Here is a 121,896-nt window from a genome sequence, read left to right as displayed (position 1 = left end):
AAAAGAAAAAGAAGCAATATGAGAAGAAATAATGACTGAAAATTTGCCCAAATTAAAGTCAGACACCAAATCAAAGATCCAGAAAGCTCAGAGAATAGCAACCAGGATAAATGTCAAAACACTACACATAGGCATATCATTTTCAATCTATCGAAAGTCAATCATAAAGAAAAATTCTTCATAGGCGTCAGAGGAGAAAAAAACACCTATAGAGGATAACTATATTCAACTCCTCCTCAGAAACCATGCAAGCAAGGAAAGAGTGGAATGTGAAATATTTACGGTATTGAGAAAAAGCCCGCACCTACCTCAAATTCTGTACCTTGAGAAATTATCCTTCAAAAGTGAGGTAGAAATAAAGACATTCTCAGATAAACAAAAATTGAGAGAATTTGTTGCACACCAACCTGCCTTGTCAGAAATGTTAAAAGTTCTTTAGTAAGAAGGAAGATGATATAGCTCAGAAAGTCAGATCTATAAAAAGTAAGGAAGAGCACTGAAGAAGGGCTACGTGAAGGTAAAATAAAAACTGTTTTGTTTTTTAAAGTTTATTTATTTATTGTGTGAGAGAGAGAACATGCGTGTGTGTGGCAGGTGGGGGAGGGGTAAAGAGAGAGAGGGAGAGAGAGGATGGATGGATCTCACGACCATGAGATCATGACCCAAGCCGAAATCAAGGAGTCAGCCGCTTTACTGACTTAGCCACCCAGGTGCCCCTAAAACTTTTATTTTTCTTATTCTTAATCTAACAGATAACAGTTTGTTAAAAATAATAATAGAAACAATGTATTTGTGTATGCTTGTGTCTTAAAAGCTTATATAAACAAAACCAATGACTAGCAATTCTTCAAGAGATGAGAGGGAAGAAATAGGATTACTTTGTCACAGTTAAGGTACTTGCACTACCCTAGAAATGATATAGTGCTATTTGAAAATGGACCTGGATAGCTGTAAATGCATATTGCAAATGCTAGGGCAACCAAAAAAAAAAAGTTAAAAAAAATAAAGGAAGCATAATTGATTTGCTAAGAAAGGAGAAGAAATGGAATCACATAAAATGCTCAATTAAAGCCACAAATGGCAGAAAAAATATGGAAGACAATAAAAGGTACAAAGGCAACAAACAGAAAAGATTAATAAATATAGTAGATTCCAATCCAATTATATCAATAATCACTTTGAGCATCAGAGGTCTAAATACATGAATTAAAGGCAGAGATTGTCAGGGCAGATTAAACAAAACAAGATGCAACTATATGTTATCTACAAGAAATCTATTTTAAATGTAAAGACCTATAGATTAAAAGTAAAGGGATGGCGATGGGCATTGAGGAGGGCACTTGTTGGGATGAGCACTGGGTGTTGTATGGAAACCAATTTGACAATAAATTTTATATTTAAAAATAAATAAATAAATAAATAAATAAATAAACAAATAAAAATTGTCTTAGTAAAAAAAGTAAAGGGATGGAGAAAGATATACCATGCAAGCATTAATGACAAGAAAGCAGAAGTAGCAATATTAACTTCAGACAGAGCAGACTTCAAAGCAAGGGAAGTTATCTGGGATATAGAGAGGCATTACATAACGATAAAGGGGTCAACACTCCAAGAAGACATATGTGTATGGGCCTCAGAATATATGAGGCAAAAACTGATAGAACTGCAAAGAGAAATGGGTGTATCCTATTGCAGACTTCAACATCCCTCTATAGAAATGGACAGCTCCAGCCCACAGAAAATCAGTAAAACCATGATGAACATCTACAGACTACTGTATCCAACAGCAACAGATTACTTCTGCTGTTACTTCTCAAACTTACATGAAGCATTCACCAGGACACAACACATTCTGAGCCATAAAACAAACTTTAACACATTTAAAAGAATAGATATCTAGCAGCACTCTCAACAATAGCCAAATTATGGAAAGAGCCGAAATGTCCATCAACTGATGAGTGGATAAAGAAATTGTGGTTTATATACACAATGGAGTACTACATGACAATGAGAAAGAATGAAATATGGCCCTTTGTAGCAACGTGGATGGAACTGGAGAGTGTGATGCTAAGTGAAATAAGCCATACAGAGAAAGACAGATACCATATGTTTTCATTCTTACGTGGATCCTGAGAAACTTAACAGAAACCCATGGGGGAGGGGAAGGAAAAAAAAAAAAAGAGGTTAGAATGGCAGAGAGCCAAAGTATAAGAGACTCTTAAAAACTGAGAACAAACTGAGGGTTGATGGGGGGTGGGAGGGAGGGGAGGGTGGGGGATGGGTATTGAGGAGGGGAAAAAAAAAAAGAATAGATATCATACAATGTCTTAGACCACAATGGAAGTAAACTAGAAATTCATAAGAGAAAGAAGACTACTAAATCACAAAATACTTGAATATCAAGCAACACACTTCTAAACAACACATGGATCAAAGAAGTAATCTCAAGAGAAATTGTTAAAATACTTTGAACTAGAGGGGCGCCTGGGTGGCTTACGTGTCTGACTCTTGGTTTTAGCTCAGGTCATGATCTCACGGTTTGTGGGTTCAAGCCCCACATCAGGCTCCATGCTGACAACACAGAGCCTGCTTGGGATTCTCTCTCTCCCATTCTCTCTGGCCCTCCCCTACTCACGCTCTCTCTCTCAAAATAAATAAACAAATTAAAAAAAAATTTTTAAATAAAAATACTTTGAACCAAATGAAAATGAAAACACAATTAAAATTTGTGAGATGCAGCTGTAGCAATTTCTTACTTGACACATCCCCAAAGGCAAGGGAATTAAATGCAAAAATGAACTACTGGGACCTTATGAAGATAAAAAGCTTCTGCACAGCAAAGGAAACAACCAACAAAACTAAAAGGCAACCAACGGAATGGGAAAAGATATTTGCAAATGACATATCGGACAAAGGGCTAGTATCCAAAATCTATAAAGAGCTCACCAAACTCCACACCCAAAAAACAAATAACCCAGTGAAGAAATGGGCAGAAAACATGAATAGACACTTGTCTAAAGAAGACATCCGGATGGCCAACAGGCACATGAAAAGATGCTCAACATTGCTCCTTATCAGGGAAATACAAATCAAAACCACACTCAGATATCACCTCACGCCAGTCAGAGTGGCCAAAATGAACAAATCAGGAGACTATAGATGCTGGAGAGGATGTGGAGAAATGGGAACCCTCTTGCACTGTTGGTGGGAATGCAAATTGGTGCAGCCACTCTGGAAAACAGTGTGGAGGTTCCTCAAAAAATTAAAAATAGACCTACCTTATGACCCAGCAATAGCACTGCTAGGAATTTACCCAAGGGATACAGGAGTACTGATGCATAGGGGCACTTGTACCCCAATGTTTATAGCAGCACTCTCAACAATAGCCAAATTATGGAAAGAGTCTAAATGTCCATCAACTGATGAATGGATAAAAAAATTGTAGTTTATATACACAATGGAGTACTATGTGGCAATGAGAAAGAATGAAATATGGCCCTTTGTAGCAACGTGGATAGAACTAGAGAATGTTATGCTAAGTGAAATAAGCCATACAGAGAAAGACAGATACCATATGGTTTCACTCTTATGTGGATCCTGAGAAACTTAACAGAAACCCATGGGGGAGGGGAAGAAAAAAAAAAAAAGAGGTTAGAGTGGAAGAGAGCCAAAGCATAAGAGACTCTTAAAAACTGAGAACAAACTGACGGTTGATGGGGGGGCGGGGGGGGGGGGTGGGTGATGGGTATTGAGGACGGCACCTTTTGGGATGAGCACCTTTTGGGTGTTGTATGGAAACCAATTTGACAATAAACTTAATATATTGAAAAAAAATAAAGAAAAAAATAAAATTTGTGAGATGCAGCAAAAACACTGCTTACAGCAAAATTTATAGCATTGAATGAATATACTAAAAAAGAAGAAAGATCTAATATCAGTCATCTAAGATTTTCACCTTAGGTAAACAGAAAGAAGAAGAGCAAATTGAATCCAAAGTAAGCAAAAGAAAAGAAATAATAACAATTAGAGCAGAAATCAATGAAATTAAAAACAGGATATCAAAAGAGAAAACCAACAAAACCAAAAGCTGCTTATTTAAAAAGATGAATAAAGTAATTAAGCCTCTAGCCAGACTAAGGGAAAAAAGAGAGAAGACACAAATTTCTAATATAAAAAAAAAAAAATGAAAGAGAGGCTATCACTAATGATCCCCTGTTAATTAAAAGGATAATAATGAAATATTACAAATAACTTTATGTCCATAAATTTGATAACCCAGAAGAAATGGACCATTTGCTTGAAAGATACAATCTGCCAAAATTTACAGATGAAGAAATAGATAATCTGAATAGGTCCATATCTATCAAACAAATTGAATCAACAATTAATAACCTTCCCAAACAGAAAGAACCAGGCATACTTGAGTTTACCAGTGAATTCTACCAAACATTTAAGAAAGAAGCTATACAAACTCTCTAAAATCTCTTGCAGAACACAGAAGCAGAGGGAATATTTCCTAATTCAGTCTTTCAGGCCAACATTACCCTAGTATCAAAATCTGACAGAGACACTACAAGAAAAACAGAGACCAATATCTCTCATGAACATAGCTGCAAAAATCCTCAACAAAATATTTGCAAATTGAATCCAACAATGTATAAAAAGAATTAGGCACCATACCCAAGTAGGATTTATCCAAGGTATGCAAGGCTGTTTCAACATTTAAAAATCAGTTACTGTAATACTTCATATCAACAGGCTAATGAAGGAAAATCATGGGATTATATAAAGAGAAGCAGGAAAAGCAACTGACAAAATCTAACTCATTCATGATAAAAATTCTCAGCAAACTAGAAAGAGAGGAAAACTTCCTCAACTCAATAAAGAACATCTACCAAAAATCTCTACAGTTAACATCATATTTATTAGGGAGAAACTTGATTTTCCACTAAGATCCGGAATAAAGCAAGAGTGTCCCCTTTTTTTCAACATCATCCTAGAAGGGACTGTTAATGCAATAAAAAAAGAAAGAAAAATCACAGAGATTGAGAAGGAAAAAATAAAACTGTATTTATTTGCAGATGACATGATCATCTATGTAAAAAATCTGAAAGAATCTACATATAAAACTTCTAGAACAAATAAGTGATTACAGAAAGATTGCAGGATACAAATATGTGGAAGTCAAGTGCTTTCTTATATATGAGCAATGAACAAGTGGAATTTGAAATTAAAAACATACTACCATTTACATTAGTACCCCCCAAAAGGAATACTTAAGTATAAATCTAACAAAATACATGCCAAATCTATATGAGGAAGACTATAAAATTGATGAAAGGTATCAAAGAACTAAATAAATGGAGAGATAGATATTTCATGTTCATAGATAAGAAGACTCAAAATTGTCAAAACATTAGTTCTTGATCTATAGTTTCACCCCATCCCAATCAAAATCCCGGCAAGCTATTTTGTGGATGTTGACAAAAAAGATTCTAAAGTTTATATGGAGAATAAAAGACCCTGAATAGCCAATTCAATATTGAAGGAGAACAAATCTGGAGGACTGACACTATCCGACCTCAACACTCACTATAAAGCTACAGTAATCAAGACAGTGTGCTATTAGTGGAAAACAGACTAATAGATCAATGCAACAGAATAGAGAGCCCACAAATAGACTCACATATAGTCAACTGATCTTTGACAAGAGAGCAAAGGCAATACAGATCTTTGACAAATATAGCAAAAACAGTCTTTTCAACAAATGTTACTGGAACAACTGGACATCCACATGCACACATACACACACACAGGTCTTAACACCCTTCACAAAAATTAGAGTAGATCACACACCTAAGTGTAAAACGCAAAACTATAAAAGTCCTAAACACAGGACAAAACCTAGATGATTCCGGGAATGGTGATAACTTTTTAAATACAATGTCAAAAGCACAACACATGAAAGAAACAATTGATAAGCTGGATATAATTAAAATTAAAAATCTACTCTGTGAGAGACAATGTCTAGAGAAAAAGTAGATAAAGCCACGAACTGGGAGGAAGTATTTGCAAGACACATCTGCTAAAGGACTCTTAAAACTCAATTAAGTCGGGGCACCTGGGTGGTTCAGTCAGTTAAGCATCTCTTGACTTTGATTCAGGTTATAATCCAAAACCATGATCAGATTTGTGGGATGGAGCCATATGTTGGGCTCTGCGCTGAGGGTTAGAGCCTGTTTGGGATTCTGTCTCTTCCTCTCTCTCTCTCAAAATAAATAAATAAACTTAAAAAGGAGAAAAAAACCTCAACAATAAGAAAAACAAACAGCCTGATTTAAAGACTGACAAAGACCTGAACCTACACCTCATCAAAGAAGATATACAGATGAAAAGTAAGCACATGAAAACATGTTCACCTTCGTATGTTATCAGGGAATTACAAATTAACACAACAATGAGATACCACTACATGCCTACTACAATGGCCAAAATCCAAAATACAGACAACACCAAATGTAGGAGAGGAAGTGGAACAGAAACCCTCATTCATTGCTGACAGGAACGCAAAATTGTACGACCCCTTTGGAAGACATTTTGGGGGTAGTTACAAAACTAAACATACCCTTACCATAGGATTCATTCAATAAACAATCATGCTCCTTGGTATTTACCCAAAAGAGCTGAAAACTTATACCTACACAAAAACCTGTACATGGATGTACATATTGGTTTTATCCATAACTGGCAAAACTTGGAAGCAACCAAGATATCCTTTAGTAGGTAAATGGACAAATAAAGTGTGGTATATCCAGATGAACTGTTAAGCCATGAAAAGACATGGAGAAAACTTAAGCGTATGTTACTAAGTGAAAGAAGACAATCTGAAAAGGCTAACTACTGTATGATTTCAACTACAGTTAACGCTTGAACAACACAGGGGTTGGGGTTGACTCCCCCATAGACATTAAAAATCTGCATATAACTTTTGACTCACCAAAAAGTTAACCACTAATGGCCTGTTGACAAGAAGCCTTACTGATAACATAAACAACACATATTTTGAATATGCTTTATATATCGTGTTATTATAATAAAGCTAGAGAAAATGTTATTAAGCAAATCATAAGGAAGAGAAAATACACTTACAGTACTATTTTAAAAACCCACATATAAGTGGACCCAAGCAGTTCAAACCTGTGTTATTTGAGGGTCAACTGCATATGACATCCTAGAAAAGGGAAAACTATGGAGGTAATAAAAAGATTAGTTGTTGCTAGAGATTAGGTAGGAGAGAGGGATGAATAGAGCAAAGAAAATTTTCAGGGCAGTGAAACTATTCTGCATGATACAGCAATGGTGGATACATGTTATTATAATACATCTGTTAAAACCCATAGAATGTACAACAACAAGGGTGAACCAGACTGTAAACAATGAAATTTTGGGTGATGATGATGTGTCAGTGTGTGCTCATTAATTGTAACAAATGCACCGCTCTGGTAACAGTATGTATGTTGATGGTGTGGGAGGCTGTGGGGGGTGTGGGGAATATAGTTTAGGGGTGGTGGGGGAAGGGTTATATGGGAACTTCCTGTAATTTCTGCTCAATTTTCCTGTGAATCCATAACTGCTCTTAAAAATTGTTTATTAATTTTTAAGACTGTTTGAAATAATAAATGTAAAAAGATCAATAGTTCTATATACTAGAAAGGAACAATCAAAATTTGAAATTTAAAATATCATTTACATAGCATCAAAAACTATGATTTCCCGCTTCCCAAGAGTTTAAGCATAAACCTGAGTTAGAGACAGATGTAACAAAAGATTATTGTTTTTTTGTTTTGTTTTGCAAACCACAAATCTTTATTGCAGAAATCTGGGCAAAGTTCCCCATTGGTGGCCCCCATTGAGGGTGGACTGGGGCCCTCTGTCCAGAGCTGGGCAGGAAAGAGGTAGAAGGAATATGTCTGGGCCCAGGGCCTCAGAACTGTGAGATGATGTTGGGTGCCAGGCTGCAGATGAAGCCTCTATCATCCAGCTCCACATTCAGAGACTTCACTATACCATCCTCTACCACCATGGAGAACCTCTTGAGCAGTGGATTTCCAAAGAGAGATACCAATGAATCAATCATCTAGTAACAAATCTGTCTCCTTCCTAAAGGTCCTAAGGGAGTCAGCCAAGAGCCTAACCTTGTCTCCTGAGTTGTGAGCTTGTCCCCACTCTTCAGCTACAAAGACATCATTAACACTCAGATATGCTACCACCTGGACCCCCTTGGCCTTCAGAGCTTCAGCCTGCTGCATAAACCCTGGCAGGTGGATCTTGGAACATCTGGGGGCAGTGGGGAGGGGGTGAAAAGGCCCTAGGGACTCCAAATAGCACTCTCTTCTTGCCCTTGAACAACTGTGTTAGGTTCACCTTGTTCCCAGGTTCCCCTTCAAAAACCATCATGGAAAGGATGGCGACCCACTCTGACTGGGACCATGGCTGAGGTGGCGCTTCTGAAACTGTAGGCTTTGCCAAGTGTCCACTCCCCACTGGTTGCTGGCATCCTCTTGCTCTTGCTGTCACTGATGCTACAGATTCAATGGCAGCCGCCCAGGCACCCAAATGAAAACTGAACCTGCTCTGTTGTCCAGAAGGCACAGCCCAGCCAGTGGCATGCCCATCCCAGAAGCTACAACTGCTATATCAATTACATGAATAGAAATTATATGGCAAATAAATGGAGGTTACTTTGTTCAAAGGTCATATGACTCAATATCATCAACATGTAAATTCTTCCCATATTGACCCATATTCTGTGCAACCCCAATAAAGATCCCAGTTTTTTTCTTTTAAAGATTTTATTTTTTAAAGTAATCTCTGCACCCAATATGGGGATCCAATTCACAACCCCAAGATCAAGAGCCCTGTGTTCCATCAACTGAGCCAGTCAGGAGGCCCAATAATCCCAGCTTTTTAATAGAAAATGACAAACTGGTTTTAAAATTCATACAGAAACACAAGAGCCCCCACCCCCCGCCCAGAGAAACACAAGAGCCCAAAAAACTTGAAAAAGAACAAAAATCGAGGCCAAATTCTGATTTCAAGGCTCATTATAAAGCATAAATGATGCAGATAAAATAGCGTTATTGTAAAGTAGGCACATAGATCTGGCAACAGAAAAGTCTTAGACCCGCACAAACAAAATCAACTGATTTTTGACATAAGTGCAAAGGCTTTTCAGTAGAATAAGTATAGCTCTTTCAACAAATGGTGCTAGATATCTATATGCAAAATGTTACCTAGTATCCATACCTCGCATCATATACAAAAATTAACTCAAAAGGGCCATAGACCTAAGCTATAAAACCTTCATCCTAAAACTTCTAGAAGACAACACGGCAGAAAATCTTTGCAACCTTGTATTTGCCAGTTCTTAGACCAAAAGCACGACCCATACAGGCCATGTGAGTCCTCGCAGAGCCCCCCTCTTCTCACTCCACCTGGGGCGGGAGGCTCGGCCTAGCCCCGCCCTGGAACTCATCGGGCCCCGCCTCGGCCCTCCTGGCCCCTCCCAGCCCGCCCAGCTCCACCGTCTCGCGTCCCGCGGCACCGGGCGGGGTGCGCGCCCTCCCGCTTCTCCACCCGGAAGAGCCTCCTGAACGGCGAAGTCGAGGTGGCGCGCGGCTCGGCGTCCGTCTGGTGCGCGGGCCCGCCAAGCAGCCGGCGCGGCGCCTACTTCACCCAGGCGCCAGGAGGACCCGTCGGAGCCTGCGCGCCCCCGCGGCCGGCGACGCCTCGAGCGGCCGGCGCAGGCGCCCCGCCCCGCCCCCAGCGGCCTCTTTGCGCCCCCCGCCGCCAGGCCCGAGCTCTCCGCGACCCTCAGCCTTGGGAGCAGCGCGTCCCCGGTGACTTCTAACACTGCATGTCCGCCAGTAAGTGACAATTGCTGCCTCGTTTCACCGTTACTATTTTTTTTTTCTCCCGCAGTTCATCCCAAGTCTCTCCCACATCTGGTTAGTTCCCAAACTATTCAACTCCGGGATTTGTCGGGCGACCGAGGTGCCCGGTTGCCGAGCCAGGCAGTGTCAGAGACCTGCCGAGGTGTTGTAGGGCAAGGGCTGCGTCCAGAGACGGAAGTATGGAAAGCAGTCCTCTGAGTACGACCCGGCTCCGTGTTCGCCCAGCGCACACGGGGAGCGGGGCAGGCGGGCGGGGAGGAGGCGCCCACGAGACGCGGGCCGCGGGCGAGAGGGGCGGGTCTTAGGACGCGGCGCAGCGGGGACCGACGAGGGGGCGTGGCTCCGGGTGAGTGCGGCGGCTTCTCGGCGGGCGGGGATTCCCGGTGGTCTGGCTGCAAGCCGCCGCTGATTCGCCCTGCTGGCACTTGCCTGCGCTTCACTTGGTCCAGAGGATGAAGTAGCACGTGGTTGTATTTTGCCCCGAGCTACTCAATAGGTGAAAGGAAAGGGAACTTGAAAATTGTAGAACAGTAAGAGTGGGCATGTTTATAGGGTTAGCAAACTGCTTAGAAACAGTTGAATAGTTTTGCGCAGGTTTTGAAAGGGAATGCTGTTTTCAGAAAACATGCTATTTCAAAAAAAGACTAGGCGAAATTTAATCTGACTTTAATTTGAACCATGCATTCTGCAGCTACCCCCTCTCTGCCCTATGTGGAGCTGTCTTTTACATTGCTAAACTGTGACTCCAAATTTAATATGTATTTACAGAATCTTAAAGATTGTCTTGTAGCAACTCTTGGGAGTACAGTTTCTCTGTTTTTTTTGTTTTGTTAAAATTTTTTAATGTTTATTTATTTTTTGAGACAGAGACAGAGCATGAACAGGGGAGGGGCAGAGAGAGAGGGGGAGACACAGAATCTGAAACAGGCTCAGGGCTCCAAGCTGTCAGCACAGAGCCCGATGCGGGGCTCGAACCCACAGACCGCGAGATCATGACCTGGGCCGAAGTCGGACGCTCAACCAACTGAGCCACCCAGGTGCCCCTCTCTGTTTGTTTTAAGCAAAGGCCACGTCCTGGAAATACTGTATGATGAGTTACTTTTCGAGTGCTTTTTTCTGCTTTATATTTGGCTGAATTTAATATTACCTAATAAAAACAAGTTATTTATTGATGTATTGGCCATAATTTGCTCTCACTCATTCTCCTGGGTATACACATGCCTATCTGTCCGTCTCAGGCATTTGTAGTTGTTAGAATTCTTGGCCTGTAACATAAACCACCCCCCCCCCCCCATCTTAACTCCTTTCACACCTTCTAGAATAGTAGGTTCCCAGAAGAAGCAAAATAATGCTAATAAATAGCATTGTAACACATAGTTAGGATGCTAAAATGTGAACTTCATAAGTTGTCTTTTATCATCTTTCTGTTTGTTGAACCGAGTACAATAAATGTTGCTTAAATAAGTCAAAGTACATTTGTCCTCCAGTACTGTTTCCAAACCAAATAAGATTTTCTTAGATGATCAATTTCAACAGTTTATTTTAACTGCCCATTGCCACGTCTGGGATTGTCACCCCCTTGAAATTTAATCCTTCTCTTCTTTGTGCTCCTATTCATATTGTATTTTTACCACTATCAGAGCACTGTTTCATTTGATCTGTCCCTTGGTTCCCTGAGGGCATTGAGGATCTTTTATTGTGCTTTTTATTTCCCAGCATGGTACTGTGAACATGATAGATATCTGCCTGTATACATGAACTTGGAATGGGGGTAGGCCCTTTTAATCTGTAGATACAAATTTTCAAAAAAATACATTGCCAGGGGAATGTGATAGGTGAAGTAATGTAATATAGTGTATTTATTTTCAGTCCTAGTTATTCATCATTTAAAGACCAATTTTCCTTTCCTCAGTTTAATTATGTAGTTTCTTTATATTCTTGATAGCTGTTTTTGCTGAGGCCAGTACGTTTCCTAGGCTAGAAAGAGAAAATAGGAAACAAATTAACCTCAAAATGTAAATTTCTTTTTTTTTTTTAATTTTTTAACGTTTATTTATTTTTGAGACAGAGGGAGAGACAGAGCATGAACAGGGGAGGGGCAGAGAGAGAGGGAGACACAGAATCTGAAACAGGCCCCAGGCTCTGAGCTGTCAGCACAGAGCCCGACACAGGGCTCGAACTCACGGGCTGTGAGATCATGACCTGAGCCGAAGTCGGACGCTTAACTGACCGAGCCACCCAGGTGCCCCCAAAATGTAAATTTCTAAAGCGAATCTGTTAACTATTCAAGTCAGAAGTAGCAATCCACGGGGGCACCTGGGTGGCTCAGTTGGTTAAGTGTCTGACTTTAGCTCAGGTCCGGATCTCGTGCTTTGTGAGCTGGAGCCTCGAATTGGGCTCTGTGCTGACTGCTCAGAGCCTGGAGCCTGCTTTGGATAGTGTCTTCCCCACCCCTCCCTCATTCTTTCTCTCTCAAAAATAAATATTAGAAAATTTCTAAAAACCCTGGTTATCCATGTACGTTCCATTTATGTAGCCGAATACACATGAATATGGTGTGTGTGTGTGATAAGAGAGGATACATTATTTATATGAATAAAACCTAGAACCAGGACACATGCAAAAAACTCTACCAGAAGTAACTTTAGCCAGAAGACTGCTATTTAAGATATACTTGAGAGCAAATGTATATACAAATTGTCGTTAAAGGAAAGGGAAGGCCTTTTACCATAGAGTTAATAAGAGATAGTTTGGGGAAAAGATACAGGAAAGGCATTGGACCATTTTGGATTTCAGTAATCAGTACCAACATAATTCTTTGGTTAGGTTTAGCTTCACTTTCTCAAAAAATGCATTTACTAAGTGACTATAACAAGTAATTCCAATCTAATTAAGATTTTAATTTTTTAAAAAATTTTTGTTTTTAACCTTTATTTATTTTTGAGACAGAGAGAGACAGAGCATGAATGGGGGAGGGTCAGAGAGAGGGAGACACAGAATCTGAAGCAGGCTCCAGGCTCTGAGCTGTCAGCACAGAGCCTGACGCGGGGCTCGAACTCACGGACTGCGAGATCATGACCTGAGCCGAAGTCAGACACTCAACCAACTGAGCTACCCAGGGGCCCCTTAAGATTTTAATTTGAATGATATTTTGAGTTTATAGTGTGACCCAAAGTCAGGATGATTTACAACCAATCGTTTTTGTTTAACTTGTGTTTAAGTCTGAATACCAAAGGTATAATATGGTCCTTTCTTTTTCTTTAGTCACCTAGATTCAAGATGAATAGTGATCAAGTTACACTCGTTGGTCAAGTGTTTGAATCCTATGTTTCGGAATACCATAAGAATGATATTCTTCTAATCTTGAAGGAAAGAGATGAAGATGCTCATTACCCAGTTGTGGTTAATGCCATGACCCTTTTTGAGACCAACATGGAAATTGGGGAGTATTTCAACACATTCCCCAATGAAGTACTAACAATTTTTGATAGTGCTCTGCGAAGATCAGCCTTGACAATTCTCCAGTCCCTTTCTCAGCCTGAGGGTGCCTCTATGAAGCAGAATCTTCATGCCAGGATATCAGGTGAATCACTTAAGGATTTTACTGCCATGTTATTCTCTAGGAACATTTTGAGAAATCCCAACACATACTGAATTCAGAGCACTAAGAATTGAATGATATAAGAACATCAGTTGATCTTTATACTTAAAAATATATCTATTGTGTAGTTGATGGTCAGTTTCAGAGCAGAATATTGATTTTATACTGGATATTAGAAGGCTGGGGTACTAGCCATTCCAATCAAGGGGAAAGAGAATGTGTGGAGACAACAGTATGGTAGTGTGCACATATATACATGTGGATATGTGTGTATAAAATTATAATTCAGAGCAGCCTTACGAGCTTATGTGACTAACAAAAGAATTGATAATACAAAGAATTAGAAAAGTAGCAGATTCTATCTAGTGATCTTCAAAACTATTTTAGGAAATTTATTATTTTTATATATCAAGTTTAGCACTATACTGGCCACCCATTAGGCACTCAACTTTTGTTGAATGAATGACAGATTAAGTATCTTAATTTTTAAGAATCAGCCCCTGGTGGCAAAGCTGTATCTTTGAATCACTGTAGTCTGTGATTAAGTTGGAGAACACACGTACCATTTGTTTAAAAATAAGTAGTTTTTTAGTACATTTCAGAAAGGTGGGGATTTATAATCAACAAAAATGCTTGCTGTGATTCGAAAGAGATGAGTCAGTATGGTAGAAATCTTTGGAGAAAATAAGATTCCCCCAAGGAGCATGCATTTGATTTAATTGAAAAAAATAGTATTTTATCTAGAATAAAATTATGAATATTATACATCTTTATGCATCAGCACACTAGATAATCTCTTGGTAGGTTCAAGAACAAATGTTTCCTTATAATAATGTTGTGAAAAGATTGTTAGAAGAGGCTTTAATGTTACTGAAATATATTTAGGAATGGTTTTAGGCTGTCCTTACATTCAGATGTTTTTCCATGCTCAGTTTAAATACCAAAATTTTGTCTGCCTAGGTGGGTGACCCTATTGGTTTCTGATAAATTAGCCTGTTGTTGTTTTTTTTTTTTTCTAGTTCTCTGAAAAAGTAAATTGCAAATTATGTTACTACCATGGTAGCATTCCTTCTACAAACGTATCATGTGTAGGCATTTGCTAGTCTCTTGGGAAACCGTAATACTATGGTATAGCCCCTCATCTAAAGGAGTTCAAGGCTGTAGAGGAGATAGCTGTATAGTCAAATATTTACCAAATGGTGTCTGTATGCTCAAAGATACATGCCTAAGTACATATTAAACATAATTGTAAAGGAGTTTTAATGGCAGCTATTATGTTATGTGATGCATGCCTCATTTAAGGTGTGTGCAAGATATATTTCTTCATAGAACAGGGAGTGAATTCTCAGAGAATTCTCAGAAATTCACTGGAGATTTCAAGAGGAGAAGGTAAGGCAGGGATAGAGGTGTCCCAAGCAGAATGAACCAGGGATGGAAATAGAGTGGTTTTAAGTATATTGCAGCTTCATCTTGGACTCCAGGCAAGGCATTTGATTATGAAAACATAGGTTGCCTCTGTGGTTCAGACTCCTTAGGAACCTAAGACATTTTCCAGTTTGTTTTTCCAGGATATGCATTGCTCTTTATCTTCTGGGATTTTTATTAGCCTACAGTTTACTTGCTATTTCCAGTGGTTTTGATGAAAGGTCTTGTAATACAAAGATAGCATCAAAGTAAATGAGAAGGAAAAAATAGCATTCATGTGTTATTTAAAGTAGTGGTTCCCAAACATTAATGGCAATCGGAATCAACTGTAGGGCTTGTTAAAGCACTGATTGCTAGGCCCCACCCACAGAGTTTCTAATTGAGGAGGTCTGGCCTGGGGCTCAAGAATTTACGTTTCTAACAGATCCCAGGTGTTGCTGATGCTATTGTTTGGGGAACTGCAGGCTGAAAACCAGGGACCTGAAGTAATTGATATGGACTTCTCTCTTGCACAGAGAGGAACCTATCGCTGTCTATTTCCAAAATTTCTTTTTGTTCTTTCTCACTGAATTCGTCAGAGAATGGTAAAGGTTTTTGTGTTACTTAGTAACACATACAGATACATATGTTATACCTAACATGTATAGTTACTTGGTAACATATATAGTAAGACAGGAAGATGAAAATAAATTGTCATTTCTGTCCAAACACCATCTCTTAGCACCTTTTTAGCACTAAGATTTTGATTGTGTATGGTCAGTTTGGCTTAACATCATATTGCCTTTATAAGTTTATTTAAAAATCATAATAATCTGTAATGAAAAGAATCTGAAGATGAAATATACTCACCTTTATTATCTTTTTCTTAAAATAATAGTTACTTTACTATACAAAATAAGCATTTAATCTGCCATATTTTGAACAAATTTGCTCAGAATTTCTAAAAAAAAAAGCAAACAGGCACCATATACATGATTCAGTAAATGTAAACTGCTCTTTTGTTTCCAATGTAAGAACATTAAAGATTACATATTGCCCGGTATTGTAAAAGTATAGAAGGTAATTGAAAGCTAATTTTCTTAGAAAATTTTGTTGTAATCTTTACATAGTTTTTTCTTCAGAGATGTTGTAATTGTGTTAGACATAGCTGTAGGAAATTCACTCATCCTGGCTACACTTGTAGAGGAATACAGAAAAGGTTGGGTTGGCATATGCGGGATGCTTAGAAGTGAACCCTGCTTCCCTCTAATATTCCCTGTGTAATATCTCTCCAGTACATCTCCTTATGCTGACTGAAATAAAACCAGTTTGTGTAGACTTATCATGAGGCCTGGGTTATCATTTACAAGGAATGGAAGGTGTCTCTGGATTCTTCCTTTTTACTCTTCCTGACGGAAGATTTCTCTAGACATGAAAGGCATTGTTTATACAATGGTGCATTCATTTGACCATTTTGCTTACATATTCCATTTGTGTGAGTGTGCATGTGTTAGCCTGGACTTAGGGAAATTTTCTTGTGGAAGGGAAAATGTGAATGCAGTCTTCATGGCTGAGTGAACTGGGGAGAGTTTGCCAGACCAAGTAAAGTGCCTAAGGAAAGGTACAGAGGTAAGAAGCCCCTGTATGCACCACAAAATTCAAGCATTTTGTTCTGGACTGGGAGATTTGAGGCCATATATGGTAAAGGTGAGGCAAGAGAGAGAGAGGGAAAGCCCGTTCCCCCTTCTCTTCTATTCACTAATTTTCTCCTTATTGAAAAGTGCTTATTAAAGCACTGGGTTGGGCACAGGGGTGTGAAAAGGATCTCAAGAGGTGACTGTCCCCTCCACATATAGAATGGTTAAGAAACAACGCAGAGCAATAGGAGATTAAGACCCTAAATGAGTGGTACAGTCAGTAAGTGATTATGAATGTCACTGTCATGTTGTTACAGCATTTGGAAGAGATCTTCTTGAATGTGATGTAGGACCAGGGGCCTGAGTAGGACATGCTAGAGGTTAGGGCATTACTGTTAAATTAGAGGAGGGGAGGGAAATTTAGTGACTGTTGCCACAGTGTAAGTTCCTTCTGTTCTTAGAGGGAATCGTATGCAAGTCAGTAGAATTATGGGATGGAGGATTTAAGTCAGTTCTTCAGGGTTAAATGTTGAGAAAGATATGGACCCTCTCCAGCAGGTGCAGGTATGTGTATATACATAACATTTTGCCTGAATTTCAAGAATTTTAGAGCTTTCCTGAAGTCCAGCCATGTCTCCTAATCCGGAACCTTGATTTACATGAGGTCAGTTAGGATATTGTCAGTGTAAGTTCCCTTGGGTTAAAGGAACCCAAGGTAGGGAGGTGGGTAAACCATGTGCTATGAAGTCAGTCACCCGGTCAGGCCAAACCCCCCCGGGGAGCATGGAATCTGTGGAGTGTGGTAGGGGGTGAGAGGGATGATGGTGAATCCTTTTTGGCAGTTATATCTGAATTTTCTCTCTCGGGTTTTGCTCATTTTGTAGAAGGAGAAAGACTCGTCTTTCAACTCTGTGTCCCCCTTCATTCTCCATGCACTCTTCCTTTTCACAAGTAAATGTTCTGACAGAATACATTCCTTCTTCCGTTCATCCTTTTACTTTCTTTACTTTTACTTCCACCACACAGGAGCCACCCTCACCAGCCTTGCTAGTGACAGTCTCATGGTCAAACTGAGGGTCACTTTTCAGTATTTCTCTTCCTTTATTTCCCTGCTGGGTTTGATACAGTTGACTCCTCCCACCTTATGAAATTCCAGCCTTGGCCCCACTTGGCAGCACCCTCTTGCCCTTTCCTTTCTCTCTGGCTGTGGCTTCTCTCCTTCCTCTTTGGAGCCCCTTCCTTTACCTGAACTGTATGTGCTAGGTTCAGATGTGGCCGTATTCTCCTGGATCCTGCACTCTCATAGGGTGGCCCCTGTTTCTGGACCTGAGCTTCAGCTGCCGCATACGTGGAAACAAATACCACCTCTACATTTTTTTCTCAATTTTAGCCAAAATCTGTCTCTCAAGCTCTGTATCCAGATATCACCATGCTTATCAGAGGTTTCACACTAGATATTTTCTTGCTAACTCAGTGTATCAAAAAGTGTACTTGGGATTTTTCTCTACTCTGTGTCCCACTCCAAGTGAAAATGGTATTTCCTTATTTATTCTTTCAGTAGATACTTACTGTTTGTAGATATTTGTTTGTAGATCTACTGTTGTAGATATTTACTGTGTGCCTTGCAGAATTCCCTGTTAAGGGAACCAGAGAACTGGGAGTCACTCTACATTTCACCTTCTTCCTGATCCCTTATCTCTACATATCTCAAAGTCAACATAGTATCCTTAATATCTCTCCTATCTACCCCCTACTTCCTAGTCTTGCCATTCATCTTTCTTTCAAGTATATTTTGAACATTTACTATTTAGAAAGCATGGTGAATAAAATCTACCTCTGTCCTGTTCCTGTGCGATTTATATTCAAGTGTGGAAGCATAATAATTATTTAAATTGCAATAAGTGGAATGAAAGAGAGGAACAGTGTGTTAAAGCTCATAAAAAAGAAAATTCAACCTGAGGTGGGTTAAGGAAAGATTTTATTTAGAAAAGGATATTTAAGCTGATCTTTTAAGGAGGAAAAATGAAAATATCACGTATAAGAACTAACATTTGAATAGTGTTTGCTCGGGGCACCTGAGTAACTCAGTGGATTAAGCATCCAACTTTGGCTCAGGTCATGATCTCACAGTTTGTGGGTTTGAGCCCCCTGTAGGGCTCTGTGCTGACAGCTCAGAGCCTAGAGCCTGCTTTGGATTCTGTGTCTCCCTCTCTCTATGCCCCTCCCCTGCTCACACTCTGTCTCTCAAAAATAAATAATAAATAGTGTTTGCTATATGCAAGGTACTGTCCTAAGAAACGTCACATATATGAATTACGTTAGTCTTATGACCCTTTGAGGTAGGTTTTGTTGTTATTGCCATTTTACAGAAGGGAAATCTGAAAGGTTATATAATTTGGGCCAAGATCACACAGCTAGTAGGTAATAGAGCTGTGACTTAAACCCACGTAGTCTGATTCCAGAATCTGTTTTCTCAACTTCTATGTTGCTTCTTAGTGTGGACTCTTTTGAGGATCAGAGTTGGGAGGAGAGTGTTGAGGCAAAGGGGACACTATATGTGAATGTTTGAGTGCTTAGAGGGCTTGGTATGAGAGGAAAGCCTTGTAGTCCAGTCCAGACTTGGTTCCTTATTCTTAGATCTGTGGGCAGCCATGGAAAGGTTATAAGAAGAGGAGATTTGGACTTAGGCATTCTTTATTTCTTTCCTGGATTACTGTAGAAGCAATGGAGGGTATGGTGTTTTATTCTTCTATTCTAAGGTGCTATTTACAGTAAGATACTGTCAAATTAAAGATTGCTTTCTAGGAGAAAACTATAATAAAATTACATTTACTTTTGTTTTCAGACCAAAATTTGTTTGTAAGCCAGAAATAGCAAATATCTATCTAAATAACAATGTAAGACTTCATCAGCTACATGTGACGTTAGCATATGAAATATCCAAGGAGTCTGATAAATTATACTGGGCAGTCTATAGTTTTCCTCGGTATTCTGCAGTTATGAAAGAAATCAGAGTGATACAACACTTCCCATAACTAGTTCTTGTGATCTTAGTTTTCCTTCTGTATCTCTCCTAGAGTTTTAATATATTGATATTAAATATATTGATAGTTTTAATATATTGATAATATAACTTATACTGAGCAATCAGTTTGCATCTGAAGCAGAACTAGAATGAATAGAAATAGGATGCAAAATGATATCTTTTAGGGGCCATGGAAGAGAGAATGGATACTAAAAAAATCTAAGGAGTTATTAAAATGAGTTTTCTTAATCCATTTTTTCTATTCTTTTTACCTTGCTCATAATTGTTGGTAGATTTTTTTTACACTTCATGAAGGAAATTGGATTAATAATCCTATTTCCCACTTGAATAGTACTATTTTCCTGTCCTCTGTATACTTAGAGAACACTAGTGACTTTTTGCAAACACAAAAATAACATTATTTCAAAAAATATATTTAACCATATGACCCAGCAATTCCACTCCTAGGTATATGCCCAAGAAAATTGAAAACAGATAAACAGAAACTTGCACATTAATGTTTGTAGCAGTATTATAATAGCCTGAAAGTGTAAACAACCCAAATTGTTTATCATTTGATGAATGGATAAACAAAATGTGGTATAGCCATACAATGGAATATTTAGCCATAAAAGGTAATGAAGTACAGATACATGTTACAACATAAATGAGTCTTGGAAATACTATGCTTAAGTAAAAGAAGTGACACGCAAAAGGCCACTTATTTATGATTCCATTTATATGGAATATCCAGAGTAGATTTACCATAGAGACAGCAGCTTAGTGGTTGACAGAGGCTAGGGGTAAGGGAATGGGGAGTGATTGCTAATGGGTACAGGCTTTCTTTTTGAAGTGATAAAAATATTCTAGAATTAGATAGTGGTGATGGTTGTACAACTTTGTGAATATGCTAATAACCACTGAATTATATACTTTAAAAGAGTAAATGTGAGTTTTATTCTTATCTTTATCTTTATCTCAGTTTTGAAAAAAGTATTCATGTGGGGAGCAAAACAAAAGTAACTGAGAATCTGTAAAGCAGTGTTAAGGGTTGCCATAATATACATTCATTCCAGTTAAGGCCAAATAAGGGAAATCTCCACGTAGTCATTTCTTTCTTAACATTAGGGTATAAACTAAAAAAGGACATGGTACTTCCAAAATATAAGCAATGTAGACATGAGAACAAGACCTGTTTTAAATGAGAAGCTTTGGTTGTTGGTATGGCTTTTACCTGGTTGTAACTAGAAATATCCGTATGTTCTTGGTAGCTCGACATTTAGCTATACACAGCTGAATTAACAGATGCCTGAAATCAACAATGAGAAATAGCATGCATATTTTTTTTAATGGATAAAATATCTACTTTGATCCAGCTCCAACTTCTCTTGTCTATTCCTGCCCATAGAATAGCACACTTGTCAGCTCTGGGGTCAGCCTTGGACAGAAAAAGGAGTTATAGTGGCAAATGTTGGCAGTACCTGCCTTGTTTATATAATATACAGTATACATAGAGTCTCAGCCAGCAGCAGAGAAAATTTAAGTCTATAGAGTTGTAACCTGTAACACCAGATTAATGTAACCTGGTGCTTTAAGCGTACATACAGTTCATATAACTCATTGCCTTTTTTGTTGTTGTTGTTAATTTCATACTTCCCAAACTACCTCATTATTATCATCAATTGGCTTTCAGAGTAGATCTGTCAACAGGGAGAAAGTGTGCTGACCATAGAAACCTAAAGTATAATCATAGCTATTACGGTTATTTCTCATGACTTGACAAATCCTATAGATCCATCTTCAGTGTGCACATTTTCCAGATTTCAGAGCTGCTGAATTCTGAAGACCATTGGGCATGAACCAGTGGACCATTGGGCATGAACCACTGTAACAAATGCTACCTTGGTAAACCTGTTAGAAGGCAGTCTGTTAGAAGGCAGCCTTTGACCATCACAGCTAGCACCTCTCTACTCCAGTGATGTATGGCAGCCAAACATAGAATGGGCCTTTCTGCCTAAGAATTTTCCTTGGCATTTTGAATCTTTTAAGCTGCCTGTTGATTAATGGTGAAAAACACAAGTTTTTTAAAGGATAAACCGATGCTGTAGGTAAACCTTGAGGTAATTCAAGGCTTGGAAACAGATTTGTGTATTAATAAATTCTGAACCTAACTAAAAAAGGCAGTACCCTTCTAACACTGTAGGACTCTGGTCATTATGCTGCCTTCCCCTTATCACTCAGCTTTGTGGTTTACTCGGTCATCTATTGATTTTATGTGTCACAGGTGGTAGTATATTCTTTACTGAATGAGGTTATAATTACATAATGTATTTAGATTCTACTGAGGTAGCCCTCTTATGAGAATCGATCCTTTTTTTAAAATCCTGGTTATTATGTCATCTGGATATGTACTTTTAAAAAGAGTCCACTGATCATTGTTATTTAAAATGATCTTTTTCTGTTTTCTTAATTGAATTGATCTGATTTTTTTCTGAAGTAAAACTCAAAATTTTTTTTCTGAAGTTATACCTTCTACTCCAGGAAATATGAGAGGAATATATTCCATAGAGTCAAATCCCAAGACATAAGTTGATGTGGTTTTTTTGTTGTTTTTCTCCATCAGGGTTGCCCGTTTGTCCTGAGCTGGTGAGGGAGCACATCCCTAAAACCAAGGATGTGGGACACTTTTTATCTGTCACTGGGACAGTGATTCGAACAAGTGTGGTGAAGATCCTGGAGTTTGAGCGGGATTACATGTGTAACAAATGCAAGCATGTATTTGTGGTCAAGGCTGACTTTGAGCTGTACTATACCTTCTGCCGGCCGTCCTCCTGTCCCAGCTTGGAAAGCTGTGATTCTTCAAAATTCACTTGCCTCTCAGGCTTATCTTCATCTCCAACCAGGTGTAGAGATTATCAGGAAATCAAAATTCAAGAACAGGTAAATGATCAAAGAAATGAGAGAAATCACAACTTTGAAGAAGGTTTTTTTTTTTTTTTTTCCAGCAGTGGTCAAATTACCAAGAGTGGGGAACACATGAAGGATTACAAATGAGATTTGTGTCATCACACAGTATGGTTGCACATGTACCAGGATATAGTCTTTAGAGACCATGCAGTAATCATCTCTGTATAGAGAGCATTGGCATATGGCACCCAAACATGAGAATGGCCCTTTCTGCCTAGGAATTTTCTTTGGCATTTTGTAGCTTTTAAGCTGCCTGTTGATTAATGGTGAAAACATAAGTTTTTTAAAGGGTAAAACGATGTTGTAGGTAAACCTCGAGGTAATTCAAGGCTTGGAAACAGATTTGTGTGTTAATAAATTCTGAACCTAACTAAAAAAGGCAGTAGCCTTCTAACACTGTAGGACTCTGGTCATTATGCTGCCTTCCCTTTATCACTCAGCTTTGTGGTTTACTCGGTCATCTGTTGATTTTATGTGTCGCAGGTGGTAGTATATTTAACATAATTAATAATTATATTAAAATTAAGGGAATATTTAAGAAGTTCAAACTAGTTGTATTTAAGGGATAGGAGAAAAATTAAATGGTTTTAAGTGGTTGTTAAACATTGGAGTATTCAGGATTTGAGGTTTAGGCCCAATTTTATTTGCTGTGTCAAATGAGGTATATATACATAGACACTCTTTAATATGGGACAGTGTGCCAGGTTTTCCTTGCCGCTGAAACACAAAGGTATATTCAGTGTCAAGGATTCAAACTCCTGTCTTTCTATATACCATTCTTAACATGTGACCTCTATTAGGGTTCTCTATAATCTAAGATGGTAGTTACAACTCTTTCACCACTGTATACTAGTCAGACAGCAGGAAAAGGGAGGGACGGGCAAAAGCACGAGCCAAGTCTCCATTCAAGTAGTCCTCTTTGAAGTCTAAGGCATGCCCACTCATTTCATTGGCCAGAGCTTAGCCATATGACCATATTCCATGTGCAGGGGAGCCTAGGAAATAGTCTTTTTACTGGGTACATATCCATGTGAAATAAAACCAGGGTTCTGTCACTAAGGAATGATCAGAGGAACAGTGATTTGCCCAGGTCTTAGGACTAAAGGTCAGGAAAGAACTGCATGTCTTTTGTAGGTAAATAACTTTGGTATTATGTTTAATAGGTGGAGCATGTATTTATTTTGAGCATTCACAAGGTAGATTATATTTGGAGATATTTTCCATATTGGTGTTTTTATTTTACTCTAGTGAGTTTATAAACAGATAGTAGGTACAATTTTCAAGAAAACTTTATAAATCCCCATCACAATTAAATTATATGATAATACCAGGGAAATAGAAACAGTAATTCAAGAACTGCTAGGCTTCTGAATACTTAGCATGTATTTAAGCATACTTAGTATGTGTCTCCTTTTCCTTGCTAGGTTCAAAGGCTATCTGTTGGAAGTATTCCACGATCTATGAAGGTTATCCTGGAAGATGACCTAGTAGACAGTTGTAAATCTGGTAAGAATTTTTGCTGGCTTTTATAAGAGGTCCTAAAATACTGACTAGGAAAAAGCCATTTTTTATTTTCACCTGAACACTGTGAAGTTCAGTGTGGAGGCTTAATTGCTCACCTTGAGAACAGAAACTGGCATGGAGGTGGGAGGTGATACACAGCAGGAAAGAAGCTATAGCTTAGTCCAGTCCAGCCACTGTTTTATAAATGAAGAATCTGACTTGCCCAAGGTCACATGGAGAGTTAAGTGGCAGAACTAGAACATGAACCCAGATCCACTGACTTTTCGTCCAGGAGTCTCTTCAGCACATCCTTGCTTAACAGTAGCAAATTGTAGTGGCTTTAGTGGATCAGACAGTATGACTCTGTCAGATACTACTGTACTCTTACTGGTATCTAGAAGAAAGGAGGTGATTGTTCCTCTCTCCTCTGTGCTGGTGACACCACAGTAGGAGTCACATTGATTTTGTCCTCTGAGGGTTCTCGGTGTTTCCGTTGGCCACTTGCCCAAATTGAGAAGGAATTTGAAACCATGCTGAAAGAACTGTGGGTGTTTAGCATGAGGAAGCCTTAGGAAGGACATGACAGCTCACTTTTCGTTAATTGGAAAGCTGTCATACAGAAATAGAATTATAGTTAGAGGAGATTAATATTGAGTTTGAGTAGTCTGAAGCTCCAGGAAGGTAGATTTTATCAGACGATGGTTTCTTTTCTCAGCGACAGTCAAGCAGAGGGTGTACAACATCTGTTAGTGACTTAGGCCTCATGATGGCCATTGATCTGGATGATCTGAAGTGTTCCAGGCAAATCAAAGACAACCTCAGAGCTATTCTGGAAATTGGAGGACTTCACAGGGGTTGTTGTGATGTCATTCTTGGTTATATTTTGATCTTGAGGCTAACCAGACAGCTCCTAAGCTCTTTTTTGCCCCATCTGAAATCATCTTGCCCCTCTTATTCTGCTCAATGGGGAGCCTGGGAAGAATCAAACTTAAAAGTATTAGTGGGAGGGCAAGGATTAATATTGGCCCACATGTGTAGAATGGAAGTGTTCTACATTAAAATTTAAAATGACTGTATTTACAAAAAAAAATGGTAGGGAAGAGTTTTATTGGAAAAATTAAGATGTTAGGAGGTTTTGTAAGTCAGTATTGCTCGAGAGTAAATATTATTTTCTGTAGTAACCACATTTAAGTATCATGAGATGTTCTTAATAAAATTTGATATGTTTTTTTAAACAAATGTATTATTCTACATATGTAATGCAAAAAGAAAGAAGGAGAATAAAGGGGATTGTTTTCAGCTGTTAGTAGGGGCTAGGGCTGTAAAATTTACATGGCCCTGTCAGCTAAAGGTAGAGATCTCAGAAGCAGACTGCATTCAAATGTATAATCTAACAGTTTTAATCAAAACCTTTTTCTCTAACCGAAGTAACTGACGTTTTCCGTATTTTGGCACCAGTATCCTTATCTATCCTATTCCCTCACTGTCTCTTCTTCCCAGAACTGACAGGCACTAAAAACTCTAGTATACAGTTTAAAAGTCTTTTGGACTTACAGACTTTCAATCTCAAAAAAAGGTTGTCCTAGTCAGCTTCTCTGAGGCTTCTCCTTCCAGCCCTAGAAAAGGCAGGTGGCAACCTGTCTCCCTAAAAGTCAGCAGCTCTGCTCCCTACACACATTCCTAGGCCTTGACCAGACTTTTGCCTGTGAGAACGGCACAAGATTATTCTTTCTCTTTCCTCTTCTTATTCCAAATAACTTAAAAACTGTTGCTTTTACTGTTTGCCTAGCGATTTCCACTTGCTATTTGACATTTAAGTTACATTGAAAGTGGGCCAAAAAATGGAAATGGTTGGTAAACCTTAGCCTGGTGTCAAAAATTGTTTCTTGATTCACCTCAACATTCCCTGTTTTAAGTATTTCCTGTTCTCACTCATACCTTAATCTTACTCACCCTTAATCTCAATAGAAAACATATAACACAAGTGTATCCCCTGGACAGAAACAAGTATATCTGACCTCTTATTCCACATCCTTGTTCTCCCCTACCAGACAGATCAAAAGTGCTTCGTTTCTGCAAATTCCACCATTTCTCTTTTTCTTTAACCCTAGATATCTCCAGATGCTTCATGTATAAAATATTTACTGAACTGCCGTTTCATTAAAATTATAAGGCAAACACTATGGAAATAGAAGAGTTCAGTATCTAGAGTCAAGAATAATTCTTTATTGGGGCACCTGGGTGGCCCAGTCGGTTAAGTGTCTGACTCTTGATTTCGGCTCAGGTCATGATCTCACAGTTTGTGAGTTTAAGTCCCGTGTCAGGCTCCATACCTACAATGCAGAGGAGACTGTTTGGGATATTCTCTCTCCCTCTCTCTCCACGCCCCATCCCAAAATAAATAAATAAATACTTTAAAAACCCTCTTTAAAAAAAAAATAAGATGTTTTCATGCAGTTCATCTAAACTGAATTCTTTCTGCCCTGAAAAAACCTGAAGCTATTTTTCTTTCACATGTCACTAACAGTAATGGATGGAAGCAGTCTGTCAGCAGCTCTTTTTTCATTTATCCATAGCTACAAATCTCTGTGGGAATGAAAAGATATATGGCATAATCCTTGCCCTTGAGGAATTTACAGTCTGGTTGGGAACCTCAGATTGACACATGCAGAGTAATAAAGTTGGAGTTTGTGTCCTGAGAACTGCCAGTGCAGTGGGAGGTCAGACATGGGTCTGGTTGGGGGTGGCTGCAGTGGGAAATAAGCTGCAGAAGACAGAGTGGTACAAAGAGCTGGGATTATAGAAAGTAAGAGCTTGAGCCTCCTGACAATAACACTGTTTGTAATTTTTATTGTGGGAAAACTTAAGTATAATAACAAGGTTTCGTATAATAATAGCTAATATTTGCCAGTTGAGCACTTCCTGTATTCTAGATATTGTATGAAGTAATTTATAAACGTTATCTAAATTTTCACTGTTGTTCTGAGATTTAAATGTAACTATTCCCATTTTTCTAGGTCAAAATATAGGCTCAGCAAAGTTAGGTAATTTGCCCAAGGACGTAGCCAGTGAGTGGTGGAGCTGGGATTTGAATCCAAATTGGGTAAAATCAGTGCTCTTGGCCGTTCTTCAGTATTCCACATTTTCCACATTGTCACTGCTTAGTGAAATCAGGTTACTTACGGGTGCGGTATCTAAAAGTTAAGTTCCTTGTTTGACTAATTTAGAAACAACCTAAGCATAATCTATTAAAATGACCACAGTAAAGGACTGTTCCAAGTGCTCGTACAAAGTTGCCCCAGTCATTTTCATCTAAAAATTGAGGGCAGACAGTATAGTAAATGATCGTTTTTTGACTGGGTTTGAAAAACATCCAAGCTGTGGTTTAGGAAGGCTCTTGAAAACGTGTTTTCACCATTTATTATGAAGTTGCCTTTGGCTAGAAATATGCTCTCTATTCTGTAATTGCTGCTACCAGTTCCATGCATTTAGCATTTACAGAACATTTTTCTTCAGAAAATCAAAAGCTCTGCAGATTACACATTGAAATTTAGAGAGTAAAAGGCATTTTGCATGAGCAAATACCGTATATTTGACACAGGCTTAGATATGAAGACTTGCCAGTTAGTTCAGAGACACTATTTGTTGAGCAAGTTATAAATACCACCAGATTGGTTTGGGGTATGTCCAACATCTTATATTCAACAAGATTTTGAGGACTAGGATTATCTTCTATTCTTCTGGTCCCCTTTTCTGCAGTACCAGAATACTGAATTCCAACCATTCATTCATGTATACCTGTTAATTGATGCATTGAATTGTATGTAATAATCCAGATGTCAGTGTTTGGAGAATGTGCCTATAAACTACCCAAGGCCTGTTAGGAATATCTGTAAAAGTTTAATATTCTTCTCACCAGGAATGGGAGAGTTTCCTCAGGTGGGAAGGAACCAACCAAGAAAGAATAAGCAGGGTTGTATCTTGTGTTTTCATAGTTTAGGGAAAAGGGCTTTGAAGTGTAACAGTAATTTCCTCATTTCTTAGTTCGTTCTTTTTTTAAGTCAGTAAGTAAAATACTAATTAATATGGTAAGTAAAAATTAGTATCTAGGAAATTAAAGCTAGTGTCAGTTATCACAAGATTGTCTCCTTTCCTGACACCAGATTGATGATAGTTTCACATTTTAGCTGCAGTTCCCACCTGTTCTTTAAATGAGAACTATATGGTTAGGGATTCTGAGAAGATGAACATTTTGCCCAATATAATGATGAATAAATCATCCAGTAAACTGTTTTCCCAGTGAAGGGTAATAATTTGGTGTGATTATTGTGTAGCAGATTCACAAAAAGAAAAATGCTCACTTTAGCTTTTAGCTGTGCAGATACAAGTGCCTGTAAAAAAAAAAAGAAAAAAAGAAAAGAAAGAAAAAAGTACGAAATCTATGGTGTTCTTTTGGCTTCAAATTGTTTTCTGGACGAGTGTTTACCACTCTAAACTTGGTAGGAAAGTGGTTTATTTCTTTCTCTTTTTAAAAAATTTTTATTTATATTGAAAGAGAGTGGGGGAAAAGAGAACATCCTAAGCAGGCTTTACGCTCAGCAGGGGCTCAATACAGTGCTAGAACTCGGGACTGTGAGATCGTGACCTAAGCCAAAATCAAAAGTTGGTCGGACACTTAACCAACTGAGAGTGGTTAACCCAAGAGTGGTTTATTTCTTATTTCTGGTTGTCATGCAAGTCTGTGCCCAGCAAGCAGTGTGGTACTACTGGACTTTGCTGCTATGTGGTGCTCTTTCCTAGGCGATGACCTCACTATTTATGGAGTCGTAATGCAACGGTGGAAGCCCTTCCAGCAAGATGTACGCTGTGAAGTGGAGATAGTCCTGAAAGCCAATTATGTCCAAGTAAATAATGAGCAGTCTACAGGGATCATCATGGATGAGGAGGTCCAAAAGGAATTTGAAGATTTTTGGGAATCCTATAAGAGTGATCCCTTTGCAGGTTTGTGATTAAGGGTATAAAGCTGATAATTATTAATGGCATTTCATTCAGTAGTTAAATATAAAGTCTGTGGTCAGGAGGCAGCCTTACATGCTGCATAACTCAATGGGTGAATTCAAAGGGTAGTAGCATTCGTCAGTACTTCTAGCTATAATTTCCCTTTGAGCTCTTTTCTCGTGTAGTCTTTTCTATTTAGAGATCTTCCTGGAAAATCAAGGCTGAGTTAATTACAAAAAATTTTCCGTTTCTATTCTTTCAGACATCTCTTATACTGCCAGTTTTCTCCCTTTTTCACCAAATACACAGTTCCTCCTTAAGTAGGCAAAACTCACTTTATTATGAACCCTCATCCTAATAAAGCCTTATTTCTTTTCTGATGTACCTTAGATAATTAAGACAACTTCATGCTATTTTAGCTGAAGATTTTTAAATATGCATTAAGTAGAAAGAGATGATGAGAGATAGAAAGATGCAAAAATAAGCTTTGTCATCACTGTAAACACTTATGACTGTGACTTTAAAATATAATTACATAGACTAAAACATCACACAAGCCTTTGGGTTCATAGAGTATTTTTTATTTAAAAATTCCAAAAGTATAAAACACCAATTAAACCTTCAAATGTCTGTTTGCATTCTTCCTTGGAGGCATCTTCTGAGAAAAATAAACTGAAGCCAGTGATAGACTATTTCTAATAAACTTCACCTCAAATCTCATACATATTGATTACTTTATTCTTAAGTCACATACTGGACAGATACCATTTCACAAAATAGAATTCTTATTTGCCTAACTTTAGGCAGTTTGCTTTTGTTTTGTGGGATGATTTTTTTTTTTTGCTTCTGCATATAGCATGTAATGTAGTGGCTCCTGATCATTCTTTTACTGGATCTGTACAGAAAGAACTTAAATTCTCCACATTGTGGCTTTAGGAAGCAAGCCCTATAAGAAGTATTTTTAAATGAATTTTTAAAATTTGAAATGGTTTCTTAGGATCAGGTCCTTAAAAAATCCGTAACTCTTTCTTGGACCACAGTCATTTCTTATTAATCGCAGTGCCACAGCTCAGCTCTTCCTGTAACAGTGAAGGAAGGGCATCATACAGCACTCTATAACCAGACCATGAGAAGTGATTTGTGCTGGTGATTAAAGAGTCTATTTCAACCAGAAAGTTATGGATATACAATTTATTTACTAGATAAGAGGAAGAAGTAAATATAATGACCTTGTGAGAAACGGAAGACAGAAAATGAGGCAACATTTTTTTTTTTTAGTCTGAATGGATTCTGCTTAGTTTCCTAAGTACCAGTACACTGTATTTTACCATTTCAAAGTGTATGTGTGCTAGTTGAGGGCATGAAGAGAGGGAAGTGTATCCAGAGGGTGTCTTCATTTTGCTAGTCTAAAGCCAAAGATTCCCTCGGAGGTGGATCTGCTTCATTAAGACCTCATACTGTGGGTATGGTCTAGGAGGAGCTGAAGGCTTTATTCTAGTCTATAGTAACTTCAGGGATCCTCAGAGCCTGGTGCTTAGATGCTGGGTAGAAACCAAGATATAGGGATTGGGGTCTCTGGGGCCCAAGCTGAGGTGACTCCGTTATCTTAGATCTAAGAGGTTCTCTTCATCAGGGTAATGGAGAGCCATACCACAAGAGTGGGGTAATTGGCTGTAGACACACTATTAACATGGTCTAGAACCAGAAATTTGGGAGGGAGATAGGTTTGCAGGTAGTATTCACTCTAATCAATTTTCTTCCATGATTCAGCCATGGGAGCATCTATTGCCATGATTCAAGGAACCTCAGGCAACAAATTTAAGGGAATCGTTCTTTCCCTTTATTTTTCTCTGGTACTTCAGACCTGCCTTTATAGTATACCTTTTGTGTTAACTACATTGTGAGGAAATCTTGAGATCAGAAATAAGCACAAATAATACAGGTAATATAATAGTTTAACAGTTAAGTGTGTCAGGCGTTGTTTGCTCTGTGTGCTATACACTTGCTGATTCCTTTGATCCTCAACACTTCTATGAGATACCATTATCATCTCCATTTTACAGGTAAGGAATAGAAGCAGAGAGGTTAAGAAACTTGCCCAGGTCAGATGGGTAGTAAGTAATAGCACTGGGATGTGAATCCAGACATTTGACCCCAGAGCCTGTGCTCCTCACCACTGGGATAGGTTTTGCATCAGCACATCAATCACCGAATCCACATTTATTCAGAAGTGGCACTTTAGGTTTTGGTGTAGGAGTCTCCCAGGTCAGTTTGCCTGCTCCGAAACCTACCTGTTGGGGCTATTCCTTCTTCCTTTGTATGTGTAATCTCTAGATTCTGGTCAGAATTTACCTATATGCTGTAAGGTCTTGTTTGCTTAGATCTCAAACCTTCCTTCATCTTTTTTCTCTGGGTTTTCTACCTCAGGAAAGGGAGGAATTCCCTCTAGCAGTTAATGAGCCCCCTTCCAGAATTTACTAATTCTGTTTTCTGATCCCCATTTTACTAAAAGGTTTTCTTTCTTCACCATTCCTGCCATCCCAGGTCATATCACCCTACCTTAATTGCCACTGGATCAATTTTGATATGTTACAAAAAGCGGCCTTTGTGTATAGGGCCATAAATTGTGGAGGAAGCCCCTTTCCTCTCCCTTCATGCTTTGGCAGAAAAGCTTCGGGAACTGGAATAATCAGCTAAAGGAGTACTTACACAATTATTTTCCTCATCAGAAGACCTACCTCTGAAACATGAGTACAAACATGGAAATCCTGAAACATACATATTAGCTCCAGCCTGTATACATACAGCGTACCATCACGGTAGTGAATTCCACACAAGACAAGCTGAGGACAAGCTTGTTAGGATGTCATAGGTTCTGAGAGCCCCTGCTGGTTGATTATGCCAGTCATCAAATAACATACCTACTTTACTTATAGGTGGGATAGGCAGATTCTCAGATTTGGTGTTTTGACATTTCTCAAAACAGAAACTCAAATGTGATATTCTTTTATTTAAAGCACATGATCAGGAGAATCCAAGACTTCCGGCTTGAGTTGCTAGAATTATAGTTTATAATGATCTTTTAAATACCCTGATATCCTTATTCTAGGTAAAACAGACTTTACCAAACTTTTCAGAGTAAATGCTGAATTGACTTCTAGGGTGGATTGATTTTACTTCTCTTACATCTCTGCAGAAGCTCCATGAGCCCCAGGTACTTCTTGTATTTAAAGATTACTGGCTCCTACAATCTGACTTCTTGTTTGAGTTCAAGTACCTTCATTTTATTTAGGCAGTGGAGTAGTTTTACTCAAATTACTACACAGAAAGTGTAGTCGTATTTTAAAGGGATAATGTTGGCTTAATAAGGGAGTAAAGGAGATTCCTTTCTGTCCCTTGCAAAGTATGACAAATTTATGGAAACTTAAGCTATGAAAATAAAAAGGAATGAAAAGCAGACTTTTCATATCATGGCATTAGTAAAAGAAGGCATTTTACAACCAAGTCAAAGTTATTCACTCCTTTTAGGCATTTGGAAATGGTCCTCATGGATCATTTTAGATGGCAGAGTATGTTCATAGGAAGTTGGAAGGGAAATTTCAGATGGGGCTTCTTGAAAACTGTTGGTAATACTGATCTTACTGCCTTTCCTAGGAAGGAATGAAATATTGGCCAGCTTGTGCCCTCAAGTTTTTGGGATGTATCTAGTGAAGCTTGCTGTGGCCATGGTGCTGGCTGGTGGGATTCAAAGGACTGATGCTACAGGAACACGGGTCAGAGGTTAGTACCTACTTAAAACGGAGAAATATTAATACATACAAGGTGAGAAGCTAGAATTTTTCTTTGAATAAAAATTGCTTGTTGAGCTTTATTTTCTAACTATAATCTTTCAACCCTAATGACAGTCAGTTGTCTGACTATCTAATACTTCGTCGCCAGTATCTGTATATCAAAAGGTAATTTCTAGAATTCCAAAGACTAAAAGAAATCTTTTAAGTTTTTTTGATGAATATATATTTTTGCTCTAACCTATAAGGGTGCCACAAAATAAAATCTTTACATTTTGATTACTGTGTTTTCATTGGATCCCCAGTCTTTCTTCAAGAGGAAAAGATTAGAAATAATGCTTTTTAATATCTCCAAGTCAGTGTCTCTCCATCTGTGACTGTCAGTGTGTTTCTCTCAGACTGCTGCTTACAATCATCTGCCTGCTGGTTCCCCTTCTGCCGGTAGGTAGCAAATGTGCAGTCTGCCCTGAGGTGCTGCTGGAGGTCACACGTTCAAGCAAAGATTACTCTAAGTATATAATTATGTTCAAATGGCAAAAAGTTCTTTTGCAGCTAACACATTTAACTGACCTGAATCTGGCATAGAGTAGGTGTATTATGGCCCTCACATAGGCCACATGAGAGTCATAATAACCAAAGACTAAAAGGACATTGTTCATATATAAGGCCATTAATAAGAATTCTAAAACCACATGGTACAATATAGGATAGTATAATAACGTGTGTATGTATTCTTTGTTTTGATCACCTACTATTTGCAAGGCACTCTGCTAAATGTGGAGCTTAAATAGGGAGTTTCCTATTAATATATTTAGGAAACACTTGAATATTTCTGAATAAATTTTTTTGATCACTGAGACAGTACATACCACAGGGTAGTCACATATTCATTTATGTTACATTTGAAAATAAGTACTTTGAGATATTAAGTTATTAAAATTTTCATTAAAGGAAAACATCTTCACTTAACTGTTGTAATCATAAGTGATACTTATAAAGCACTTATAAAGTCTTGAACACTTAAAAATACTTAAATAAAAATGGAATAAAATACCTGTATGGCTTGTATGGAAAGATTTAATCGAGTAGTTTGTTATTTAAAAATAGATTAAATAAAATCAGCAGCTTTAGAAGCCAAAAATGTCTTAAATGTCAAACATACGCCTAAACATCTGGAAATAGCACAAAGTCTATTAATTTAGATATTAAATGTCACATTCAGAAATCACTTAAAGATTGTTATTTTATGATAGTTAACCTAATTTTTAAGGATATCTAGTTAAATCCTTCCTTAAATGACCTTAAGTATACAGCAAAAACATAAAATACAAATCACGATGGCATTCCAAGTGGGCCATTTTCCTTTTGATTAATTATACTTATTCATGGGTCCTTTCATAGAAATTTAAAACTTTATTAACTTTTTTCTAGGTGAATCTCATCTTTTATTGGTTGGGGATCCTGGCACAGGGAAATCTCAATTCCTCAAGTATGCAGCAAAGATTACACCGAGATCTGTGCTCACAACAGGGATTGGATCTACTAGTGCAGGTATTTTACTTGACAATTTCAATTAGTTTAACCTTATTACAGATGCTAACACAGTGGGTTTTTTCTTATGAAAAAGTACCTTAAGTAGGATAAATTTCAAGCTAATTCTTGAGTTACTGCCCAAAATGGAAATATGTAGCAGTACTTTTGTAGCTCTGAGAAGATATTTTAAAAGCTCCACCTTCACTTAAAGTTATTTTCCTAAAATTCATCCCATGTATCTTTTTGCATCTGAGTTTTGAAAGATCCTATTTGGGGGGAAAAAAAACACAACGTTGAGATAAATGGGAGAAATCTCACTTTACAAAAGTAGATCAGTGGCATAGAGCTTGAGGCATTTTTGTGCTCTTAGAGCTCATGGGCAACAGTAGCTCCTACTGAAAATTCTTAGGTAGGAAATTTGTCTTAATATGTGGAAAGCATACTTTCATCATTACAACATGGAGCTTCACTCATGTTATAATGATTCTTCAACAAGTACATACAAAAGTTTTTTCAGATAGAATGTCAAGATTTGATTATAAAGTAACTTTAGGAAAAATTTTTTAAAATGTTTTGATGCCATTTTGTATTTTATACTGTTTTGATTTAGGAAATAGCTTTCCTGTCCTTCTGTTATAGGCTCTTGGTTTCACACATTTTACAATATTATTTGCTACCTGTTAAGGGAAGCCTAATGTCCATGGTCTGTGCTGAAATTTCTTAGGAGAAATTATACTATAAAACTTATCATAAAGCAGCAAAAGCTGTTTTAATGGTCCTACATAATGAGAGCCCCATTCTAAGGGGCTCTCAGATTTTGAAATATAACTGATTAGTACATTAAGCATTGATGAGAAGGGATCTGTAAATTGAGAGGCATAAACAAGGTGCAGCATACTGGAAAGGGTAGTAAGCAAGAATATATAAAGAACACTTTATGTGCATTTAAAACTTCCTATGACCCGGTGTTCTAGAATCCTGTATAAAATGATATCAATAACAAACAAATAAAAGTGTTTGCCAAGTAATTATGTGGAATGTTTCCTAAGTTAATTGTATAGAGTACCAAGAAATGAGTCCAAGCTATCTGCTAGGCTACTAGTAATTTCAGAATATTTGGACAGTTTTCAAGTGAATGGCTGCTGATTCACACTACACTAGCACTTTTCCCTCTGTTATTATTTTTAACATTTGTTTATTTTTGAGAGGGAGAGAGAGAGCACACAAGTGAAAGGGGGAGGGGCAGAGAGACAGGGAGACACAGAATCCGAAGCAGGCTCCAGGCTCTGAGCTGTCAGCACAGAGCCCGAAGCGGGGCTCGAACTCAGGAACCCACGAGATCACGAACTGAGCCTAAGTCAGCCGCTTGACCGACTGAGCCACCCAGGCACCCCTCCCTCTTTTTTTAAATGTAAAGATCATAATCCAAATATGACAGAAGAGACAGGTATAGGGAATATGAATTTTAGAACTATAGGAAAGTTACTGCTACTTCTCATCTACTCAAAGGGCCCGATTAGCCTTTCTTCAAACTGTGTATTGCAACCACTTAGAGTCATAAATGCCAAGTTCAGTGAGTCAAAACCAGCACTTTAAAAAATGAAATACAATAAAAGGTACCAGAATATATTGCACACATAAAGATGCACTATAAGGGTGCACTGTCATGAAAATTACTATAAAAACTTGCATTACAGGGTCATACTTTGTTTTTTAACTATGGATTACAGTGAAAAGTTTTGAAAACCGCTGCCATAGACTTTCTTGGTAAAACCAGAAACCCAAATCTTAAACCAGAGGATAAGACCACATGGAAGTTTATAGAAGGTTATAAATGAACAAATGCATGCATGCTCCTCAGATTTCCTGAATGTTTTCTCAGTTCAAATGATATCCTCACTCCCTCCAATCTATTTGCCTCTCTCTTCTGTGGTATAGGTAATTTGTTCCTGTGTATATTCTCATGACAGAGCTATTTACTGTGATCAAAAAGGAGAGAAACTGTTCCAAACATTTTAGGTATAATTCAGATAGTGTCTATAAATGAGGCTAAACAGGGGAAAAATAAAACCCACATGCTATAGCTTCTTAGCTCCTAATGTTTGCATTCTGAGTATTACAGAATCATACAAATTTTAAGTAAGAGATCATAGTTTTTAAGTCTTAACCTTCTGTGAAAATTAGCTGTTTACAAATTGATGTAAAAACCTAACCCTTGGTGTCAATACAAAATCAATCATTATAATTAGAATAAAAACTCAGCAGCATATTGCTTCATTTGGTTATTTGGCTTATATATGCTTTATTTCTAACAAGCACATATCTTTTTCCTGTTATATTAATCACTGAGCTCTTTGTTGGAAATTTTTACTTTTATTTTCATTTTAATTATTTTAACATATTCTTAAATTTAATTGCAATTAGACAAAAATGAAATTTTCTTCATATAGTTTTAACAGTTGGATGTATTTTAAGTCTATGAACTAGTTAGTGGACAGTATTTTAATCACCTGGTATATTAAATTTCAAAATTTAACATTTAGCAAAATTTTGCTTCACAAATTCACTTTTTTAGAATGACAGGAAATATATACAACTTAGAATCCATATTCAGACAAATGCCCTTTTCCCTTCCTCAAAATAAAAGCTTTAAAAAGTGCAGTATAAAAGTTTTAGATATGAAGGCACTGCATAACTCTGCATCATATGGCTAATGTCTTGCTTAGCAGCAAGAGTAATGAGAATATTCTACACTTAATTTAATGGAGCATAAGAAACTTTGAGGAAGGACCTAGCTTTCATCAAAGAAAAAGAACCCTTTGGCCCACTTAATGGATTCCTTTCCAAGATTGCTTTTAAAAAAACTTAACTGGAAAGGCTATCTAGAATATGTCAACCACAAATATGCCTTATCTTATTCTGCATGAGTGTCCAGGGATATGGAGAAGAGTACCACATGTGTGAAAATATATATATTTCCAAAATAGTGACTTATCTCTTACGATAAAGCTAAATACACCTTCCCAAATACACTGTTTTTATATAAATGCTGCCAACAACAGATGATCTATCAAATCAGTTTTGAAAATTTCATAGCATTTCTATAAATCTAATGAAAACATCTAAGTCATTATAATATCCTGTTCTTAAACTTAGGGAGTTTGTATCTGCTCTTGACATGTTGAATTCAATGGGTAATAATGATGCATCATTCAAGGAATATTCTGATGTCCTAAACTGTTAGAAAACAAAAACCAGAGCCAGAGGACCTTATAAACAATTAACCACATTTGTTGTCATCTTAGAAACCAAACTGAATGCTATCTAACATTCCATGTAATAGCAGCCATAAGAGGCTTCAAGGTGGCCTGGAAAATCAGGTCCTGAAGTTCTTGGTAGCATATACTTGACTTCAAATCCCTTCTTTAAGGATATGACAAAAAAAAAATGGAAATTTGCCCCTTACATTAAACCAAACTATCACAGGAAGAAACATTTTACTTGAAGTTTGTTCTCTTGAAGGCCAGTAAAATAGTGGTCCAAAGATTATTGTCCAAAAGGCTAAGAAAGCTTTACAGCCTGGTCTAATGATTTATATTTTTTCTTTATAAGTGCTTTAATTACATATAGAGGAGAAGAAAATAATATATATGTTTTAATCAGATTAGTTTCAGAACAAATAAAATAACACATTAGAGAAAAAAATTACTTAAAAATAGTTGTATTTATATTCCACAATTTGCTCAAATACTGGTTTTCTTATAAACTTTCTACAGGATGTTTTTTAAACAAATTCTTCACATTGTGTCTTGACTATGTACTTACGGAATTTCAGGGAAATAGTTCTGTATGTTTTTATAGCTTAATTTGTACTAAAGGGATGGCAGATGGTCACATGCAGTCCATGTGGGATTCTAACATGACATTTAGTGAGTTTTCTGACGTGGACCATCCCTTTGATGCTGAAGGTAATGCATCTGTTGAAAGAAGTGATTGTAGATTTGGATTACTGCTCTCTGCATCTTCCAGTTTTTCTGTGTTGTCTTCCCAATTAATGTGGAATCTTGTAACTCTGGGATTAGATGCCAAAATGTTCCTTTGAAGCTGAAGGAAGAAGGAAATATATAAATAGTAAACACTAAGAAAGTTAGATACTACATACAAATAGAAACTTAATAGAATGATTCTTTACCTTAGTACTCCTAAAGGGCCAAATTCATATACAAAGGCTAATTAAGTAAAGCACCTTAACCCAACACACAAGGACCAGGCCTACAGCAGACATTATTATTTTAGCTTAATGGAAACAGGATATGGAGAATCTGAGAGAATTCATCCAGATCTCTTATTAACCAATAAAATATCTAACCCCTTTATACTTGTTTCCTAAAAGGGAGAGAATCTCTTCTTTTTCTTGCAGATGAATTCTTCATAGAACGCTTTATCTCACAAACTAGTATGCTTTGTAGATTGATGTGGTATCTTCAGTAATATTTTCAAAGAAAATGAAAAATTTCTTCAAATATAATATCTCATTATTAGTGGTTTCCTACCTTTTAATTATTATGGTTCACTCTCAGAATCAGTATTCTAGTTTCTTCTCTTTTTGCTATACAAGGTGCCATATAAGTAACTAATACACGGAGTCAATGTAAGGTCCCATACCAGGATTAAGCATTCTGGCCTTATTACCAGAAAAAACATTCCACTTTACTCCCATGTAATTTTTCTTGCATGATCCAGCAGATGGGGTGTTGTGTTCAATCTCACATAAATGATCAGTTACTAAAACTGTTACAGTTCCCAAGAAAAATCATGAAATACTAAGTATTTCAGAGAATCTGTATTTCTGAATCACAGGTTTCAGATTCTCACTCAGAAGCCATTTTCCATAACCAGAAATATTTAAGACCTTTAGGTTAACCTCTAAGAATAGCAGATAAAGGAAAACCTACATATGCGCGCGCGTGTGTGTGTGTGTGTGTGTGTGTGTGTGTGTGTGTGCGCGCGCGCCAATTTTTGGAAGAGTTACAGACCAAGAATATCATTGAATAATCATGAATTTCTATGTTGTAAAGGCTGAAATGAAAAGAATTATGATGTGTGGGAAATGCCATGCAGCAGCTGTAAACAACTGTTTCTTACAGGAGGATTTTTTCAATTTTCTAAATCATCAGAGACTCTCAAGGTGCCTGACCAACATTAATTACTCATGATTCACTTGGAGGTAGGGTCTGAGGTCAAGTATGGGTAATGGAACAATTAGTTTGCCCAGTTAGCACAAAGACCTCAAATTTATTTTGTCTCAAAGGTATTTTCATAATATAGTATGAATTGGCACTTGCTTAATAGTAAAAGTAATGAAAGAGGAATAGTCAGAACATTACCTTAGAAAAGTCTGGTTTTACTGGCGGATTTTCCCTTAATTCTGTCTCAGTATATTCATTATTTACATAATAGCCAACTCTAATAAATTCTTGACCCCGATAGGTGCATGTAATTAGCACAACTGTTACACCTACTGCATCTGCATCTGGAATGAGTCCTGGATTAGGTGCATCAGCCTAGAATAATTTAAAAAGAAAAGAAACACACGTCACAAAGAGGCAAGCAAGACTGGAGTTTTAGTTACCTTGAGCAGCATGAATTAAGGGTACAGCAACAAAAACTTAGGGACATCATACTGGGAAGGCAAATGTTCATTTTTAAGATTGACTTAAAGCCAGAAAATATAGTTCAAATATTTCTCCATGGTATACGTAATTACTCTGGGTACCTGAAAGCTTCACTACTTCTATAGGAAGATAAATCTAGCTACACTGTGTGGTAGTTCCTGAGGGATTGTGCAATATTCAATTATAAAACCTTTTATAAAATATAGCAAATAATTAAATCAGTAGTCTCATTGACTCTACCCTTTTCCAGTCATAATTTTCTTTTTGTTTTTGAGAGTGAGCACAAGTGGGGGAGGGGCAGAGGAAGCGAGCATCTTAAGCAGGCTTCATGCCCAGTACAGAGCCCGGTGCAGGGCTCAATCCCATGACCGTGACATCGTGGCCTGAGCTGAAATCAAGAGTCAGATGCTTAACCAACTGAGCCACCCAGGCACCCCTCCAGTCATAATCTTCAAACCTAAATTAGTAAATATTCAATGATCTCCACATAGCCTGTTGGCAGCAAATGTTTATTATACCAGTTTCTCTATTATACCCAGGACACACAGCCACTCTCCCACCTGTCACAGATATTCTAATAGTAAATTAATACCAAATTGAAAATGGAATAGAAATAGCTATTCAGCAGATTCTCAAAAATATTAAACTACTGTGAATGACTTTGATAGGCACTAAAATATAGTGTACTATTTAAACCACGCACACTGGAAATACAATGAAGGTAAAAATTGGTTTGAGCAGACATACTCAATGACCTTGTTTTAAATCCAGCTGCTGAATCTTGAGTGCAGAAGGTGAAGCAAGTGAGCTAGAGGAGGTGGACAGCATGAGAAAAGGCTAGGGCCCTGTGGCGCTACGTACGGCTGGAAGGAGTCATAGACTGATGGGCACTGACACAGACCTGAGGCAGCCATTCTGAATGGTAAATGGATAGATTGTCCCAGCAGATTAGCTTACTCTTGCCAGGACACTAACGAACATCCCTGAGCCTGGTGAACACTTCAGCCGTGGCCTTGGCTTGGGAAAACCCCTGTCCAGCATTCTCAATCAGGCTGTTTGAATTATCAAAGACCAATGATTATTGTATAGTTATTACATGTAGATGACACAAAAAAGCATAAAATATCTATCTAGTCTAAAACATCTATCTAGGCCGAAAAGTTAAGTCACCTTCTGCTTCCCTACCTCCCACATCCAGCCAGTCTAACACTTCTCATCTCTCAAGTCTCAGTTCGTGTCTTCATGTCTTCTCTGGAATCCTGTTGCAACTTTCTAACTGTTCTCCCCTAGCTCGCTTGCTATTTTGCACTGTTGCCAGCATTAGCTAGGCAAAGATCCATTCCTATCCCTTCACTAATTTTAAAAATTCCTGATGATTACTCCCATTTCTGAGAAAAAAAATCCCTTCTTTAACTTCATTTATAAGGCCCTTCACAATTTGTCTCCAACCAACAGCTCATTCACATTCCCTTTATTTCCACACCTCTTACTCTTGTTCTAGAATCAGAGTTCTTTTAAATGTACTGGTAATCTTTCATGCCTCTGTGCTTTGCGTATACTGTTACCTTGGCCTGTAAGTCTCTTCCCTAACATCCTAAAAAATTCATCTAAGTTTGCATAAAATGTATCCTTTAGTGAAGCCCTTCCTAATTCAGAAGATAGAATTAATAGTACTGTTTTTGTACTTTATTCTTGACACAAATCCTCTTTAATGTATGTCCAATAATTTAAATGTGTTTATCTTTCAGTTGTTGCTGGGATTCTAAGCTTTGTTCTGGGCAGAAATCCTGTCCAGTTCATCTTTATAATTCCATGTCTGGCACAGCTCTGGGTGCACAGTATATGATTAGTATTTTGAAATTCCTGCATAACTCAATGCCTGACCTAAAGTAATTTATGATCATTTTAGAGAGATATCAGCAGGGGTATGAAGGCCTGTCCTGAGAATATGCTGTTTGTCTTACAGATCCTGTGTACCCCTACTGAGAGGGGTTAGGTTACTTCCAGGGTACCCAAAGAGCTTCTAATGTTCTGGAAGTTTGTGGAGAATGGGGAAACAGAGGTAGTTTAGTACTGCTATGGAAACTTTCCTCCCATAGTGCTTCCCATTCCCTCAGTAGATTGGTTCTAGCCATGTTTGTGTTTTAAAATTTGATTGCCAAAGAATTCAACTTGAGCAAATCCAAATTCAAGTAGAAAAACTCACAGTCCTCTCAGATCACTTAAGATGAAATAACAGAGGGGTGCCTCGGTGGCTCAGTTGAGCATTGGACTTCAGCTCAGGTCATGATCTCAGGGTTCCTGAGTTCAAGCCCTGCACCAGGCTCTCTGCTGTCAGCATGGAGCCCGCTTCGGATCCTTTGTTCCCCTCTCTCTCTGCACTTCTCCTGCTCATGCTCTCTCTCTCTCTCTCAAAAATAAATAAACAGTAAGAAAAAAAAGATGAAGTGATAGGTAGAGATTTTTAACGTCAACCAGCAGTAGTACATAGATGTCTGGACATCTTCCTGCCAGCCTTTGACACACTCATAAGAAAGGCATGTTTATTCATGGCACACCAGGGGAATACTATGTAGTTTGTTTAAAACACAAAACAAAAACTGTAGGTTAGTTCCCTTTTTGCTGATAATGGTGAATTTTTTTTAAATACACAGGGTGACAGTCTGATTTACATTGCATGGTGCTCTTTCTCTGTCCTTTTTGGCAATATGAACACTGATACCAAGGTAAAACTACTGGAAAATCACTGGAGGGAAATATCTTTGAATATATTTTTCACTCCAGCCAAAAGCTTAACAGTGTTCTTAACAACATAAACACACAGAAAAGATCATTTAAGGGTTTGTTTCAAAGCCAAAAGATTTATTTGCAGGTTTTATAGTAGCATAAAAAGGTCTACCAGTACAAATCAATCCAGGTTTCTTAACCACATCATGAATTATCATCAGTGAATTATGGGTTTTCCAAGCTTATGGGTCAAAGCAAATACTTCTTTGTGTAATAATTTCAAGAACTTAAGACACAAGTGTGTTACAAGCAATGGGGCAGGATGTGAAGCAGTCTGTCAACTGCAGTGCCTCCCCCTACCCATGTCTTTCACCAAGGTTATGCACTCACATGACTCAGGTCAACAGCACTTTTAATGAATAGATATGAACTAATATATTTGAGCTTTTCTTAACTATTTGTTTAGATACAGTAAATTATTTGTTGCTTTTTAATAAAAAGGAGACTACAATTCTGATTCTGTATTTAGGAGAAGGGAAGGATAGGTAGCAGCTCTATAGATACCATGTTTATGATACATGATTCATGGCCCAGATTCATGGCCCATATCAGATGGGATTATCTGACCAACACTATTCATTTAAATTGAAAATGAGAAAAAAAAAAAAAGGGGGGGGACATCAGGGGTAGAAAGAGTTAATGTCCTTCTGGATGAGGTCTTTTCAGTGGGTTCTACATTAACTGATGGGACTCTGCTGTGTATAAATACCTGTAAGAAAATTAATAGTTTTCTTTTTGAAACCTATGAGTAGTTACTCTTTGGGCTATTGTAAATATCTCCCTGTAATAAGCATGGATAATTGGGAAATGACTGAATAGTTTTAAACAACCATTTAACATAGATTAAAAGAAGTAACACTTTGAATACAGAAGACAGTGTCTGAAGCCTTGGTACAGACCCAAATACTGTCAGTGGTATCTGAGAACATAATTTGTATTGGAATTTCCCCTCACAAATAATAAACACAGTAGTAGATTTGTAACAGTAATTCTCCATAAAATGTGTAGATTAGATGCTTTAGTAAAACACTGGACTTTAATTCCAATGATCCAAGATTATGCAGGTCTCTCTAGTAGCATACCTAACTAACCTAGCTCAATCATGGAGTGTGCTGAAATAAAGTTGTTTCTGTGGTCAGTACTCCTAGTGGCTGAAACCAGAAACCAAGATGCATATTACTAACTATACCAGTTAGTAGTATGCATTCAACCCCTGTACTGGCTGCTGGACAGCCACAGGTCTGATACTGTCGGACTGTCCACAGGAAGAGCCCCGAGTTAACCACAACGTGTGCCACGACACAGTATAAGCTTTACTGCATGCTGTGCACACTCTGGAGTAAACATCACATTAACCTCTCAGCACACAAAGTCAAGAGGTAGCATTCCTTTATGCTACAGAGGCTGCCTAAAACACAACAGAAGCAGATAAAAAGTGAGCGCAGCAGAAGCAGAGTGATTTAACCCAAAAGGAAACGAGTGAGGACCATGAGATATATAGTTTAGAAACGTATTTGGCATACATATTTACCAAGAACAATCTTACCTGAAATACAAACATATGCCTTCCTGCAGGAACAGGGCCCACTAAAACAGAGTCTAAAACTTGATCGTATTCTTCACTTTCTGCAGAGCCCACATAGATAATTTTCCATTCCAAGTCTAGGGTTAAAAACCAAAACATTATTTCATATTCAGTAATTACATTATGAGATGATATCAAAGACCCTATTTTAATGTCCACTTAAGCCAATTATTGGTTGCTGAAATTGACTTCTCACAGCAGAAAGTCCAAAAAGGCACTGAACTGCTCCTTATAAAATTCTTACATTTCTTAACAGAGTTTCTCAAAATGTTCTTTTGTGAAACACTAGTTCCTGGGCAGGGCTCCTCATAAACAAACCAACATGGCCAAAAACTTGGGAAATGCTACAACCTTGTCTTAAGGATTCATAAATAAAGCACACTGGCAGAGTGTTCGGGAACTTCCTTCGGTCAAGAACACCAGTAACGTTAATTCAGCATTTCCCAAGTTTATTTGGCTATGGAATCCCTCCCCACTTTTTTTTCGTATGTTATCTCTTAACAACCTACTTAAACACTTTGGAAGGGCTGCCCCATACTATATTGCACAGATCCAAATCACCAAAGAACTCCAAAATGGAAAAGTTATTAACAAACTTCCCTTGTGGCTTAGAAGGGGCTTCAGCTCATCAACTGTCAAAGGGACCAGTCAGGGTTTTTCCTCATGGTCCCTCTTCATGTCATATTCTTTAAATTGGGAAGAGGAAACCAAGGATCCTTGTGCCACTTTATACAACAGACTATATACAGTGGGAACAAGCATCAGGAGGAATAAGACACGCTGAAGTGCAACCCAAGACATTTTCTGTAATTCAACTGTTACATGTAATTCAGCTTTTATTGAGCACCTTCTACAGTGTGCTCTGCAGCAAGAACCCAGAGGTGGGTAAAATGACTGCTTTTTCAAAGGAGCTTCCTGCTTAGTAGGGGGAAGAAGACAGCTCTGCAAATACAGATTACCCGAGCCCTCCTGGTCCTGAGGGTGTTTAGCACAGTGCGGCCCACCCTTGGATTCACTTCGCTGCGACTACAGCACTCCCAGAGGGGTGTTTCTAGGTCACTGAGAATCTAGTTCTACTAAGTCAGCACTTTCTGAGGACCTATTATGTAAGTCATGGCTCTCTTCTAGACCACTTACATTTCTGTCTTCTAGCACATTTCCAGATGCAGGGTCCTGCATCTGACATCTCACGAGATCATCTATTTGTTGATAAAGATTAAAAGAGGAAAGAAGCAATATGAGTATCTAGCTAGAAGGAATAGCAAGTATCTGCTGAAGAAGCAACGAGGCTGGGCTGGTGCAGACTGAATAAAGGGGAAAATAACTGACCCTTAGCTTGGGTGTGAGGGGCATGGCCAGATTATGTAAAGTTTTTGGTTTTGTTTTTTATTTTTGACAGAGTGTGAGCAGGGGAGGGGCAGAGAGAAAGAGAGGGTGATGAAGAATCTGAAGCAGGCTCCAGGCTTTGAACTGTCAGCAGAGCCCAACGCAGGGCTCAAACCTATGAGCCGTGAGATCACGATGTGAGCCGAAGTCTGACTCTTAACCAACTGAGCCACCCAGGTGCCCCAGATTATGCAGAGTTTTAAAGGTCATCGTAAAGATTTTTGGCTTTTACACTGAGTGGCACAGGAAGCTATTGGGAGGGTTCTGACTACAGGAATAACATGATCCACTTTTCATTTTAGAAGGATCATTTTGGCTCCTGTGTTCAGTATGGATTGTGAGATTGTGAGGGTCAAGAAACAGGGTATTTTAACAACTGAGGCAAGAAATTATGGTAGCTTGGACCACATGTAGCCATAGGGATGAGAGCAAGGACACTCTGGATAAATCTTGAAGATAAAGGCAGCAAGAATCCTTTTTTGCAGGGGGTAGGGGATGAAATCAAACAGGAATTTCTTTTGGACATGTTAAATTTGAGATATCTACTAGATAGATACCTAATAAAATTACAAAATTAGTGCCTAGTGACATAGGAAACCCAAAAGCCAAGTGGAGAAACTTTTAAGAAAGGGGTATAAAAGCTATTAAACTTAGTCAAGTGCGAGTAAGACTGGGAACTCTCATACGAAGGTTTTCATATTTTGTTCATTTTGTATGTATTTATTTGTACTAATACATATAGTGCTCTTGGCCTCCTAATTGGTAGAAAGTTGGCATTTGTAGTCTGGCATGGAAACATAGTCAGAATTTATAAACTTATTTTGTAAAATACCTACTATGTGCTGAGCATTGGTCTTACCAATTTCACACCTGTTATTTAAATCTCAACAGCTTTATCATATGGATTTAATTATACTATTATGCAAACAAGAAAGTTGAGGCCCTGAGAGGCTAAGTAATGTACCCAAATTCACACAGCTAGCAAACTCAGGAATCAGAACCTACACTATGTCTCTGCAACTCCAAAGCCTGGGCTCTTTCCAAAACCAAAACTAGGAAGATGCATTCTTCCATTTCTGCTCTCAAATGAATAGTGGAATAAAGGAAATTAATTGTGGGGGGGGGAGGGGGGAGATGGGTGAGACCAGAGGCTATAGGAAGATGATTTACCCTTAAGGAGCACAGGCTGTAACTCAGGGAACACCTGTACCTTGATTTCTATCTGATGGAATCCTTGCTATAGCTACTGAGTTTAAAATGCTCAGTACTTATTTATAAATTAGCATCAATTGTTTTATTCTTACTATTTTTTTTTAACTCTGCTTTCATTTTCCTGTCCCTTGTATTTGAAGGAGGAAGGGATAGAGTCAGATGCACAGGTTATCTGCTGAAGTAGTTTAATCATTTAAAAAGTTAACTGTTTCATCTAATCATGGAAATCCCGGCCTGCAAGTATCTGCATTTATGGTTGGGAGTGAGGGAAGTAACCAAGTGAATTTTAAACTAATTACACTGCTTGGGACGATCTGTGATCTAGTGGAAAGTATGTAATCTTTGGGAATTAGAACAAGCCTGAAGTTTAAAAGCATGAAACACCATGTTCAACTCTGGTACATTGTAAGTATTCGACTAATAGTAGCTAGAATTATTGGTACTGACCAACTTAAAAAAAAAAAAAGAAAGAAAGAAAGAAAGCTCCATTCAGTAGAGAAAGAATCAGTAGTCCACAGAGGGCATAACAAAGATTAGCAGGAAGGTCAATCAAAACGTGTACAGACTTGGGACCACCAGATCAAACACATCCTGGGTCTCCTAATCAAATTAAAGTATGAAAAATGGTGGCCAACGTCTGGTGTGGGACTTGAGACAAAATTATGAAGTGAAAATTTCCCTTCAGAATATTCTGTAGTTTCATTTTAAGAATAGATTTTTTAGAGATCCGCAATATAAAAGTATGGAACCTGTAAGAAGCTTTTGCTAAGTAAACTCAGTTTCCTTAATCCACGTAGCCTCTAGGTGGAGTACACAAGCATGGCACCTTTTTGAAAGATTCCTTTGCAGCTTTCAGTATGACTCAGCTTAAACTCTTTTTAAAAATGCTAAATAACCAGTCTTAGTGCTCTGGGATAAAGTGTACAAGTGGAAGTAAGCGTATTGTTGACACTAGTATCCTAAAAACTCTGATGTCCTTCAGCTGAGTTCTGATTAGGTCCCAGGTAAAAATGGAACGTAATTCTGCTTCCATGAATGGTGAGTTTCAACCATCCAATGCCAAAGCCCTGTAACATCATGAATCATCTATCACCCTTGTCCAAAACTGGCTCTTAAAATGGAAGGCATCACTTGAGAAATACCTGTACTTTGAATAACTTAAGCTTAAAATGCTGTAAGTTGGAATGATCAATGGTTTCTCTTGCATTCGCCAATTTTTATATACAATTGGCAAAAAAAGGAAAGATTACCAACTGGTTGGATAAGAAAAATTGGCCTGGTAGTTAAATGGTGACAGTAGCACTCTGGGAAAGTAATCAAATGGTTTCAGAGTAGTAAGAAAAATCCCCTTTAATTTTATTATCAGTGATCTATTAGAAGTTAGTTTATTTTAATAAATGAATCGTCTTTCAAAATGGGACCTACATGTTATATATGTGCATATATGCTTTATATATTCATTAATACTTACTGAAGAGCACAGATTAAAGTGTTATAATTACAGGAGATGGTGGAAAGCACTGAGTACAGAGGACTGTTACTTTATATACGCCTGTACAACTTTTAAAAAGTTTATTACAATGAGCATGTATTGCTTTTATAATTTGAAAACCTAACACCCTACATAAAATACATTTTGTGGATATTAAAAACTAATTTTTAAAGTGAAATTGCTTTATATGCCATTATTTGCATAATTTTAAATGCATTTCGCTAAATATACTTGTAAGTTCAAATAAGTATGTCCTGTTTAATTGTAAAATGACCATTGATGAAGCTAATTTTTTTTTTCAAATTTTGAAAAGTCAAGCACTGGATTATTTTAATAAAATTTACGAGCAAATATTAAAAAAAAAGCCTTGACAAGTTTTAGCTTCCTAAATATTTGTTACTGCATATAATAAAAATATTTTTGGAGACCTTAATACAGACTTAGAAAAAAGTAGTAAAAATTTTTGCATTGCCATTAGAACTTTACCTTTTATTTCCTGGCCCACTTTTGTATTTTATGCTCAGGGTGTTTGGATGAGTTATTTTAATTAGATTTCAACACGTTCTTGAAGAAAGTCTTTCAGACTACTGAGAAGCCAGTGATTTTAAGTCCTGGGAATTAAGTGTTTTACTTATTTTTGCTCTTGGGTTAAATGTAACTTTATAGCTTAGCAATATTTTTCTTCTGAGCGAGAGGAGAGAAGGTTTCAGTCATTACGGAACAGGAGTCCACGCCGGTCGGGGCGAGCCTGCGCGCCAGCATCCCCGGGTGCCCCGAGCATCCCGGGCGCGGGCCGGGGAGTGCCGCCGGGGAGCACCCGCGGTCCCCGGGGAGCGCCGGCGCCCGGCCCGCTGCGCCGAGGGGCCGAGCCTGCGCCCGCCTCCCCCGCTGGTTGGTCCAGGGAGCCAGAAATCAGCGCGAGGACAGCCTCGCTCTCCTCCCCGGGGCGGCCGGGCACGGCCACCCAGGAGAGTAGGGCAACTCCAGCGTAAGCTCTAAAAATGGATTTGCCTCTCGCTCGGGGGCAGGAAGGTGGGCAGGCGGGGCGCCGTGTTCGTCACCCGCGGCGCGGAGAGGAGGCGTAGTGACGCCGGGGTCGGTGGCCCAATTCTCTACTCTTGGTAAGATGGCTCCGCTGCTAACTCGCCGGCGCGACCACACACATGCCTCTCCCTTCCCAGCCTTCGTGCCGGGGCCGCGGAGGCCGTTCCCGGCGCGGGGCCAGCCCGGGGCGACCCCCGGCCGGCGCCGCGGGCGCGAGTGCGGGTCTAGCGAACCTCCCGCCCGCCAGACAAAGCTGACAACATGGCTACCTCCGCTCGAACAAGTTCCTCGCAAGTTGAGCCACGGCAGGCGCCCCGGCTGCGGCCGAACGCCGCGCGCGCCTCGGCGGCCGTCGTCCATCAACTTCAAGTTTCCCTCCGCAGAGCCGAGCCTGCCGCCCGTCCGGCGCCGAGCACCGGCCGCCCGCGCGAGGCCGGGCCCGGGAAACTTTCAACGTCTGCAGCCCGCAACTGACAGCCCGGCGGCGGGCGGGCGCCCGACTCACCTTCAGACAGGTCCTCGATGCACTCGAAGGTGATCTCGAACTGGAACGGGTTGTAGAAAGGAGAAGGGTTATCCAGCACCACTACATTGTTCACCTGAACCTTTGCCATATTTTGAAAAAAACACAAACAATGGGAACGGGGCTTGTTGCGGCACAATAAAGTCCAGCGCGCGGCCGCTCGGGAGAGCGCAGACCCCCGCCCCGGCGCCTGCCCGACGTCGTGCAGCGGCGACTTGAGAAACTTTTTTTTCCTCTTTTTATTTACACGGGAGCACTCCACAGTGTTTTGCAGCTTTCCTATTTCACTAAACTACAGCCCATTCTGCTCTGATAACTAGCAGCGTTGCCCGCGATTGGCTGCACCCAAGCTCTGACCCTCCTCCTCCAGCGAGGGCCTCGGCGGTGAGCAAGATGGGCTCCCGCTCCCGGAATGGACTCGGAAACTTTAACTGCGGCTCCACCTGCTGGTGTGGATTAGGACAAAGGCGGAGAACAAAGTGAGTGGAATACGGGCTGGGAGGCCCGCGCGGAGGCCGCCGGCGGCGGCGGGGGGGAGGGGCGGCGCTGGCCCCGCCCCCGGCCCGGCGGCTCCCGCGTCTCACGTCGGGCGTGGCCGCGGCGGGGCGGGGCGGGGGTCGGAGGAGGCGTGGCCGCGGCGGGGAGGCGTGCTCGCGGCCGGCGAGGCGGCGGGAGGGCGCGATTCTGGGCGACGCCCGCCCCTCGGGTTTGCTTCGTGTGGTTTTTGGGTATTTTTTTTTCTCTTTTAACTCTCTTTTAACATCAGTCCAACTGCTGTGCAGTCTCTCTACTGAATTTAATAGATGTGATTTGGTTGTCTACACTCGGTTAGATTCAGCTTCCTACGTACTGGGTACATTTGGGGTAGAAAGGGTTGGTTGCAGTGGAAATAAATTGTATTTTATAGACCCAGTGCCAGCTCGAACGGAGCAAAGCCATTTTGGAAATCTAGTTCTTGGTCAATATCTGCGTTTGGGCACTACAGCGCCGTTAGTTAAATAGACACAAAATGAAGGGCAAAGAGAGAGGCTTTTCCACGCATACTTTGCATGAAAAATCTAAATAGGTAATATTTGGGCTGCACCTGAGTCGTCTTCCCGTTCTAATCTGGAAAACCCCAGAATAAGAAAAAGATTACCAACGATGTGATCAGTTACACCCCAGTTTTCTGCCGTTTCGTGAGCATAGCAGGAACATAAAAAGAGAAAATGGAAGTGTCAGGAAACCAAAGGGCAAAAAATATGATAGGAAAGGGAAAGGAAGAGTAAAGAAGACAGCGGCATACCAGGGCATGTGATTTTCAAAAAATTTATGACCCAAACCGCTAGTAAATAAAAATTTGTGGCACCACAAACAAGTTTTGAGGAGTCGGCTTGATTCGTCGGCATTCGTGTGGATTCATTTCTGCTGTTTAACTACCACTGTGGGGAAAGGGAGAGCTTTTAACACGTTTGTGGGGTTGTTGAACAATTTCTGTTTACCTAGTAAGAGTGCCATAATGATTTATTACCTGCTGTTCATAAACCATCAGTTTTTTCCTTAAGTGTTTCGAGTGAAACCACTGATCTTGACTAATTAAATTCAGAAAAGTATTACTTCTTAAGTATCATCTGTGCTGAAAGAGTTGTTTCTTAGTATAGTGCCCAGGATTTTGAGTTCTCATTCTTTGGGCATTTTTCATACTAAATAGATTGCTGTTGATGAGGCTTCTTTATCTGATAGATAGTCTTTTGAAAGTTAATATGGAAAAGGTAATACCAGGCCTCCCCATATTTAGAAAAACTGGAGCAGGGGTTTCTCATTTTATTGTTAATGGATTAAACAGTAAAATAGGACCTACCAGAAAAGGCTTCCTCAAGCCCAGTTGTTTGTGTATGTTACACTAGGAGCCTTAGTGTGGTGATAGATGCAAATTACTGTGACTGATAAACTATATTCTCTGTTCACTCTATTAGTGCTGGTCTTAACACTAGCCAAGATAAAGTGTCAATTGCTATATGCTGTTAAGATACACTAGATAGGTAAGATAAATGGCCATAGAAGATTAAAACATGAGTCCTTTGAGAATGGTATATGCAGTTTTCTGATTATTGCAGGCTCTCTTAAGAGGAGATTCTAATTCACTTGCTTTATAAAAATGACATTATAAGCTTGGTAAAATAAAGTGTATTTTGCAGTCTGACCATAGGTGTGTCATAATAAGGTATACCTTATACCATAAAACTTGCTTTTGGTGGATATGCAGCATCAAGAACTGAAGAGATCTACCTGGATACCACTAGTTTGGCTTATTTTCTTTAAAACTGTTTGTTTAACATGTCATGTACAACAGTATTTAAGGGGAAAGTGACCTTCTTTAATAGGCCACTGGAAACTGCAAATAGTGGCTCGAGGCCTCTCATGTTGTGTGTCCTGCCTTAACTCTTTTACTATTGCCTTTCATAAACATTAAAGAGCCTTTGAGCATCTTTTCCAATAGTTTCCTTCTTCACCTTTTACAGTACTTTACAGGAAAGGCCAAAGGGGTTCCCAGATGTGCCCTAGTATATTTCTAAATAAGCTGGTATTTCACAGAGGGAAAAAAAAAATTCTAAAAGCATCACTCTAGTTTCAGAGACAATCTATAAGATTGCTGGACAACTTTTTGGTGACTCTCAAGCAGCTGATCATATTGTAACAGATGGGTCACCATGAGTATCTTCATTTATTAAGTACCAAAGGGGGCTCACTTGATGCTTGGAGGGCTGCAAAGAATATAATCCCCAAAATTGCTTCCCTCCGTGTAAATTCCCTCTGTATGGAGGAAGGATGGCTGAAGGAGATTGTTTGGACTCTAAGATCAATAAAGACTAAACTAGTGCCAAGGACAGAGATAAATGAACCTAGTTAGATATTGTTATAGGCTGAATTGTGCCCCCCCCCCCCGCCCATTCATATGTTGAAGCACTAACTCTCCAGTACCTAGGATATGACTTTATTTAGTGATAGGGCCTTTAAAGAGGTGGTTAAGTTAAATGAATTCCTGAAAGTGGGCCCTAATCCAATCTAAATGGTATCCCAGAGGAGGGAATTTGGACATGAAAAGAGACAAAGGGCACACATACACAGAGAAAAGACCATGTGAGAATACAGCAAGAAGGCAACCACTTGCAATCCAAGAAGAAAGGCTTTCAAAGAAACCAACCCTGCGGACACCTTAATCTTGTACTTCTAGCCTCCAGAACCGTGAGAAAATTATTTACATTGCTTAAGCTACCCAGACTGGTATTTTGTTATGGCAGCCCTTGCAAACTAATACAGCTATAATTTTTTTGTCCACATAATTAGGCTTATTTGACAATCTGAGTTTCTTTAATCCAATTATTGGTCTGTTATCACACCTTTCTGTGGTGTAAAATGAAGTGGTCATTTAGCCATGCCAGTAGGCTGTGGTGGGGTGTGGAGTGGTTCCTGTAGCTACTCAGAGAAGTAGCTATTGGTGTCGGGCATATAGCTTAAAATCTGAAGGGACAAGATGCAGCTTGCCTCCTCTACAGACGGCTTCTAAAAATCTTAAGCTTGAAGTTAAATTGAAGACACACACAAAACAAGATGAAAGAGTGAATTAAAATGAACTAGTATTAGATTGAATTAACTGAAAATATATTGAATTAAAATGTATTATAACTAAGATATAAATCAAGTCTTAGCTCCTGCCTGCTGCGGAAGTTATAGGAATGGAAGTGCTAACCTCTTGCCTTTGTTCAAATCCTGGATTTCCACCTGGGGTAATTACATTAGTCCTGTGTTTAACACTCTCTAAAGAGATATTGTCCCCATCTTTTAAAAAAAGTTCTAATTTAAGGCTTGTCGTAGTATGCTCTTTAGTTAGTTTAAAGGGCTCCTTATTATTTATTAGTTATAGAATGTCAAAATTTAATAATAGTTTTAGATAAGATTTTGTGTATAATTGTAGAATGTTGAGATTTGCTAGAGTTGATATTTCTAAAAGGAATAAATTCTACTGTAATGATTTTAATAATTTATCATATAGAGAGCATTTATTATGTGAAATTATTGTGCTCAGCTCTGTAGAGTATTCAAAGATGAAACATACATGGGCATAATCCTCATAGACTTTATTGGCAGGAAAGATAACTGTGTAATCAAGTCTGTATGGTACAGAATAGAAAGTGTTATGTAACTTTAACCAGTTATTGTTAAAGTTCTGTGGGAAGCAAAATATGGTATCAAAATAAAGGCTGTGTGTGTGTGTGCCCATGTGTATAGTATGTGTACGTATATTTGGTATGATATATATATGGTATGTATGTATATCTATATATGGTATGATGCTTTACCATTTGCTTTTTTTTTATTAATGTTTATTTATTTATTTTGAGTGCGAGAAGGAGCATGCAAGCAGGGGAGGGGCAGAGAGAAGGAGAGAGAGAATCCCAAGCAGACTCTGTGCTGTCAGCATGGAGCCCCATATGGCGCTTGATCCCAGGAACCATGAGATCATGACCTGAACCAAGTCAAGAGTTGGGTGCTTAACTGACTGAGCCACCCACCAGCCCCGATGCTTTCCCATTTGTAAAGAACTTTTAAATGATCTGCTTTGGAACCTCAAAACATCCTGGTATAGTAGGAGGGTAAGGTATTATCATTTCCACATAACAAATAAGGACACTGGTGCTCAGAAACTCATTCCTTCCAGCCCCTGAGTGGCTCAGTCAGTTAAGCGTCTGACTCTTGACTTCAGCTCAGGTCATGATCTCACAGTTCGTGGTATCAAGCCCTGTGTTGGGATCCTAGCTAACTGCATAGAGCCTGCTTGGGATTCTCTCTCTCCATCTCTTTCTGCCCCTCCCCTGCTCGCATGTGAACATACTCTCTCTCTCTCTCGTTCTCTCTCTCTCTTCCTCTCTCAAAATAAATAAGTAAACTTAAAAAAAATAAACTCGTTCCTTTATTTGCTGACCTTGCTTCTCTATTCTCTCTCCTCTGTGTCCGATATTTAAAGTGGCCTTTATGTGTAGAAAAAGCAATTGTATCCGGCTGGCAGACACCATGGTAATGTCTTGATTAATGAACTCTTGAGGAACAAAGTTCCATGAATGAGATTAGCCCAGGTATATACTAGTTGTGAGAAGAAGCCCAGCCAATGCAAAACTATGGGCCTCTCCCCCTTGAGGCACCATAGGTGTCAAGCCTCCTGTTGCAGAAGGGATATCTGGGGGGAGGATAGAGCTATCCCTCCTGGAATGCATCCTTATGCTTTTTGTAAGATTTCCATATTTGTTACATAATGTATGTACCCACCCCCCATTCTGTGTTCCACCTCATTAATAGCAGTTTTGCTGTTTTGTGTTCATTTCTACCCATCATTAGGTTACAAGTTTGTTGAAGATATAAACTATATCTGATCCCTTATCCATAAATGGACTCTACTGTGAAACACCCTTTGGATAGCTATCAATGATATCAGTTAGCTTTCTGAAGCACCATAATTATATTTGTTGTTGACATTTGTTGATGTTGATATATTGTTTCTGACCAGAAGAATATGAATGAAAATGCTTAATAATTATTGTCCATTTCTTGAATCTAGTTGTTTTTTGTTGTTTTTTTTTACCATGTGTTCTCATTTCTCCTATAAACAGAGATTCTTCTAAACTCGTTTTCCTCTTGAACTCAGTCTCCACTCATCCATCTTCCTTCTTGTTTTACATTCAGTCCTTTTCTCTTTAACCCTCCACCTGTCTTGTTCATTAGAGGCTCCTTTCTTTTCCTGATACCAGGAGAAATGTGTGATAAGTAGAGGACTGAAATCTTTAAAACCTCTCTAGGCTAGAGCACTGCTTGCACAAAGCCACTGCTAAGCATAGCAGCGTTTCTAGCTGGTTACTATAGAGACAATCGGCATTAGATGGAGACTCACTTGACGGAAGCTAGGCAAGGATGCTTCATGAGATTGGAGGCCTTATATGCAGGATCATGTGGAAAAGGCCAAATACTCGGAAGGATAGGAAGGGGAAAGGTTTCACAAATGAGCTACTAGGTAATTGGTAGATTTTAGGTTGCTAGAATCTGTGACTGCCAAAGCCTTGAATCCAGCATACAAAGAATCCACTTCTCAGAACCTCAGTATGATTACACAGTGATTTTTTTTTTTAAATAACAGCTATGCTGCTATGAACATTTGTTTACAAATTTTTGTACAAGACCTGTGTTTCCATTTCTCTGGTTTACGCTTAATTATTGCTGGGTCATATAGTAACTCCTCTTGAGGAACTACCAGACTGTTTTCCAAAGTGGCTGCATCCTTTTACATTCCCACCGGCAATGTGTGAGCATTCCAATTTCTTCACACTGCCACCAACCCACTTGTTATGCCTTTTTGGTTATAGCCACGGGTGATACGCAAAGTGGATCTCATTGTGGTTTTGACTTATATTTCCCTGATGGCTAAAGATGTTGAGCATTTTTCATTTTCTTATTGGCCATTTGTATACCTTCTGTGAAGAAATGTCTATTCAGATCCTTTGGTCATTTAAAAAAATTGGGTTGTTTGTCTTTTTCTTACTGAGTTGTAAGAGTTCTTTATATATTTTAAACACAAATCACTGATCAGACACTTTCAGAGTCTTGTATTTATCAGGCTTGGAAATTTTTTCACCCATTCTGTGAGACAGTTTTTTGTTTTCATGGGTTTTTTTTGTTTTTTTTTTTGTTTTGTTTTGTTTTGGTGGTGGCCTTTGCTGCCCCAGAAGCTTTTAATTTTCAAAAAGTCTAAAACTCAAAAATACTGCCTGATTCAGGGGTCATCACAATTTACACCTGTATTTTCTTCTAAGAGTTTTATACACTTATTTTATTTTTGTTTTCTTCCAGGATTTTAATGGTTTCATTTTTAAAACTTTTTTATTATAAATTATGCAATTTGTTTGAACTAAAAAAAACACAACCAGTTTTCTCATTTCTCTCTCCCCACCAATAGATTGGCAACCACCAATCTATTCTCCGTATCTATGAGCTTGGTTCTCTATATCTATTAGCTTTGTTAGATTCTACTTGTAAGAGACATCATGCAGTATTTCTCTGTCTGACTTATTTCACTTAACATAATGCCCTCAAGGTTTATTCATGTTGTTGCAAATGGCAAGATTTCATTTTTTTTTTAATGGCTGAATAAAATTCTATTGTGTATATGTACTACAATTTCTTTATTTATCCGTCAATGGACACTTAGGTTGTTTCCATGTCTTGGCTATTGTAAATAATGCTGCAGTGAATATGGGAGTGCATGTATCTTTTCTAGTTAATGTTTTTGTTTTCCTCAGATAAATATCCAGAATAGAATTGCTGGATGGTTTTCCTCTGAGAGTTTTATACTTCAGCACCTTATATTTAAGTCTTTGACCCAGTTTGCATTATTTTTTGTATATGAAGTGAAGTAGGGGTCCAAATTTCTATTTTTGCATGTGGATGTCCAATTTCCCAGCAGTTTCATTTGAAAAGACTATTCTTTCTCCAATGAATTGTCTTCGAACCCTTATCAAGAAGGAATTGGCCATAGGGGCACCCGGGTGGCTCAGTCGGTTGAGCATCCAGCTTCGGCTCAGGTTATGATCTTATAGTTCGTGGGTTCGAGCTCCTCGTTGGGCTCTGTGCTGACAGCTCAGAGCCTGGAGCCTGCTTCGGATTCTGTGTCTCCTTCTCTTTCTTTCTCTCTCTCTGCCCCACCCCAACTTGGTGCACAAGGGCATGCATGGGCTGTCTTTCTCTTTCAAAGATAAATAAAAATATTAAAAAAAGAATGACTTGATCATAAATCTATGGGTTTATTTCTAAACAATCAGTTTTGTTCTGTTGGTCTGTATCGTTATGCCATTACCATATTGTCTTGATTACTGTAGCTTTGTAGTAAGTTTTGAAATCAGGATATGTGAGTCTTTCTTGTTCTTTTTTTAAGGTTATGTTGGCTATTTGAGATTCATTGAATTTCCATAAGAATTTTAGGATCATCTTGTCAATTTCTGCAAAGAAGACAGTTGAGATTTTGATAGGGACTGCATTGAATCTGTAGATCCCTTTGGGGAATATTGCCATCTCGACAATATTAAGTCTTTCTGTCAGTGAACATGGGAATTTTTTTGTTTGTTTAAGTCATCTTTAATTGATTTCAACAATGTTTTGTAGTTTTCAGAGTATAAGTTTCACACTTCTTTTATTAAATTTATTCTTAAGTACTTTATTTTATTATTTTTTTTAATGTTGATTTATTTTTGAGAGAGAGAGACAGAGCATAAGCAGGGAAGGGGCTGAGGAAGATGGAGACACAGAACTCGAAGCGGGCTCCAGGCTCCGGACTGTCAGCATAGAGCCCACCATGGGGCTCAAACTCACAAACTATAAGATCATGACCTGAGCTCAAGTCGGACACTTAACTGACTGAGCTACCCTGGTGCGCCTAAGTATTTTATTCTTTTTGATGTTATTGTAAATGGAATTACTTTCTTAATTACATTTTATATTCTTCAATGCAAGTGTATAGACATACAGTTGATTTTTTTAAATTGATTAAAAATTTTTAAAAATTGATTTTGTATCCTTCAACTTTGCTGAACTCATTTATTAGTTATGATAAATTTTTAATGGATTCCATAGGATCTTCTGTATGCAAGATTATGTTATCTGCAAATAGAGTTAGTTTTACTTCTTTGTTTCCCCTCTAGATGCCTATTATATCATTTTTGGCCTAATTGCCCTTTCCAGAACCTCCAGTACAGTGTTCATAGTCAGAGTGAACATCCCTATCTTGTTTCTGATCTTAGCAGGAAAACATTCAGTCTTATACCATTAGGAATGATGTTTAGCTGTGGGTTTTCTGTGGATGCCTTTTATCAGGTTGAGAAAGTCCCCTCTGTTCCTAGTTTGTTGAGTGTTTTTTCATGAAGGAGTATTAAATTGAGTATTAAATTAAATTAATTAATTAAATTAAAGGAGTATTAAATTGTCAAATGCTTTTCCTGCCTCTGTTGAGATGATTATATGCTTTTTGTCATTTCTTCTATTAATATGGGAATATTACATTAATTGGTTTCCAGATGTTATATCAATCTTATATTTCTGAGACAAATACCACTTAATTGTGGTGTAGAATTCTTTTCCTATATTACTGAATTTGGTTCACTAGTATTTTAGGTATTTGTTTTGCTAGTATTTTGTCGAGGATTTTTGTATCTGTAGTCATAAGAGATACTGGTGTTTAGTATTCTTGTGATGTCTTTGCTTTCTGGTATGTGGGTAATATGGGTCTCATAGAATGAGTTAGGAAGGATTCCTTCCTCTTCTACTTTTAAAGAAGAGTTGTAAAGAATTAGTATTTGATTCTTCAGATGTTTGATAGAATTCATCAGTGTAGCTATCTGTATGTGTAGGGGGAGGGGGGTGAGTAGTATGTTATTATTACTAACTCAAACTCTTCACTTATTATAGGTCTACAAAGATTTTCTTTTTTTCCTCAGTCAGTTTTGGTAGTTAGTGTCTTTCTAGGAATTCATCAGTTTCAGCTAGGTTATCTAAGTAGTTAACACATAGTTGTTCATTGTATTCCCTTATTATCTTTTCTTTTCTCCAAAGTCATTAATAATGTCCCATCCTGGATTCCTGATTTTAGTAATTTGATTTTTCTCTCTTATTGGATTAGTTACCAAAAAAGGATTGTCAACTTTTGGTTTTACTTTCTCTATTGTTTTTCTATCGTCTATTTCAGTTTTATGCTCTAATATTTATTTGACTTTGGGTTTAGTTTGCTTTTCTTTTTTTCTTTCCCCCCACCCCCTCAGTGTCTTAAGTGGAAGCATAGACTATTGATTTGAGATTTTTCTTCTTTTTAAATGTACGCATTTATAGCTATAAATTACTCTATAATAACTGCTTTAACTGCATCCCATAAGTTATGGTATGTTGTGTTTTAATTTTCTTTCCTCTCAAAGTATTTTCTAATTCCTTATTTATTTATTTATTTATTTATTTATTATTTTTTAAGTAATCTCTACACCCAATGTGGGGTCTAATTCCTTTTTTATACAGCCACTTATTCATTGCACGTATGCCTTTCTACACTGCCTCTGACAAGTAGACATTCCACCTTTGCTTATATAGTTACTTTGATGAAAAGTTAGTACTTTGCAGAGTAGCCAATTCCATTTTATTTATTTTTTTTAATGTTTATTTATTTTGAGAGAGAGACAGGGCACAAGCAGGAGATGGACAGAGAAAGAGGGAGACACAGAATCTAAAGCAGGCTCCAGGCTCTGCACTGTCACCACAGGGCCTCATGCCAGGCTGGAACTCAGGAACCTGCAAGATCATGACCTGAGGCAAAGTCGGATGCTTAACCTATTGAGCCACCCAGGTGCTTCAGCCAATTCCATTTTAAACACCTCAAGTGTTCCTCTAGTTCCCTGTAAAACTCTGCATGTTGGTCTCTGTTATTTCTTTTGAAGCTGCCCCCAATTAGGCTAATTCCTTTTCTATAGGTTAGTTCTCTAAATATATAAAAATTATTTTTTCTTCACCAAATCTTTCTTTCAGGCTAAACACACTCTATGTCATAAACTATTCTTTAAATTGCATTATTTCCTTGTCCTTTATTATATTTTTACCCTTCCCTTTTCATTAGTATTTCTTTTAAAATGTGATGTCTCAAAGTAAACACTAATACTCTAGATCAAGAGTCAGCAACCTTTTTTCTGTAAAAGGCCACATATAAATATTTTAGATTTTGAAAGCCAGTGTTTGTCACAACTACTTACCTCTGCTGTTGTAGTGTGAAAGTAGCCATCGACAATAAGTAAATGATGGGCATGAATGTGTTCCAAAAAAAGTATTTTTACAAAAACAAATGGTTGGGCCAGATTTTGCCCACAGATCATAGTCTACTGACTCCTGCTCTAGATGTTATCTAACTAGCACAGAAGCCAGTGTGATTGAATCTTCACTTGTGAATACTGTTGTCACATTAACATTTTTTAAGTTGTATTAAAGTGTTTGTCTGATATTAGCATAGGCACTGCAACCCTCTTTTGGTTACTGTCTAAAGTATGTCTCTTATAGACAACACATAGTTGGATCATGTTTTTGTATTCATTCTACAAACTGCTTTTTATTAAAGTGTTTACCCTATTTACATTTAATGTAATTACTGATGGGGTAGGTTGTATGAATGCTGTTTTCCACTCTGTTTTCTACATGGCTTATGTCTTCTTTGTTGCAATATTCCTCCATTACTGCCTTCCTTTGTGTTTAATGTAATTTCTTGTGTATCATTTTAATATCTTAGTGTTTGTTTTACTCTATTTTTTTTTTTAGATATTTTCTTAGTGATTGTTTTGGGGGTTATTATAACATCTTAACGTGAAACCAATCCAGTTCAGATTATTTTAATAGTATATAAAAATTTTGTTCCAATATAATTCTCTTTCCCCTACATTCTTTTTTAATTTTCTAAAAATGTTTGTTTATTTTTGAGAGGAGAGAGACAGAGTGCAAGTAGGGAAGGGGCAGGGAGAGAGGGAGACACAGAATCCAAAGCAGGCTCCAGGCTCTGAGCTGGCAGCACAGAGCCCAGCGTGGAGCTCAAACTCACGAACCGCAAGATCATGACCTGAGCTGGTCAACTGAGCCACCCAGGCGCCCCATCTTTCCTCTACCTTCTTTCATGCTATTGTAATACAAATTTCATCTTTATACATTACCAGCTGATCAACACAATTTTATAATTTTTTCTTTCTTCAATTTTCTCTTAGATCAGAAGAGAAAGAGTTACAAACAAACCTACATTGATACATCTTTAATATTTCCTTATGAACTTTACTGGTGCTTTTTATTTCTTTATGTGGATTCGAGTTACTGTCTTAGTGTTCTTTCATTTCAGCCTGAAAGATTCCCCTAATATTTCTTGTAGGTCAGTTCTGTTACCACTAATTTGTTTTTGCCTAATATTTTTACTTTACATGAATGAAATTGTAGAGTATGTATTCTTTTGCTCAATATTATGTTTTAATATTTCACCTATACTGTGTTTAGCTGTACTTTATTTTTTATTGTTGTGTTATTCCACAGTATGCATATACCACATTTTTTAAATGTATTCTACTGTTAATGGACTTTTGAATCTATTGTGTGATTTTTTTTCTTTTTCAGTCTGTTGATGTGACAGATAACATCATTTGATTTTCACTTTTTGAACCAGCCTTGGATACCTGGGATAAATCCCACTAAGTCATGATATATAATTCTTTTGGGTATTCTTTTTGTATAATTCTTATTGTTGGATTCAGTTTGCTAATATTTTATTTGAGGATTTTTTCTTCTGTGTTCATGAAATATATAGGCTATAGTTTTCTTGTAATGTCTTTGTCTGGTTTTCATATTAAGGTAATGCTGGTACCATAGAATAAGTTAGGAGGTATTCCCCCTACTTCTGTCTTCTGCAAGAAACTATAGAGAATGTTTATAATTTTTTCTTTATATCTCTAAGAATTCACCAGTGAAGGCATCTGGGCCTGGTACTTTCTATTTAGAAGGTTATTATTGTTTCAATTACTTTAACAGATATGGGCCTATTCAGATTGTCTGTTTCTTCTTTTGTGAGTTGGCAGATTGTGCCTGTCAAGGAGTTGTCCATTTCATCTAGGTTATCAAATTGATGGGCATAAACTTGTTCATAATAATCTTCATTATCTGTTTAATTTCTGTAGGATCAGTAGTGATGTTCCCTCTTTCATTTCTGATATTAGTAATCTGTGTCTTTTCTCTTTTTTAATTAATTTATCAATTTTATTGATCTTGTCAAAACAGCTTTTGGTTTCAGTGATATTCTCTATTGATTTCCTGTTTTCAATTTCATTGATTTCTGCTGTAATTTTTATTATTTCCTTTCTTCTGCTTGCTTTGGATTTAATTTGATCTTCTTTTTCTAGTTTCCTAAGGTGGAAGCTTAGATTATTAATTTTATATCTTCTCTTCTAATATATGCACTTAGTGCTGTAAGTTTCTAAGCACTGATTTCACTGCATCCCACACATTTTGATAAGTTGTATTTTCATTTTGATTTAGTTCAAAACATTTTTAAATTTCTCTTGAGCTTTCTTCTTTGATCCATGTGTTATTTAGAAGTGTGTTGTTTAATCTTCACATAATTTGGAATTTTCTAGTTCTCTGTTATTGCTTTCTAGTTTAATATCATTTTAGTCTGAGGAAAGATTTATGATTTGTCTAATAAATTTGTTAATCTTACCGTCCAGCATGTGGTCTATCTTGGTGAATAGTCCATGAGATCTGGAGAAAAAATTACATTCTGCTGCTGTTGGATGAAGTTGTCTATAGATGTCTGTTATATTCAGTTGATTGATGGTACTATCAAGTTCAGTTATGGCCTGCTGATTTTCTGGCTGCTGGATATGCCCATTTCTGATAGAGCGGTGGTGAAGTCTAACTATAATACAAATTCATCTATTTCTCCTTTGAATTCCACTGGTTTTTGCCTCACCTATTCTGAGGTCCATAATCATTGAGGATTATTATGTCATTTTGGAGTGTTGACCCCATTTTACCAGTATGTAATGCTCCCCTTTCTCCATGACAGTTTTTCTTGTCCTGAAGTCTGCTATGTCTGAAATTAATATAGCTACTTCCATTTTGGGGGGATTAGTGTTAGCATGGTATATCTTTCTCTCTTTTTAAAAAATTTTCAATCTGTATGTATTTATATTTAAAGTGGGTTTCTTATACATAATATAAGTTGGTTTCGTGTGTGTGTGTGTGTGTGTGTGTGTGTTAATCAACTCTGGTAATTTTGGTCTTTGACTTGGTGTATTTAGACCATGGATGTTCAAAGTGATTATTAATATAGCTGGATTAATACTTGCCATATTTGTTAGCATTTTCTATTTGTTGTCCTTGTTATTTGTTCTTGTTTTTATCTTCCACTCTTTTTTTTTTGCCTTTTATGGTTTTAATTGAGGATTTTATGATTCCATTTTTTCAGCTTTCTTAGTATATCAGTCGCGCTTCTTTTTAACTTGTAATTGTTTGTTACAGAGTTTGCAATATACATTTATAATTAATCCAAGTCCACTTTCAAATAACACTATACAGTGCAAGTATAGCACTGTATTATAAATAGCAAAATATTTCTACTTCCTCCCTCTCATCCCTTTTATCATTTCTCTCATTCATTTCACTTGCACATAAACACATATAAACATACATACTTGAATACATTATTGCTATTATATTTAAAAAACTACTATCAGTTAGATGAACTAAGAATAAGAAAAGTAGAAGTTTTTCTTTTATCTAGTCCTTCTTTGTTGTTCTTCCTTTATGTAGATCTGACTTTTTTTTTTTAAGTTTATTTATTTATTTAAGTAACCTTTACACCCAATGTGGGGCATGAACTTACCACCCCAAGACCAAGAGTTGCACACTTTTCCAACTGAGCCAGTCAGGGCCCTTTATATAGCTCTGAGTTTCTGGCCTATGTTATTTCCTTCTCTCTAAAGAACTTCCTTTGACAGGTCTGCTGGCAACAAATTACCTCAAAAAATTTTTTTATGGAGAAAGTCTTTATTATTTCTTCACTTTTGAAGATAATTTCACAGGGTACAGAATTCTAGGCTGGTAGGTTTTGTTCTTTCAATATTTTGAATATTTCATTCTACTCTTGTTACTTGCATGATTTCTGAGGGGAAGTTGTATATGATTCTCATCTTTGTTTCTCTACAGGTAAGTTGTATTTTTCATCTGGTTTCTTTCAAGATATTTCTTTATGTTTTATTTTCTGAAGTTTAAATATGACATGCCTACATGTAAGTTTTTTGGAGGGTTTTATTTTGTTTTGTTTTTTAGCATTTTTCCTGCCCAGTGTTACCTTGGGTTTTCTGGATCCATGGTTTGGTGTCTGACATTAATTAATCAATTAATGACTAATTTTTAGTCAAATATCTTCAAATATCACTCTTGTTCCTTTCTGTCTTTCTTCTCATTCTGGTTTCCCATTACATGTATGTTACGCCTGTTGTAGTTGTCAGGAAGTTTTTGGATATTCTGCTCTGTTATTTTCCACTTTCTCTCCTGTTTGCTTTTCAGCTTTGGAAGTTTCCACTGTACCTTTACACTCAGTAGTAAAGTGAAGTATCTTTACACTCAGAGATTCTTTACTCAGCTCTGTCCAGTCTGCTAATGAGCCCATCAAAGGAATTCTTCCTTTCTTTTTCAGTGTTTTTGATCTCTAGAATTTTTTTTTTTAGACTTTCCAACTCATTGCTCACAGTATCAGAGAAAAATTGCTGATGTTTAATGGGAGAACCTGGGAGGGCTCGTGGAGGTAAAACTCACAAAAGTGTGAGGGTCCCCCTATGAATGGAGATTTTAATTCTCAGAGTCATCCACACTGAGCCTCCAGCAATACATCAATTACAGTTCAAGTTTTCTTATACCATTACTGGTTCCCATAGAGGTATCTGCCCTGGTAAGGTGTGATTCTCTGTATTTCTGTCTTTCTAATTTTGGGGCATTGGTTTGCCCTGTGACCTCACTTCTCTAATGCATCTTAGAAGAATTATTGATTTTTCAGTTTGGTCAAGTTTTTACTTATTATTAAAGAGGTGGCAACTTGTGGCAACTTCTGAGCCCTTGAAATGCTGGGCTGGAAAACAGAAGAACTCACACAGATTTTCTCCTGCATCTTCTGCTATGAGTTTTCATCTATAAATTTTACATTTTCATTTAGATCCTTGAGTTGATTTTTGTATGAGATTTGAAGTATGGATCAAGATTGATTTTTTTTTTCTTTTTGCATAATGCTATCCAATTATTACAGCACCATTTGTGGAACTGATTATCTTTCCCTCATTGAACTGCTTTTGCATTTTTATCAAAACTCACTTGACCAGATATATTTGGGCACATTTTTGGACTCTGTTCCATTGTTCTTGCTGTCTATCCTTTTTCTAGTGTCATTGAGTTGATTACTATAGCTTTGTAGTAAATCTGGAAAATGGATCATATGAGACCTTCTACTTTGTTTCTTGGTTTGCTCTTATGTTTCCTTTGCTTCTCCATATACATTGTGGAATCACCCTGTCAATTTCTATTTTTAAAAAATCCCATTAGAATTTTGTTTGGAATTGCATTGAATCTATAGACCAGTTTAGGGAGAATTCAGAACACTTTGGGGAAGCATCTTTAAAATACTGAGTATTGGTCTCTCATCCCTGAAATGCAGCTAGATCAACACTGAACCATCTTGCACACTTAGAAAACTGATTTGAGGATTAACACAACAATCTGTACAACTTGAACCACAGAACTCAGCAAGTATGTGGAACAGAGAGGTCAACTGGAGGAGAGAAGCTGCGGAGGGTAGGGAGCTGTTTTTGCTAGTGGAGAGAGGACAGAGACAGGGGAGAGTACAGGAAAAGCACCCCCCGCCCCCCAAGAGTGGCTGGAAAGAAAGAAAGAGTGGACTGAACAAAAAATGGAGAAAGGAAAAAGGGACTGCAAGGGACTGAACAAAAAAAGGGAGAAAGGAGAGGGTTTAAATTCCATTAAGACTCTATAAACAGCGGGAGTGCAGAGTCTGAAACTCCGCAGCTCGATACCTGGCGGTGCTCTGGTGGGAAAGGCGAATCCCCAAGAGCAGACAGCAAGGTCCAAGGGGTCCTCAGGCCACACAGAGAGAGGCAGTTTCCCTGCTGGGAAGGCATTTGGTAGAGGCTGTGCAGCCTCCCCACAGGCAAAGTTCCAGTGGACCCCGGAGAACAGCCACATTCACTGGTGTTGGAACAAGGATGTTAAGGGTTCACTGAAGCCTGGAGCCCAGATGGGTGTTGTGATTTACCATAATCCCTGAAATGCTGCTGCTGCTACATGATCATGTGAATTTTTTCTGGGGTGGACTGGCACCTGGCCACAGTCCCTGGGCATCTGCAGTAGCATGGCCCCAAGAATGTTCCAGGGGGTGGGCCAGCACCCAGCCATTTCTCAGCGAGACCCTCCCCTAGAGGGTCTGAGTGGGTCAAAGTTGCAGGGCCCTCAGAAGTGAGGGGTTGGGAAACATAGTCCCATCTGAGATAAAACTTGGGAGGGAGGTACCTCCTGACAAGATGGCTTGGTCATGGACTTTGTAGAAGTGGGGAGTGGACAGGAGCCAGAAACAAAGAAGGAGTGCTTCATTGCCAGTCAGTGAGAGCACAGAGTTCTGATACTAGAGGCAAGGTAGCTGAGTGATGCCATTTTCACCCTCCCATGCATGCACATACACACCTACACCACCACAACAATCCACCCCAATGAAGTAAGTAGCGCCATCCAGTGGAGAACAGAACTGCTACACCAAGTCCCACCCACTGGGCCACCACACTCTAGTGGAACACCACAAATCTCTCCTCCTGCTTAGTTTATGGAGTATAAAGTGCTTCATAGTTTGACTTCTAAGGGAAACTGTAATTTCAGTCATATATCATTCTGTTTGCTGGTCTGTCTATTCAGTTTTTTTTCTTTTTCTTATTCTTGAATACAGAAAGAGAATAAACTTATTTTTACTTTCTGTTTTTATAAAATTTTTCTTATATTTTTCTACTATATCTTTACTTTTTTGTAAATTTTTCAAATTCAATTTTACTTTCATCATTTAATTTTATTCTATTTTATTGTATTTTTAAAAATTTTCAAATGTTTTCCTTTTTTTCTTTCCTTTCCTTTCCTTTTCTTTTCCCTTTTTCTCTATTCTATCAAGCTGCTTTCAACAACCAGACCAAAACACACCTGGGAACTAGCATTTTTTGTGTTATTTTTAATTTTTTAATTTTAATGTTTTTTGTTTTTTACTTTACTAACTCTTTTTCTTCCTTCAAAATGATGAAACAAAGGAATTTACCTCAAAAGAAAGAACAGTAAGAAATGACAGCCAGGGACTTAATCACAGATACAAGCAAGATGTCTGAACCAGACTTTAGGGTCACAATAATAATACTAGCTGGGGTTGAAAAAAAAGCACAGAATCCCTTTCTGCAGAGATAAGAGAAGTAAAATCTAGTCAGGATGAAATTAAAAATACTATAACTGAGCTGCAATCTCGAATGGATGCCATGGCAGCAAGAATGAATGGGGCAGAGCAGCAAATCAGCGATATAAAGGACAAATTCTGTAGAATAATGAAGCAGAAAAAAAGAGAGAAACTAAGGCAAAAGAACACAATATAAGAATTAGAGAACTCAGTGACTTATAACACCCAAATCATAGGGGTCCCAGAAGATGAAGAGAGAGAAAAAGGAGTAGGAGGTTTATGTGAGCAAATCATAGTGGAAAACTTTCCTAACCTGGGGAAAGACACAGACATCAAAATCTAGGAAGCTCAGAGAACTCCCACTAGATTCAACAAAAACCAACCATCACCAAGTCATATCATAGTCAAATTCACGAAATATTCAGTCAAGAAAAGAATCATGAAAGCAGCAAGGGAAAAAAAAGTCTTAATCTACAAGGGAAGACAGATTAGGTTCACAGAAGACATATCCACAGAAACTTGGCAGGCCAGAAAGGAGTGACAGGATATATTCAGTGTGCTGAATTGGAAAAATATGCAGCCAAGAATTCTTTATCCAGCAAGGCTGTCATTCAAAATAGAAGGAGATATAAAAATTTTCCAAGATAAACAAAAACTAAAGGAGTTCGTGATCAGTAAACCAGCCCTGCAAGAAATTTTCAGCATGACTCTGTGGTGGGAGAAAAGATGAAAAAAAAAAAAAAATTAAAAAGACCAAAAGCAACAACGACTAGAAAGGACCAGAGAACATCACCACAATTCCAACTCTACAGGGAACATAATGGCAATAAATTGATATCTTTTCAGTACTCTAAATGTCAATGGACAAAACAATCCAAAGACATAGGGTAGCAGAATGGATAAGAAAGCAAGATCCATCTATATGCTGTTTACAAGAGACCCATTTTAGACCTAAGGTCATCTTCAGATTGAAAGTAAGGAGATGGAGAACCATCTATCATGCTAATGGTTGCCAAAAGAATGCCGGAGTAGCCATACTTATATCAGATAATCTGATTTTAAAATAAAGACTGTAACAACAGATGAAGAAGGGATTATAGCATAATTAAGGGTTCTATCCACCAAGAATATCTAACAATTGTAAACGTGTATGTTCCAAACGTGGAAACACTCAAATATGTAAATCAATTAATCACAAACATAAAGAAACTCACTGATAATAATAGTAGTGGGCTTCAACACCCCGCTTACAACAATGGACAGATCATCTAAACAGAAAATCAACAAGGAAACAGTGGCTTTGAATGACACACTGGACTAGATGGACTTAACAGATATATTCAGAACGTTTCATCCTAAAGCAGCAGAATACACATTTCTCTCGAGTGCACATGGAACATTCTCTAGAATAGATCCCATACTGAGACACAAATCAGCCCTCGACAAGTACAAAAAGATCGAGATCATACTATGCATATTTACAGACCACAATGCTATTAAACTTGAAATCAAACACAAGAAAAAAATTGGAAAGATAACAAATACTTGAAGACTAAAGAACATGCTACTGAAGAATGAATGGGCTAACCAAGAAGTTAAGAGGAAATTAAAAAGTACATGGAAGCCAATGAAAATGATAACATAGCCTAAAATCTCTGGGATATAGCAAAGGCAGTCGTAAGGCAGAAGTATATAGCAATCCAGGCCTTCCTAAAGAAGGAAGAAAGGTCTCAGATACACAACTTAACCTTACACTTTAAAAAACTGGAAAAAGAACAAGTAAAACCCAAAACCAGCAGAAGATGGGAAATAATAAAGATTAAAGCAGAAATCAATGCTGTCGAAACAAAACAACAACAAAAACAAAACAACAATAACAAAAAACAATAGAACAGGTAAATGAAACCAGGAGCTGGTTCTTTGAAAGAATTAACAAAATTGATAAACCCCTAGCCAGACTGATCAAAAAGAAAAAGGAAAGGACCAAAATAAATAAAATCAAGAATGAAAGAGGAGAGATCACAACCAATATGGAAGAAATACAAATGATAAGAGAATATTATGAGCATTTATATGCCAATAAAATGGGCAATCTGGAAGAAATGGACAAATTCCTAGAAACATATAAACTACCAAAACTGAAACAAGAAATAGAAAATTTGAACAGACCCATAACCAGTAAATAAATCAAATTAGTAATCAGAAATCTCCCCCCCAAAAAGAGTCCAGGGCTGGATGGCTTTCCAGCAGAATTCTACCAAACCTTTAAAGAAGAGTTAAGACCTATTCTTTTGAAGCTGTTCCAAAAAATAGAAATGGAAGGAAAGCTTCCAAACTCATTCTGTGAAGCCAGTGTTACCTTGACTCCATAACCAGGCAAAGACCCCACTAAAAAGGAGAACTACACACCAGTTTTTCTGATGAACATGGATGCAAAAATCCTCAACAAGATACTAGCCAACAATACATTAAAAGAATTATTCACCAGAACCAAGTGGGATTTATGCCTGGGATGCAGAGCTATCACAAATCAATCAACGTGATACATCACATTAATAAAAGAAAGGACCAGAACTATATGGTCCTCTCAATAGATGCAGAGAAAGCATTTGACAAAATACAACATCCTTTCTTGATAAAAGCTCTCAAGAATGTAGGAATAGAAGGATCATACCTCAAGATCATAAAAGGCATATACAAAGGACCCATTGCTAATATCATCTTCAATGGGGACAGTTTTCCCCTGAAGGTCAGGAACATGACAGGGATGTCCACTCTCACCACTGTTACTCAGCATAGTGTTAGAAGTCCTAGCCTCAGCAATCAGACAACACGAAGAAATAAAAGGCATCCATATTGGCAAGGAGGAAGTAAACTTTCACTCTTTGCAGACAACATGATACTCCATGTAGAAAATCCAAAAGATTCCACCAAAAAACTGCTAGAACTGATCCATGAATTCAGCAGTCTCAGGATATAAAATCAATGCACAGACACCGACTGCATTCCTATACACCAATAATGAAGCAACAGAAAGAGAAATCAAGGAATCGATCCCATTTACAATTGCACCAAAAAACATAAAATACCTAGGAATAAACCTAACCAAAGAGGTGAAAAATCTATACGGTGAAAACTGTAGAAAGCTTATGAAAGAAATTGAAAACATACACACAAAAAAGGAAAAATATTCCATGCCCATGGATTGGAAGAACAAATATTGTTAAAATGTCAATATTACCCAAAGCAATCTACATATTCAATGCAGTCCCTATTAAAATAACACCTCATTCTTCAAAGAGCTAGAACAAACAATCCTGAAAGTTGTATGGAACCAGAAAAGACCCCAAATAGCTAAAGCAGTCCCAAAAAAGAATGCCAAAGCTGGAGGCATCACAATCCTGGACTTCAAGATGTATTACAAAGCTGTAATAAAGACAACATGGTACTGGCACAAAAACAGACCCTCAGAGCAATGGAACAGAATAGAGAACCCAGAAATGAACCAACAAATGTATGGCCAATTAGTCTTTGACAAAGCAGGAAAGAATATCCAATGGAATAAAGACAGTGTCTTCAGCAAATGGTGCTGGGAAAACTGGACAGCAACATGCAGAAAAATGAACCTGGACCAGTTTCTTACACCATACACAAAAATAAACTCAAAATGGATGAAAGACCTAAACATAAGACAGGAAGCCATCAAAATCCTAGAGGAGAAAGCAGGCAAAACCTCTTTGACCTTGGCCGCAGCAACTTCTTACTTAACACGTCTCCGGAGGCAAGGGAAACAAAAGCAAAAATGAACTACTGGGACCTCATCAAAATAAAAAGCTTCTGCACAGAGAAGGAAACAATCAGCAGAACTAAAAAGGCAACCGACAGAATGGGAGAAGATATTTGCAAATGACATATCAGATAAAGGGTTAATATTCAAAATCTATAAAGAACCGATCAAACTCAACACACTCAAAATACAAATAATCCAGTGAAGAAATGGGCAAAAGACATGAATAGACACTTTTCCAAAGACATCCAAATGGCTGACTGACACATGAAAAAATGCTCAACATCACTCATCATCAAGGAAATACAAATTAAAACCACAATGAAATACCATTTCACACCAGTCAGAATGGCTAAAGTAAACAACTCAGGCAACAACAGATGTTGGCGAGGATGCAGAGAAAGAGGATCTCTTTTGCACTGCTGGTGGAATGCAAACTGGTGTAGCCATTCTGAAAAACAGTATGGAGGTTCCTCAAAAAATTAAAAATAGAACTACCCTATGACCCAGCAATTGCACTACTAGGTATTTATCCAAGGGATACAGGTGTACTGTTTCAAAGGGGCACATGCACCCTAATGTTTATAGCAGCACTATCGACAATAGTCAAAGTATGGAAAGAGCCCAAATGTCCATCGACAGATGAATGGATAAAGAAGATGTGGGGTATATGTATATGTATATGTATATGTATATGTATATGTATATGTATATGTATATATACACAATGGAGTATTACTTGGCAATCAAAAAGAATGAAATCTTGCCATTTGCAACTATGTGGATGGAACTAGAGGGTATTATGCTAAGTGAAATTGGGCAGAGAAAGACAAATATCACATGACTTTACTCATATGTGAAATTTAAGATACAAAACAGATGAACATAAGGGAAGGGAAGCAAAAATAATATAAAAACAGTAAAGGGGACAAAACATAAGAGACTCTTTTTAAAAAAATTTTTTTTAACATTTCTTTATTTTTGAGGCAGAGAGAGAGAGAGCATGAACAGGGGAGGGTCAGAGAAAGAGGGAGACATAGAATCTGAAACAGGCTCCAGGCTCTGAACTGTCAGCACAGAGCCCGACGCGGGGCTCGAACCCATGGACCACAAGATCATGACCTGAGCCGAAGTCGGACGCTTAACCAACTGAGCCACCCAGGCGCCCCTAGAGTGAGAGACTCTTAAATACAGAGAACAAACTGAGGGTTCCTGGAGTGATTGTGGGTGGGGTAGATGGGCTAAATGGGTAAGGGGCTTTAGGGAGGACACTTGTTGGGATGAGCACTGGGTATTATACATAGGTGGTGTATCACTGGAATCTACTCCTAAAATCATTATAGCAGTATATGCTAACTAGGATGTAAATTAAAACAAAACAAAACACAGTCCACTGGAAAAAAAAATAAAAATACTGAGTTTTTCATTTCATGAACATGGAATATCTCTTCATTTGATTAGGTTGTATTTGACTTCCTTTATCAATGTTTTGTAGTTTCTGCTTACAGATCTTGCACATTTTTATGTTTTATTTATTTATTTTTAGTAATCTCTACACCCAAAGTGGGGCTTGAACTTGTACATTTTTGAAGGTTTATACCCAGGTATTTCATATTTTCAGGTACTATTATAAATTGTATTATTTTTTAATTTCAACTTTAAATGTTTTCTAATATATATAGAAATGTGACCGATATTTGTATATTGACTTGTATTCTGCAACCTTGCTACCCTCACTTATTAGTTTTAGTAGATTTTTTGGTAAAGTATTTGGAATTTTAAACATAATTATGTTGTCTGAAATGTAAATAATTTTATTTTTTCCTTTTTGTTCTGATGGTTTTGACTTCTTTTCCTTTATTTTATCGGCTAGAACCCCATGATGATTTTGAATACGAGTGATGAGAACATATCTCCTTGCCTTGTTCTAATTTGGGGGATGAGGGTGAGGGTGGGAGTAAACATTCAGTCTTTTATTGTTAAATATGTTAGTTGTATAATTTTTGTAAATAAGACTGAAGAAGTTCTCTCTATTCCTAGTTTTCTGAGAGTTTTTTTTATCATAAATAGTTGTTGAGTTTTATCAAGTGTTTTTTTTCTGTATGTAGTGAAGTGGTCATTTGCTTTTTGTTCCATTTATTTATATGGTAAATTATATTGGTTAATTTTCATTAAAAAATTAGCCTTGCATTCCCAAGATGAACCTTACTTGGTTATAATCTATCATTATTTTATGTATTGTTTGATTTGCTTGTACTGTTGGAAGATTTTTGCGTCTATGTGAGAGATACTGGTCTGTAGTTTTCTTTTAATATGTCTTTAGTTTTGGTATCTTGATAATGCTGATTGCAGTAAATGAGTTGGGAAATGTTCCTTGTTTTTCTGTATTTTTAAAATTTTGTGTAGAATTTGTATTAGCTCTTTCATAAATGTTTGGTAGAATTCACCATGAGGTCATCTCAGTCTATAGATTTTTGTGTTGCAAGATTTTGATCTAAATGGTCAATTTTAAAATCGATATAGGGGTATGCAAGCTATCTGTTCCTTTTTAGATAAACTTTGGCAGTTTATATATTTCAAAGAATTTGACCATTTCATCTAAGTCATCAAACCTAGGATATAGAGTTGTTCATTGTATTTCCTTATTATCAGTTCAGTGTCTGTAGGGTTTATAGTAATCTCCCCCTATCATTCCTGATATTTGTAACTTGTCCCTCGTCTTTTTATTTCTTGGTCATTCTAGCCAGAGGCTTACCGATTTTTATCAACAGTAGTTGTTATAAATACTCGTTATGTGTCCTATACCTTTTAAAGAGCTTTATTATATTCTATTTGAATATCTAAGACTCCATAAGATACATTCCATTGTTACTCCCTTTTATAAACAAATAAACAGAAGCTTGGACATCTTAGGAAACTTGCCTATAGTATGACAGCCAGAATGACGGATCCAGGATTCAGATCCAAGTTGGTGTACTACAAAGCCTTTGTTTTGACCACTGTGCTTTACTGACTGGTACAAAGGACAAATCAAAACCAGAGAAGATATATAACGGAGTCTTTGCCCTCACACCGTTACTGGGAGCAAACTCTTCATTTTTATCATTGGACCGTAGTATCTACTGTTTTCTGTCTTTGGACCCCTCTCTGTAAACAGCATATAATACAGAACATCTTGTGATAAGATGTCATAAGGTCTCCAGAGCTCTGTTTGCTCCTTCTAAAAGTTTAGATCACTCAGTGAGGGTACCCACCAAGGAGAGACAGAAAATTTGGGGACTTCTGGTTGCTACAAAATATTTAATAACATATCTTACAGTTTCAGAACATAGGATCTTCTGAGGCCTTCCAGTGTCTGGATATCTGAAATAGTTGTCCTGATGCCATCCATTTTTTTTAAATTGAAGTAAACTTGACATACCATATTGTATTTGTCTCAAATGTACAACATAGTGACTTGACATTTATATACATCATGAAATGTTCACCATGAGTCTAGTTACCATCTGTCACCATACAAAGTTATCACACTATTATTGACTATATTCCTTATGCTGTACTTTACATGCTGTGACTTACAAATAATTTCACACTTCTTAATTCCCTTCATTTGCTTTGCCCATCCTACCACCTGCCTCCCCTTGGGAACTACCAGCTCTCTGTCTGATGCCATCCTTTCTATACAGAATAGAAATAAAAGTGTTGACTCTATGCCCTTCCCTTTAAAATATAGGTACTTCGCCCTCATAGATATAAGATATGCTTTTGAAAATAAAAGCTGACATAGCTTGCTTGTTTCCTTAGGTCTGACGGTAACTGCTGTGAAAGACTCAGGAGAATGGAATTTGGAGGCTGGAGCATTAGTACTTGCAGATGCAGGCCTTTGCTGTATCGATGAGTTTAACAGTCTCAAAGAGCATGATAGAACCAGTATCCATGAGGCAATGGAGCAACAAACCATAAGTGTTGCTAAGGCTGGGTAAGAGTTTCTTTTCTTTAAAATCTATAGGAATAATGACATTAGTTAATATGTGATTATGAAAAAATATGAACCTTATTGAACTACAAGGTATGTTTGGTCTTATCAGGTATTATCAGTTAACATTCATCAAGACACACATTAGCATCCCCTTGGAAGTGTATGAGGAAGTAAAAATGAGGTTTTGGGACAAAGAAATGAAAAACTAAAGTATATGCATATTCAATAATGTGTATCTACTGTGGGCATATTACTATGTTAGGAAATTTAAAAGATTCAAAAAGAAAAATAGCATAATTTCTCTTTTCAATGGCATTCTCCTTATCTGTCCTAATAGAAGGTGATCACAGCAGGTGGAAAACTGAATAATAAAATATATTAACATAAAATGATGTGCCTGTTTGTGACTCCAAAAGGTTTAGGGGTTGAGGTATGTGAGTCACTGGTGGCATATGACCACTGAGGAGGAAAAGTAGGCAGGTCAGATAGAAATCCATTCATTCAGGCCCTGAGGTGATTATGAGAAACTTCTCTGGCTACAAAGGCTGACCACCAAGTAGGCTGCTGGGTCATCCAAAAAAGGACAGAGCTAGAACTATCTCAGCCCTAATGCTACTGTTATAGATGTGAGGCCAGCTGATCAGGCAGATAGGACTGCCAGCAGAGTCTTCAAACAGCAGTGGGTATAAAGACAGATGCTGGTGTGTATAGATTCTCTGAGATCTAATTTTATGCACTTGCAAAAAAAAAGAAAGGGAGGAGATGAGAGGATATAGCCCATAGGAAAAAGACACAAGAAAAAGCTAGGTGGAACCATTACCAGGTCTATTCATTTCACTTGATGTACATTCACTCTGTATATATTCATTAAGAGCCTGCTATGTGCCAGGCACTGAACTAGACACTGAGAAGTACAAAGATGAATACAGCACTATTCTTCAGGTGTTTGCTATTTTGTTGGGGAAGATAAACAAAAGAGCACGAAAGTGATAAGTTCATAATAAAAGTGATATGAGATCATACTTAAAATAATTATTGCTTCTAAACTCTTTATCAGGGGGAAATTAGAGATATAGTTTCCTAAATATCTTCAAGGCTACTTTCTCTTCTCATTATGTCTCCATTTAGTTAGCACCTTTGCTGGTTGGCAGGATTTGTAGTTTATTTTGATATGCCTTTTCCAGAGAAAATCTGGGACATTTTGAAGTATTCCTTAAAAATTTACCCTTACATCAGGGAAAATTTGAACAAATGCTTTAAATCTATTTTTAGAAAGGGAGAAGATTAGCAGTGCTATATGATAGGCTACAGAATAAACTTTTTAAAATGAAAATATTTGCTTAATCACTCCTAGTACCTTACTCTCTGCTAGATGTGAATTAGTATGAATCTTTTTGCTATCCATAAATGTGTCATAAGTTCCAAAAGAAATGTTCTATAGCTGAACAGTTCAGTTATGGCAACCATAGGTTGGACGATCTTGTCATTACTATACTTTATGCACTGAAACAGGGCTTTTTACACTGTGATGAGGGACCAGTTTTGTCTTTTTCAATTCATCACAAAGCAATACTTTTTTAAAGTTTATTGAGAGAGAGAAAGAGCGCACACGTGTGCATGAGCAGGGAAGGGGCAGAGAGAGAGAGAGAGAAAGAGAGAGAGAATCCCAAGCAGTCTCTGAGCTGTCAGTGCAGAGCTTGAACTCACAAACCATGAGATCATGACCTGAGCTGAAACCAAGAGTCAGAATCTTAACTGACTGAGCCACCCGGGTGTCCCACAAAGCAATATTTTTATAAAATACAATAACTTAAAAATTTTTTTTTAATGTTTATTCATTTTTGAGAGACAGAGTGTGAGTGGGGGAGGGGCAGAGAGAGGGAGACACAGAATCGGAAGCAGGCTCCAGGCTCTGAGCTGTCATCACAGAGCCCAACGTGGGGCTCAAACTCACCAACCATGAGATCATAACCTGAGCTGAAGTCAGATGCTCAACCGACTGAGCCACCCAGGTACCCCTATAAAAATTATCTTAGGGGCGCCTGGGTGGCGCAGTCGGTTAAGCGTCCGACTTCAGCCAGGTCACGATCTCGCGGTCCGTGAGTTCGAGCCCCACATCAGGCTCTGGGCTGATGGCTCGGAGCCTGGAGCCTGCTTCCGATTCTGTGTCTCCCTCTCTCTCTGCCCCTCCCCCGTTCATGCTCTGTCTCTCTCTGTCCCAAAAATAAATTAAAAAAAAAAAATATCTTAAAAAATGAAATAAAAAAGCAAAGACATACAGAACATAAGGCTAAGTTCTTCTCCCCCTTCCAGAATGTGGAAAGGTGTAAGAGCATGTCACTCCCATCCTAACAAGAAAAATCCAGATAGCCCACAAAAATGATAACTTTCCTTGAACATATCAGAGAGCTGAATTTACAAGGAAATCAAGGGAATTAATTCTAAAGTGTGACAGGCCCATCTGAGGAGAGATGATGTTCACTTTTGACAGAGCGTGAGAGGAAGAGGTGGCTGCCATAGAAGAAAATAAGGAAAAATGACTAAAGTTTTTAAAATTCCTTGATCTCCAAGAATGAGCTAGCATGTCAGTGTAGAATAACTCACATCCAAACACAAAGGGAGTTCTCTCCTGCAAGCCCTTCTCCACAAGTCTCCAACCCAGGGCCTCTTAGGGGAGGGATAGAGCAGGAAAACAGATCAAAACAAAACAAAACAAAACAAAAAACACTGTACTTCAGGAAGAGGTTAGAGCACCTTCCTTCCCTCCCACAGGAGCCAGGCAAAATGGTGCTGCTTCTGGGGAAAGGGTAGAAGCAAAAGCCTTTTTCTTCTGATGGAAGGGCAGGAAACACTCAGGTCCAGGATCCTGAACCAAGGCAAAGCATCCATTTCCTTGGGAAATGGGACAGAACAATTCCTCCTGCCCAAGGACCAGCACAGATACATGTCAGGGTTCTGCTGCCACCAGGCTGGAGGGACAGAGAGGCTTACAGCTTTCCAGCCCATCCCATCAAAAAGCGGGTTCACAGGGGCGCCTGGGTGGCTCAGTCGGTTAAGCGTCCGACTTCAGCTCAGGTCACGATCTCACGGTCCGTGAGTTCGAGCCCCATGTCGGGCTCTGGGCTGATGGCTCAGAGCCTGGAGCCTGCTTCCGATTCTGTGTCTCCCTCTCTCTCTGCCCCTCCCCCGTTCATGCTCTGTCTCTTTCTGTCTCAAAAATAAATAAACGTTAAAAAAAAAATTAAAAAAAAAAAGCGGGTTCACAAACCCTGCTTCAGACCAGGAGACCCAAGAACCAACCTGGCTCCCAAATAAGCCTAACACCTGGTAATTAGCAGTCTGCCACTGGGGAAGGTGCAGGAGTATGGAAAGAGACACCCCCTGTGGTGTGGGTGTGCAGTGACTGCTGAAAGCTGAAGGTAGAGTAAACACACTGAGAATGATCTTCCAGCATTACACTACAACCCCCATCTAGATGCACAAAATTGTGGCGACTCAACAGTGACCAAATTTGAAATCTCTGGTGCATTGAAGGTAAAGATAACAACAAGGCCACTACCCAGATCAACTGTCATGGCCTTACAGACACTGAAGGCCATCTCTACACATGAAATGGTATAATATTATTTGAAGATGTAAACTCTAGAACAGCCCCTAGAAAATAAAAGAGTGCATAACTAATAAACCAGGTGTAGAGATAAAATGGAATTATAAGAAATAATACAAAACGAGGCAGGAAGAGAAGAAAAAGGAAACAGAATAGTAGATGGGACAAACAGAATGCAGTTAGCAAGATGGTAGATCCAAATTCAACCATATCAATAATTACATTAATAGCTATGTAAACAATTAAAAGGCAGTGATTGTCACATTTGATAGAAAAGTAAGACTCAACTAAATGCTCTCTTCAAGAAACTGACTGACTGATTGATTTATATTGTCAGGTTAGCTAACTTACAGTATAGTCTTGGCTTCAGGAGTAGATTCCTGTGATTCATTACTAATACAACACCCAGTGCTGTCTTTTTTCCATGGATATTCTTTCCTACTTTGTCTAAGATTAGTTGGCCATATATTTGTGGGTCCATTTCTTGGTTCTGTATTCTGTTCCATTGGTCTGTGTGTCTTTTTTTGTGCCAGTACCATACAGTCTTGTTGATTACAGCTTTATAAAGCCAAGGACTGTGATGCCTCCAGCTTTGGTTTTCTTTTTCAACATTACTTTGGCTATTTGGGGCCTTTTGTGGTTCCATACAAGTTTTAAGATTGTTTGCTCTAGCTCTGTGAAGAATGCTAGTGCTATTTTGAATGAGATTGTATTGAATGCATAGATTGCTTTGGGCAGTACCAACATTTTAACAATATTTGTTCTTCCAATCCATGCGCATGGAATGTTTTTCCATTTCTTTGTGTTTTCTTCAGTTTCTTTCATAAACTTTCATAGTTTTCAGCGTATAGATCTTTTACCTCTTTGGTTAGATTTATTCCTAGGTATTTTATGGTTCTTGGTGCAATTGTAAATGGGATTGATTCCATGATACCTCTTTTGTTGCTTCATTATTGGTGTATAGAAATGCAGCCAGTTTCTGTACATTGATTTCATATCCTGTGACTTTGCTGAATTCATGTATCAGCTCTAGCAGCTTTTTGGTGGAGTCTTTCAGGGTTCCCGTGTAGAGTATCATGTCACCTGTGAAGAGTGAAAATTTGACTTCCCTGCCTGCTTGGAATGCCTCTTATTGCATTTTGTTGTCTGATTGCTGATGCTAGGACTTCCAACACTATGTTAAACAACAGTGGTGAGAGTAGACATCCCTGTCATGTTCCTGATCTCAGGGGGGAAGCTCTTGGTTTTCCCCATTGAGGATGATGTTAGCTGTGGGCCTTTCATATATGGCATTTATGACATCAAGATATGTTCCTTCTATCCCAACTTTCTTGAGGTTTTTATTAAGAAAGGATGCTATGTTTTGTCAACTGCTTTTTCTGCATCTATTGTCAGGATCGTATGGTTCGTATTCTTTCTTCTACTAATGTGATGTGTCACGTTTATTGATTTATAAACATTGAACCAGCCCTGTAGCCCAAGAATGAATCCCACTTGATCTTGGTGAATAATTCTTTTAATATACTGTTGGATTTGATTTGCTAGTATCTTATTGAGAATTTTTGCATCCATGTTCATCAGGGCTATTGGCCTATAATTCTCCTTTTTAGTGTGGGGTCTTTTTCTGGTTTGGAAATCAAGGTAACGCTGGCTTCATAGAATGAGTCTGGAAGCTTTTCTTCCATTTTTATTTTTTGGAACAGCTTGAGAAGAATAGGTATTAACTCTGCTTTAAATGTCTGGTAGAAAGTCCCTGGGAAGCCATCTGGCCCAGGACTCTTATTTGTTGGCAGATTTTTGATAACTGATTCAATTTCTTTTCTGGTTATGGGTGTGTTCAAGTTTTCTATTTCTTCCCATTTGAGTATTGGTAGTGTGTGAGAGTCAGGAATTTGTCCATTTCTTCCAGATTGTCCAGTTTGTTGTAATATAATTTTTCATAGTATTCTCTGATAATTGTATTTCTCTAGTGTTGGTTGTGATCTCTTTTATTCATGATTATATTTATTTGGGTCCTTTCTCTTTTCTTTTTTAGAAGTCTGGCTAGTGGTTTATCAATTTTGTTTATTCTTGCAGAAAACCAGCTCTTAGATTCATTGATGTGCTCTACTGTTTGTTTTGTTTTTGTTTTTGTTTTTGTTTTGGATTCTACATTGTTTATTTCTGTTCTAATCTTTATTATTTGTCTTCTTCTGCTGGCTTTGGGCTTTCTTTGCTGCTGCCTTTCTTGTTTCTTTAGGTGTGAGGTTAGGTTATGTATTTGGGACCTTTCTTGCTTCTTGAGATAGGCCTGAATTGCAACGTATTTTCCTCTTAGGACCACCTTTGCTGAATCCTAAAGGGTTTAGACTGTTGTGTTTTCATTTTCATTTGCTTCCATATATTTTTTAATTTCTTCTTTAATTTCATGGTTGACCCATTCATTCTTTAGTAGGATGTTCTTTAACTTCCATGAATTTGGGGGCTTTCCAAATTTTTCTTGTGGTTGATTTCAAGTTTCATAGCGGTGTGATCTGAAAATATGTATGGTATGATCTCAATCCTTTTATATTTGTTGAGGGCTGTTTTGTGACCCAGTATGTAATCTATTTTGGAGAATGTTCCATTTGTACTCGAGAAGAATGTGTATTCTGCTGCTTTTGGATGAAAAGTTCTGAATATATCTGTTAAGTCCATCTGGTCCAATGTGTCATTCAGAGCCGTTGTTTCCTTATTGATTTTCTGCCTAGATTATCTGTCCATTGCTCTAAGTGGAGTATTAAAGTCACCTGCAATCACAGTATTGTTATCTATACATTTATTTATGTTTGTGATTAATTGATTTATATATTTGGCTTCTTCCACATTGGGGGCATAAACATTTACAATTGTTAGCTCTTCTTGATGGATAAACCCTTTAATTATAATATAATGCCCTTTTTTATTTCCTGTTAACAGTCTTTGTTTTAAAATCAAGTTTGTCTGATATAGGTATGGCTACTCCAGCTTTCTTTTGCCATCCAGTAGCATGATAGATGGTTCTCTGTCCACTCACTTTCAATCTACAGGTGTCCTCAGGTCTAAAATTAGTCTCTTATAGGCAGCATAGAGATGGATCTTGGTTTTTTTAATCCATTCTGATACCCTATGTCTTTTGATTGGGGCATTTAGTCCATTTTCATTCAGAGTGACTATTGAAAGACATGGATTTAGTTTCATTGTGTTATCTGTAGGTTTTGTGCTTGTGGTGATGTCTCTGGCCCTTTGTAGTCTTAGCAGCATTCCACTCACAGATTCCCCCTTAGGATCTCCTGCGGGCTGGTTTAGTGGTCGTGAACTCCTTCAGTTTTTATTTGTCTGAGAAGCCTTTATCTCTCCTATTCTGAATGACAACCTTGCTGGATAAAGGATGCTTGGCTGCATATATTTCCTATTCAGCATATTGACTATTTTCTGCCACTCCCTTCTGGCCTGCTAAGTTTCAGTGGACAGTTCTGCTACTACCCTTATGTGTCTACCCTTGTAGGTTAAGGACCGTTTGTCCCTTGCTGCTTTCAGAATTCTCTCTTTCTCTTTGTAACTTGCCAGTTTCACTATGATATGTCATGGTGTTGACCTGCTTTTGTGGATTTGGAAGGGAGTTCTCTGTGCCTCTTGGACTTGGATGCCTGTTTCCTTCCCCAGATTAGGGAAGTTCTCAGCTATAATTTGTTCAAATAAACCTTCTCCCCCTTTCTCTCTCTTCTTCTTCTTCTGGAATTCCTATGATACGAATATCATTTCATTTCATTGAATCACTTAGGTCTCTAATTCTCCCCTCATGGTCTAGTAATTTCCTTTCTCTTCCTTTTTCAGGAAGGAAAAGGAAGTTTATCTTTTTCTATAAGTTTATCTTCTGTTTCACCTGTTCTCTCCACTGCTTCTCCCATCCTCCTTGTCAGTGCCTCTGGTTTATTTTGCATCTCTTTTATAACATTTCTTAATTCATTGTGACTATTTTTTAGGTCTTTGATCTCTGCAGCAGTAGATTCTCTGCTGTCTTTTGTGCTTTTTTCAAGCCTGGCTATTAGTCTTATGACTGTTATTCTAAATTCTTATTCAGACATATTGTTTATATCTGTTTTGAGCAATTCGTTAACATTTCTTCTTGGAATTTATTTTGAGGAGAATTCTACCGTTTTGTCATTTTGGCTAGGTTTCTGTCTTGTTTTAATAGCTTGTTGTGTGTCCTGCACCTGTGAGAACTACTATATTAAAAAGGGGTCATAGACTCTCCAGGGCCTGGCACTTCAGCAAGTGTTTTTAAAAAAATTTTTTTTAACGTTTATTTATTTTTGAGACACAGAGAGAGAGACAGAGCATGAACGGGGGAGGAGCAGAGAGAGAGGGAGACACAGAATCGGAAGCAGGCTCCAGGCTCTGAGCCATCAGCCCAGAGCCCGACACAGGGCTCCAACTCATGGACCATGAGATCGCAAGATCGTGACCTGAGCTGAAGTCGGATGCTCAACCAACTGAGCCACCCAGGCGCCCCCAGCAAGTGTTTTTAGAGTGTGTTTCTTGCACTCTTTTGTTGCGTATTTTACTGCTTTATCCCACTGGTCAGTCTTCTACAAAGCTTCTCCTTACTTGTAGTGGTGGATTGTTTAGACCTTCCACCAGGTGTGCTTTGATTTGTTCATTGAAGTAACCCTGGAAGAAAGGAAAGGGCAGGGGACATGATCCCACACAAAGAGAAGAATGAAAGGGGCAACAAAAAAGACCAAGCAGAGAATCAAAGAAACTATAAGGCTTAATCCAGAGAGAGAGGGAATGGAAAATAAGAAGAAGGAAATATAGAAAAGGGGTAAAAGAATAAAGTAAAAATGCCCAATTAAACAGACAAAGCAGAGAAAGAAAGAAAAAAAAATATTTATGTATTTAATAAGAATTGACTAAAAATCAAATCAGAAACTATGGGCCTGATCCCAAAGGGAAAAAAAGAAGAGGGTAGAAAGAAAAAGAGAAAAGAGAAGAGAAGGAAAAGAGGGCAAAAGAGAGAGAGAGAGAGAGAGAGAGAGAGAGAGAGAGAAAGAACAGACTAACATACAAAACCACAGGACAGTTGTCTGTTGGTGCCTGGGACTGGTAGCTGTGCTGGTTGGGAGGAGAGGCTGTCTGTTCCCTCAGTGTCAGTCCCGCTCCAGTAGATAAGCAAGTGCCAGGCACAGAGGGGTGGGGTTTGGGGTAGGCTGGTACTGCCCCCACTGGGGGCCACTGTGCTGTTCCCTAAAGCCCCACAGTGTTGGTGATGGGGAGAAAAATGGTGACACCGCAGTCTCCCTCCCTAGACCAGGTGTCTCAAACCACACTGTTCCTCACAGAGTGGCATGGGCAGTCAGCTTGCCCTGCTCCACAGTTTCCTGTGCCTCCTAGGCACTTGGCTGGGATTCAAGACCCGATGTCTTAAAGGATCCCGCACCGTGGGGACCAAGTTCTGGGATGGTGCCACTCCACCCTGCTGATATGGCTGGTGCCTGCAGGGTCTTTTGTCCTTGCAGGGCAGGGTGGGGGGGTGCAGTATACTCTCTTTCCACAGTACTCAACGGAGGGGACTGTTCTCTTCCGGTGTGCCTCTGATATGCTGTTTTATCTCCCCCAATTTGCATACACACACCTCTGTCCCACCAGGCTGTCTCTCTCCACCTATGGAGATTTTTCTGTCATTCTGCAGATAGATTTCTTAGGTGTTCCAAGTGTTCTGACCTCAATACAACTGTGTTTGAGGGAAATCCTGGTCCCCCTGCATGTCTGCCATCTTAACTCCAGAAACTGACTTTAAATTCAAACATATAAGTAAGTGAAAAGGATAGGAACAAAATATTCCATGGAAACACCAAACCTTGACCAAGACGTTATAGGAAAATAAAATTACAGAACGATATCCCCCACGAACATAAGACATGAAAATTCTTTTTTTTTTTTTTAAGTAGGCTCTGTGCCCAATGTAGGACTTGAACTCATAACCCTAAGACCAAGAGTCGCATGTTCTACCAACTGAGCCAGCCAGACATGAAAATTCTTAGCAATACTTTAGTAAATTAAATCCAGCAGTATATTAAAAAGATTATACATTATAACCAATTGGAGATCATCCAGGAGTGCAAAGTTATTATAACATTTGAAAATCAATTAATGTAATTCACAGTATTAAGGAATAAATGAGAAAACATCTCAATAGATGCATAAAACATATTGGACAAAATAATGATAAAAATTGTCAGCAAACAGGAAGAGAAGTCCATCTGCCTATTTATACGTTATCTATGAAAAACCTACAAGAAACATTTCATGCTTAATGATGAAAGACTGAATGTCTTCCATTTAAGCATGGGAGCAAGTCAAGGATGTCCAGTCTACTTCTAATCAGTATTGTAGTGGAAGTCTTAGTCAATTTAGTAATACAAGAAAAAGAAATGAAAGACATTCAGTTTAGAAAGGAAGAAGTTATAACTCTCTATATAAATGTGTGTTTACATAGAGGATCTTAAAGAATCAATGAAAATGGTGTTAGAACTAATAAGTTTTAAAAGGTTATAGGATGCAAGGTTGGCGTATAAAAACTAATTGTATTTCTGTATGCTACCAATGAGCAATTAAAAACTAGAATAAAACATACTACTTATAATAGTATCCACAAATATGAAATGTTTAAGGATAAATCTAGCAAAATATATTCCATATTTTTACAGTGAAAATTGCAGACATTGGTGAAAGAAATTAAAGAAGACCTAAGGAAGTAGAGACATAGACTAAATTTCACTCATCAGAAGACAATGTTAAAATACCTGTTTTCCTCAAAGCAATCTATAGAATCCATGCAATTTCAATTAAAATCCCAGGAGGCTTTTTGCAGAATTGACAGGTGATTTTAAATTTTTTATGGAAAGGCGCAAGAAGTATAATAGCCAAAACAGTTTTGAAAAAGAACAAATTTGGAGGACTTGCTTCACTTCAAGATTTACTGTAAAGGCATAGGAATCAAGATAAGGTAACACTGTGTAAAGGTAGACATATATCAGTGGAAGAGAATACAGGTCTAGACATAGACCCACAGATATAAAGTCAGTTGATTTTTAAGAACAATGCCAAGATAATTCAATGGAAAAAGGATAGTCATTTCAAAAAAATGGTGCTAGAACATTTGGATATTCATTTCCAAAAAATGACTTGTACATAAATGCTTATAGCAATTTTATTCATAGTCACCCAAGATTGAAAATAACCCAGAAATCTACCAACTGGTGAATGGGTAAACATTTTGATAAATTCAGACAGAATACTACTAGCAATATAAAGGAACAGATTATTGATATATGCAACAACATGACTGAATCTTAAAAGCACTATGTGAAGTGGAAGATGCCAGACACAAATGACTACATAGTTTATTATCCATTTATGTGAAATAATAGAAAAGGCAAAATTGGAAGAAGAGAAATCAAATCTGTGGTTGCCAGGGACTGGGCATTAGGAGAAGGGATAACTTTAGAGGGGCATCCAAAAAAGTTGAATTTTACTGTATGTAAATTATACCACAGTAATCCTTAATTTTAAAAATATATAAATCTATATGTACTTATACTATACTATGTACTATATATTTTTTCTAAATATCTTATTTTTAGATTCAACATACATGAAATTACCCTGTCAAATTGCTGTCGAAACTTCTAAAACTTAGTCTTTCTGTACTTATCTCTTCCCTGATTGGTAACAATATATGAACAGGTACAAATTCAAGGCCCAAGCTTTGACTGCTGATGGTGGACTTGAATAGTAAAGCTACCACATAAGGATAGGTGGGAAGGGGATGGAAAGGAACAACTCTGCCAGGAAAGAGAATACATTTATCAGTAAAACCCTTTTTAATTTGTAGTGACATATAAAGGAAATAATTTTAATGAATAATTTACAGATTGGATTTCTTTTATTTGTTGGGAAAGGACACAATTTACAGCTAGAAGACATGCTACTCATATTTACTGTCAGTTTTTAGTTGTTTCTCCTTTAAATCACTTGTCAAATATGTAATATATGCTGAAAGGAGTTTTGCATGAGAAGCACCTCTGAATGCTCTGATATAATGAACTTTTCTTGGGTGCCTAGGTGGCTCAGTTGTTAAGCATCTGACTTCGGCTCAGTTTTTAAGCATCTGATGAGATCATCAGTTCATGATCTCACAGTCTGTGAGTTCAAGTCCTACATCTGGTGAGCTTGAACCTTGCTTCGGGTAAACCATTAGCCGCAAGTGAGCCCTGCTTCTCTCTTCTGTCTCTCTTTCTCTCTCTCTCTCTCTCTCCCTCTCTCTCTCTCTACCCCTCACTCACTTGCTCCTCTTTCTCAAAAACAAAACAAAACAAAACAAGAAAACTTCTCAAGGGCTTACTTTTTTGACCATTATACCATAGTAGGCATTAATATAAGTTATTATTATGCTAAGTATTTGTATGATTATCTTTTTGAAATAAAATTCTTCAAATGTTTCTCTTTTGTCTTGGCTACTATCCAGACTTTAATACCTCTTTGAACTGTGGTATGGATCATGACTGATATTTTTGTCTTTCAGCTTCTTTACATTTACGTAAGGATTTTTACTTATGGAAGCACTTTGGCATGTATATTTAAAGATTACTATAATTTATCACATTCCAGGAATTAAAAGGCTCTTTGTTCTCTTCTAGTTATTATCACTACACTAGTTCTTATCCATGGACTGTCAGGTTTGGATGTTGGTGGCATTATGATGTATTTCACACCCTACATAACTATTTCTAGATTCATGAAGACATTTATACTATTTAATATTTATCATGCATTTTAAGACATAGTTTGTAAATACTGTATAACAGTATTATTATGTAATGATATTCAGTGGTTTGCTTTTTTAATTTCTCCATCTTCTTGAAAGGGTTTCTTGAGCAATGTAATTGTGAAGATATTTTTTAATTACCTTGTACTAACAGAACTTAGGTTCTTGTGGTCTCTGAATTTACTAAACGGCAATTCCCAGGGATAACAGGGCCACCACATGCTGATGAGCGCTTAGGAGTCACTGCTTTTGCTTCTGAACATAATGTTGCTAATGCATGCTGGCCCAAAAATATATTTCAATTAGACTTAACATTTTTTTACACTATTTAAAAATTTAAAATTTTATTTATTTGTTTAAGATTTTATTTTTAAGTAATCTCTAAACCCAATGTGGGTCTTAAACTCACAACTCTGAGATCAAGTGTTGCATACTCTACTGACTGAGCCAGTCAGGTGTCCCTAAAACTGTATTTAAACACAGATTAGACATATAACTTGGATTTGAATCTCTTCCACCTGGAGTTGTTAGGTTCTATATTTTTCATGCAGAGGATATGACCTGTAATAATAATCCTTAGTAAGGACAGATGTTACTATTTAAGAGACCAAACACCTTTCCTCTGGAATTATTTCCTGTCTGGTGAATTCTTGGTAAAACTACTTAAAACTGCCACTGTCACAACTCAGTAACAACAAATATGCAACAATTACAAAATTAGTATATGTCCCTGCATTTAAAATAAAGTAAAACTTAATTGTTAATATTCTTTTTGAAAAGTCAGTTGGTTATGGTGGAAAGAGCATATAAGCTTTGGGATTAAAGAGACCCATAGTCAAGTCTAGTCTCTGTTACTTCTTTTTGATCTTGTGTGACATTATTCCCATCTCTGGGCCTCAGTTTAGTCATCTCTGAAAGGCGAATAACAATACCCTTCTTTCAGGGATAGTCTCAAGTTAGGGCTGATATATGTCAATATCCTGACTTAGTGCCTGCCACATAGTAAAATGTACATAACATGAAACTTTCCATCTTAACCATTTTTAAGCATACAGTTCAATATTAAGTAGATTCAAATTACTGTGCAACTATTTGTGTACTTTTTAAAAAAACTGTGTTTTCTAGCCACTCCTGTTAGGCCAGGGCTAGAAGATACTTGTGACTTTCCAAAATTATTTTATTTCCTATGTATATGAAAGTGTTCACAAATCTCCTTGTATTCCTGAACTCAGTTGAGTCTGCAAAAATAGTTTCAGAATTACAATACCAACACTGTTGCCAGTAACAACCACCAAAAAAAAAAAAAAAAAAAAAAAGAAAGAAAGAAAGAAAAAAAAAACAACCAAAAAACTTAGTGATATTCAAGCCTTCTCTGCAGTTTGTTTGGTTTGTATTTTGTGGTTGTGTGTGTGTGTGCTTAGAATATATTTCACTAAGGCCATATATGGTCAGAGTGCATATTCAGAGGTTATTTGAATTAATTCCTTTCTTTGTGTGGTCATAGTTGCTGTGGGTTTGGCATTTATATTTCTCTGTCTTAAAGCTTTCTGGTCTGAATGTTGCCTTGCCTGGTATCCAGATCATAACTCCTGATTTCATATTATTTGTATTTGCCTAATACATCTTTCTTCATTCCTTCATGTTTAATCTTAAGATTTCAGGGTTTTTTTTTTTACATTTTTAAAGTTTTTTTTTTTTTTTATTTGTTTTGAGAGAGAGAGAGAGAGAAAACGCAAGTGCATGGGAGCAGGGAGGGTCAGAGAAAAAGGGAGACAGAAAATCCTAAGCAGGCTCTGTGGAGAGCCTGATGTGGGCCTTGATCTAATGACCCATGAGATCATGATCTGAACCGAAATCAAGGGTTGGATACTCAACTGACTAAACCACCCAGCAACCCCCTAGTATTTTTATTTTTCAAATGCTTTTGGGGCGCCTGGGTGGCTCAGTCGTATGAGCATCTGACTTCAGCTCAGGTCATGATCTCACGGTTTGTGGGTTTGGGCCCTCTGTCGGGCTCTATGCTGACAGCTCAGAGCCTGGAGCCTGCTTGGGATTCTATGTCTCCCTCTCCCTCTATGTCCTTCTCCCACTTGCACTCGATCTCTTTCTGCCTCTCAAAAATAAATAAACATTAAAAATAAATAAATAAAATAATAAAATAAAATAAAATAAAATAAAATGCTTTCATTATATCATAGGAACAGGACCTGTGGGCAAAAAAAGGTGCCTCAGTTTGTTCTTTTAGATAGAGCATACAGTTGGTTTTATTTTATTTTGCTTTATGAATGACCTGAAAAATCTCTTTCTTTTAATGTGTGAATTAAGCACATTTATATTTATTGGTATTACCTATATGAATGGTGTCAACTGTTTCATTTTTTAAAATTTTACTATGTTTCCTTTTCTATATGTTTGGCATTTAGGAAGGTTTGTATTTTTGTTATATAGTAGGCATTGGCAACTTTTCTATAAAGACCCAGATATAAATATTTAAGACTTTAAGGGCCATACTATCTCTTACAACTACTCACTTCTGTTGATTTGGATAATTTGGCTACATTACTGTCTATGATGTAGACAGAACAAAAGTCATAGACAATATGTAACTGGATGTATGTGGCTGTGTCCCATTGAAACTTTATTTACAAAAGCAGGTGAATTGGACTTGACCTGTCGCCTGAAGTTTGCCAACACCTGTTGTAGGACTTACCTTTAAAAAATACCTTTTTGGGGCGCCTGGGTGGCTCAGTCAGTTAAGCATCCAACTTCAGCTCATGACCTCACAGTTTGTGGGTTTGAGCCCCACGTCGGGCGCTGTGCTGACAGCTCAGAGCCCGGAGCCTGCTTCAGATTCTGTGTCCCCCTTTCTCTCTGCCCCTCCCCTGCTCACTCACTCACTCTCTCTCTCTCTCTCAAAAATAAATAAACATTAAAAAATTAAAAAAAATAAAAAATAAATAAAAAATACCTTTTATAATGCCTATAGCTCCTTTATTTTCAGTTGGGAGGTGTAAGTAATACCTTTGACTCTACTCTATTACCCATGTGGTAACCAATGAGCTTATTCTACTCCCCCCCCCCCTCTTTACTATTAAAAAAAAAATGGTTGTATTATTTATACTTTGTACAGAATACTTTGTACAGTACAGATAACACATTATTTTCTACTTTTATCCCTCCCAATGCTTTCATCTTTGATCTAATATTAAATGTATTTATTGCTTAACCATTAGTCCTTTTGCCAGAGCATCGCCAACATTTCTTGCTTGAATGAAACTCATCCCCTTAACAGATTTCTTGGAAAGGGCTCCTGAGTGCTGTACTGAATCTATGCAGGTTTCAAACTATTTTTCATAGCTTTAATACTTGAAAACAGTTTGGCTGGATATAAAGACCTAGCTTTACACTTTCTTTCCTACAGTTTTGCTTTGTGTGTTGCTGTTAACAAATTTGATGCCATTTTGGTATCTTTTACTTTATAGGCAATTTGATTTTCTCACCTAAAGGCCCAGAAGGATTTTTTTTCTTTTGTTTTAATTGCAATAGTTTTACTAGGCTGTGTCTCATTTGATTATTCCTAGTCCATTTGTCTAGATGTTAGTGAGTCCTTTGAAATATAGAATTCTTGGGGCGCCTGGGTGGCTTGGTCGGTTGAGCGTCCGACTTCGGCTCAGGTCACGATCTCATGGTCCGTGGGTTCGAGCCCCGCGTCGGGCTCTGTGCTGACAGCTCAGAGCCTGGAGCCTGTTTCGGATTCTGTGTCTCCCTCTCTCTGTGACCCTCCCCCGTTCATGCTCTGTCTCTCTCTGTCTCAAAAATAAATAAATGTTAAAAAAAAATTAAAAAAAAAGAAAAAAAAAAAAAAGAGAAAAAATGAAATATAGAATTCTTTTCTTTCTGAAAATTTTTCCTGAATGATAGTTTTATATATCTGTCCTTTGTTTTTATTTTTCAGAAATTCTAGCTACATGTAGTTTAGGTCTTCTTTGCCTAGATTCTGTAGCAACCAGTTTTTGTCTTAAACTTTTTTAGCTGTTTTGTATTTTGTTTTTATTCTCATGGTGTTTTTATTCCTCTTCTTAGCACCCTTATTTATATTTCTAGCCCCGTGTCTTGTCTGTTTGGCATCTCAGGTTTGAATGTTCATTTCAAAAATTATTTTGTTTTCCTCTCTCTCCTCCTTTTCTTCCCTGAGTTATCTCTGGATATACATCTTTTTTGTACGTTTATGTTTTGAGTTTTTGAATTTCTGATTTGGAGAGTTTTTTATATATGCAAATATTTGTTTAAGGATATTTAATTCAAGTGAGCATATTATATACAGATTTATTTTGCTTTGTGGGTTTTATGGCAAGAGATTGGATAAAGGATTTTATTGTAGTTTTGTATGGATGTTGCATATGTTTCCACTACTCTTAAAATGTCTTATCTTTTGCTCAACATCACTCATAATCAGGGAAGTACAAATCAAAATCACAATGAGATGCCACCTCAGACCTCTCAGAATGGCTAAAATTAACAACTCAGGAAACAACAGATGTTGACAAGGATGCAGAGAGAGGGGAACATTTTTGCACTGCTGGTGGGAATGCAAGCTGGTGTAGCTACTCTGGAAACGAGAATGGAGGTTCCTCAAAAAATTAAAAATAGAACTACCCTGAAACCCAGCAATTGCACTGTTAGGTATTTATTCAGAGGATATAGGAGTGCTGATTCGAAGGGGCACATGCACCCCAATGTTTATAGCAGCACTATCAACAATAGCCAAATTATGGAAAGATCCCAAATGTCCATCAACTGATGAATGGATAAAGAAGATGTGATTTATAAACATACAATAGAATACTACTTGACAGTCAAAAAAAAAAAAAAATGAAATCTTGCCATTTGCAACAACGTGGATGGAAACAATGTATTATGCTAAGTGATGCAAGTCAGTCAAACAAAGACAAATGTATGATTTCACACATATGTGGAATTTAAGAAACACAAGAGATGAACATAGGGGAAGGGAAGGAAAAATAAGACAAAAAAAAAAAAAAAACCAGAGGGAGGCAAACCCTAAGGTACTCTTAAATACAGAGAACAAACTGAGGGTTGCTGGTGGGGTGTTGGGTGGGGAATGATGGGCAGTAAGGAGGGCACTTTTAGGGATGAGTGCTGGGTGTCATATGTAAGAGATGAACTACTGGGTTCTACTCCTGAAACCAAGACTACACTGTATGTTAACTACCTTGAATTTAAATTAAAAAGAAGAAGAAGAAAATAAAATATCTTATCCTTCACTAAATCAATAATAGTTACTCTGTTGTGATGGTGAGAAGCTTGGATGGTGTGCTAGTTTTTAGTTCAGAGTAATGTTAGCTGAGTGCATATTACTTAACAGATAGTGTTTTTTCTAAAGGTAAGGGGAGGGTGGTTGCTGTGTCTTCTGATTTTGTGTTTCTTATTTGTTTAGTAGGATCTTTAATATCCACTGCTTGTCTCCCCCTTACTCTGATCACCAAGACTCCAAGGGACTCCCGCCCCTTGCTGGTCACCTTCATCTAGTCCAGGACCCTTCCCAAGAAGGTCTCAAGAACTTTCAAGTCCCTCTTTCTGTTCCCCAGTAGTGAGTGTTTTGATCCACAAGGTCTCAAACCTTTTCTCAATGTTTCCCCACGCCATGTGGGACTCTCCCCTTCTAAGGGTGATTTTGTCTATGTTCTACCATCGTGAGGAACCCATTGGTCTCTTCTCCTTTTCACTTAGTCTCCACTGATCTTTCCATTCCATTGTGGGCTCTAGGTCAGTTTTGCTGGTTCCTAATGTCTATTTGTTGATTTCCATGTAAATTGAAGTTTGTACTATTCTCTCTCACTTTTATTTTTTAGTTTTGTTTTATGGGTTTATTTGCTCTCCTTGTTTATCTGTAACATCTCTGAAGGATATGTGGAGAGATGTGGATATAAGCAGCTGCCATTATCCTCTGGAAACCTAGAAATCAACATTTTATTTTATTTTATTTTATTTTATTTTATTTTATTTTATTTTATTTTATGTTTGAGAGAGAGAGAGAGAGAGAGAGAGAGAAAGCATGAGCAGAGGAGGGACAGAGAGAAAAGGAGAGAGAGAATTCCAAGCAGGCTCCACACTGTCAGCTCAGAGCCCAATGCAGGGCCAAACCCAGGAACCATGAGATCATGACCTGAGCTGAAACCAAGAGTTGGACGCTTAATTGACTGAGCCACCCAGGCATGCCATCAACGTTTTACTTTTAAGTTATTCTTTCTTGTTGTTTAACTTACCATACCAACTTCTCTGTATTTTTAAAACATTACCCATGTTTTCTTTGAACCATTTCTAGAAAGAGTAATTGGAGAAATAGTTACCTACAATTATTTTTAAAGGATCAAATATATAGAAATGGAATTAAACTTTTCTGTATCCTTTAGAATCAATGGCTAGAAAGTTCAGGGAAGCATATTTAGAATCAGTACAAGGAAGACTTCTTAGAGGTTTCAACTGTCAGGCAGACTGCCTGCATGGTTATAAGGGCCTTCAAAGTAGACGAGGAAACATTTGTGTAAGGAATTCAAGCATCTAATGAGTAAATGGATAATGTTCAAGGTACCACCTATGAGGTACTGTAAACCTAAGCCAACAAATGAATTCATCTGCTGGCTGGTTTGTTGCAGAATGTGTACATGTATATAATATGGCTTCACGTTATATCATGGAATATTGAACATGATCTGTGCTAGACGTGGAACAAGTTCAGGAAACTGCATCAAGAGCTCCACCTTTTTTTTTTTTAGTGACCACAAGAATGCATTGGGTATTGAAAGAATTATAATAAGAAAAGAGTTCCACAGCTAATCTGGCTGGGTTGAGGTTCCAGCTCCAATACCTACTAGCTAATTACTGGCATTTTACAGGACTTTTCTGTGCCTTGGCTTTCTCACTGGTAAGATGGTGAGAATCACTCCATTTCATAGGGCTACTATGAAAATGAATGAGTTAATCCATATAAAGTGCTTATGATATAACCTGACATATAATAAATGCTAGTTAAGTGTTACTGTTATAGGCCTACAATTCTTTTTAGAAACCCCTGAGGCCAAATACATGTTGGAATGCAGATTTTTTGGTTTTCATTTTAGGAAAGTAATACAGTGCATATGTCCTATATTATGAAAGCTACCAGCAGTGCCTGCGACAGCACCTGTAATCAAACATTTTAATCGTATTGCAGTGAAGCTATAAAACTTCACACTAAATGGAATAAAGACACATCAATTCAGGTCAGATTTTCCTGCCAAATTAACTATTAAGAATTTAATTAACAATTAACTCGCTTTTTCAGAACTTTTTGGATTTTGAAGTTGTGATAAATGAATATGGACTGTTGTCACCATCATCACCTGGCTCCTGCACGTGTCCAGGGACTTTGATCAGTGAGCCAGAACATGATTGTGCTCCAGGATGAAACCTCGATTGCTGCAGGGTGGATGATAACTGTAAAGGCCTTTTAAAGCTATAATGAGAAAAGCTCACGTTACCTGAAGGGCACCTTAAGCTAGGCCTGCTAGGGTGCCCGGGATGGCAAAAGCTGCATCTTTTGATGACTGGAGCATAATTTGGAAAATGGGTGTTTGTTCAAAGTAGATCTAAAATAGCAGCTGTATTGTTTCATTTCCGCCTCAGCATCAGAAGTGTATTCACCTTCAAACTTGCTCTCCCATCATTGTGACTCAGATACTTTCTCTGACTGATTTGTGTGTGTGTGTCTGTGGGTCTTTCAGACTTGTTCAGCTCTCCTTAGTGGTTGCACTTAATTTAATTCTCCCATGTAAATGCTCATACTGATGCTTAATGCTGTATGATTCATTTTACTTCTTTAGTTGTTGTCTAAACTCTTTGTTTTGAAGGGGGAAAAAAATCATCTTCGTGTGTGTGTGTGTGTGTATGTGTAACTTGTTAACAATAAAAATAGAAGTCCAGTTCAGTGAATCCTGCGGTCAGTCAGTAGAACAACAGAAGGCAGGCCTTGCATCACCTAGGGTTTCAGGAGGTTTCTTAATGAGGTAGGGGGAAAAAGAGGAAGGAGAAACCACCACTACCAACAACCACAAAATCGGAAAGGTCCACCCTGGATGACGTGCTGCATGTGGTTCCAACACTCAAAACATCGGTTCCAGTGGCACCATTGAGATTAGGCAGCAGTAATTCCTTACCACGTGTTTATGCTTTCGTGTTGTTTGTTTTTCACTTTTCTAAATCCACACACTCCTCTTCTGGGGAAGCCAATGAGGCATTTATTTAATGCTCCTGTCACTATTTTCTGCTTCCAGCCTGGCTTTGGTGAGGGACACCAGCCTGCTGCCTAGAACCCAGCCCTCAGCTGTGGAAGGATGGTTGCTGGCAGGCTGATAACGTGAGACACATGTCCTGCTTGTTGACCGTGAGGACCTGGACCACCTCACCTTGGTTCATTCTCCTTTAGTAATCTTTGATGAATGAGGTCCCACTGCAGCATTTAAGGAGTCTCACTGTGTTTCTAAGACTTGATTGGTGTCCTGTGTCCGGGCTTGCTGGATGTCTGTGTTGGCGGCTTGCAGAATGATCTGCTCAGAAGTCTCCCTGTTCATGAGTGAAGAGTTGCTGGGGTCGTTGTCTGTGTTCTCCTCCAGGGCCAAGTAATTCATCTTCATGCTCCTTTTGAACATGAAGTTCAGGGTGAAGGACCCCTTCCTGAGTAGTTTGCTAAAGGTGACAGTTTGCTCAAAGAGGAGCACGTGCTTCTACTTGGTCTGGGATTGCATGCCTGCCTCCGGCTCAACCATGTAGAATGTGTCTTGCTGCAACAGTATCTTCAAAAGGCAGTCCTAGAGGGGTGCCTGAGTGGCCGACTCTTGATTTTGGCTCAGGTCATGATGCCTGGGTCGTGGGTTCAAGCGCCACATGTGGCTCTGCACTGAGCATGGAGACTGCTTGGGATTCTCTCTCTCTGCCTCTGCCCCTCTCCCCTGCTTGTGCACTCTCTCTTTCTAAAATAATAACTTATTTAATTTTAAAAAGGCAGCCTGCATAATAGAAAATATTTGCCAACCATATGTTGGATAAGGGGTTAATATCCAAAATATATACAGAACTCACACAACAAAATCTGATTAACAAATGGGTAGAGAACTAAATGGACATTTTCCCGAAGACATACAGATGGCCAACAGACACATGAAAAGATGCTCAACATCACTAATCATCAGGGAAATACAAATCAAAACCACAGTGAGATACCATCTCACATCTTTTAAAATGACCACCATCATGAAGACGAGATAACAAGTGCTGATAAAGATGTGGAAAAAAGGAAACCATTGTGCACTGTTGACAGGAATGTATTATTGGTTCAGCCACTATGGAAAATAGCATGGAGATTGCTCAAACAATTAAAAAAGAACTGCCATGTGATTCAGCAATCCCATTTCTGGGTATACACCAGAGGAAATGAAAACAGGATATCGAGATATCCTGTACTCCCATGTTTACTGCAGCATTAGTCACAACAGCCAAGATATGGCAACAACCTAAGTGCCTGTCAACAAATGAATTAATAAAGAAGATGTGGTATGTGTATATACAATGGAGTACATTCAGCCTGAGAAAGAAGAAAATCAGCCATTTATAACAAGGACGGACCTTGTGAGGACATTATGCTAAGTAAAATAAGTCAGACAGAAAGGCAAATGCTGTATGATATCACTTATATATAGCACCTAAAAGAGCCAAACTCAGGAGCACCTGGGTGGCTCAGTCGATTAAGTGTCTGACTTTAGCTCAGGTCATGATCTCGCTGTTCCTAAGTTCGAGCCCCGCGTTGGGCTCTGTGCTGACAGCTCAGAGCCTGGAGCCTGTTCCGGATTCTGTCTCTCTCTCTCTCTCTCTCTCTCTCTCTGCCCCTCCCTTGCTCATGTTCTGTCCCTCCCTCTAAAAAAATAAATAAACACTAAAGAAAAAAATTTTTTAAAGAGTCAAACTCTTATAAAAACAGAGAGTAAAATAGTGGTTGCCAGGGCCTGGAGGTTGAGGGAGAAGGAAAAGATATTTTTTAAGGGTACAAACATGCAGCAGCTAGTAGACTAGACCTGGAGATCTGATGATTGCATAGTGAATGTAGACAACAATATTATAATCAAACATGCTAAAAGACTAATCATTCCCACTATAAAAAAGAAATGGTAATTCCGTAACATGATACAAGTGTTAGTTTTCACTTCGATGGCAACCATATTACCATATATATAAATGTATCCAATCAACATGTTATATACCTTAGGTTTATACAATGTTACATGTTAAATATAATTCAGTTAAAAAAGGGTTAGTTTGGGGCGCCTAGGTGGCTTGGTCGGTTAAGCGTCCGACTTTGGCTCACGTCATGATCTCGCGGTCTGTGAGTTTGAGCCCCAAGTCGGGCTCTGTGCTGACTGCTCAGAGCCTGGAGCCTGTTTCAGATTTTGTGTCTCCCTCTCTGTCTGCCCCTCCCCTGTTCATGCTCTGTCTCTCTCTGTCTCAAAAATAAATAAAGGTTAAAAAAAAAAATTAATTTGTAAAAAAAAAAAAGGTTAGTTTACTCTTACATGTAAATCACACAGCGTAGTGTCCTGCACATGATGAGGTACTTAACTATAACAAGTAACGCAAGTATCTCTCTCTAGCTAAATCTATTTTGTTCCTGAATTTGGATAGCAAGGAATGTATCAGAAAATTCATCTTGATATATTCAAGTTCCTAGGAACATATATCTTGATATATTCAAATTTCCTTACAGAAAACAGGAGTTTAGATAATAAGGGCTATCTGTATTTATCTAGTACTTATTAGGTGCCAGGTTCTATTCTAAATCTTGCACATGTAATAACCCATTTATTTCTCAGAATAGTTGATAGCAGACCGCACTTATTATAACCCCATTTTTACAAATGCAGAAACTGAGGAACAGAAAAAAAGAAGTTGCTTCTTTTGGTGACTGGAACATAATTTGGAGAATGGAAGTTTGCTTCAAGTAGATATAAAATAGCAGCCACTCCTGCTCTCCCATTACTACGACTCAGGTGCTTTCCTGTGACTGTTTGTGTGAATATGTATTTGTGGGCCTTCAGATTCGTGCAGCTCTCTGTAGAAGTAGTTCAGTTCTCCCTCTTGTGTCCATTTCAGATACCCTTAAAGGAGGGCCAATTAGATTGTCCCAAGTAGATTTATGCAACAGCAGCTCAGACGTCTCTGGCTGGTTTATGAGTGACTGCCCTTAGTCAGTTTCCAATCTCTAGTCCAGTCTGCTGTTCCCATGTGGCAGTTTACAAAGAGGAGATTGTGGAGTTACCTGCTTGGTGGATGTTCCAGTGGTTGGCCTGCCCGGCACTATAACGAGGACGAAAGAATCACGTAAGCAATACAACAGTCGTCCGTGCTTGTGGATTTGTCAGTGCTGAGGAGCAATAGTTTAGACAGACAGAATAGCCTGATGAATCAATCTAAATAGCAGGTGGCTCTTGATGAGAAAAGTCTTGAGCTCAGTGGGTTTCAAAGAGATGAACAAAAAGGATGGCAGGGGTTTATCAAGACAGCACTGAGTCACTCCTGGTCAGGCTCTGCAGTAGTTTTTACGGTTTCTCCCCAGACCACATCTACCACCAATTCTGTGATATTTTTCTCCCTCCATCTGGAGGAGTTGTCCTTTTACATTTAAAAAATTTTTATTTTGACATAGTATCACTTGTAGAACAGTGCAAGAATAGTACACGTTGGTTTTGCTCTTGGGATGGCTGTTCAGTGTGCCTTCAGGGCACAGTTTTTACAGATCATCTGCTTGGTAGTGGGAACAACAAAAACATCTTTAAGTTCCACCATAGCTCATGTTCATTTTTCATGGCACTTTCTCTGTGTGTCACTCTACTGTTCAAGAAAGAGTTGGGTCTGTCTCCAACAGTAGCTCATCAAATTTTTTGGGTAACAGTTTTCAGAATCCTAAGTTCATTCTGTCCCTAATTAGGAGGCTGTTAATCTTCCTAATGCAAAGTATACAGTTATTTGCCAAATTCAGAACTCTTGAGAAAATGTCTCCAGAGATATAAAGCGCATCGGTTGTTAATCAGTAAGCAGATCAGAAGGGTTAAGTATGAAAAGGAAATACTTAATCATGTATTCTACCAAAGTAAAATAAAAATACTCTGAATTTTACCCTTAAAACGCCTTACCTACTCCTCACTCCTCATTTCAAAGCCATCTAAATTTGGCCAGCAATACAAAGGCCGTCATCATCCAGACGTTCTGGGCTCTTTCTCTAAGAACACTTCAAGTTTTTCTTTAAGGTGTTTGACACTTTACAGTGTCATTTTTAGGAATTCTTAAATGTGTGTTCTTTTGTTTTCTCTCTCATTTCAAGTGACTAAAGTCTGATTGCTTTGTGAAGGATTTTTTAATTTGAATTATAGCTTAAGGATATAGTATGAATCATTGAATCACAATATCTGGCTGGCCTCCAAGGCTGCAGGGAATTTCTCAGAGTTTGTGTGTGTGTTTTTAAATGTGTCACTTTGGGGGCACCTGGCTGGCTCTGTCGGTTAAGCATCCGACTTTGGCTCAGGTCATGATGTCACAGTTCATGAGTTCAAGCCCCGTGTCAGGCTCTGTGCTTACAGCTCAGAGCCCGGAGTCTGCTTTGGATTCTGTGTATCCCTCTCTCTCTGCCCTTCCCTCTGCTTGTGCTCTGTCTCTCAAAAATAAAATAAACCTTAAAAAAAAAAAAAGAAACATGTCACTTTGTATACACTGCACAGAGTTAGAGTTCAAAGGCAGGGTATCAGTTGACTCTTAAGTAATAAAGGATACTTTTGCTATTTGCTGAGAAATAGCATTGTAGGAGAAAATTTGATGTTGCAATTATATATTTGGTGCTACTAAATTATACTCAGAAGTCTAGGTAGGAAGCACAATCTAAATTTCAAAAACAAGCACGATGGGGGCACCTGGGTGGTTAGTCACTTGAGCATCTGACTCTTAATTTTGGCTCAAGTCATGATCTTGTGGTTTATAAGTCTGAGTCCCACATTGGGCTCTCTCTGCCCCTCTCCTACTTATGCTCTCGCTCTCTCAAAATAAATAAAAAATATTTTTAAAAATCTTTAAAGAAATAAAAAATAATTAAAAAGTAAAAACAAGCATGATGGCAATTTATCATTTTGCTCAATAAACCTGTCTTGAGCACTAAACAACATCTTGCTGTCTGCTACTCACACCACAAAGATGAAAAGGCAAGGCATTTGTTCTCAAGATGCTCAGAACTTTTTTTTTTTTATGTTTATTTATTTTTGAGAGACAGAGACAGAGCACAAGCAGGGGGAGGGGCAGAGAGAGAGGGAAACACAGAATTGGAAGCAGGCTCCAGGCTCTGAGCTGTTAGCACAGAGCCCGACACTGGGCTAGAACTCACAAACCACGAGATCATGACCTGAGCTGAACGAAGTTGGATGCTTAACCGACTAAGCCACCCAGGCGTCCCAAGATACTCAGACTTTGCAGTGAGACAGACAAGTAGTCATTTATTGTCCATGTGATTCTAACAGCCATAGAAGAGCCACAGCACCAGTCACTCGACGATGTTCAGTTTTCTAGCCCACACCAGGCCTACCAGTCAGAATCTCAGAGGTGGGACCTGGGAATCTCTGTTATTACAACCAACCGTGGCCCTCATTGATGAGCCAGACTTAGGAACCACTGCTCCCAGGTAAGATTCTCTGCACACCAGACAACCTGTCTGTCCCTTCCTCCAGATCTTGTGAAGCTGCACCTCTGGTGACATCCTCCTCAGATTAGCCTCAGGTTAAGGCGAGGAGACAGGGAACAAATCCTTCTCCCCAACCCCACTGAGATGGCTCTGACTCCTGGGGGTGCTGAGGAGGCTCTGGAACAGGATGAGACGTATCCCTTACAGCCATCCAAGTATGCCACCAGGGTGTGAAAATGTAAGTTCATGCCATGCACTCTGAGAGTTTCTGTTCTTTCTAGATGTTCCGTATGGGCTGCCCTGGCCTGTGTCTTGTCTCTTGTTACCCTTCATTGAGTCAGTCTGCAGCAAAAGGTGATTTGTCAACTTTATCAGTCTTATTTTTTAACAGTTTTGTAATACATATTCATGGATTGTGAGAATATCATTAAAATATTTTTATTTTGTATAGTTTTGTGAGGCTTTTTACCCCACTTTTTGGGTGCTATATAGTTGTTGTTTTTAATTGGGGCCCTATTCTGAAAGTGTTAGATAATCTAGAAGCAGATATGTGAGTATGACATCACAGGCTATTTTTTGGCCTGATTCTTTGCATGAGGAAACCACTCAAACATTGGAGTAGTCTTTGCTATAGCCAAAGGATCTAGAGCTCATTAGAGAGATTTGCCGGATATCACTCAGGGGAGGCTAACTGCTATAGCAAACAGTGGCTTAACACAATCTAAGGTTGTGTCTTGCTCATCAATGTGTGGAAGAGGAGTTGTTCTAGCCCATGAAATCATTCAAGGACCCCGGCCCCTTCCATCACAGAGCTCTTTAGCCTTCGGGACTGGTCCTCAAGTGTTCTCACTGGCATAATGTTCCCAAGTTTCATCCACGCTGTGGCATGTACCACCAATAGCTTTCTATTCATGGCCAAATAGTGTTCCATTATATGAATATACCACAGTTTGTTTATCCATTTATCAATTGATAGAAATTTGGGCTTTCCACTTTTTGGTTATTATGAACAATGCTATTAAGAAGATTCACATTGGGGCGCCTGGGTGGCGCAGTCGGTTAAGCGTCCGACTTCAGCCAGGTCACGATCTCGCGGTCTGTGAGTTCGAGCCCCGCGTCAGGCTCTGGGCTGATGGCTCGGAGCCTGGAGCCTGTTTCCGATTCTGTGTCTCCCTCTCTCTCTGCCCCTCCCCCGTTCATGCTCTGTCTCTCTCTGTCCCAAAAATAAAATAATAAAAAATGTTGAAAAAAAAAAAAAAAAAAAAGAAGATTCACATACAAGTTTTTGTGTGGATATATGTTTTCATTGCTCCTGGGTATGTAATAGGAGAGATCACTTGGTCATATGTTAACAGTATTTAACTTTTTAAGGAACCATCAAACCTTTGCAATGCCACTGTACCATTGTACAGTCCCTCAAGCAGTGTAGGTGGGTTCTAATGTCTCTATATCCTTGCCAATACTTGTAGTTGTCTGTGATGATAACAGTTCTAGTGTGTCTTTAGTATCTTGCCTGTGGTCTTGATTCGCATTTCCTTAATGACTGATGATATTGAGCATCTTTTCATGTGCTTATTGGTCATCTGTGTATCATCATTGGAGCAACATCTGTTCAAATCCTTTGCCCATTTTTTAACTGGATTATGTACCTTTTTATTGTTGAGTTTTAAGAGTTATTTATATTTTTTGGATAAAGTCCTTTCTCAGCTATATGATATGCAAATAATTTCATTCTGTGAGGTTTTTTTCACTTCTTTGATGGCATTCTTTGAAGGACAAAGTTGTTAATTTTGATGAAGTCCATTTTATCTGTCTTTTTTTGCTTGTGCTTTTGGTGTCATGACCGCCACAGGTTGTTTTACAACTTGAAAGCAACGAAGGCTTTCTTTAGATCGAGGTTATGTTTCTTTGGCAGCATGGATCTCCTGGAATCACAGGCCTCTCATCCCTTTGCTTCCAGTCAAATGCCTGTGCTGGTATCCAGAGTTCTTTTCTTCATGGATATCTCAAGTCTGGTTTGCTGGGTTTTTGTTTTCTTTCCTTCTTTGCCTTTGTCTTAGTGTGGGCTGCTATAACAAAATACCATTTACTGGTGGCTTACACAGCAGACATTTATTTCTCACAGTTCTGGAAACTGGAAGGTTCAAGATCAAGTGCTGACAGATTCAGTTCCTAGTGAGGACCCTCTTCTTAGCTTGTAAACAGCTGCCTTCTTGCTGTGTGCTCACAAGGTCTTTCCTTGGTGTGTGTGTGCGTGTTCAGGTATGTATCTGTGGGAGAGAGAGAGAGAGAGCATGAGAGAGAGCATGAAGAGAGCTCCTCTTCTTCACACGAGGACATTAATTCCCTTATGGGAGCACTACCTTCATGAGCTCATCTTACCTAATTACCTCCTTAAGGCCCCAACTCATAATATTATCACATTGCTGGTTAGGGCTTCAACATACGGATTTGGGGGAATCGCAAACATTCAGTCCATTGTAGTCTCCTTTTTTTTTTATTGGGGTAAATAAAAATCATAACATAAAATTTACCATCCTAATTATTTCTAATTGTACAGTTCAGTGATGTTAAGTATATCCATATCACCTTGTTATACAACTAATCTTCAGAACCCTTTTCATCTTGCAGAACTAGAACTCGGTACCCGCTAAACAACTCCCCATTTTCCCTTCTCCCCCATCCCCGGAAAGCACCATTTTACTTTCTGTGGCTATAAGTTTGACTACTCTAGAAATCCCATATAAGTAGATTCATATTGCATTTATCTTTTGTGACTGACTTATTTCACTTAGTATAGTGTCCTCAAGGTTCGTCCCTGTTGTAGTGAGTAGCAGATTTCCTTTATTTTCCAGATTGAGTAATATTTCATTGTGCATGTATATATAGCTATACGTACATCACTTTTGTTTATTTGTGCATCCATGTTCCCTGGGGTTGCTTCCACCTCTGGGCCTTTGAGAACAGTATTACTGTGAGCATGAGTGTGGCTTCCATTCCTCTTTTATTCACCCTAATGTTGGCTGCTTTCAGGGCATCTAAACTGAAGGTTTCACTCTTAACCTGGGTCATTTTGTACACCTAGGAAAATTTACTGGGGCTCTGTTGTTCAAAGCCCTTTCTTGCTCTTACTCTCTGAGGTCTAGAAGCAGTTGCATTTTCCAGCCTTTCAAAACTTCACATTTCTGAGCTGTGTATTCTCTTCATTACTCCTTGAAAATTCATCAGTTCTCTCCTGTGCTCATCTCTTTCCTGCAATATTTTGCCAAAGGAAGTTTTTCTTGCTTATGTCACAGTCTCTTGTGGGTTGAGGGTGGGGTGCTCTGCTCCACACACTCATCCAGGGCCCAGGCTTCGTCCCTCAGGTGGCTCTCTGACTCTGGGCCTTATCCTGGTCTATGCTGGCAGAGGGAGAGGATGAGGAGGGTTGCATAGGGACGTAGGTGCCCAACCTGGAAATGGCATACGTTCCTCCACCCCCATTCCATTGACAAAACTTATTTACCACAGTTCTACTCACCCATAAAAGAGAATGGGAAACGTGGTCTGGTCTGTGCCTGGGGCGAAGGGGAAACAAGGTTTGGTGAGCACATAGCAGCCAGTGCCACAGGTGAGAACTGAATTTATGGATATCAGCACATAGGTGGTGATTAAAGCCATGAGTGGAGATGGGGATCACCCCGTAAAGGATGTAATGGGATTACTGGGAGAGCATTGCAAAATCAAGGGCACTATCTGGAGGGCCTGCAATAATACAAATAATTTGTGTAACCTAACTTTAGAATAGAAAAGTTACCACTGTGTTTTTAGGAAAGTGAAAACGTGGACTAAAAATGGAAAAGTAGCTTTTTCAAAAACTGGAATGTTTTCACTCCTTGGGGTTAATGTAGAAAAAACTCCACATATTAGCATGATTATTTTATGACTGTTGAAGCCTGTAAGTATAAAATGGCTCTGAATTTTAGAAATACTGAACTAAGTGAAGATTTTTTTGTCATGTATTTTGTGAATGTTTATTGAGCATTTAATATGTGACAGGCATGTGATCATGGTAACAATAAGTCATAGCCCTTCAAGGAGATCAAATCAAGTAGGAAAAAGATAAGGTAAGTCAATGAATGTCTAAACCATTCAGGCAGATTCTTTAAGACCACACAGGATGGGGCGCCTGGGTGGCCCAATCCGTTAAGCGTCTGACTCTTGGTTTCGGCTCAGGTCATGATCTTGTGGTTCATGAGCTCAAGCCTCACGTTGGGCTCCATGCTGATAGCATGGAGCCTGCTTTGGATTCTCTGTCTCTCTCTCCTCCCTGTGTGCACACGTGCTGTCTCTCAAAAATAAATGAATAAACATAAACACACACACACACACACACACACACACACACAGAAACATTTAAAGACCACACAGGAACTGTTTAAGATGTCACACTACAGTGGCAGTCTTCAGGTAAAAGAGCACTGGTTTTGGAGCTAAGCAGGTTTGGGTTTGAATGGGAGCTCAGCTCTGCCGCTCTCTGTCACCTTTAACTTCTATTTTCCTTATTTCTAAGTTGGTGATATGTTATCTTACCTGTTAAGTTTTTGTGAATATTAGGAACAGTGTATATACATAAAACCTAGCACAATGCTTGGTATTACAAATACGGTATTATTGTTATTGAAGAAGGTGGAGGTCATACTAGATTGGAAAAATGATTATTACCCTACACTAATCCATGAGTTCATTCATTCGGTAGATATTTAGTGAGCCATCACTATGCACAAAGTACTTAGGATTAGCCCCTCTCTCTCTCTCTCTCTCTCTCTCTCTCTGTGTGTGTGTGTGTGTGTGTGTGTGTGTGTGTGTTTTACCAAAACCTCATTTGGTTTTTAATGCAGCAATGTTTGTGTCACAGATCTGCAACCACCAGGTGTGTATATAGCCTTCCCCTGTTTCAAATGACCAGAAACGACTCTTCTGTTTCTCATTGCTCACATTTTCACTAACTGTCCATTAGACAGCCTTTTTTCTTCACATGTAAATTGTCCTTAGCCCCCTTCCTTAAACTTATTTGTTCCCCCTCCCCCCCCCTGCCCAGTTACCTCAGGAATAATTCACCTCCTTCTTTCTGTCTTTGCTTGTTCATTTCCCTTCTCACATCATGGGTAGTTTTAAGATTATGTACCTTACAGATACGCAGGAGTCTCCACAGAAGTGTCTCCTTGCTGATGCTAATGCTGACAGGGACGCCATCATCCATGGCTCACGTATTGTCTGGCAGGCACTGTGTAGAACCTCCCCCTCCTCCATCAGTTCTGTTGGAAACTAACTGAAGGCAGGGACCACTGTATACCTTCCTGAATTGTCATTATAGTCCTCTGCACACAGGAAATGTATTATAAATATTTGTAGATCAGAGAGAGGATGAACAGTCTGTTTTATCTCATATTGAAAATATTTTTAAAAAAATCACTTCGATGCAATTGTACTTTGTTTCATTGCCAGTATTTCAGTAATATTCCTTTTCTATGATAAATGCAAACAGCCTCACTTCAGTATGGATTAAATGTGCTTTGTGAGATTAGTTAGGAACAATTTACTACCTTTTTTTTTTTTTTTCTTTTGGCAAACTGGATTCCATGGCCTAAACAACTGCCTTCACAAAGCCATTTTGGCACATAAGTTATAAGATGTAGACTATTCAGAATTTTCCCCGTTCAATAATTTTTTTTAAATATTTATTTTGAGAAAGAGCAAGTGAGCAGTGGAGGGGCAGAGAGGGAATCCCAAGCAGGCTGTGCACTGTCAGCACAGAGCCCGACGGAGGGTTTGAACTCACGAACTGCTACCTCATGACCTGAACCGAAATCAAGAATGGGATGCTTAACCAACTGAGCCACCCAAGTGCTCCCCTTTCAGTAAAATTTCAAAAGGGATTTCATTTTAAAGGGGGATTTAGTGCCTTGTTTGTGTTTCTCCTTAATGAGTGTCTTCTTGTGCCATTTACTACAAATAAAGACTCTTAAACTTTTTCAGTCTCATGAGCTGGTCACTGGAGCCAACTGGAAATAGATTAGAGATTAACAAATGTAGCACATGTTTGCTGATGTCACAGGGCTGTGACTACTCGGAGGCAGATATGCCACTATAACTAAAAATAGTCATTGAATGGAGAGCATACAAATTTACAGAGAAAAAAACAATCTATATTTGTTATTAATGAATATGCCATGCTATTTTGAGGACTTGCCCATCAATGATAAATTTAACAACAATATCTAAGTTATGTCATATCCACACACCCATGGCGCCACTGCTCTGTTCAGGACTTGTGTGCCTCTTCCTGGACCATGGCTCTGATCTTCTCCATGTGTCCTGTCCATCTAACCTGCCCACTGTGCCCAGACCTCCTCAGTCTTCCCTTTACTGTTGCTCCTCAACATATATCTGCTCCTTTTCATATATTTGTTGGCTATCTATATGTCTTCTTCAGAAAAATAAGTATTCAGATCCTCTGCCCATTTTTAAATTGGATTGTTTGGTATTTTGAGTGTTCATTTGTATAAGTTCTTTATATATTTTGGATATTAACCCCTGATCAAATTTATCATTTATAAATATCTTTTCTCATTCAGTAGGTTGTCTTTTTGTGTTGTTGATGATTTCCTTCACTGTGCGAAAGCTTTTTATTTTGATGTAGTCCCAATAGTTTATTTTTGTTTTCATCTCCCTGCTCTTAGGAGACTTATCTAGAAAATTATTGCTATGGCTGATGTCAGAGAAGTTACTGCCTGTGTTCTCTTCTAGGATTCTTGTGATTTCAGGTCTCTTGTTTAGGTCTTTAATGCATTTTACTTTTGTGCATAATACTAGAAAAGTAGTCCGGTTTCATTCTTTTACATGTAGCTGTCCGGTTTTCCCAGCACCGTTTATTGAAAAAGTGGTTTTTTTTTCCCATTGTATATTCTTGCCTGCTTTGTCATAGACTAATTGACTATATAATCGTGGGTTTATTTCTGGAGTCTCTATTCTGTTCCACTGATCTATGTGTCTATTTTTGTGCCGGTACTATGTTGTTTTGATTACTACAGCTTTGTATAGTATATCTTGAAATCTAGAATTGTGATACCTCCAGCTTTGTCTTCTTCCTCAAGATTGCTTTGACTATTTGGGGTCTTCTGTGATTACATATAAATTTTAGTATTATTCATTCTAGTTCTGTGAAAAATACTGTTGGTATTTTGAAAGAGATTGCATTGAATTTGTAGATTGCTTTGGGTAGTATGGACATTTTAACAATATTTGTTCTTCCATTCCATGAGCATGGAATATCTTTTCATTTGTTTGTGTCATCTTCAGTTTTTTTTATAGTTTTCAGAATATAGGTCTTTTACCTCTTTGGTTAAGTTTATTCTCAGGTATTTTATTCTTTTTACTGCAACTGTAAATACTGTTGTTTTTAAAATTTCTCTTTCTGCAACTTCATTGCGAGTGTATGGAAAAGCCATAAGTTTCTTGGTACTAATTTTGTAGACTGCCACCTTACTGAATTTGTTTATTACTTCTAGTAGTTTTTTGGTGAATTATTTAGGATTTTCTGGACCTGAATAGACATTTTTTTAATATGAAATTTATTGTCAAATTAGTTTCCATACAACACCCAGCGCTCATCCCAACAGGTGCCCTCCTCAATGCCCATCACCCACCCTCCCCTCCCTCCCACCCCCCATCAACCCTCAGTTTACTGAATAGACATTTTTCCAAAGAAGATACACGGATGGCCAACAGACACATAAAAAGATGCTCAGCATCGCTAATCATCAGGGAAATGCAAATCAAAACCACAATGAGATATTACCTGTTAGAATGGCTAAAATCAAAAAGACAAAAAACAACAACTGTTGGTGAGTATATGGAGAAAAAGGAACAGCTGTGCACTGTTGTGGGAATGTAAATTGGTACAGCCACTATGGAAAACAGTATGGAGGTTCCTCAAAAAATTAACAATAGAAATACCATAAGGTCTGGTAATTCCAGTGTTAGAAAACAAAAACACTAATTCAAAAAAATATATGTACCCCCGTGTTCATTGCAGCATTATTTACAATAGCCAAGACATGGAAGCAACCTAAGTGTCCACCAGTATACATATGGATAAGAAAAATGTGTGTGTGTGCACGTGTGCACGCACACAGATACACACGTGCGCACACACACACTGGAATATTACACAGTCATAAAGAAAGGATGAGATCATGCCATTTGAGACAACATGGATGGACCTCGAGGGTATTATGCTGAGTAAAATAAGTCAGACTGAGAAAGACAAACACCGTATGATTCTACTCATAAATTAAATCTAAAAAAATAAATTAAAAAAAAGCAGAATCAGAACTATAAATATAGAGAACAAACTGATGATTGCCAGAGGGGAGGGGAATGGGAGTTTGGGGAAAATATGTGAAAGGGAGAGGGAATAAGTTCAGTTTGGAATGAGTAAATCACAGTTCAGTTATGGAATGAGTAAGCTATGCAAATAAAAAGCAGAGCAGAAGGAATACAGTCATTGATATTGTAATTGTGATGTAATAGAACAGATGGTAGCTACACTTGTGATGAACATAGCATAATGTATAAACTCGTCAAATCACTAAGTTATGCACCTGAAATTAATGTAACATTGTGTGTCACCTATGCTCAGAACAAACAGTAATGCTGATCAATCCTTATTTTTCCTAATTTCCTTTCCCTCCCTCTCTTCCCCTTCCTCCTTTCTCCTCTTTCCCTCCATCCCTCTCTCTGTGTCTCTGACTCTTGTTTCTTTCACTTTTAGAAAAATCAAAAGAAGTGAGCACACAGGAAGTTTTTGCTTTAACCACTCAGCATTCTCCAAAGTCACCCTTACCCCTTACTTTCACTCCCTCACAAATATATATATATAATCTCCACTTTAAAAGTCCAGGTGTTGTGAAGGGCCCAGTTCAAAAGCTACTTTGCATTGTTTCTCTAATCATCTCTTCCAACCATAGAAATGGATACACATCATCTTTACTTCCCCTGGGAACTTTATCCTTCCAGAACATATCATAGTCTGCCCTGTCTTACCATTATAGCTGGTAGATTACAAGCTCCTTAAGAATAGTATCTATGTTTAATTTAATTTTGTACACCTCTTAGCACCCAGCAGAGGGATCTGCTCATAGTAGGGGCATAAGAAATATTTATTTAACAATAACTTCCTTCAGCATACGCTGCTTTAATATACTTCCTTTGAACTTGGCATTTGTGATACCTCCTTGTATCATTCCATATTCTCTTCCACACAGTTTCTCTAGATTTTCAAGGAACAAGATTTTCTTTTTATTAACAGGTTTAATTTTGCTATTTATTTGAATCTCAGCAGTCAGTGAATTGTACCCTCTCTTTTAATAGCCTCGTGTGCAAGCTGAACACAAGGGCCACCATTCTGGCAGCAACTAACCCCAAAGGCCAGTATGACCCCCACGAGTCCGTGTCCGTGAACATTGCCCTTGGCAGCCCACTCTTAAGTCGATTTGATCTGATCCTGGTTTTGCTTGATACCAAGAATGAAGACTGGGATCGTATAATTTCATCCTTTATCTTAGAAAACAAAGGTATGTGGAGATAAATCATTTACATTGGTGGAGAAAAAGTAGACATAACCAAATGAAATTCTCTTTGAAGAAAATTAAGTAAATACTCAAGGTACCTACCTAACCGGCAACAGAGAGATGCTTAGACCGAAGGCAGCAAGAGGAGCCATTGAGTGTGCCCAGAATAATGAGCAGAAAGAAGGGGGTCTGCTGATGATCTTATAGTTGGTAAATATGTTCTTTGTGATTAAAAGAGGGCCACCTTATGGTAAATAGTTACCACTCACCTCTTGCACGCAAAGAAAACTGGACTGAATTATGAAACAGAAATCTCTAAATGTGTGTTTCTCTTTAAATTAAATTAGATTTATTCAAATGCTGTGTATTACTATAGGACAGACCAGAATTATTCTGGATAATTTTAGCGCCTGTAGGAAGTTTACCTTCAATTAAGCTTAGATCCTAAGGCTGCTTGTTCTTGAACTATATGCCATGCAGAATCAGGTCTAGGTTTCAGTGGCCACAAACCTGAAGGTTATCTTTTTTTTTTTTTTTTTTTTTTAACGTTTATTTATTTTTGAGACAGAGAGAGACAGAGCATGAATGGGGTAGGGTCAGAGAGAGGGAGACACAGAATCTGAAACAGGCTCCGGGCTCTGAGCTGTCAGCACAAGGGCCCGATGCGGGGCTCGAACTCACGGACCGCGAGATCGTGACCTGAGCCGAAGTCGGCGCTCAACCGACTGAGCCACCCAGGCACCCCGAAGGTTATCTTTTTTAAAGATGAACACAATAACATTATCAAAACCCTTTAAGTGAGATGTTTGCCTGTTCTTAGAAATTGCTGACCTAGCACCTAATATTTACAGGTTACCCAAGCAAATCAGAAAAGCTCTGGAGCATGGAAAAGATGAAAACCTATTTCTGCCTGATTCGAAATCTACAGCCCACACTGTCTGACGTGGGTAATCAGGTTCTTCTCCGGTACTACCAGATGCAGAGGCAGAGTGATTCCCGAAACGCTGCCCGGACCACCATCCGCCTGCTGGAAAGCTTGATCCGATTGGCAGAAGGTTTATTTCTTTCAACAAATAATACTTCTATTGGGTGCCCAATACGTGCAAGGCATGGAGCTTGGCACCATGATTCAAAGATGAATAAGAAGATTTTCTAAGGTGTTCATAGTTGCTTGAAAAGTAAAGTCTCTGAGCTATGAAACCTGCATTCTTCTGAGGACAGATTATAAGTATTGAGTAGAGTGTAGCATCATTAAGAGGACTCTTGGTGACATGATTCATTTAGAAAGTCTTATTTACTAACGTTTGTTTCTCAGTGGTGGTCTGTTAGCATTTTCGGTGGAATACTTCCTTGTTTAGAGTTGTTTCCGGTGAAGCATATCTGGTTTTTTCTCATTAATTGCCATTCACAGGCTACCACTAACATAACAGATGACCCCAACCCTAAGGCATGAGACTTACATGCATACATACAACTAACATGTATCTCAAGACTTTTTTTCTAGGGGCACCTGGGTAGCTCAGTCGGTTAAACATCCAACTTCAGCTCAGGTCATGATCTCACGGTTCGTGAGTTCGACCCAGTGTTGGGCTCTGTGCTGACAGCTCAGAGCCTGGAGCCTGCTTCAGATTCTGTGTCTCCCTCTGCCTCTCCCTCTCCCTCATTCGCACTCTGTCTCTCTCAAAATAAATAAATAAACAAACATCAAGACTTTTTTTCTAATACTAGCTTTTATATTTAGCCCTTGTTAAAATAATTCTAAAAAAATTTCTGTGTGAGCTGGCTGTATCATATGATGACAGAATATATACTTAATAAAAAGTTTTATAAAACAAATACACTTCACTGTGTCAAGGATTTATAGCTAATATTCAGACAAGTATCCCAAACGCAGGCTTGTGAGTTTGGTAGTTTTGAAAAGCTCACAGATAAAGAGAAGTGCCAGAGATGAGAAATGACTTTAATATTGTGTATTTCTATAATAGACTAGAAAATGAAGATTAATGGGGCACCTGGGTGGCTCAGTCAGTTAAGTGTCTGAGTCTTGGTTTCAGCTCAGGTCATGACCTCATGGTTTGTGGGATTGAGCCCCGCGTTGGGCTCTATGCTGACAACGCCTGGGATTCTCTCTCCCTCTCTGTCTGCAAAATAAGTAAATAAACATTTTTTTAAATGGAGATTAAAAGTTGTTGAATATTAGCTATATGCTTATATAACCCCTTTCTTTGTTGGAGCCCAGAGTACTTTCATGTAAATACCCAGAATTGACATGGGCTGTGAAAGATTAGGCCCATCATTAGAGAAACAACTTTAAAACTAATTGAAATTAGACTTCTGTGGGGTGCCTGGGTGGCTCATTTGGTTAAGAGTCTGACTCTTGATTTTGGCTTAGGTCTTGATCTCAGGGTTGTGATTAAAGCCCCGCATAGGGCTCCAGGCTGGGTGTGGAGCCTACTGAAGGAAGGGAAGAAGGGAGGAAGGAAATAAATTAGACTTTTGTGCTTGTTTTAGTAAAATGAATTTGGTACTAGTAGCTCATTCATAAAATGTAATTTTTCAGGGGGTCAGGTAAAGTATTACAACATTTATCACCTCAGATGTGCATCAAAAAATTTCTGTCTTCATAATTTTCTTAGCTCATGCTCGCCTGATGTTTCGTGACACTGTGACTCTGGAAGATGCTATTACAGCAGTGTCAGTAATGGAATCCTCGATGCAGGTAAGGGTATTTTGCACCTAATATTTGAACTCTAACTATAAGCATGTAAAAAAAAAAAAAAAGACAACTTATAGCATATCAGGAGTTGTAAAAGTGATCATAATCTAGATCTAATAATTTCAGGAAATATATCCAAAGGAAACCATTTAAAAGAAGGGGAAAACATGGTCGTGGAAGCATTCTTTGCGTCAGTAGCATTGCTTTTGCCAACTAGTGTGCAGCAGTGGGTGTCACTCTTTTTTCCTCAACACGTCTGAGGGGCGCTCATGGTCCCACTAGTGACAGTGTGCTTCCTGGAGCAGTTCTTGCCACCAGGAACTGGAGGGAGAGAACTGTTGAAATTTGCAAAAGGCCCAGTTGACTGACAGTCAAGATGGGAGTAGAGAGGGCCGATCTGGGATCAGTGGCCTCCAGCGTATGCTTCCTCTATGCAGGCTGACTGGTTGACTCTCTCTGGTATTTTCCATTTTCTCGATACCCCTTCAGGGAGGTGCACTGCTAGGAGGTGTGAATGCACTTCACACTTCCTTTCCTGAAAACCCTCTGCAGCAGTACCAGAGGCAGTGTGAACTCATTCTGGAAAAGCTGGAGCTGCACAACCTCTTGAGTGAGGAGCTAAGAAGACTTGAAAGGTGAGAAGAGAAATCCAAGAAAAGGCTTATAATGGAAAATCCTTGTTTGACACTTAGTGAAATGAAGGAAGTGGAAATTAAGTGGAAAATCTGTCTGTACTATCTGTAGGGGATTGTTTCAGTTGTCTGTTGCTGTATAATCAACTACCCCAAAGCTTGGTGGCTTAAAGAAACAAAAAGAAAACCACCACTACCACCATTTTATTGCTCACTTTTCTGAGAGTCGTAAATTCGTTTATCTCTACTCCACATAGTGTCGGCTGGGATCACTGATATACTTGAATTTAGCTGGGAGCTCAGGTGGAACTGGAACATCCAGAATGGTTTCCCTCACATGTGTTGTGCCTTAGTGGAGGTGGCTTAAATGGCCAGGGGCTCTCTTTACCACAGGGGAGTCGGAATTCTGACATGGTAGCTTAATGCTCCAACAGAGCAAAAATGGAAGCCAGCAGGCCTCTTATGAGCTGGGCCAGAACTGATACAGCATCATTTCTGCCACATTTTATAGGTCAGAGCAAGACACAGGGTCAGCCCCCATGCAAGGTAGGGGAAAATAGACACCACCTCTTGATGGGAGGAGTGACATAGACATACAGGAATGGGGGAATTGATGGCTGCCATCTTTGGAGACCACCTTCCGTAGCTACATTTCCTTGGCTTGCTGGTTTGGTGAGCCTCATGGAGAACACTGGCAGGTTCTTTACTATATATGGTAAACTGTGTATTAATTTACTGAATTTATACCACCGGTTCCCAATTACATGAGAAGCACCAAGGTTGGCTACTCACAGTTCACACCCAAGACATGCAGTTTCCATGGAATCAAGAAGCCTTGGTAAATGGGATTTATTCTGTTCACTACCACTACTTCATCCTCTTCTCTTTCTTTGGGTCGATATAGGTAGAGCGGTGCCATTTAGAAAGGTGGCTGGGAATGCTGTTAAGAAAGAGGAAGTTGAACTCCAGGAGGTCAGTCTACCCCAGGCTAGACCCAGCCACAAAATATTATCATAATTTGACTTTATCATTTTTCCTTGCCAGGAAAGGACCATGTGCAAGGGAGTTTACATGAAGAATCATAGTGTTTATTAATATTTTAATTTTATTCTTAATGGTTTTAAAGCTCTCTTCCAAGCATAATAAATGTTTGATCTTTATGTAACCCTGGTGAAAGAAAATCAGGTAGAACACTGAGGCCCAGATTGCTTTCGAGCCAGCCGAATAGGATGTTTTGAAAGTTTGAGAAGTGGAGATAACTAGTAGTGACCTTTACCTGTGAAAGGCCCTCCTGGTCCATTAGCAACAGCTCTGACCCTCCCTTCAGCATCATCATTTTCCTTCCGTACATGCGCAGATTCATGACCTTTAAAATTTCACATATTTAACAGACAAAAAGTCTCCAGTGAGAATGATGTATTTTGTTAAAGAGGGAAACCTGTTTCTCCTCCAACAGGGTAACAACTCAAGAATGACAAAAGCAATGTTTCAAAACTCAGCTTTGTAATGATTTGTTAAAATGTGGGAAGGAACATGTCATGTGCATTACCTAGAGAATTTTTGCCCAGACTTCAATGTTTGCATGCTCCCTGCATACATGAGCTTCTAAAAAGCTAGACTTTGAGGGTGTACCTGTGACACATGAGTGAGTGATGGCAGAGGTATCCATTTGGGTATCTTCATGATCAGCGTGAGTGGCTCAATAATTGCCCTGAGTCTGGCAGCTGGCATTGACCTCAAAGCTGGGAGCTGGTGAAAGGAGTTCCCGTGGAAGCAGAGCGGCTGCTGAAGGAGAATTTAGAGACTGAGATGGATTGTTGACCGAACAAGTATAACCTTGAGAATTATTTCCCTGGCTTTTCTCCTTTCACTCACTGCCTTCATGTAGTAGCATTCTCTCTCAAATTCATAAAACCCCAGCACAGCCTTCCTGGGGGAAGTTTGGGGACTGGCTTTGTGTTGCTAATACCTAGTGCCCTTGTATAAAATCAACCCCCTTTTCTCTTGGTCTGGTTTTTTAATGATCCAGAGCCTAGTGTTAAGATGAAAGATACTCCTTTGGTTCTTTTATGGTCTGATGTAGCTGATCCTTTTTAGACCTGCCCTGGGCCCGGCTTGGCTTTTGGAAAGGCTGCTCATTTTGACTGAGCAGAAACTGGACATTTGGACTACCAAAAGCTGTCATATGCTGGATTCAGGAAGGAAAGGAATGTGAAGCTCAGAATCAGTGTTATGTGATAGAAAAACAGTGGTTGAACTTACCAAATTCAAAATGACCCTCCTGGAGGGAAGGAAGAAGAAGGGTAGGTAATGATCTAAAAAAATAGGATTCTGCCTTAAAATATCCTTTTCTTCTGATACATCTTTGTAATGCAGGGGCATGTCCCGGTGTTGATCCTCAAAGTAACAAAACCAGGTTGCCCTGCAAATGACAGTGCATGACCTCCAAGGCACGTCTAAGGCTAATTTTGTTAAGCGAGAAAAGCCCACGTAGCATATAGGTTTATCCCCTCAGGAAAGACTTGTCTATTCCTTAAAGTGGTCATATATGACTCATCAAACTATTGTACTTTTATCACACTTTTCTTCTGGAAAATGCCTACCAGTGACAGCCGGCCTCAAATGGTGGTCATTCTATTCATATGAAAAGAGATTGTCTTTTAGGAAGGTATAGTAAAACTGGAAACATTTTATGTAGGGGAGAATTTAATTCCCAAAGTCAGAATCAGACTAAAATGGTAGGGCCAAATTATTCTAGCCTTAAATTCACTGTCTTTTAGAACATTTTTTATGGAGCTTTAACAATTATGAATATCTCTGACCCCAATTTGATGTATATTTGATAGCAGTAATTTTGCAAGCTATTTTGGGTTTTTTTTTTTTGTTTGGCTGTGACTGTGGTGAATATGGATTTTGCTGTATTGATGTGTCCAAATCTATAGTGAGTGAATATAACCCAGTATTTTTATCATAATTTTTTGTGAGTTTTTTTCCTGATCATAAGAGGTAATACATGTTCTTAATAGAGTATTTTGAAAAGTAACAGTAATAAATTAAAAAGATAAAAATCACATATAATCTTATTTCCCAGAGAGGCCTACCATTAACATTTTAATGTATTTAAATCTATTTAAATCTAAAATTCATTTAAATATAATGTATTTTCTTCTATACCTTTTTCTGTGATTACACATGATTTTTAGAATAACTTACTCGTCTGCTCTTTGGCTTAGTTCTTTTCATATTTAACACATGGAAGTGGGATCATGTTGCCCCTTATACTGCGAAGCTATTCCTTTTGAGAAACTGTCATCTCTGTTGGAAGTTGATCCTCTGGCATTATTTCCATTTCTGGCATGCCCAAGATTGAAAATGACTATCACTGATCAGACCCTTCATTCTGGAAGGTCAGTAGGTTTCACCTCTGTGTCAGCTGGATAGAGAGTAGCTGCCCAGAACATGTGTTGAAATGGCTACACTTTGCAGGAAAGATGTCACACTTGCTTGGGGGAGGTGTGCCATGAATATGATGCCACAGGGCCAGCGGGATCACAGTCTCTACTCCCAAGGAAGGGGACTTTTAGGTGCACTAAAATTCAGTACTCAGGTGAAGAGATGTGAGGAGATCATAATCTCTGGGCTTCCACTCTGTTTCTGACCTGCAGACTGCCTACGAAAGAACCACCCGATCAGCACCCGTCCACTGTGCAGATAGTTAGAAGCCTGTGTTGTAGTGGAACATGTAACAGGAGAGATAAGAACAAGCATTTTACACTGATCTTCAAGCAATCTTAAATGAATTAAATGGACTTTCAGAGAGATCTAAAGATGTAGACAAACCTGTTACTTCATTTCCTTTATTTCATTTCAGTTTTAAAATGATGATCAAAGCACTTAAATTCTGTACTGCTGAGAAAGGATAATTTCCTTCTGCTGCTCTAAGAGACTGTATTTGGTATTAACTTGGAATTATGTTGGACTGAAGTCTTTAGATGGCATCTCAGAGACTAAAGAAATGGAAAGGTTAAAAATTCTCTTCTCTTCAATACATGTTTTCCTTATTTATCTCTGCCACAGGTTACAGAATCAGAGTGCGTACCAATCCCAGCCCCAGGCAATGGAGGCAGAGACTAACCCAGGATCCTTGAAAAATGATCCAGGAGAAGAATGCAAGTCCAGAATCTGGTCAGCACGGCAGGAAGTGAACTGTAGCATGCTGACGTCCTCTGCTGGAGGCAGTCCTGAGGGAAGCCCACTTCCCGGTCCCCTCTCCCCCCTGGGGCCTAATACATCAACAAATAGAAAACATTTACCTGAGCACAAATACAGCAAAGATGAGAGTTTGGACTGGTTTGACTGCATAGCAGCTCATCAGATTGAGCCCAAAAACACTGTTCTTGTGTCTCCCAAAACAACTGGGGGGAAAATGGCTTTGAAAATCTTCCGGAACAAATCTCAGGGTAAGGAAAGGAATGAGCCAGGCCAAAGGAGCAAATTGGAAACTGGACAGCTTCTAGCACCAGGAGAGGCAGAAGCTCCATCAAGGCCAGATAATGTGGAAGGTAAAGAGGCAAAAAAGGCAGCAATGGTTTCTGAAATGGCAGTGCCTGCCGGTGAGCCGGACTCGGTACTGATGCATCATGTCTCCAGGAAACTGCACACGCTGCACAAGGCGAGGGCCCAGGAGCTGTACAGGAATCCCTCCAGGGCGCCTTCACGGCCCACAGGTTCTCCTCATCCTCACTCTGGTCCTGTACACAGCCTACAGGGAGCGTGGGAAACTCCCAAAAGAACGAGACAGAAATCCCTTGCTCAGAGGGAAGAGCCTGAACTTGAACATGCCGAGAGTCCAGGTCCCCCGTTGGCCAAACTAGCAAAATTTACTTTCAAACCAAAGTCGAAACTGATCCATTCCCCTGAAGACCACAGTCATGTGTCTCTGGGCACAACTGAAGTAGCCCTCCCAGGTCCTGAAACTCCCCACGTTGCAAGCAGAGACTCAACCTCGCCTGTGAAGGGTCCCCAAAAGTTGGCCTCTCCCTCAGGAGGCAGGAACTCAAACCAGCCACAGAATGAGGCAAAGCAGGTGTCCCGGAAGCCACCAGAGGAAGACAGGTCAAGAGAGGAGAGCAAACATGTCCCTGAAAGGAGAACCATCCAGCCTGAAGTAGAACTTGAGAACAAGACTGAGCATTCTCATCTTACTTGTCAAAGAGACAGAAAGGAAGAGGTCTCAAGCAGTAACAAAAGCAGCAAGGTTCACTCCTGCACATTAGCCAAATTGGCAAACTTCTCCTTTACTTGCCCCTCTGAATCCAAACCGGAATCCCTTCCTCATCCTGAAAGTGTGAACCAGGGAGAGAGAGGCCCAAGCCCTCCTCCCGGGACTGCAGCTCCAGTGCCTGGCAAGAAGAGGAGAACTTTCCAGCTAGACGGGTCCACTGAGAGATTGGCTCTTTCCAAAAAATCTCTCTTTACTTTATCAGAACTAGATGACGAAGCATTGGATTTTGATTGGGATGAAGAAATGAGAAAAAAACCATAATCATGAAAAGCTTTCAGGTCAAATTTCAGCCTCCCCAGCTCAACACGGCACCTTTGGGATATTGACGTGGTGTTTATATGTGAACAAAAACTCTTGGCCATAATGAGTTCCATTTAGAATACCAGCACCCCCGACAGGTTTTATAATTTCAGCTTTACCTTCATGACTTGAAAAGTCCTATAATCAGTGTCTGGCAGAGTCGGGCAGTGTCATACCAGCACTTGAATTAATTGAAATTGTGCTTAATTTTGCAAATGTAATACTTGTATTCCCAAAGATGTTTCTGTTTCTTTTGGGTTGGTTTTTTGTTGGTTTTGTTCTGTTGTTTTGTTTTGTTTTGTTTTGTTTTGTTTTGTTTTGTTTTAATGGGGGTTGGGTCTTCGGGAGATCATTTCTTTCATTTACTTAGGAACAAATGCCAGGAAGGTAGCCCTCATAAAGTTAACAGGTTAGGTGAACAATATTCTTTTTTTTTTTCCTTCACCCAAGATGTGCTGAGTGTGATGAATATTGTAATTTGCCAAAATGATGTGACTTTTCTAATATTTTTGTGTTTATTCTCATGTGTCAAATTAGATGTGCTAATGCTTTTCCTTCTTTAGGAGGCATCCTTACAGTTCCATGGTATTCTTAAAGATCTGGCAACTGGTCAAACAGTAGCTTTCTGAAGTATTCACCTTTTGAGTTTTCCCTGTTGTCTTGAGCTAACATTTTGTGCTTAAGATTCTTTGTATCATTGGCGGGGGGGGGGGGGGGGGGGGGGAGGCCAGGGTGGGGGTGGCTACCTTCAACACAACTTAAATCCTGTGGTTAGGAGAGCGCGTAGTAATCTCAATCATGTATCGTGGCATCTACCCAAGTGGTTAATATGGAAATATGATTCCTACTAAGTTATGATTCATTTGTCTTTAGAACCAAGCAAATGATGGCTGTGTTTGGTAGGAATAGACATCTCAAGCTTTGTCTTTCTTAAGTCCTTTTAAAATCACTTTTTCCTTTGGATTCTAGCAGGAGCTGTTAGGATTTCTTAATTACAGACTTTCTCTTCTGAATTATGAATTTTTAAAACAATAATTAATAGAGGCTTCCATTGTCTGAGGGACTTTTAGATGTAAAGAGTACCCAAAACTACCTGTACTTTGTTTAATGATTGTTTCCTTAAGTTCATACCAAAATATTAAGGAACCTCAAATTTTCTTGAGCATTTAAACATTAATTTCAAAATTGACTAATTACATTTT

At 38.5% G+C, this 121,896-nt stretch overlaps 2 protein-coding genes and 1 pseudogene across 8 annotated transcripts; 1 reads left to right on the top strand and 2 right to left on the bottom strand.

Annotated features, from left to right (window-relative positions):
* Positions 1-7,951: 7,951 nt before the first annotated feature.
* Positions 7,952-8,675, bottom strand: LOC132667574 (peroxiredoxin-5, mitochondrial pseudogene; annotated as a pseudogene).
* Positions 8,676-9,653: 978 nt separating this feature from the next.
* On the top strand, positions 9,654-121,415 carry MCM9 (minichromosome maintenance 9 homologous recombination repair factor). Of its 6 annotated transcripts, none has more exons than XM_060616515.3 (13): positions 9,654-9,926; positions 13,218-13,536; positions 22,244-22,560; positions 24,012-24,093; positions 28,891-29,091; positions 32,743-32,868; positions 34,308-34,427; positions 75,769-75,943; positions 111,563-111,765; positions 112,614-112,817; positions 114,399-114,481; positions 114,968-115,113; positions 119,188-121,415. In XM_060616515.3, exons 2-13 carry the CDS (start codon positions 13,233-13,235, stop codon positions 120,653-120,655), a joined length of 3,429 nt encoding a protein of 1,142 aa, XP_060472498.1. In that variant the 5' UTR covers positions 9,654-9,926; positions 13,218-13,232; the 3' UTR covers positions 120,656-121,415. The 6 variants fall into 6 exon arrangements, 5 of the variants coding, with proteins under 5 accessions (XP_060472498.1, XP_060472500.1, XP_060472497.1 ...); XM_060616517.3 differs by lacking the exon at positions 119,188-121,415 and adding an exon at positions 118,344-118,456 and having other exon boundaries at positions 9,832-9,926; XM_060616514.3 differs by lacking the exon at positions 28,891-29,091 and having other exon boundaries at positions 9,832-9,926.
* ASF1A (anti-silencing function 1A histone chaperone) lies at positions 38,115-50,593 on the bottom strand. 2 transcript variants are annotated; one of them, XM_060616518.3, is made up of 4 exons: positions 50,096-50,593; positions 44,418-44,533; positions 39,797-39,973; positions 38,115-38,513 (listed from the first exon to the last, which is right to left on the bottom strand). In XM_060616518.3, exons 1-4 carry the CDS (start codon positions 50,202-50,204, stop codon positions 38,301-38,303), a joined length of 615 nt encoding a protein of 204 aa, XP_060472501.1. In that variant the 5' UTR covers positions 50,205-50,593; the 3' UTR covers positions 38,115-38,300. The 2 variants fall into 2 exon arrangements, with proteins under 2 accessions (XP_060472501.1, XP_081651902.1); XM_081795776.1 differs by lacking the exon at positions 50,096-50,593 and adding an exon at positions 49,860-50,069.
* Positions 121,416-121,896: the final 481 nt, after the last annotated feature.

Source organism: Panthera onca, chromosome B2 (genome assembly GCF_046562875.1).
Source record: "Panthera onca isolate mPanOnc1 chromosome B2, mPanOnc1 haplotype 2, whole genome shotgun sequence".
In the NCBI taxonomy this organism is placed as follows: domain Eukaryota; kingdom Metazoa; phylum Chordata; class Mammalia; order Carnivora; family Felidae; genus Panthera; species Panthera onca.
Note: the sequence above shows the minus strand (reverse complement) of the source record. Positions and strands in the feature narration are given on the sequence as shown.

What these genes read in the sequence shown, in the direction of transcription:
- ASF1A (XM_060616518.3), bottom strand. Translation starts at nt 50,204, where the DNA reads ATGGCAAAGGTTCAGGTGAACAATGTAGTGGTGCTGGATAACCCTTCT. An exon ending in CATCGAGGACCTGTCTGAAG is followed by an intron (nt 44,534 to 50,095) that starts GTGAGTCGGGCG and finishes TTTTAACCCTAG; the next exon opens with ACTTGGAATGGAAAATTATC. An exon ending in TAAAACCAGACTTTTCTAAG is followed by an intron (nt 38,514 to 39,796) that starts GTAATGTTCTGA and finishes TTCTTCCTTCAG; the next exon opens with CTTCAAAGGAACATTTTGGC.
- MCM9 (XM_060616515.3), top strand. Translation starts at nt 13,233, where the DNA reads ATGAATAGTGATCAAGTTACACTCGTTGGTCAAGTGTTTGAATCCTAT. An exon ending in CTTGATCCGATTGGCAGAAG is followed by an intron (nt 112,818 to 114,398) that starts GTTTATTTCTTT and finishes TAATTTTCTTAG; the next exon opens with CTCATGCTCGCCTGATGTTT. An exon ending in TAATGGAATCCTCGATGCAG is followed by an intron (nt 114,482 to 114,967) that starts GTAAGGGTATTT and finishes ATACCCCTTCAG; the next exon opens with GGAGGTGCACTGCTAGGAGG.